We start from the raw sequence: 144,179 nt of genomic DNA, 5'->3' as shown, positions 1-144,179 counted from the left end.
GACTATAAAGAAAGCTGAGTGCCAAAGAATTGATGTTTTTGAACTATGGTGTTGGAGAAGACTCTTGAGAGTCCCTTGGACTGCAAGGAGATCCAACCAGCCCATCCTAAAGGAGATCAGTCCCAGGTGTTCATTGGAAGGACTGATGTTGAAGTGAAACTCCAATACTTTGGCCACCTGATGCAGAGAGCTGACTCATTTGAAAAGACCTTGATGCTCGGAAAGATTAAGGGCAGGAGGAGAAGGGGACGACAGAGGATGAGATGACTGGATGGCATCACCCACACGATGGACATGGGTTTGGGTGGACTCCTGGACTTGGTGATGGACAGGGAGGCCTGGTGTGCTGTGGTTCATGGGGTCACAAAAAGTCAGACACGATGGAGCGACTGAACAGAACTCATCTGAATCCCGTGCATTCCTATACAATAACATGGAGAAAACAGAAATAGAAATTAAGGAAAACAATTCCATTCACCACTGCAACAAAAAGAATAATATACTTTGGGAAAAGAAGTTACCTAAGGAAACAAAAGACCTATATATAGAAAACTATGTAACACCAATAAAAAAGTCAAAGGTGACACAAATAAATCGAGAAATATACCATGTTATGGAGTCGAAGAATCAATGTAGTGCAAATGAATATACTGCCCAAAGCAATCTGTAGATTCAATGCAATTCCTATCAAGCTACCAACAGTAATTTTCCCAGAACTAGAACAAATAATTTTGTGATTTGTATGGAAACACAAAAAAACTCGAATAGTCAAAGCAATCTTAAGAAAGAAGAATGGAGCTGGAAGAATCAATCTGCCTGACCTCTGACTATACTACAAAGCCCCAGTCTTTAAGACAGTATGGTACTCTCACAAAGAAAGACATATAGATCAACATAACCAAATAGAAAGCCCAGAGATAAATCTGTGAACTTATGGACACTTTATATTTAACAAAAGAGGCAAAAATATACAATGCAAAAAAAAAATCTCTTTAAAAAGTAGTGCTGGGCCTATTGACACTTTATCTTTGACAAAGCAGGCAAGAATATACAATTGAGAAGAGACAATCTCCTTAACAAGTGGTGCTGGGAAAACTGATCAACCATTTGTAAAAGAATGAAACTAGAACACTTTCTAACACCATACACAAAAATAAACTCAAAATGGATTAAAGATCTAAATGTAAGACCAAAAACTATAAAACTCCTAGAGGAAAACATAGGCAAAACTCTCTCTGACATAAATCACAGCAGGATCCTCTATGACCCACCTCCCAGAGTAATGGAAATAAAAGCAAAAAAATATATATATATATATGGGACCTAATTAAACTGAAAAGCTTTTGCACAACGAAGGAAACCATAAGTAAGGTGAAAAGACAGCCTTCAGAATGGGAGAAAATAATAGCAAATGAAGCAACTGATAAAGAATTGATCTCAAAAATATACAAGCAGTACATGCAGCTTAATTCCAGAAAAACAAACGACCCAATCAAAAGTGGATCGAAGAACTAAACAAACAGTTCTCCAAAGAAGACATACAGATGGTTAACAAACACATGAAAAGATGCTCAACATCGCTCATTATCAGAGAAATGCAAATCAAAACCACAATGAGGTACTATTTCATGCCAGTCAGAATGGCTTCGATCCAAAAGTCTACAAGCAATAAATGCTGGAGAGGGTGTGGAGAAAAGGGAACCCTCCTACACTGTTGGTGGGAATGCAAACTAGTACAGCCACTATGGAGAACAGTGTGGAGATTCCTTAAAAAAAAAAAAAAAAAAAAAAAAACTGGAAATAAAACTGCCATATGACCCAGCAATCCCACCGCTGGGCAAACACATCAAGGAAACCAGAATTGAAAGAGACACATGTACCCCAGTGTTCATCACAGCACTGTTTATAATAGCCAGGACATGGAAGCAACCTAGATGTCCATCAGCAGATGAATGGATAAGAAAGCTGTGGTACATATACACAATGGAGTATTACTCAGCCATTAAAAAGAATACCTTTGAATCAGTTTTAATGAGGTGGATGAAACTGGAGCTGATTATACAGAGTGAAGTAAGCCAGAAAGAAAAATACTAATACAGTATATATACGGAATTTAGAAAGATGGTAATGATAACCCTGTATGTGAGATAGAAAAAGAGACACAGATGTATAGAGCAGTCTTTTGGACTCTGCAAGAGAGGGTGAGGGTGGGATGATTTGGGAGAATGGCACTGAAACATGTATAATATTATATGTAAAATGAAACGCCAGTCCAGGTTTGATGCATGATACAGGATGCGCGGGGCTGCTGCACTGGGATGACCCAGAAGGATGGGATGGGAAGGGAGGTGGGAGAGGGGTTCAGGATGGGGAACACATACACTCATCGCAGATTCATATCAATGTATAGCAAAACCAATACAATATTGTAAAGTAAAAAACAAACAAACAAACAAACTTCTTTTATGGGGCCAGCATTACCCAAATACCAGAGCCAGACAAGAGTACTACAAGTATAGGAAAATACAGGCCAAAATCATCGGTGAACATAAATGCAAAACTTCTTTAAAAATACTAGGAAACTGAATTCTAAACCACATTAAAAGGATCACATACCATGATCTAGTAGAGTTTATTCCTGAGATACATAATCCAACATATGCAAATCAATAAATATGATACACCACATTAACAGAATAAAGGATAAAATAATTTGATCATCTCAATAGATAATTTGACATATCTCAATAGATGTATAAAAAGCATTTGATAAAATCTATTCTTCATGATAAAATAGATTAGGTACAGAAAAAACATACCTCAACATACTAAAGGTTATATACGATAAGTCTACCACTAATATCATACTCATTGGTGGAAAATTGCAAGATTTTCCTCCAGGATTAGGAACATAACAAGGGTGTACACTCATTAGGGAAGATAAAGATTGAAAAGGCATCCATGTCAGAAAGCAAGAAACACAATAATCGCTCTTTGGTGATGGCATGATCTATCATGTAGAAAAGCTGACAGGTTTTTTAAAAATCTGTAAGAACTAATGAACAAATTGAGTAAAGTTGCAGGATGAAAACTCATCATATAGAAATAAGTTGCTTTATATATAGTAACAATGAACTATTTGAAAAATAAAGACATCAATTCCATTTACTATAGCATCAAAAACAATAAAATAATTAAGTGCAAATTCAACTAAAAAGGTAAAAGATCTGTACACTGGAAACTATAAAACTTTGATGAAAGACATTGAAGTAGACATAAATAAATTGAATGATATCCCATTTATTAGATTGGAATAATTAACATGAAAATACCAATACCACTCAAAGTGATCTACAGATTCAATGGAATGCCTATCAAAACTCCAACGGCATTTTTTCACAGAAATAGGAAAAACTCTTCTAAAATTTGTATGGAACCACACACACAAAAAAAAATCCTGAATAGCCAAAGCAATCCTGAGAAAGAACAAAAACAGGAAACATCACACTTCCTGTTTCCAAACTATATTACAATGATATACTAATAATATAGTACTGACACAATATAGATCCATAGACCAATGGTTCAGAATAGAGAGTCCAGAAATGAACCCATGCATATACAGTCAACTGGTTTATGACAAGGACACCAAGAATATACAATGGGAAAAATGTCTCTTTAATAAATAGTTTTGAAAAAACTGTATATCCATTGGCAAAGGAATGAAATTGAATCCTAACTGTACACTATATACACAAATCAACTTAAAATGGATTAAAGATATCAACATAACATCTAAAATCATCAGATTACTAGAAGAAAACATAAGAAGTTTCTTGACATTGATTTGGCAATGAGCTTTTGTATATGACATCAAAAGTGTGTGTAATAAAAGCAAAAATAAGTGGACTTATATCCTTTATGCAGCAAAGTATAGAATCAGCAGAGTGAGAATACAATTTATAGAATAGGAAAAAATGCTTTAAAATCAGAAATCTGATAAGGAATTAATTTCCAAAATATGTGGGGAACTCATACAATTCAATAGCAAAAAAATAATCTGAATATAAAATGGGAATGCATCATTTTTTACAAAGACATGCAGAAGGCCAAGTAAGTGGTAAGGTCCTCAGAATCACTAATGATCAGATAAATGAAGATGAAATCACAATGAGATATCACCTCACATCTGTTACTATGTCATCTACAAAAAAGACCAAAAAAAAAAAAAAAAAGCAATTGATAACAAGATTAGATGAAGGTATTGAAGATGGCAGGAAGATTCTTAACCATCTGAGCCACCAGAGAAGCCCAGTAACTAGGCTAAATGTAAATAAATTAAGCCCCCCAAGCAAAAGACACAGATTGGCAAAATAAAAAATAAAAATCTCACTATGTTATCTAGAGAAAATACACTATAGGTTAAAATGCACAAATAGATTGGAAGTCAAAAATGGAAAAATATATGCAATTCAAATAGTAGCCAAAAAATCTGGAATGGTTATACACTGATATTAGACAATATAGACTTTATGCCAAAAATTGTTACCGTAGAAAAAACTTATTTCTAAAGACATAATAGATCAGTCATCAAGGAGACAAAACAATTATAAACACCTTTACACTTAATAGGCTTCCCCTGTGGATCAGAGGTAAAGAATCCACTTGCAATGCAGGAGACATAAGAGAGATGAAATAGATCTCTGGGTTGGGAAGATCCCCTGGAGGAGGGCATGGCAACCCACTCCAGTATTCTTTCCTGGAGAATCCCATGGACAGAGGAGGCTAGGAACCATAGGGTTGCAGAGTCTGATGTGACTGAAGCAACTGAGCACACACAGCACCCATACACACTTTATGAAGCAAAAATATATGAAGCAAAGACAGAGTTTAAGAGAGAAACAATTTATTAAAAGAGAGAGAAACTATTAAAAAATAATTGGAATTGTCAATATCCTGCTTTCAATGATGGAAAGACTAACTCAGCAGAAAATCAACAAGGAAATAGATGGCTCCAACACAATTTTAAATTAACTAAACATAATAAAAATGTATTGGACTTTATACTCAACAGCCTGCATATACACATTCTTCTTAAGTGTACATGAGACAATTTCCAGGATATGTTAGATGTAAATAAGTCTCAGTAAATTTAAAAGAATTGACATCATACAAAGAATGTTTTGTGTATGATGGAATGAAATAAGTAATCAGTAACAAAAATAAATTTGAGAAATTCAAAAGTCTGAGGAAATTGATCAAATGCCACTAAATAATTAATGATGTAAATTAGAAACTACAAAGGAAATTAGAGAAAAATACTGTATTGAATCTAAACAGAATGACAACAGATCCCAACCAATGAAATGCAGCAAAAGCATTGCTTAGAGGAAAAAATTTACCATACACACCTACATTAAAAATAGGAAAGATCTCAAGTTAATAACCGATCTTCTAACTAAAGAAACTTGACAAAGAACTAAACTGAAAGTAAGAAGAAGGAAGTAATGAAGAAGAAAATAAAGCAGTACAGTACAAGAGATACAAGCAGTAAAATTAGGTTCTTTGAAAATATTGACAAAATTGACAAACTGTGGTTAAGACTGAAAAGAAGAGAGAAGACTCAAATTACTAAGCTCAAGAATGAAAGATGGAATATTACCTCCAAACGTACAGAAATAAAAAGAATTTTAAATGCTGTGAACAATTGTATATCAACAAATTAGATAGTATTGGCGAAATTAACAAATTATTCAGTTCAGTCCAGTTCAGTCACTCAGTCATGTCCGACTCTTTGCGACCCCATGAATCACAGCACGCCAGGCCTCCCTGTCCATCACCATCTCCCGGAGTTCTCTCAGACTCACGTCCATCGAGTCAGTGATGCCATCCAGCCAGCTCATCCTCTGTCGTCCCCTTCTCCTCCTGCCCCCAATCCTTCCCAGCATCAGACTTTTTTTCCAATGAGTCAACTCTTCTCATGAGGTGGCCAAAGTACTGGAGTTTCAGCTTCAGCATCATTCCTTCCAAAGAAATCCGAAGGCTGATCTCCTTCAGAATGGATTGGTTGGATCTCCTTGCAGTCCAAGGGACTCTCAAGAGTCTTCTCCAACACCACAGTTCAAAAGCATCAATTCTTTGGCACTCAGCTTTCTTCACAGTCCAACTCTCACATCCATACATGACCACAGGAAAAACAATAGCCTTGACTAGACAGACCTTTGTTGGCAACGTAATGTCTCTGCTTTTGAATATGCTATCTGGGTTGGTCATAACTTTCCTTCCAAGGAGTAAGCGTCTTTTAATTTCATGGCTGCAGTCACCATCTGCAGTGATTTTGGAGCCCCCAAAAATAAAGTCTGACACTGTTTCCCAATCTATTTCCCATGAAGTGATGGAACCAGATGCCATGGTCTTTGTTTTCTGAATGTTGTGCTTTAAGCCAACTTTTTCACTCTCCTCTTTCACTTTCATCAAGAGGCTTTTTAGTTCGTCTTCACTTTGTGCCATAAGGGTGGTGTCATCTGCATATCTGAGGTTATTGATATTTCTCCCAGAAATCTTGATTCCAGCTTGTGCTTCTTCCAGCCCAACGTTTTTCATGATGTACTCTGCATAGAAGTTCAATAAGCAGGGTGACAATATACAGCCTTGATGTAGTCTTTTTCCTATTTGGAATCAGTCTGTTGTTTCATGTCTAGTTCAAACTGTTGCTTCCTGACCTGCATATAGGTTAGAAAAACATAATTCCTAAAATTGATTCAGGAAGAAAGAATATATAAATGGATCTATAATGTGTAGAAGGATTGAATTAATAATAATTAAAAAAAAACAACTTCTCATAAAGAAAAAACAGGTGCAGGCTTGTTCCTGTGGTCAAGTTAGAGCCAGTTTCAAGAGTTTCACCACTGTATATCTCTGGAAGTGTGCTTGTAAAGCATTTCTGCCAAACCCCAGCCTACAGATGAGTAATCTGAGATACTGAGGCACAGAGAGGTTAAGTCACTTGCTCATGGTCACATAGGTAGATATAGAATAACCTTCTTGGGTGTGGTCCAAGATCCTCGGACAAGATGGCAGAGTAGAAGGACCTGAGCTCATCTCCACTCACAATGAGATGACTGTTGTTGTTGTTTACTCAGTCGAGTCTGAGTCTGTGACCCTGTGGACTGCAGCATGTCAGGTTTCCCTGTCCTTCAATATTGCCCAGAGCTTCAGATGGTAGGCGGAGCCCATTCATGATACAATGAAAACTAACACCCAGTGAGCAACCCACAAACTGGAAACAATTATGTCACAGAGGTTCTCCCACAGAAGTGACTTCTGAGCTTCACATCAGACTCCCAAGTCTGAGAGTCTGGCATTTTGAAGAAGAAACAAAGAGAATATAGCAAAAATCAATAAAACTAAAATCTGATTCTTTGAGAAGATAAATAAAATAGACAGTGTGATAGCCAGACTCTTCAAGAAAAATAAGGAGAAGAATCAAATCAACAAAATAGAAACGAAAATGGAGAAATCACAACAGACAACACAGAAGACAAAGGATCATAAGAGACTACTATCAGCAGCTGTTTAAAAAAAAAAGAGTCAACTTGGAAGAAATGGACAAATTCTTTAAAAAGTGTAACCTTTCAAAACTGAACCAGGAAGTAATAGAAAATCTTAACAAAGCCATCACAAGCACGGAAATTGAAACTGTAGTCAGAAATCTTCCAACAAACAAAAGCCCAGGACTGGACGGTACTAAAAATTTAGAGAAGAGATAGCACCTATCCTACTCAAACTCTTCCAGAAAATTGCAGAAGGTAAATTGCCAAACTCATTGTATGAGGCCACTATCATCCAAATACCAAACCCAGACAAAGATGCCACACACAAAAAAAACTACAGGCCAATATTACTGATGAACTTAGATGCAAAAATCCTCAACAAAATTCTAGTAAATGGAATCCAACAACATATTAAAAAGGTCATACATCATGACCAAGTGGGCTTTATCCCAAGGATGCAAGGATTCTTCAATATTTGCAATTCAATCAATGTGATACACCACAAAAACAACTGAAAGATAAAAACCATATGATAATCTCAATAGATGCAGAGAAAGCCTTTGACAAAATTCAACATCCATTGTGATAAAAACCCTCCAAAAAGCAGGTATAGAAGGAACATAGCTTAACATAATAAAAGCCTTATATGATAAACCCAATAATGTTTGATAAACAGCAAACATTATCCTCAATAGTGAAAAATTGAAAGCATTTCCCCTAAATTCAGGAACAAGACGAGGGTGCTCACTCTCTTACCACTACTATTCAACATACTTGTGGACATTTTAGCCATAGCAATCAGAGAAGCAAAAGGAATGAAAGGAACTCAGATGAGAAAAGAAGAAGTAAACTTTCATTGTTTGTAGATGACATGATCCTCTACATAGAAAACCCTAAAGACACCTGTAGAAAACTACTAAATGAATAGAGTAAAGTTGCAAGATATAAAATTAACACAGAAATACCTTGCATTCCTATAAACTAACAATGAGAAAACAGAAAGAAATTAAGGAAACAATCTCATTCACCATTGCAAAGAAAAGAATAAAATACTTAGGAATATATCTACCTAAAGAAACAAAATACCTACATATAGAAAACTATAAAACACTGATGAAAGAAATCAAAGATGACACAAACAGATGGAGAAATATACCACGTTCATGTATTGGAAGGATCAATATAGTGAAAGTGAGTAGACTACCCAAAGCAATCTATAGATTCAATGCAATCCATATCTAGCTACCAACGGTATTTTTCAGAAAACTAGAACAAATAATTTCACAATATTTATTGAAATATATATTAAAAAAAAAAAACCTCATAAAGCCAAAGCAATCTTGAGAAAGAAGAATGGAACTGAAGGAATCAACCTGCCTGTATTCAGACTATACTGCAAAGCTACAGTTATCAAGATAGTATGCTACTGGCACAAAGACAGAAATATAGATCAATGGAACAAAATAGAAATCCCAGAGATAAATCCACACAGCTATGGACACCTTATCCTTGACAAAGGAGGCAAGAATATACAATGGAGAAAAGACAATCTCTTTAATAAGTCGTGCTGGGAAAACTGGCCAACCACTTGTAAAACAATGAAACTCACTTTCTAACATCATACACAAAAATAAACTCAAAATGGATTAAAGATCTAAATGTAAGACCAGAAACTATAAAACTCCTAGAGGAAAATATAGGCAAAACACTCTCTGACTTAAATCACAGCAGGATACTCTATGACCCACCTCCCAGAGTAATGGAAATAAAGGCAAAAATAAACAAATGAGACCTAACTAAACTTAAAAGCTTTTGCACAATGAAGGAAACTATAAGCAAGGTGAAAAGACAGCCTTCACAATGGAAGGAGGAAGTGAAGTAGCTCAGTCGTGTCTGACTCTTTGTGACCCCATGGACTGTACCCTACCAGGCTCCTCCCTCCATGGGATTCTCCAGGCAAGAATACTAGAATGGGTTGCCATTTCCTTCTCCAGGGGAATCTTCCCTACCCAGGGATCTAACCTGGGTCTTACACATTGCAGGCAGACGCTTTAACCTCTGAGCCACCAGGGAAGCCCCTGAATGCCCAGAATGGCCCAGATGGCCCAGAATGGCCCAGAATGGGAGAAAACAGTAGCAAATGAAGCAACTGACAAAGAATTAAGCTCAAAAATATGTAAGCAGCTCGTGCAGCTCAATTTCATAAAAATAAATGACCCAGTCAAAGAATGGGCCAAAGAACTAAATAGACATTTCTCCAAAGAAGACATACGGACGCCTAACACATGAAAAGATTCTCAAAATCACTCATTATCAGAGAAATGCAAATCAAAACCACATTGAGATACCATCTCCTGTTGGTCAGAATGACTGCTATCCAAAAGTCTACAAGCAATAAATGCTGGAGAGGGTGTGGAGAAAAGGGAACCCTCTTACACTGTTGATGGGAATGCAAACTAGTACAGCCACTATGGAGAACAGTGTGGAGATTCCTTAAAAAAACTAGAAATAGAACTGCCATATGTCCCAGCAATCCCACTGCTGGGCATACACACCGAGGAAACCAAAATTGAAAGAGACACGTGTATCCCAGTGTTCATCACAGCACTCTTTACAATAGCCAGGACATGGAAGCAACCTATATGTCTATCGGTAGATAAATGGAGAAGAAAGTTGTGGTACATATACACAATGGAATATTACTTGGCTGTTAAAAAGAATGCATTTGAGTCAGTTCTAATGAGGTGGATGAAACTGGAGCCTATTGTACAGAGTGAAGTAAGTCAGAAAGGAAAACACCAATACAGTATACTAATGCATATATATGGAATTTAGAAAGATGATAATGGTGACCCTATGTGTGAGACATCAAAAGAGACACAGATGCAAAGAATACTTTGGGACTCTGTGGGACAAGGCAAGGGTGGGATGATTTTTAGAGAATAGCATTGAAAGATGTATATTTTCATATGTGAAATAGATCGCCAGTCCAGGTTTGCTGCATGAGACAAGGTGTTCAGGGCTGGTTTCACTGGGATCACCTTAAGGGTTTAGATGGGGAGGAAGGTGGGAGGAGGGTTCAGGATAGGGAACACATGTACACCCATGGCTGATTCACGTCAATGTATGGCAAAAACCATTACAATATTGTCAAGTAATTAGCCTTCAATTTAAATAAATTAAAAAATATATTGGACTCTCAAACTTAAAAACATCTGAGCATTGCAGGACACAATCAGCAAACTGAAAAAGCAACTTATTGAATGGAATAAAATATTTGTAAAACACGTGTCTAAAAACATATTAATAGTCAGAATATATAAAGAATTTTAAATCTCCACAGAAAACAACTAAAAATGGGCAAAAGATGTGAATATGAATTTCCTCAAAGATATAGACGTGACCAATAAGCACAAAAAGATGTTTCAGTATCACATCATTGCTGCTAAGTTGCCCACCAGGCTCCCCTGTCCCTGGGATTTTTCAGGCAAGAACACTGGAGTGGGTTGCTATTTCCTTCTCCAATGCAGGAAAGTGAAAAGTGAAAGTCAAGTCACTCAGTCGTGTCCGACTTTAGCGACCCCATGGACTGCAGCCCACCAGGCTCCTCCACCCATGGGATTTTCCAGGCAAGAGTACTGGAGTGGGGTGCCATTGCCTTCTCCATCATTAGGGAAATGAAAATCAGAGCCACAATGAGAGACCATCTCACACTCATTAAGATGGCTATTATAAACACACACACACACACACACACATGCACACACACAGAAAATAGCAAGGATTGACAAGGATGTGGAGAACTTGTAAGTCTGTGCACTGTTTCTGAAAATGTAAAATAGTGCAGCCACCATGGAAAACAGTATGTAGGCTTCCCCCAAAATTTAAAAAAAAAAAAGTAGAATTATTATATAATCCAGTAATTCCACTTCTGGGCTCATACCCCAAATAATTGAAAGCAGGCTCTCAAAGACACATTTGTACACCCATGTTCATTACAGCATTCTCATGGTAGCCAAAAATTGGAAGCAACTAAATTGTCCATCACTGAATGAGTGGAGAAGCAAATTTTGGCATACACATACAATGGAATATTCAGCTTTAAAAGGAGAGAAAATTCTGAACCTGCTACAATATGGATTAGTTTTGAGGACATTATGCTAAATGAAACAAGGCACTAACAAAAAGCCAAATACTTCATGATTCCACCTATATAAGGTATCTAAAATAGACAAACTCTTTGGTACATGAAGTAGAACTGTGGTTTCAGGGGCTGGGGGAAGGGAGAAAATGTGATTTGTTGTTCAATGGATGTAGTTTCAGTTTTGCAGAATGAACAGTTTCAAGAATTTCTCTATTCTTATTCTATTCTTTATTTCATTAATTTCCACTATTTTGATTATTATCTTTATTGTTTTATTTCTTCTTGCTGTTTTTCACATAGTTTGCTATTTTTCTCCAGTGACTTGATATGAGAATTTTCCTTTTTCAGTTCAGTCATTCAGTTATGTCTGACTCTTTGCAACCCAATCAACTGCAGCATGCCAGGCCTCCCTGTCCATCCAAACCCATGTCCATTGTGTCGGTGATGCCATGGAACCATCTCATCCTCTGTCGTCCCCTTCTCCTCCTGCCCTCAATCTTTCCCAGCATCAGGGTCTTTTTAAATGAGTCAGGTGGCCAAAATATTGGAGATTCAGCTTCAACATCAGTCCTTCCAATGAACACTCAGGACTGATCTCCTTTAGGATGGACTGGTTGGATCTCCTTGCAGTCTAAGGGACTCTCAAGAGTCTTCTCCAACACCACAATTCAAAAGCATCAATTCTTTGGCACTCAGCTTTCATTATAGTCTAACTCTCACATCCATACTTGAGTACTGGAAAAACCATAGCCTGGAGTAGATGGACCTTTGTTGACAAAATAATGTCTCTGCTTTTAAATATCCTGTCAAGTTGGTTGTAACTTTCCTTCCAAGGAGTAAGCGTCTTTTAATTTCATGGCTGCAATCACCATCTGCAGTGATTTTGGAGTCCAGAAAAATAAAGTCTGCCACTGTTTCCACTGTTTCCCTATCTATTTCCCATGAAGTGATGGGACCGGATGCCATGATCTTCGTTTTCTGAATGTTGAGCTTTAAGCCAACTTTTTCACTCTCCTCTTTCACTTTCGTCAAGAGGCTCATTAGTTCTTCTTCACTTTCTGCCATAAGGGTGGTGTCATCTGCATATCTGAGGTTATTGATATTTCTCCAAGCATTCTTGATTTCATCTTGTGCTTCTTCCAACCCAGCATTTCTCATGATGTACTCTACATATATGTTAAATTAGCAGGGTGACAATATACAGCCTTGTAGACTTTTTCCTATTTGGAACCAGTCTGTTGTTCCATGTCCAGTTCTAACTGTTGCTTCCTGACCTGCATACAGGTTTCTCAAAAGGCAAGTCAGGTGGTCTGGTATTTCCATCTCTTGAAGAATTTTCCACAGTTTGTGGTGATCCATACAGTCAAAGGCTTTTGTATAGTAAATAAAGCAGAAATAGATATGTTTCTGGAACTCTCTTGCTTTTTCAATGATCCAGAGGACTTTGGCAATTTGATCTCTGTTTCCTCTGCATTTTCTAAAACCAACTTGAACATCTGGAAGTTCACAGTTCACATATTGCTGAATCCTGGCTTGGAGAATTTTAAGCATTACTTTACTAGTGTGTAGTTTTTCCTGTGGTCATATATGGATGTGAGAGTTGGACTGTCAAGAAGGCTGAGCACTGAAGAATTGATGCTTTTGAACTGTGGTGTTGGAGAAGACTCTTGAGAATCCCTTGGACTGCAAGGAGATCCAACCAATCCATTCTGAAGGAGATCAGCCCTGGGATTTCTTTGGAAGGAATGATGCTGAAGCTGAACCTCCAGTACTTTGGCCACCTTATGTGAAGAGTTGACTCATTGGAAAAGACTCTGATGCTGGGAGGGATTGAGGGAAGGAGAAGGGGACGACAGAGGATGAGATGGCAGGATGGCATCACTGACTCGATGGACGTGAGTCTGAGTATATTCTGGGAGATGGTGATGGACAGGGAGGCCTGGCGTGCTGCGATTCATGGGGTCGCAAAGAGTCGGACACGACTGAGTGACTGAACTGAACTGAACTTACTAGAGTGTGAGATGAGTGCAATTGTGCAGTAGTTTGAGCATTCTTTGGCATTACATTTCTTTGGGATTGGAATGAAAACTGACCTTTTCCAGTCCTGTTCCTTTTACTATGGGATTTAAAGATATAATTTCCCATCTAAACAGTATTTTAGCTGCATCCCTTAGGTTCTGTTATTTTGTGTCTTCCTTTTCATTCACTTCAAAGCACTTTCTGATTTCCCTTTATATTTCTTCATTGACTCATTTGTTGCTTGAGCCTGTTGTTTAATTTTTACATATTTTTTAGTTTCTCAATTTTTTCTCATTATTTGTTTTTAATTTTATCCCTTTGTGTTCAGAGAACATACTTTGTATTATTGTTTATGGCCACAGATATAGTCTATCCTGAAGAATGTTTCTAATGCATTTGAGAAAAATGTATATTATGTTGTTCTTGGGTGAAGTGATCTACAAATGCCTTCTAGGTCTAGTTCATTTTTTATGTTCATCAAGTATTTGGTTTCCTTACTGATCTTTTGTCTACTTGTTCTACCTTAATTGAAAGCAAGGTAGACTTTTAAAATTTCTTCTTTCATTTCTTTTTAAGATTTGTTGCTATTCAGTCACTTAGTCGTGTCTGACTCTGCCACTGCGTGGACTGCAGCATGCCAAGCTATCTCCCAGAGTTTGCTCAGACTCATCTCCATTGAGTTGGTGATGCCATCCAACCATCTCATCCTCTGCCACCCCCTTCTCCTCCTGCCCTCAATCTTTCCCAGCATCAGGACTGGCTCATTACATCAGGTGGCCAAAGTATTGGAGCTTCAGCATCAATCCTTCCAATAGATATTCAGCTTTGGTTTCCTTTAGTATTGAATGGTTTGATCTCCTTGCTGTCCAAGGGACTCTCAAGAGTCTTCTCCAGCACTACAGTTTGAAAGGATCAATTATTTGGCACTCAGCCTTCTTTATGGTTCAAATCTCATATCTGTTCATGATTTACTGGAAAACCCACAGCTTTGACTATATGGAACTTTGTTGGGAAAGTGGTATCTCGAGGGACGGTCCTAAGATGGCAGAGGAATAGGATGGGGAGACCACTTTCTCCCTCACAAATGCCTCAAAAGAACATTTCAATGCTGAGCAAACTCCACAAAACAACTTCTAAATGCTGGCAGAAGACATCAGGTACCCAGAAAAGCAGATCATTGTCTTCAAAAACAGGCAGGAAAAAATATAAAAGATGAAAAAAGAGACAAAGGAGGTGGAGAGGGAGCTCTGTCCCAGGAAGGGAAGCCCATCCCGGCAAGGGAATTTTAAGAAGAGAGGTTTCCAAACACCAGGAAACACTCTCCCTGCTGAGTCTGTGGTGAGCCTTGGAAGCACAGAGGGCAACATTACAGGAAGGAAAAATAAATAAATAATTAAAACCAACAGATTACAAGCCCAACAGTAACTTCCCCAGCGGAAAAGCAGCACAGAAGCCTGCATCCACCACTAACAAGTGGGGGCAGGACAGGGAGGCGTGGGATGCGCGGGTTGCAGTGCTTTGTAAGAATCGGGCAGGAACACCCCGTGCATAACCAGAATGAACTAACTTGGGCTAGCAAACCAGACTGTGGGATAGCTACCATGCGAAAAGCTCAAACATAAGACACTGCCAGGATCACGTACAGAACAAAGGACAGAATGGAAATAGCCGGCTGCAGACCATCCCCTGCCAGGGACAGGCAACCAGAGCCATAAGGGCTGGAAAGGGGCAATCACAGCCCCAGAGAGACTTTACCTACCAAACTGCAAGCAGGCTTCTTTGCTAAGACTTCTGGGAGTGCTGGACAGTCACTATCTGCCTCACAAGGGGCCCCAGTGATACACTCAGAAAACTGAGCAGCAGAGACAGGAAAGGAGACAAGTCGCAGTGACCACGCTCGCCAAACACCTGAGATACTCGGACCTGGGAAAGGGCAAAAAACGCAGTCCCAACCGAATTTGTGCCTCTGAGGGCTACCTGAGCACCGAACCTGAGCGGCTTAGACCAGGGAGGTGCATGCAGCCTAGGGCCGGCCTAGGACGGTTCCTAGCTGAGTATCGTAGAGCCGGAGCAGTTTGTGCACCACGAGCAGGGACAGGCCCAGCGGGGCTGAGAGACTGTGTGCACACGACAGTGCTATTTGTTTGCAGCATCCCCCCCTTCACACAGTGCGACTGAACAAATGAGTCTAAAAAAAAAAGTGTCCACCACCACCCCCCTGTGTCAGGACGGAAACCAGACACTGAAGAGACCAGCAAACAGAAGAAATTAAACAGAGGGAACCGCCTTGGAAATGACCCCACACTGCCCACAACACCAGAGAAAGGACAATATATCTTTACTATTTTTACAAAAATTCCTTTTTTTTTTCTCTCTCTCTCTTTTTTTGTTGTTGTTGATGCTTTGTGGGGTTGTTTTTTCTTCTTTTCTTTCTCTTCTTTTTTTTTCCCTAACTTTTTAAAATTGTTAAGTCCTCTATTTCTCTTCTAATTTTTATTTCTATAACCTACTATAACTTTTCAAAAAAAAAAGACTCTATTTTTTAAAGCAAACACCATATATAGTCTTTGTGTGGTTGTTGTTGGTGTTTTATTTTTAATAATTCTTGTGGCTTTGTTTCTTTCAGTTTTCTTTTTTTTTTCTTTTTTCTTCTTCTTTTCTTTAATATTGTATTTTTGAAAATCCAACCTCTACTCTAGATTTTTAATCTTTGCTTTTTCATTTTTGTTGTCAATTTTGTAAATTTAAAAACCCAAACTTCACTACCCAACTTTACCTGAGAGCGAGATTACTGGCTTAACCACTCTCTCCTCCTTTGGACTCTCCTTTTTCTCCACCAGGTGGCCTCTGTCTCTTCTCTCCTCCTTCTCTTCTCTATCCAACTCTGTGAATCTCGGTGTGTTGCAGACAGTGGAGAACACCTAAGGAACTGGTTACTGGCTGGATTTGTCTCTCTCCTTTTCCCTCTTTTATGCTCCTGGCCACCTGTGTCTACTTCCTCCCTCTCCTCTTCCCTGTATAATTCCATGGATACTTCTGAGCAGTCTAGACTGTGGAGCGCACATAAGGAAGTGATTACTGGCTAGCTTGCTCTCTCCTCTTTTGATCCCACCTCATCTCATTCCAGTCACCTCTAACTCCCCCCTTCCTCTTCTCTTCTCCATGTAACTCTGTGAACCTCTCTGGGTGTCCCTCAATGTGGAGAAACTTTTCATCTTTAACCAAGATGTTTTATCATCAGTGCTGTAAAGATGAAGAAGTCCAAAGGCTACTGTAAAAATAAAACTGAAAACCAGAAGCAGGAGGCTTAAGTCCGAAGCCTGAGAACACCAGAGAACTCCTGAATCCAGGGAACATTAATCAATAGGAGCTCATCAAATGCCTCCATACCTACACTGAAACCAAGCTCCACCCAAGGGCCAACAAGTTCCAGAGCAAGACATACCATGCAAATTATCCAGCAACACAGGAACACAGCCCTGAGCTTCAATATACAGGCAGCTCAAAGTTACTCCAAAACCATTGACGTCTCATAACCCATTATTGGTCAGTCCATTGCACTCCAGAGAGAAGAAACCCAGCTCCACCCACCAGAACTCCAACACAAGCCTCCCTAACCAGGAAACCTTGACAAGCCACTGATACAACCCCACCCACAGTGAGGAAGCTCCATAATAAAGAGAACTCCACAAATTCCCAGAATATAGGAAGGCCACCCCAAAGGCAGCAATATAACCAAGATGAAGAGACAGGAATACTCAGCAGGTAAAGGAACAGGAGAAATGCTCACCAAACCAAACTAAAAAGGAAGAGATAGGGAATCTACCTGAGAAAGAATTCTGAATATCGATAGTGAAAATGATCCAAAATCTTGAAATCAAAATGGAATCACAGATAAATAGGCTGGAGACAAGGACTGAGAAGATGCAAGAAAGGTTTAACAAGGACCTAGAAGAAATAAAAAAGAGTCAATACATAATGAATAATGCAATAAATGAGATCAGAAACACTCTGGAGACAACAGATAGTAGAATAAGAGAGGCAGAAGATATGATTAGTGAAATAGAAGATAGAATGGTAGAAATAATTGAATCAGAGAGGGAAAAAGAAAAACGAATTAAAAGAAATGAGGACAATCTCAGAGACCTCCAAGACAATATGAAACACTCCAACATTCGGTTTATAGGAGTCCCAGAAGAAGAAGACAAAAAGAAAGACCATGAGAGAATCCTTGAGGAGATAATAGTTGAAGACTTCCCTAAAATGGGGAAGGAAATAATTACCCAAGTCTAAGAAACCCAGAGAGTTCCAAATAGGGTAAACCCAAGGCGAAACACCCCAAGACACATATTAATCAAATTAACAAAGATAAAACACAAAGAACAAATATTAAAAGCAGCAAAGGAAAAACAACAAATAACACACAAGGGGAATCCAATAAGGATAACAGCTGATCTTTCAATAGAAACTCTTCAGGCCAGGAGGGAATGGCAAGACATACTTAAAAGTGATGAAAGAAAATAACCTACACCCCAGATTACTGTACCCAGCAAGGATCTCATTCAAATACAAAGGAATTCAAGAGCATTACAGACAAGCAAAAGCTGAGATAATTCAGCACCACCAAACCAGCTCTCCAACAAATTTTAAAGGATATTCTCTAGGCAGGAAACACAAAAAGGGTGTATAAACCCGAACCCAAAACAATAAAGTAATTGGTAACAGGATCATACTTATCAATAATTACCTTAAACGTAAATGGGTTGAATGCCCCAACCAAAAGGCAAAGACTGGCTGAATGGATACAAAAACAAGACCCCTCTATATCCTGCTTACAAGAGACCCACCTCAAAATGAGGGACACATGCAGACTGAAAGTGAAGGGCTGGAAAAAGATAATCCACGAAAATAGAGACCAAAAGAAAGCAGGAGTGGCAATACTTATATCAGATAAAATAGACTTTAAAACAAAAGCTGTGAAAAGAGACAAAGAAGGCCACTACATAAAGATCAAAGGATCAATCCCATAAGAAGATATAACAATTATAAATATATATGCACCCAACATAGGAGCATCACAATATGTAAGACAAATGTTAACAAGTATGAAAGGGGAAATTAACAATAACACAATTATAGTGGGAGACTTTAATACTCCACTCACACCTATGGACAGATTGACTAAACAGAAAATTAACAAAGAAACACAAACTTTAAATGATACAATAGACCAGTTAGACCTGATTGATCTCTATGGGACACTTCACCCCAAAACAATGAATTTCACCTTTTTCTCAAGTGCACACGGAACCTTCTCCAGAATAGATCACATCCTGGGCCATGAATCTAACCTTGATATATTTAAAAAAATAGAAATCATTCCAAGCATCTTTTCTGACCATAATGCATTAAGATTAGATCTCAATTAGAGGAGAAAAACTATTAAAAATTCCAACATATGGAGGCTGAACTTCTGAGTAACCAACAAATCACAGAAGATATCAAAAAAGAAATCAAAATATGCATAGAAACTAATGAAAATGAAAACACAACAACGCAAAACCTGTGGGGCACTGTAAAAGCAGTGCTAAGAGGAAAGTTCATAGCAATACAGGCATACCTCTAGAAACAAGAAAAAAAGTCAACTAAATAACCTAACTCTACACCTAAAGCAACTAGAAAAGGAAGAAATGGAGAACCCCAGAGTTAGTAGAAGGAAGGAAATCTTAAAAATTAGGACAGAAATAAATGCAAAATAAACAAAATAGACCATAGCAAAAAAAAAAAAAAGACAAAGCCAAAAGCTGGTTCTTTGAAAGGATAAATAAAATTGAGAAACCATTAGCCAGACTCACCAAGAAACAAAGGGAGAAAAATCAGATTAATAAAATTAGAAATGAAAATGGAGAGATCACAACAGAGAACACAGAAATACAATGGATCATAAGAGACTACTATCAGCAATTATATGCCAATAAAATGGACAATGTGGAAGAAATGGGCAAATTCTTAGAAAAGTACAACTTTCCAAAACTGAACCAGGAAGAAATAGAAAATCTTAACAGACCCATCACAAGCACAGAAATTGAAACTATAATCAGAAATCTTCCAGCAAACAAAAGCCCAGGTCCAGACCGCTTCACAGCTGAATTCTACCAAAAATTTAGAGAAGAGCTAACACCTATCCTACTCAAACTCTTCCAGAAAATTGCAGAGGAAGGTAAACTTCCAAACTCATTCTATGAGGCCACCATCACCCTAATACCATAACCTGACAAAGATGCTACAAAAAAAGAAAACTACAGACTAATATCACTGACGAACATAGATGCAAAAATCCTCAACAAAATCCTAGCAATCAGAATCCAACAACACATTAAAAAGATCATGCACCATGACCAAGTGGGCTTTATCCCAGGGATGCAAGGATTCTTCAATATCCACAAATCAATCAATGTAATTCACCACATTAACAAATTGAAATATAAAAGCCATATGATTATCTCAATAGATGCTGAGAAGGCCTTTGACAAAATTCAACATCCATTTATGACAAAAACTCTCCAGAAAGCAGGAATAGAAGGAACATACCTCAACATAATAAAAGCTATATATGACAAACCCACAGCAAACATTATCCTCAATGGTGAAAAATTGAAAGCATTTCCCCTAAAGTCATGAACAAGACAAGGGTGCTCACTTTCACCACTACTGTTCAACATAGTTCTGAAAGTTTTGGCCACAGCAATCAGAGCAGAAAAAGAAATAAAAGGAATCGAAATTGGAAAAGAAGAAGTAAAACTCTCACTGTTTGCAGATGACATGATCCTCTACATAGAAAACCCTAAAGACTCCACCAGGAAATTACTAGAGCTAATCAATGAATATAGTAAAGTTGCAGGATATAAAATCAACACTCAGAAATCCCTTGCATTCCTATACACTAATAATGAGAAAGTAGAAAAAGAAATTAAAGAAACAATTCCATTCACCATTGCAACGAAAAGAATAAAATGACTAGGAATATATCTACCTAAAGAAACTAAAGACCTATATATATATAGAAAACTATAAAACACTGGTGAAAGAAATCAAAGAGGACACTAATACATGGAGAAATAGACCACGTTCATGGATTGGAAGAATCGATATAATGAAAATGAGTATACTACCCAAAGCAATCTACAAATTCAATGCAATTCCTATCAAGCTACCAGCGATATTTTTTACAGAACTAGAACAAATAACTTCAAGATTTGTATGGAAATACAAAAAACCTCGAATAGCCAAAGCAATCTTGAGAAAGAATGGAACAGGAGGAATCAAGTTGCCTGACTTCAGGCTCTACTACAAAGCCACAGTAGTCAAGACAGTATGGTACTGGCACAAAGACAGAAATATAGATTAGTCGAACAAAATAGAAAGCCCAGAGATAAATCCACATACCTATGAACACCTTATCTTTGACAAAGGAGGCAAGAATATACAATGGATTAAAGACAATATCTTTAACAAGTGCTGCTGGGAAAACTGGTCAACCGCTTGTAAAAGAATGAAACTAGATCACTTTCTAACACCACACACAAAAATAAACTCAAAATGGAATAAAGATCTAAATGTAAGGCCAGAAACTATAAAACTCCTAGAGGAGAACATAGGCACAACACTCTCCAGCATAAATCACAGCAGGATCCTCTATGATCCACCTCCCAGAATACTGGAAATAAAAGCAAAAATAAACAAATGGCATCTAATTAAAAATAAAAGCTTCTGCACAACAAAGGAAATTGTAAGCAAGGTGAAAAAACAGCCTTCGGAATGGGAGAAAATAATAGCAAATGAAGCAACTGACAAACAACTAATCTCAAAAATATACAAGCAACTTATGCAGCTCAATTCCAGAAAAATAAATGACCCAATCAAAAAAATGGGCCAAAGAACTAAATAGACATTTCTCCAAAGAAGACATACAGATGGCTAACAAACACATGAAAAGATGCTCAACATCACTCATTATTAGAGAAATGCAAATCAAGACCACAATGAGGTACCACTTCACACCAGTCAGAATGTCTGCAATCCAAAAGTCAGCAAGGAATAAATGAAGGGGAGGGTGTGGAGAAAAGGGAACCCTCCTACACTGTTGGTGGGAATGTAAACTAGTACAGCCACTATGGAGAACAGTGTGGAGATTCCTTTAAAAATTGCAAATAGAACTGCCTTATGACCCAGCCATCCCACTGCTGGGCATACACACTGAGGAAACCAGAACTGAGAGAGACACATGTACCCCAGTGTTCATCACAGCACTGTTTATAATAGCCGGGACATGGAAACAACCTAGATGTCCATCAGCAGATGAATGGATAAGAAATCTGTGGTACAGATACACAATGGAGTATTACTCAGCCATTAAAAAGAATAAATTTGAATCAGTTCTGATGAGATGGATGAAACTGGAGCTGATTATACAGAGTGAAGTAAGCCAGAAAGAGAAACACCAATATAGTATACTAACACATATATATATATATGGAATTTTGAAAGATGGTAATGATGACCCTGTATGCAAGACAGCAAAAGAGACACAGATGTGTAGAGCGGACTTTTGGACTCTGAGGGAGTGGGAGAGGGTGGGATGATTTGGGAGAATGGCATTGAAACATGTATACTATTATGTAAGAAACGAATCACCAGTCTATGTTTGATGCAGGATACAGGATGCTTGGGGCTTGTGCACAGGGTTGACCCAGAGAGATGATATGGGCAGGGAGGTGGGAGGGGGGTTCATATTTGGGAACACATGTACACCCGTCATGGATTCATGTCAAAGTATGGCAAAACCAATACAGTACTGTAAAGTAAAATAAAGATTGGGGATTTTTGTTGTTGTTGTTATTCTTTTTTCTAGTTGCTTTAGGTGTAAAGTTCTTTATTTGATATTTCTCTTGTTTCTTGAGGTAGGCTTATATCACTATGAACTTTCCTCCTAGCCTTGCTTTTACTGAAGCCTATAGAATTTGGGTTGTTTTGCTTTCATTATCATTTGTTTCTATGCATATTTTGATTCCCTTTTTGATTTCTTCATTTATGTATTGGTTATTCAGAAGCGTGTTGTTTAGCCCCCATGAGTTTGTGGTTCTTATATTTTTTTCCTGTTCAGTTCAGTCTCTCAGTCGTGTCCAACTCTTTGTAACCCCATGGACTGCAGCACGTCAGGCTTCCCTGTTAATCATAAACTCCAGGAGCTTGCTCAAACCCATGTCCATCTAGTCAGTGATGCACTCCAACTATCTCATCCTCTGTTGTTCCTTTCTCCTCCTGCCTTCAGTCTTTTCCAGCATCAGGATCCTTTCAAATGAGTCAGTTCTTCATATCAGGTGGCCAAATTATTGGAGCTTCAGCTTCAACATCAGTCCTTCCAATGAATATTCAGGACTGATTTCCTTTAGGATTGACTGGCTTGATCTCCTTGCAGTCCAAGGGACTCTCAAGAGTCTTCTCCAACACCACAGTTCAAAAGCATTAGTTCCTCAGTGTTCTGCTTTATTTACAGTCCAACTCTCACATCCATACATGACTACTGGAAAAACAATAGTTTTGACTAGACGGACTCTGTTGGCAAAGTAATGTCTCTGCTTTTTAATATGTTGTCTAGGTTGGTCATAGTTTTTCCTCCAAGGACCAAGCCTCTTTTAATTTCATGGCTGCAGTCACCATCTGTAGTGATTTTGGAGCCCAGGAAAAGAAAGTCTGTCACTGTTTCCTTTGTTTGCTGATCTACTTGCTATGAAGTTATGGGACCAGGCCTTGACAAAAGATTTTTTGAATGTTGAACTTTAAGCTAGCTTTTTCACTCTCTTTTTTTCACTTTCATTAAGAGGCTCTTTAGTTCCTCTTCACTTTCTGCCATAAGGGTGGTGTCATCTGCATATCTGAGGTTATTGATATTTCTCCCAGCAATCTCGACTCTAGCTTGTGGTTCATCCAGCCCAGCATTCACGTAAGGTACTCTGCCCAAAATTTAAATAAGCAGGGTGACAATATGCAGCCTTGACATTGTCCTTTCTCAATTTGGAACCAATCCAGGGTCCATGTGCATTTCTAACGGTTCCTTTTTAACCTGCATATAGATTTCTCAGGAGGCAGGTAACATGGTCTTGTATTCCCATCTCTTTAAGAATTTTCCAGTTTGTTGTGATCCACACAGTCAAAGGCTTTGGTGTAGTCAGTGGAGCAGAAGTAGGTATTTTTCTGGAATTCTCTTGCTTAGTTGATATCTAATCTTGCAACGTATTTTTCCTGTAGTTAATATCTAATCTTATAACATTGTGATCATAAAAAATGCTGAAATAATTTCATTTTTAAAAATTTACTAAGGGTTTGTTGATTTGTTGTTCAGGATGTGATCTATCCTGGAGAATGTTCTATGTCCACTTGAGAGAAAAGGTGAAATCCATTGTTTTTGAATGAAATGCCCTGTAGATATCAATTAGGTCCAACTGGTCTAAGGTATCATTTAAAACTCTTTTCTCCTTGTTAATTTTCTGTCTGTATGATCTGTCCATTGGTATTAGTGGCATATTAAGGTCCCCCACTATTATTATGTTACTGCCAATTTCCCCTTTAATAGTTGTTAGCATTTGCCTTACATATTCATGTGCCTCTATGTTGCATGCACATATATATATTTAATTGTTGTGCCTTGAATTGATCCCTTGATCATTATGCAGTGTCCTTCTTTGTCTTTTATAATGGTCTTTATTTTAAACTCTATTTTATCTGATATAAATATTGCTATTCCCACTTTTTTTTTTTTTTTTGGTCTCCATTTGCATGAAATATCTTTTTCCAGTCCCTGTCTTTCTGTCTGTATGTGTCCCTAGGTTTAAGGTGAGTCTCTTATAGACAGCATATATGAATCTTGATTTTGTATCCATTTGGTCGGTCTTTGTCTTTTCTTTGGAGCAGTTAACTCATTTACATTGAAGGTGATTATTGGTAAAGATGATACTGTTACCATTTACTTTATTGTTTTGGGTTGTTTTTATAAACCTTTTCTGTGTTTCCTTTCTAGAGAAGTTCCTTAGCATTTATTGAAGAGCTGGTTTGGTGGTGCTGAATTTTCTTAGTTTTTGCTTGTCTGTAAAGCTTTTGATTTATCCTTTCAATCTGAATGAGATCCTTGGTGAGTCACCTAATCTTGGTTGTAGATTTTTCCCTTTCATCACTTAAAGTGTACCCTGCCATTCCCTTCTGGCCTGCAGAATTTCTGTTGAACAATCAGCTGTAATCCTTATGGGGATCCTCTTGTATATCATTTGTTGCTTTCCTCTTGCTACTTTTAATGTTTACTTTTTGTGCTTAATTTTTGTTAGTTTGATTAATGTCTCATGGTGTGTTTCTCCTTGGATTTATCTTCTATGGACACTCTTGACTTATTGGAACTGGGTGGCTATCTCCTTCCCCATTTTAGGGAAGGTTTTCTCTATTATCTCTTTAAATATTTTCTTATGCCTTTGCTTTGTCTTCTGGTATGCCCATGATTTGAATGCTGGGGTGGTTAACATTGTCCCAGATGTCTCTGAGGCTCTCCTCATTTCTTTTTATTCTCTTTTCTTTATTCTGTTCTGCTTCATTATTTCCACCATTCTATCTTCCAGCTCACTTTTCCATTCTTCTGCTTCAGTTCCTCACTGTTAGTTACCTTCAGAATGTTCTTAATCTCAGTTATTGCATTGTTCATTGCTGATTGACTGTGGGTGGGGTTGGACCGTTGGCTTGTGAAGGTTTCCTGATTGGAGGAACTTATTCTGTGTGCTGGTGAGTGGAGCTGGATCTCACTTCTCTGGATGGTAGTGAAGTGTTCAGTAGTGAGTTTTGGGGTGTCCATTGGTTTGTTATGGTTTGGGGCAGACTCTCTGTAAACGGCAGAATTGTGTTCCAGTTTTTCTGAGGGATTAGCATAGAGTATCTTGCACTGGAGCTTTCTGGCTCTTGGGTGGTGCTTGATCTCAGTGTAGGTAAGGAGGCTTTTGGGTGGGTTCTTGTATATTAATGTTCCCTGGGGTCAGGAGTTCTATGATGGTTCAACATTCAGGAGTTGAACATTCTGCCTCTGGGTTTCAGTTCCAACTTCTTACAGTATCAGTAAGACTTCTCTGTCCAAACAGCACAGAGGACAGAACTCCTAGATTACTGGTGAAACAACACTCCAGAACCAGGAACACCCAAAAAAACACAGAATTATATAGAGAAAAGAAGAGGGAAAAAGGAAAAAGAGATTACCAGGAGGAAAAAAAGGAAAGTCAAAAGGGAAAAGAACAATCAAGCCAATAATAAAATCCCTAAGTTAAAATGGATACTCAAAATTAGACTCTTAAAGATACAAAATAAATTACATAAGGTCAAAAAACAAAAACTAAAAAACTGAAATAAAAATTAGACTCTCAAAATTACAATATAAAAATAAAATTTAACACAAAATTTAAAATATGGGATTTATTTTAAAAATACATTTTTTTGAAGAAAGGTAAAAGTAGGCAATAAAAATAAAAGTTAAAGAAGTAATAAAGCACCATATTAGAGCAGTATGATGGAAAAAAGGAAAAGCAGAGGGGAAAAAGGAAAAAAAGAGAAAGAAAAACAAAATAAAAATTAAAACAAATCTAATAATACTTTTTGTATAAACTAAAAAATATTAAAGAAAAAATTTTATAATAAGCATGGGGATATATACCATGATAGTGAGATGAATGCTCATGTGATTCCTCTGTTTTCCTGTTCCAGTTGAATTTCTTACTCAGAAGGTCTTCCAATATATCTATTAATGTCTCTAGAGCTGTTGTAGGCAGTGTAGAATCAGTTCAGTGTCAGAGATCTCCTTGTTCAGGTTTGTACTTGTTCTCAATGTCTACAGTTGCTCCTCAAATGCACAGTCTCAGTTTAACTGCAGGATTTTAATCCATTGAACCTGCCACTTCTCAGTTGCCCCTCTTCTTTTCTTTGCTTATGTTCACCTCCTCTGCTTGCAAGTCTCTCTTTAGTGTCTGATCTCCACCCTGACAGGAGGGGAATGAAAGTGGCCTCTTATTTGTTCTCATTTGCTCAGTTTTGGTGTTTAGAGGGAGGGACACTGAATACAAATTTTGTTGGTGTGTGTGGGGAGAACACACAGTGGATGGACTACATGAGAGTTGTCATAGCCCATAGTGGTATGCACATCTCAGGTCCTAGCCACTTGGGCTCCTGGGTGTGACATGAGATCACAGTCCCAGGTTGGCTGTGTGTCTCCTCAGGGGAGCTGATCTCAGTCTGTGACACTCCCGGCAGATCTGAGGCATCCAAGATCCCAGGAAGATGTGGGTAGTGACTGGCAGCCCACTCACAGCTTGGCGGGAGAGTGCAGTCTCTGGGGCCAAAATTGCAACAGCCCCTTGCTTTCCACCTCTGGCTGTTGCACACCTGACTCTCTGCTTCCAGGGAGGGCTATAAATGGCAGCCGGTTTGCCCTCCTGTGATGTTTGCTAGGGCGAGATCCTTTGTTCTGTGAGTGAGCCAGGGTTAAGAGTGTGGCGTTAGACCCTTCCCACATGAATGGCTTTTTGTTTCTCTGGTGATCCAATGGTTTGGACTTTTCCTGTTCTGTCTGTGCTGTGTAAAATTAGGTCAGTCAGAGTGTCCTCATGGGATTCAACCCTGGTCCTTTCCCTAAGGACCGATGACACAGCCTGCGCCTCTGCACCTAACCCTGACTGGCTGTAGGCAGGTCTAAGCATGTGAGCAGCTTCTTGGCTGATAATTGCTGTTCAGGACCATTTCTGTGGGGTATTTTTTCAGTTATACTCCCCTCTTATGTCCCTAAATTCCCCATTGACCTAACGTATGAGAGGATTTCCTATTGTATAGAAACTTTTCCTTTATGGCTCCCTCCCCAGGATGGATCTCTGTCCCGAAATTCTTTGTTTCCCTTTCCATCTTTTTCCTTTGTCCTAACTCATTCCAAAGAGACTGGTTTGCCTTTTCAATTATCTGCGGTCCTCCATCAGTGTTCAGAAATTGTTCTGTGGACATTACTCCACATGCAGATGATCTTTTGATATATTTGTGGGGGAGAAAGTGGTCTCCCCATCCTATTCCTGTGACATCTTGGGAGCGCCCCCACCCCATCCTCTTTTTAATAACAAAAATTATCAAAAGAATTGTAGAAAGCTACAAAGCAGGCTTCGCCCTTAAGGATGATTTAGTTAGGCCCTTAAGGATGATTTAGTTAGGCTCAGAAGATTAAAATCCAGGTGGTTAGATGCTCAGCCCTGTGCTCTTTGTAGGCAAATATAATGTATGTCAAACAACAGTGGAGAAATTGTGCACACTTCAGTTCAGTTCAGTTCAGTTCACTTCAGTCGCTCAGTCATGTCTGACTCTTTGTGACCCCATGAAACTCAGCATGCCAGGCCTCCCTGTCCATCACCAACTCCCGGAGTTCACTTAGACTCACGTCCATCAAGTCAGTGATGCCATCCAGCCAGCTCATCCTCTGACGTCCCAATCTCCTCCTGCCCCCAATCCCTCCCAGCATCAGAGTCTTTTCCAATGAGTCAACTCTTCACATGAGGTGGTCAAAGTACTGGAGATTCAGCTTTAGTACCATTCTTTCCAAAGAAATCCCAGGGCTGATCTCCTTCAGAATGGATTGGTTGGATCTCCTTGCAGTCCAAGGGACACTCAAGAGTCTTCTCCAACACCACAGTTCAAAAGCATCAATTCTTCAGTGATCAGCCTTCTTCATAGTCCAACTGTCACATCCATACGTGACCACAAGAAAAACCATAGCCTTGACTAGACGGACCTTAGTCAGCAAAGTAATGTCTCTGCTTTTGAATATACTATCTAGGTTGGTCATAACTTTTCTCCCAAGGAGTAGGCGTCTTTTAATTTCATGGCTGCAGTCACCATCTGCAGTGATTTTGGAGCCCCTCAAAATAAAGTCTGCCACTGTTTCCCCATCTATTTACCATGAAGTGATGCGACCGGAGGCCATGATCTTCATTTTCTGAATGTTGAGCTTTAAGCCAACGTTTTCACTCTCCTCTTTCACTTTCATCAAGAGGCTTTTTAGTTCCTCTTCACTTTCTGCCATAAGGGTGGTGTCATCCGCATATCTGAGGTTATTGATATTTCTCTTGGCAATCTTGATTCCAGCTTGTGTTTCTTCCAGTCCAACGTTTCTCATGATGTACTCTGCATAGAAGTTAACTAAGCAGGGTGACAATATACAGCCTTGGCATACTCCTTTTCCTATTTGGAACCAGTCTGTTGTTCCATGTCCAGTTCTAACTGTTGCTTCCTGACCTGCATACAGATTTCTCAAGAGGCAGGTTAGGTGGTCTGGTGTTCCCATCTCTCTCAGAATTTTCCACAGTTTATTGTGATCCACACAGTCAAAGGCTTTGGCATAGTCAACAAAGCAGAAATAGATATGTTTCTGGAAATCTCTTGCTTTTTCCATGATCCAGCGGATGTTGGCAATTTGATCTCTGGTTCCTCTGCCTTTCCCAAACCCACCTTGAACATCAGGAAGTTCACGGTTCATGTATTGCTGAAGCCTGGCTTGGAGAATTTTGAGCGTTACTTTACTAGCATGTGAGATGAGTGCAATTGTGCGGTAGTTTCAGCATTCTTTGGCATTGCCTTTCTTTGGGAGTGGAATGAAAACTGACCTTTTCCAGTCCTGTGGCCACTGCTGAGTTTTCCAAATTTGCTGGCATATTGAGTCCAGCACTTCCACACCATCATCTTTCAGGATTTGAAATAGCTCTACTGGAATTCCATCACCTCCACTAGTTTTGTTCGTAGTGATGCTTCCTAAGGCCCACTTGACTTCGCATTCCAGGATGTCTGGCTCTAGATGAGTGATCACACCATCGTGATTATCTGGGTCATGAAGATCTCTTTTGTACAGTTCTTCTGTGTATTCTTGCCACCTCTTCTTAATATCTTCTGCTTCTGTTAGGTCCATATCATTTCTGTCCTTTATCGAGCCCATCATTGCATGAAATGTTCCCTTGGTATCTCTAATTTTCTTGAAGAGATCTCTAGTCTTTCCATTCTATTGTTTTCCCCTGTTTCTTTGCATTGATCGCTGAGGAAGGCTTTCTTATCTCTTCTTGCTATTCTTTGGAACTCTGCATTCAGATGCTTATATCTTTCCTTTCCTCCTTTGCTTTTCACTTCTCTTCTTTTCACAGCTATTTGTAAGGCCTCCCCAGACAGCCATTTTGCTTTTTTGCATTTCTTTTCCATGGGGATGGTCTTGATCCCTGTCTCCTATACAGTGTCACAAACCTCAGTCCATAGTTCATCAGGCACTCTATCTATCAGATCTAGGCCCTTAAATCTATTTCTCACTTCCACTGTATAATCATAAGGGATTTGATTTAGGTCATACCTGAATGGTCTAGCGGTTTTCCCTACTTTCTTCAATTAAGTCTGAATTTGGTAATAAGGAGTTTGTGATCTGAGCCACAGTCAGCTCCTGGTCTTGTTTTTGTTGACTGTATAGAGGTTCTCCATCTTTGGCTGCAAAGACTATTATCAGTCTGATTTCAGTGTTGACCATCTGGTGATGTCCATGTGTAGAGTCTTCTCTTGTGTTGTTGGAAGAGGGTGTTTGCTATGCCCAGTCCATTTTCTTGGCAAAACTCTATAGTCTTTGCCCTTCTTCATTCTGCATTCCAAGGCCAAATTTGCCTGTTACTCCAGGTGTTCCTTGACTTCCTACTTTTGCATTCCAGTCCCCTTTAATGAAAAGGACATCGTTTTGGGGTGTTAGTTCTAAAAGATCTTGTAAGTCTTCATAGAACCGTTCAACTTCAGCTTCTTCAGCGTTACTGGTTGGGGCATAGACTTGGATTACCATGATATTGAATGGTTTGCCTTGGAAACGAACAGAGGTCATTCTGTCGTTTTTGAGATCGCATCCAAGTACTGCATTTTGGACTCTTTGGTTGACCATGATGGCTAATCCATTTCTTCTGAGGGATTCCTGCCAGCAGTAGTAGATATAATGGTCATCTGAGTTAAATTCACCCATCCCTGTCCATTTTAGTTCTCTGATTTGACGTTCACTCTTGCCATCTCTTGTTTGATCACTTCCAATTTGCCTTGATTCATGGGCCTGACATTCCAGGTCACACTTCAGAATTTATTAAACATTTGTATCTATGTTATGTGATCTTCACCACAACCCAAGAATGGTTTCTAGGCAGTATACTTTTATTTTCATTTCACAGATGAGGAAACTGTAATTTAAATATCCAATCAATTCAGTTCACTCACTCAGTCATATCGAACTCTTTGCAACCCCATGGAATATAGCATGCCAGCCTTCCCTGTGCATATCACCTACTCCCGGAGTTTACTCAAACTCAGGTCCATTGAGTCAGTGATGCCATCCAACCATCTCATCCTCTGTCATCCCCTCTCCTTCTGCCTTCACTCTTTCCCAGCATCAGGGTCTTTTCAAATGAGCCAGTTCTTCGCATCAGGTGGCCAAAGTATTAGAGTTTCAGCTCCAGCATCAATCCTTCCAATGAATATTCAGGACTGATTTCCTTTAGGATGGACTGGTTTGATCTTGCAGTCCAAGAGACTCTCAAGAGTTTTCTCCAACACCACAGTTCAAAAGCATCAATTCTTTGGTGCTCAGCTTTCTTTGTAGTACAACTCTCAAATCCATACATGACTACTGGAAAAACCATAGCTTTGACTAGATGGACCTTTTTTGACAAAGTCATGTCTCTGCTTTTTAATATGCTGTCTAGGTTGTTCATACTTTCCTTCCAATAGAGAGGCAAAGTAAGTTACATGGTTATATGACTCAAATATCTTGTTTTTTTTCATCACGCTGCTGCTGCTGCTGCTGCTAAATCACTTCAGTCGTGTCTGACTCTGTGACCCCATAGATGGCAGCCCACCAGGATCCGCCATCCCTGGGATTCTCCAGGCAAGAACACTGGAGTGGGTTTCCATTTCCTTCTCCAATGCATGAAAGTGAAAGTGAGGTTGCTCAGTCGTGTCCAACTCTTTGCGACCCCATGTACTGCAGCCTACTGGGCTCCTCTGTCCATGGGATTTTCCAGGCAAGAGTACTGGAGTGGGTTGCCATTGCCTTCTCCATATTTCCATCATTCCAGGCTTCAAATGAGGTGCCCAGGTTGGCACACAAGACCTCAACCTCGAGACCAAGAGTTTCACATTTCTATAACTAGTATTGACACTATCAGAAATTTGACACTTGGGGCAAGATTTTTTGACCATGTTCTTGCCAAGACCCTGCCACTTATGACCTGATGCTTACCTCTTGTTTCTTCCATCCTTCCTCTAATTGATATTCCATTTTTTTCTATGTCTCCTTTGTTACATAAAAGTAGAGTCATTGAGATAGTTCCATCCTTGGGAGATTTGTATCAAGTCATAAAGCATACACTTGGTCTCTTGATGATTCCCTACTGGAGCCACCTCACTGGTGCCCAAGCCCTTTGTCTACTTGGAGAACAAAAATATTAAAATATGCCATCTTGGAACTCAACATATTTTTTTGGAAATAGATTAAAAACAACTATGTAAATATACTGCAAAGGAAGAAAGTAGTTTGACTTTAATATGTTCAGTATGTTTCTTACTGTTATCACATCTTGCTATAGAAGCAAATCCTAATGCACAGTTTCGTGAGATGCTTTAAAAAAAAACTGAAAATGGCTGGATAAAAAAAAAGTACCTTAGCTTTTCAAAAATTTGCACTATTTTGATTCAATGAACCCTGATTCAAATTTTGAATCGCATACTTGTTACCTGTGTTACTTATAGCTTTAGGCTCCTCATCTGCAAATGGGAATAATAAACCTTATGAGTGTTCTTGTGAGAAGAAAATTAGATGTCTATGAAGGAATTAGCACTTTGACTAGAACACTATACACATTCAGTAAATGTTCTTTTTCTTCCTTTTTAAATAATCATAGTGAAGCAATTAGGAATCCTGAAGCTCTCAGAGGACAATAAAAGATCAGTGAGAAGATTTCAGTGATCAAGGAAGTCTTCCTTAAGACAGTGAAATTTGAAAATCTCTTTAATGGATAGTCCAGTGTATCTCAAAATCTTCCATTAGAGCACTGAGATTCTGAACAATGGGCCAGGGTGCTCCAATATTTAGCCAAAATAATACTAATCATTTCTCAATTTTCAAAACAATTAATATTCTCTCAATCTGAAATTTCTTTTCTGCAGATTTCTTTACTTCTTTGACACTTACTACAGCTTTTCTAAATTAAATACAGAATAAGATAGTAATGAGTTTAGCAGAATCACGTAGTTAGCTATATTATGTTTGTTAAGCTATTTTGTGATTTTCTATGATTATGACTTAAAGGTGCCCTGCTGTCTGAAGACATTTGAGATTCACTCTGATGGGTGAGAAAGATGAAGCAATGGGGAACAGCATAAAGATAGGAAAAAAATGAAAAAGTGTTCCATGTTACAGTGAGCAGACCCACCTGAGTGGACAGTATGTGTTCTAGATTAATAGAAAATAATAGTTAGGCAACAATAAGAGATAGTACTATCCTGAGTATAGTAATTTACCATTTGCAAATATTTGCACATATCTGAACTTACCCTCATAAAAAATTGTGAAATAAAAAGTGCAGGTAATAATGGTAATGATTGTAATAATCAGTAATGATGGTCTCTAATGATAAGAGAAACTCAAGTAAGATGGTGGGTGTGGCAAGAGGGCATCAGAGGGCAGACACACTGAAACCATACTCACAGAAAACTAGTAAATCTAATCACACTAGGACCACAGCATTGTGTAATTCAATGAAACTAAGCCATGCCCACAGGGCAACCCAAGACTGGTGGGTCATGGTGGCGAGGTCTGACAGAATGTGGTCCACTGGAGAAGGGAATGGCAAACCACTTCAGTATTCTTGCCTTGAGAACCTCATAAACAGTATGAAAAGGCAAAATGATAGGATACTGAAAGAGGAACTCCCCAGATCAGTAGGTGCCCAACACGCTACTTGATATCAGTGGAGAAATAACTCCAGAAAGAATGAAGGGATGGAGCCAAAGCAAAAACAATACCCACCTGTGGATGTGACTGGTGATAGAAGCAAGGTCTGATGCTGTAAAGGCCAATATTACATAGGAACCTGAAATGTCAGGTCCATGAATCAAGGCAAATTGGAAGTGGTCAAACAAGAGATGACAAGAGTGAACGACAACATTCTAGGAATCAGCTAACTAAAATGGACTGAAATGGGTGAATTTAACTCAGATGACCATTATATCTACTACTGCTGGCAGGAATCCCTCAGAAGAAATGGATTAGCCATCATGGTCAACCAAAGAGTCCAAAATGCAGTACTTGGATGTGATCTCAAAAACGATAGAATGACCTCTGTTCGTTTCCAAGGCAAACCATTCAATATCATGGTAATCCAAGTCTATGCCCCAACCAGTAACGCTGAAGAAGCTGAAGTTGAACGGTTCTATGAAGACTTACAAGATCTTTTAGAACTAACACCCCAAAACGATGTCCTTTTCATTAAAGGGGACTGGAATGCAAAAGTAGGAAGTCAAGGAACACCTGGAGTAACAGGCAAATTTGGCCTTGGAATGCAGAATGAAGAAGGGCAAAGACTAATAGAGTTTTGCCAAGAAAATGGACTGGGCATAGCAAACACCCTCTTCCAACAACACAAGAGAAGACTCTACACATGGACATCACCAGATGGTCAACACTGAAATCAGACTGATAATAGTCTTTGCAGCCAAAGATGGAGAACCTCTATACAGTCAACAAAAACAAGACCAGGAGCTGACTGTGGCTCAGATCACAAACTCCTTATTACCAAATTCAGACTTAATTGAAGAAAGTAGGGAAAACCGCTAGACCATTCAGGTATGACCTAAATCAAATCCCTTATGATTATACAGTGGAAGTGAGAAATAGATTTAAGGGCCTAGATCTGATAGATAGAGTGCCTGATGAACTATGGACTGAGGTTTGTGACACTGTATAGGAGACAGGGATCAAGACCATCCCCATGGAAAAGAAATGCAAAAAAGCAAAATGGCTGTCTGGGGAGGCCTTACAAATAGCTGTGAAAAGAAGAGAAGTGAAAAGCAAAGGAGGAAAGGAAAGATATAAGCATCTGAATGCAGAGTTCCAAAGAATAGCAAGAAGAGATAAGAAAGCCTTCCTCAGCGATCAATGCAAAGAAACAGGGGAAAACAATAGAATGGAAAGACTAGAGATCTCTTCAAGAAAATTAGAGATACCAAGGGAACATTTCATGCAATGATGGGCTCGATAAAGGACAGAAATGATATGGACCTAACAGAAGCAGAAGATATTAAGAAGAGGTGGCAAGAATACACAGAAGAACTGTACAAAAGAGATCTTCATGACCCAGATAATCACGATGGTGTGATCACTCATCTAGAGCCAGACATCCTGGAATGCGAAGTCAAGTGGGCCTTAGGAAGCATCACTACGAACAAAACTAGTGGAGGTGATGGAATTCCAGTAGAGCTATTTCAAATCCTGAAAGATGATGGTGTGGAAGTGCTGGACTCAATATGCCAGCAAATTTGGAAAACTCAGCAGTGGCCACAGGACTGGAAAAGGTCAGTTTTCATTCCACTCCCAAAGAAAGGCAATGCCAAAGAATGCTGAAACTACCGCACAATTGCACTCATCTCACATGCTAGTAAAGTAACGCTCAAAATTCTCCAAGCCAGGCTTCAGCAATACATGAACCGTGAACTTCCTGATGTTCAAGGTGGGTTTGGGAAAGGCAGAGGAACCAGAGATCAAATTGCCAACATCCGCTGGATCATGGAAAAAGCAAGAGATTTCCAGAAACATATCTATTTCTGCTTTGTTGACTATGCCAAAGCCTTTGACTGTGTGGATCACAATAAACTGTGGAAAATTCTGAGAGAGATGGGAACACCAGACCACCTAACCTGCCTCTTGAGAAATCTGTATGCAGGTCAGGAAGCAACAGTTAGAACTGGACATGGAACAACAGACTGGTTCCAAATAGGAAAAGGAGTATGCCAAGGCTGTATATTGTCACCCTGCTTAGTTAACTTCTATGCAGAGTACATCATGAGAAACGTTGGACTGGAAGAAACACAAGCTGGAATCAAGATTGCCAAGAGAAATATCAATAACCTCAGATATGCGGATGACACCACCCTTATGGCAGAAAGTGAAGAGGAACTAAAAAGCCTCTTGATGAAAGTGAAAGAGGAGAGTGAAAACGTTGGCTTAAAGCTCAACATTCAGAAAATGAAGATCATGGTCGCATCACTTCATGGTAAATAGATGGGGAAACAGTGGCAGACTTTATTTTGAGGGGCTCCAAAATCACTGCAGATGGTGACTGCAGCCATGAAATTAAAAGACACTTACTCCTTGGAAGAAACGTTATGACCAACCTAGATAGTATATTCAAAAGCAGAGACATTACTTTGCCGACTAAAGTCCGTCTAGTGAAGGCTATGGTTTTTCTTGTGGTCACGTATGGATGTGACAGTTGGACTATGAAGAAGGCTGAGTGCTGAAGAATTGATGCTTTTGAAATATGGTGTTGGAGAAGACTCTTGAGAGTCCCTTGGACTGCAAGGAGATCCAACCAATCCATTCTGAAGGAGATCTGCCCTGGGATTTCTTTCGAAGGAATGATGCTAAAGCTGAAACTCCAGTACTTTGACCACCTCATGTGAAGAGTTGACTCATTGGAAAAGACTCTGATGCTGGGAGGGATTGGGGGCTGGAGGAGAAGGGGATGACAGAGGATGAGATAGCTGGATGGCATCACTGACTTGATGGATGTGAATCTGAGTGAACTCCGAGAGTTGGTGATGGACAGGGAGGCCTGGCGTGCTGCGATTCATGGGGTCACAAAGAGTCAGACACGACTGAGTGACTGAATTGAATGACTGAGCCCTTACTGTTTACTAGACATCATTGTTAGATGCTTTGCATATATTATCCCTAATGCTCACAACAACCCTGTGATATAGGTGCTAATATCTAATTTCACAGTTAAGTAAACTAAGGCTCAGAGAGTGTAAGTAATTTGCCAAGATCATATCCTTAGAAAAGAACATATGCTTAAATTAGAGTCTTAGGTCTGATTCCAAGGGGGTATCAAGGGGCTTCCCTTGTAGCTCAGTTGGTAAAGAATCCTCTTACAGTGCAGAAGACCTCTGTTCGATTCCTGGGTTGGGAAGATCCCCTGGAGAAGGAAACAGCAATCCACTCCAGTGTTCTTGCCTGAAGAACCCCATGGACTGTAGCCTGCCAGGCTCCTCTGTCCATGGGATCACAAGAGTTGGACACGACTTAGCGACTAAACCACCACCACAGGTCTGATTCCAGCTCCACTAGACTATCATAACAGTATGAAAATAAGAGAGGAAAGAAGTAAAAAGGGAGAGTGTAGTAACAAGTCCATGATGTTATAACTTATGTACAACCACCTTAAGTTTGGATTGTCCAGAAAATAAACAAAAATAATTTTTGAAGCCCATTTTATAAAAATAGCTTCAGCTCTGTCAATCATAAATATCAACAGACTCTATTTTGGGAGGCCCAATTGCCATACTGAAGTATTTTGGGGGCATCAGCTTCACTTCAGAACTCAAGATTTGGAGTCATCTATATAACTCCAAGGGCTTCCCTGGTAGCTTAGCTGGTAAAGAATCTGCCTTCAAGGCAGGAGACCCCGGTTTGATTCCTGGGTTGGAAAGATCCCCTGGAGAAGGGATAGGTTACCCACTCCAGATTTCTTGGGCTTCCCTGGTGGCTCAGATGGTAGAGAATTTTCCTGCAATGTGGGAGACCTGGGTTTGGTCTCTGGGTTGGGAAGATCCCCTGGAGGAGGGCATGGCAACCCACTCTAGTACTCTTCCCTGGAGAATTTCCCATGGACAGAGGAGCCTGGTGGACTACAGTTCATGGAGTTGCAGAGTCGGACACAACTGAACAACTAAGCTGAGCATAGCATCCAATTCTAAATGAGAAAAACAAAAATCTAGATTAACATTCTTTATGATTTATTTACTTTTCTCCTTGTGGAGATGCCTGCAACTAACACAAGCTCCTTTGTGGGAACATTTAAAGTAATCCACAAAGTGAAGCATAAGGCGTTTCCATAACTGGCTCTTTACCAAGGCACTTTCTTTACACAAGGAGAGGTTCAGAGATTGCCAAAACCAGGGATCAGCACAAAAGCCTGCCTCAGAGGCTCACTACCTCTTGAAAGGATGAAACATTCAAGATGCTCATTCAAAAGGAATGATTGGTTTCACCTGTGGGAAAAGGCTTGGCTTGTCAATCAATACTCTTCAGCGAGGAGACAAATGCTGACACTAGAGCTTAGACTAGAGAAAGGGCAGCATCTGTTTTAGCCCCCAAAGAAGATGATGTGATCTGTCATTGAATTTTGACCTTCATGGCAGGGAAGCTTTGCCACCCCTTTCCTCCTGAAGGTATACTTAAAACACAGAAGGATAGAGTAAAAGCTCTCTGAGAAGCCGGCAAAGATGATACTGAGTCTGGAAATGAAAACTCATAGAATTTTATTCATAGGAGAGTTCCTCCTTTGTGTACTTAAAGCCAACTAATTCATATTGTATAATTAAAACAAATAATTTATTAAATTTATCAATAAACATACTTGAAAAATGTTTTAAAGAAAATTGTATCTTTTGCCTTTTTATACTGTTCAAGGGGTTCTCGTGGCAAGAATATTGGAGTGGTTTGCCTTTCCCTTCTCCAGTGGACCACGTTTTTGTTAGAACTCTCCGCTATGCCCCATCTGTCTTGGGTGGCCCCGGCACTGCATGGCTTATAGCTTCACTGAGTTATGCAAGTCCCTGTAGCATATGTAGTCAAAGCTATTGTTTTTCTGGGAGTCATGTATGGATGTGAGAGTTGGACTGACCGTAAAGAAAGCTGAGCACAGAAGAATTGATGCTTTTGAACTGTGGTGTTGGAGAAGACTCTTAAGAGTCACTTGGACTGCAGGAAGATCAAATCAATCAATCCTAAAGGAAATCAACCCTGAATATTCATTGGAAGGACTGTTGCCAAAGCTGAAGTTCCAAAGCTTTGGCCACCAATGCAAATAGCTGACTTATTAGAAAAGATCCTAATGCTGGGAAAAACTGAAGGCAAAAGGAGAAGGGGACAGCAGAGGATGAAATGGTTAGATAACATCACCAACTCAATGGACATGAATTTGAACAAATTCTAGGAGACAGTGAAGGACAGGGATGCCTGGCATGTTACAGTCCCTAGGGTTGCAAAGAGTCAGACATGACTTAGTGACTGAACAACAACAAAATATCTTTTGCAAAAACAAGGAAGACATACTATTTTTATTTATAGAAAAAATCTAGGTTGAATCATTCAAAAACAAAGTAAAATAAGAGCACTTATAAAGCACCTACTAGATAAGGTTCTAGGGCCTTCCTATTCAAACGTGGTCTATCAGTCAACAGTATATGTTTCACCTGGGAGCCTATTAAAATTCTGAACCCTAGATTTATTAAATCAGAATATGCATTCTAACAAAATCCCTAAGGTTGAGAAGTACTGGTTTAAGATAGGGAAATATTTGTCTAAGTGTGTCTTTTGATTATTTTGATCAGACTAATCTATGTTATTGATTAAAATATTAGGGCTCTTGGGCTATACCCCAGACCTCATGTCTCTCAGAGTGGGACCTGGAGTGTGCATTATTAGCAAGTGTAGTAGGGCAATAAATCTTAATTACTTGGAAGGCCTGTTAAAAAACAGATTGCTGGGATCTATCCCAGAGTTCTCTGATTCACTAAGTCTAGAGTAGGTCTAGAGAGTTTGTATTTCTAACTTGTTTCTCAGTGATGCTGATGCTACTGGTCCAAGGACCACAATGGGAGAACCACTGCTTGAACATAATTTTTAACAGTTTAGTTATCTGGCTTTCCCATCTAGATTAGCAGGAACAATTACAAGGGGGGGGGGAGTGGGGGTATTCAGAGGTATTATACCCATAACAGTAAAAAGCAGCATCTGACAGGTTGAGAATGAGGGGAAAATAGTAACTGTATAAAGAGATATAAGAAATAAACATATTTTTCTAAGTGTTAGTGCCAAAAACTTTATGTGTCTCACTCCCATCCCTCTTCCATGACTACCAGTATCTTATTTCTGGAAGTTATTGCATCTTATATGATAGCAATATAAGATGTTCATTAATAATAACCCCTAGGTATTGAGAAGATGCTTAATTCTGTTTGGTTTACCAAGGATTATTTTCTTCCATAGTGAGTATCAAAATAAAGAAACTGGAAAAAAATAAGAGGAACAGAGGTTTTATGTGCAGCAGATCTAGACAATATTCTTACCACTGCTACTTACAGATGACTTATGGCTTAGAATACATAGAATTTCTTCTATCTGATTTATAAGACAGAGTAATAAGCAGATATAGAATTATATAATATGTTTTAGAAATATTTCCATCTAGGGTCAACTTTTAAACACTAATGCTTAAATTGTATAAGTTTACTTTTGAAAACCACTCTAAAATGATGCAGAATAAATGAGGATTATATAACACTGGAGTTCAGGCAATCCCAAGGCAATAATGACAATATCTAACATTTAAAAAGCAAATTAATTTTCTTCATGTAATACTCACAATAATACTTTGAGGCACATTATCATCATTTCTTAGAGGATGACTATCTAATCTAAGATTCAGTTACATGAATCAAATTGTCAAGATCACACAGGTAGTTAACTGGTTAAGTTCAGTCACTCAGTCATGTTCGACTCTGTGACCGCATGGAGTGCTGCATGACAGGCTTCTCTGTCCATCACCAACTCCAATTAACTGGTTGTGGGACTACATTTCAACTATGTCTATCTGGCTGTTTCTCTATGATTCTTCTTTCTTTATAGGGGAAAAAGGCTCAGACTGAGAAACTGGATATGTAAACAGTTCCCTTGGGTTTCTACAGGCCATATTTCTCATAGAGCTTCCAGTAAGAGAGGCATTCAACCTTCATTAGCATTCGCAGTTTTTTTCACTTACACAAACCACGAGAACTCCCTTAATGCTTCTGTGTCCCATAACTTAAAACATTCTGTTTCTTTCTCCTTTACCACTTTGGATTTCACTGTTACCTGGAGCCACTTCTACCTCTTCCTACACTTAATATTTCTTGCCCCAGGTTCCACTTCTGTGAAATCACAGAGGGTCTAGTGGGAGATAAGAGAAACAATCGGGGCAAAGAGAAAGAAAGCCTTTATGGCCTGTGAAGCTGTTTCTCCTCTTCCATTCTCCTGTTTATCCAGTACTTGGGCTGATCTTCAAATTTCTCACAGCCTTGTCATGCTCCAGTGATAAGTGTCTCAAATGCTGAGGCTAGTCCTTTGGAATGCAAATGTTCATTTATTTTTCCAAGAATTCAGGCCCCACTATTCATACATATGTACACATTCAGTTGTCTTGAGAAGGTTAAGTGAATGGAATGCTTTAGAGTAGCATTAAGGGAGTTCTTGTGCTTCAGAGTAGCAGCTCTTTTATTTTCTGTTTCATGCAGTTGTTGGAAGTTGGTATTTTTTAAAACCTCCAGAAGAAAAGCGTGCTTGCTTCATTCAGGGTGGGCAACTGAGAAAAAGGATTATTTTCTTCCATAGTGAGTATCAAAATAAAGAAACTGGAAAAAAATAAGAGGAACAGAGGTTTTATGTGCAGCAGATCTAGACAATATTCTTACCACTGCTACTTACAGATGACTTATGTCTTAGAATACATAGAATTTCTTCTATCTGATTTATAAGACAGAGTAATAACCTCTATCAATCTCACCTCAAAGAATGGTTTTGACAGTCTGATGGGATAATAAATATGAAAATGCTCTGGAAAATATAAAGCACTGTATAGATATAAATTTTGCTTGCTAAACAATTCTGCATTATTGGCATTTCACATGTTTATATGTAATTGCTGTTATTATTAATAGCTGGGTTTTATAGTACTATTCATTTATTCAAAATGCTTTTATTGAACACTTGCTTTACTATAGGTATTATACTAGGAACTGGAAGTACAGAAATAGACCAGATACAAATATTATCCTGGGGATGTGGATCTAGTAAAGTATATTTATGGTTTATTAGATTTTGTTGGTAGGAGAGTAGTGATTATTCTGGGAATTCAACCACCACTTTTTGCCAATAATTTGTAAATTACCTTTATTATGATGTATATGTATGGAGTCATATCAGAAAAATTGCAGAAGTAGGCAGCTCTGAACTCCTGTCCCCCTATAAGAACACTGAAAAATAAGTAGTAACAGGCCCCACTTTTTCAGAACTCTGGAAAATAGTCAAATGTTTTCAGCAACCAAGAAAATGTGGAATAAAGAAAAAAAATCAAGTTAAAAATTGTAGAAAAGATTTATAACGTTTTTATTCACGTTTCCCCACTCACTCCCAGATCAGCTGTGGTCTTGAAGATGGCAGCCTATACTCCCAGTGTGGGGCCCTGGTCCCTGGCTGCAGAAAGAGCAGACAAAATCTCATTTGCAAATTATTGTGTTAGACTGATCTAATTTGCCTGAAGCTTACCCAAAAGAGTGATGTGAAACATTCATATCTGTTTCACCTAACTTGCAATTCAGAGAGGAAAAGCAGCAGGCATAATTTGAAAATGTTGCAAGAATGGATGAAAAATATGCAGTAATCAAAGTCAAAATATTACAGGCCAGCCCATCTAGCATCCACTGCCACTATTATACAAGTGCAGGTGAAAGACCATCTCTCCCAGAGATGGGCACACCTTCCCAAAACCTGGCCAGACCTGTATAGTGCAGTACATGGGAATACTTGAAGTTGGAAAGCAATTCAATTCCTCTTGGGACAGAAACAAGACCTTCAAGTTTGTTCTGGGCAAGGAAGAGGTAATCCAAGGCTGGGAAGAAGGGATTCTCCAGATGAACATGGATCAGAGAGCCAAGCTGACTATCTCCCCAGACCATGTCTATGGTGCCACTGGGTACCTAGGCATCATGCCACCAGATTCCACTCTTGTCTAAAACTGGAAAGACAGGAATGACCTCCTCCCTGAGCTCACCATTAGACGTGCCGTGGAAGGATCTGGCACCTCTGGATGTGCACAAGTCGTATGGAGCTTTCTGATGTTCCACTACAATCTTTGTATAAACACCTTCCCTGACTGAATGTGTCCTGTCACCAGCTTTGCTCTTTCCCTTTCTCCTTGTTAACCTAAACTACATGCCATAAGCCTCAAGTTACTAAATTTAGTTGGTTTTTGTTTGGGGGTGAAGATGAAGTTTCAGTCCTTTGGATCTAGGTTTCCAGTTAAGTGTTAGTTAAGTATTAACAGCACAAGTAATGGGTTAAAATTAGAATAACAATTGTTGAGGGGGTGTGCAAGAATCTTTATCTTATTTTATTTTGGATTAACGTTTTATTTATTAAAAATTTTTGCTGCCATGCCACAAAGCCATAGTAAATTTGAGGTTCTTTTGAAGGCTGAATTATTCTCTAAGTTGAGAGATGTCCTCAGGTTGAATTAAAAGCTGTACTCAAAACTAAAGTGAGAAGAGGGAGAATATTTGTCTAGACTGTCCCACCCCACCGTCCCCTTAAACCCTCTGCCTTCTGAAAGCAGATCACTTTCACTGAGATGTTGGACACTATAGGTTTGATTCACTTATAAGTGTCAATGGATGTACTCTCAGAGAATAGAGGCTAGTAGATATGATCCTAATGCTCTCCCTCTGCCTCACTTACTGGTATCTTCCAGAAAGGAAATTATACCCTAGTCTAGTGCCCTAATTTTCTAGGTTGCTGCCAGGAGACATCTCTGCATCACTTAGCTCTGGTGCCTATGGGGCTTACAATTGTGGTTCTCACAAGATTGCAACCAAATGTGAAAGTATTCTTAAAAAGCAAGCTCAGTCTTATTGTGAAAGAGGCCTATTAGTTTACCATCATAGCTGCAGCCCAAGAGTCAGTTTTCTAATTAAGCACACAAGTAAAGGCTGAATGTAAACCTTTCCTGAGACTTTGAAAGGAGGAACTGTATTCATACCATCTCTCTTCCTTACTCCTGATGATGGCCATGGGATCTTGGTTTCCTATGTCCCACTGGACTGTAATGAACAAAGAGACAGTCATGAGCAGGCTACCACACCCAGGCAACTGCACAGACAGCCTCAAGAGAAGCCACCACAATGAGAAACCCAAGTACTGCAACTAGAGAGTACCTGCTACTTTCCAAAGCTGGAGAAAGCCCATGCAAATCAATGAAGACCCGACACTGAAAAAAAAGCTCCTCAAAACCTCCCAAAAGATGTATAAAGGAGAGAACACTTCCAAACTCATCTTTTTTGAGGCCAGCATCACCCTGAAACAAAACCAGATAATAACATCACAGAAAAAATTACAGGCCAATATCCCTGATAAACAGAAAAAAATCCTCAACAAAATATTACCAAACTGATTTCACCCATACATTAAAAGTATAATACACCATGATCAAGTGGGATTTAGCTCAGGAATGCTAGGATGGTTCAACCTATGTGAACCATCAAATCAAGCAATGTGATATACCACATTAACAAACTGAAGAAGAAAAAGCATATGACCATCTCAACAGATGCATAAAAAACTTTCGACAAAAGTTGACATCATTTATAATTAAAAAAACTTTAAACAAAGTGGGTATTGAGGGTGGTCTTCAACATAATAAAGGTCATATATGTCATCATGACATATATGACTCATATGACTCAATGGTGAAAAACTGAAAGCTTTTCCTCTTAGAAATATGACACAGATGCTTCTCTTGAGTCTTTTATTCAATGTAGTATTCGAAGTACTAGTCAGGGCAGTTAGGAAAGAAAATACATAAAAGATATACAAATTGGAAATTAAAAAGAAAAATTATTAGTACTTATAGATGATATGGAAAACACTAAAACCAGCACAAAACCCTGCCATAAGTTGTAAATGAGTTCAGTGAAGTTGCAAGATACAAAATCAATATTCAAAACCCTATTATGTTAACAATAAGGTGTGTGGTTTCATCTCTGGACTTTCTATCTTGCTCCATTGGTCTGTATTTCTGTTTTTGTGCTAGTAGCATACTGTCTTGATGACTGTAGTTTTGTAGTATAGCATGAAGTCAAGAAGGTTGATTCCTCCAATTCCATTTCTTTTCAACACTGCTTTGGCTATTTGGGATCATTTGTGTTTACATACATATTGCGAAATTTGTTCTAGATTTGTGACAAATACTATTTTAGTATAATAGGGATCACATTGAATCTATAGATTGCTTTGGGTAATATAGTCACGTTCACTATATTGATTATTCCAATCCAAGAACACAGTATATCTTTCCACCTGTTTATGTCATCTTTAATTTCTTTCATCCATGTCTTATACTTTCCTGTATACAGGTTTTTTATGTCTCATGTTAGTTGCTCAGTTGAGGCCGACTCTTTGCGACCTCATGGACTGTAGCCCACTGGGCTCCTCTGTCCATGGATTTTCCGGAAAAGAATACTGGAGTGGGTTTCCATTCCCTTCTACAGGGGATCTTCCTCACCCAGGGATCAAACCCAGGTCTCTCACATTGCAGGCAGATTCTTTACAACCTGAGCCACAAGGGAAGCCATTTTATGTAAATTTATTCCTAAATATTTTAATCTTTTTGTTGCAATGATGAATGGGATTGTTTCCTTGATTCATTTTCTGATTTTTCATTGTTAGTGTATAGGAATGCCAGTGATTTCTGTATATTAATTTTATATTCTACAACTTCACTATATTCATTAAGTAGCTCTAGTAATTTCTGATGGCAACTTTAGGATTTTCTATTTAAAGAAACATGCCATCTGCAAAGAGTGAGAGGTTCACTTCTTCTTTTCCAATCTGAATTCCTTTTATTTCTTTATCTTCTCATTGCTGTGGGTAGGACTTCTAAAACTATGGAACAAGGTAGAAAGCTCAGAGATAAATCCACACACTTATAGGCACCGTATCTTTGACAAAGGAAGCAAAAATATAAAATGGAGAAATACAGTCTCTTGAACAAGTGGTGCTGGAAAAACTGGTCGACTACATGTAAAAAAATGAAATTAGAGCACTTCCTAACACCATACAAAAAATAAACTCAAAAAGGATTAAAAACCTAAATGCAAAACCAGAAACTATAAAACTCTTAGAGAAAATTATAGGCAGAACACTGTGGGATATAAATCACAGCAAGATCCTCTATGACCCACTTCTTAGGATAATGGAAATAAAAAATTTAAAATGGGACTTAATTAAATGTAAAAGCTTTTGAACAATAAAGGAAACTATAAGCAAGCTGAAAAGACAACCCTCAGAATGGAAGAAAATCTAAGAACTAATCTCCAAAATATACAAGTAGCTCATGCAGCTCAATACCAGAAAATTAAACAACCCAATCCCAAACTGGGAAGAAGACCTAAACAGACATTTCTCAAAGAAAACATACTGATGGCTAATAAACACATGAAAAGATGCTCAACATCACTCATGATTAGAGAAACGAAAATCTAAACCACAATGAGGCATCATCTCACACCAGTCAGAATGGCTATCATAAAAAAATCTACAAACAATAAATGCTGGAGAGGGTGTGGAGAAAAGGGAACACTGTTGGTGGGAGTGCAAATTGATACAATCACTATGGAGAACAGTAAGAAGACTCCTTAAAAAAAAAAAAAAAACTAGGAATAAAACTACCATATGACCCAGTAATCCCACTACTGGGCATATTACCCCGAGGAAACCAGAACTGAAAAAACACATGTGCCCCATTATTCATGCATCACTACTTACAGTAGCTACATGGATACAGTCTAGATGTCCATCAACAGATGAATGGATAAGGAAGTTGTGGTACACATACACAATAGGATATTGCTCAGCTATAAAAAGGAACACTTGAGTCAGTTCTAATAAGGTGGATGAACATACAACCTATTATACAGGGTGAAGTAAGTCAGAAAGAGAAAGTCAAATATCATATATTAACACATATATATGGAATCTAGAAAGATAGTACTAACAATCCTATATGCAGAGCAGCAAATGAGAAAATAATAGACTTTGGGACACAGTGGGAGAAGGAGAGAGTGGGATGATTTGAGGCAACAGTATTGAAACACATATATTACCATGTGTAAAATAGATAGCCAGTGGGAGTTTGATGTATGATGCAGAGATCCTGAAGCCAGTACTCTGAAAACCTGGAGGGATGGGTTGGGGATGGAGGTAGGTGGAAATTCAATATGGAGAGAACACATGTATGCCTATGGCCAATTCATGTTCATGTATATCAGAGGCCACCGCAATAGCATAAAGTGATTATCCTCCAATTAAAATAAATAGATAAATTAAAAAAATCTGTCATGTTTCCACACACTCATAAAAGAAGTGAGTAATTCTATTTATAATTACATCAAGAAGAATAAAGTACCGAGGAATAAAATTTACCAATGAGTTGAGAAACATACACATGAAAACTTCAAGACATTGATAAAAGAAATTGAACAAAACATAAATAAGTGGAATAATATAACATGAGTGGATTCAAGAGTTAGTATGTACATACTGCTAAAATGTCCATACTAGCCAAAGCAATCTACAGATTCAACAAAATTTGTATCAAATTTCCAAAATTCTAATTTGTAGAAGTAGATCAAGCAATCCTAAAATTTGTATGGAACCTCAAAAGATCCTGAATAACAAAAGTAATTTTGAGAAAGAAAAATAAAGATGGAGGGATCACATCTCTTGATTTTAAATTATATTTAAAAATTACAATAATCAAAATAGTATAGTATTAGCATAAAAACAGACATATAGATAAGTGGAACAAAATCGGGAGCTCAGAAACAAACATGTATAAGGTCTATTAACCTATTTCAAAGGAGCCAAGAATATAAAATGGGGAATGAGTTTCTTTAATAAACTGTGCTGAGGATACTGGACAGCCGTATGCAAAAGTATGAAATTGGGCCACTATCTTACATCATTCATGAAAATTAACTCAAAGTAGGTTAACAGTTTGAATGTAAATCCTGAAGTCACAAAACTTCTAGAAGGAAAAATAGGCTGCAAATTCCTTGAAACCAGTCGTGAGAACCATCTTTGGATTTGACTGGGATGACCCAGAGGGATGGTACGGGGAGGGAGGTGGGAGGAGGTTTCAGGATGGGGAACACGTGTACACCCGTGGTGGGTTCATGTTGATGTATGGCAAAACCAATACAATATTGTAAAGTAATTAGCCTCCAATTAAAATAAATAAATTTATATATTTTTAAAAAGGCAATTTGAAAAACAATCAAGTGGTACTAAACCAAACTTAAACCTTTCTGCACAGCAAAGAAAATCATCAACAAAATTTATAAGCAACCTAGGGAAAATATTTGCAAATCATATAATTGATAATGGGCTAATACAAATCAATAGCAAACCCCACAACAATCTGACTGAAAAATTGGCAAGGATCTGAACACTTTTTTTAATCCAAAAAAGACGCAGAAAATATCAATGGGTATATGAAAAGATGCTCAACATTATTATCATCAGAGGAATGCAAATCAAAACCACAATGAGAAATCACTTCACATCTTTTGGAATTTGTTGTTGTTTGCTCAGTCGTGTCCAATTCTTTGCAACCTCATGGACTGCAGCATTACAGGCTTCCCTGTCCTTCACTACCTCCAAGAGTTTGCTCAAACTCGTGTCCATTGAGTCGATGATGCCATCTGCGGCCCTCTTCTCTTCATGCTCTCAATCTTCACTGGCATCAGGGACTTTTCCAGTGAGTCAGGTCTTCGCATCAGGTGTCCAAAGTATTGGAGCTTCAACTTAGCATCAGTCCATCCAATGGATATTCAGGGTTAGATTCCTTTAGGATTGACTGGTTTGATCTTGCAGTCCAAGAGATTCTCAAGAGTTATTTCCAGCACCACAACTCAAAAGTGTCAGTTCTGCCATGGTCAGCCTTCTTTATGGTCCAATTCTCACATGCATACATGACTGCTGAAAAAAGCCTAGCTTTGACTACACAGGAGGCCTTTGTCGGTAAAGTGATGTCTCTGCTTTTATTTTTTTAATATAAATTTATTTATTTTAATTGGAGGTTAATTACTTTACAATATTGTATTTGTTTTGCCATACATCAACATGAATCTGCCACAGGTATACACATGCTTCCCATCCTGAACCCCCTCCCTCCTCCTATGTGAGACAGCAAAAGAGACACAGATGTATAGAACAGGTTTTTCGACTCTGTGGGAGAGGGAGAGGGTGGGATGATTTGGGAGAATGGCATTGAAATGTATATAATATCATATATGAAATGAATCGCCAGTCCAGGTTCGATTTCTCTGCTTTTAAATTAGCTGTCTAGGTTTGCCATAGCTTTCCTTACAAGGATTAATTGTCTTTAAATTTCATGGCTGAAGTCACTGTCTACAGAGATTTTGGAGCCCAAGAAAATAAAGTCTGTCACTGTTTCCGTTGTTTCCCCATCTATTTGCCATGAAGTGATGGGGATGGATGCTATGATCTTAGCTTTTTGAATATTGAGCTTTAAGCCAGTTTTTTCACTCCCCTTTTCACCATCATAAAGAGGCTCTTTAATTCCTTTTCACTTTCTGCCATTAACATAGTGTCTTCTGCATATCTGAAGTTATTGATATTTTTCCCAGCAATTTTGATTCCATCTTGTGCTTCAACCAGCTTGACATTTTGCAGATCTACTCTGCATAGAAATTAAATAAACATATAGCCTTGATGTACTCTTTTTGCAATTTTGAACCTGTCCATTCTTCCATGTCTGATTCTAACTGTTGCTTCTTGACCTGCATACAGGTTTCTCAGGAGGCAGGTCAGGTGGTATTGTATTGTATCCATCTCTTGAAGAATTTTCCACGCTTTGTTGTGATTCACACCGTCAAAAGCTTTAACATAGTCAATGAAGCAGAAGTAGATGTTTTTATGGAATTATCTTGCCTTTTCTATGGTCTAATGGATGTTGGCAATTCGATCTCCGGTTCCTCTGTGTTTTCTAAATCCAGCTTTTACATCTGTAAATTCTCAGTTCATGCACTGTTGAATCGACTTGAAGGATTTTGAGCATTACCTTGCTAGCATGTGAAATGAGTGCAATTGCACAGTACTTTGAACATTCTTTGACATTGGCTTTTGGGATTGGAATGAAAACTGACAGTTTCCTGTCCTGTAGGCACTCTGAATGCTTCACTTTTGCTGGCATATTGAAAGAAATACTTTATCAGCATCATCTTTTGGGATTTTGAAATAGCTCAGCTGGAATTCCATCACCTCCATTAGCTTTGTTCATAGTGATGTTTCCAAAAGCCCACTTGAATTCGCACTCCAAGATGTCTGGCACTAAGTGAGTGATCATACCAACGTGGTCATCTGGGTCACTGTAATCTTTTTGTATAGTTCTTCTGTGTATTCTTGCCATCTCTTTTTAATATCTTGTGCTTCTGTTAGGGTCATATATTTTCTGTCCTTTATTATGCCCATCTTTGCATGATATGTTCCCTTGGTATGTCTAATTTTCTTGAAGAGATACCTAGTCTTTCCCACTCCGTTGTGTCCCTCTACTTCTTTGCATTGTTCATTAAGCAGGTTTCTCTGGTAGCTCAGATGGTAAAGAATCTGTCTGCAATGCAGGAGACCCAGGTTTGATTCCTGTGTTGGGAAGATCACCTGGAGAAGGGCATAGCAATCCACTCTACTATTCTAGCCTGGAGAATTCTATTGGCGGAGGAGCCTGGGGGTCTACAGTCTATGGGATCGCAAAGAGTTGGACACAACTGAGAGACTAACACTGTCACTGTCACAGTTCACTTAACAAGGCTTTCTTATCTTTTCTTGTTATTCTTTGGAATTCTTTAGAATTGGAACCAATTCAGATTGGTATATCTTTATTTTCCTGCTTTGCCTTTTGCTTCTCTTCTTTTCCCAGCTATTTGAAGGGCCTAATCAGACAACTATTTTGCCTTTTTGTATTTCTTTTCTTGGGGACGGTTTTGATCACCGCCTGCTATACAGTGTTATGAACCTCCATCCATAGTTCTTCAGGCACTCCATCTCTCAGATCTAATTCTTTGACTCTATTTGTTACTTCCACTGTATAATAGTAAGGATTTGATTTAGGTCATGGATGTTTCCAATGAATATTCAGGACTGATTTCCTTTAGGATGGACTGGTTTGATCTTCTATACTACAAAGCTACAGTCATCAAAATAGTATGGTACTGGCACAAAAATAGAAATATACATCAATGAAACAGAATAGAAAATCCAGAAATAAGCCCATGGGCCTATGGTCAGTTAATATATGACAAAGAAGGCAAGGCTGTACAATGTTGGAAGGACAGTTTATTCAATAAATGGAGCTGGAAGAATAGGATAGCTATATGTAAAAAATGAAAGTAAATCATTCTTTAACTCCATACAGAAAAAATAAGCTCAAAATGGATTAATGACCTAAATGTGAGACTGGACACTATAAAACTCCTAGAGGGAAACATAAGCAGAAAACTCTGTGGCATAAATCACAGCAATGTTTTGTTTTTCTTTTTTGATCCATCTCACAGGATAATGGAATAAAAATAAAAATAAACAATTGAGACCTACTTAAACTCAAAAGCTTTTGCATAGGAAAGGAAAGAAACAAAATGAAAAGACAATCCACAGATTGGGAGAAAATACTTACAAATAATGTGACAGACAAGGAATTACAAACAGCTTGTGACACTAAACCACATCAAAACAAACAACCCACTCAAAAAATGTACAGAAGAAATAGACATTTCTTCAAAGGAGACATACAGATGGCCATTAGGTACATGAAATGATGTTCAACATAGTTAATCACTGGAAAAATGTGAATCAAACCAACAATGAGATATCACCTCACACCAGTCAGAATGGGTATCATCAAAAACATCCACAAACAATAAATGCTGGAGAGGGTGTGGAGAGAACGGAACCCTCTTATACTGTTGATGAGTATGTAATTTAGTACAACCACTATGGAGAACAGTATCGGGGTTCCTATGAAAACTAAAAATAGAGCTACCATATGATTCTTCAATCCCACTCTTGGGCATATATCCAGAGAAAAACATTATCTGAAAAGATACATGCACCCCAATGTTCATTACAGCACTGTTTACAATAGCCAAGAGATGCAAGCAACCTAAATTTCCACTGACAGAGGAATTGGTAAAGAAAATGTACATACATACAATGGAAAATTACTCAGGCATTAAAAAGAACATAATAGGTTTTTCCACTGGTCATGTATGGATGTGAGAGTTGGACTGTGAAGAAAGCTGAGCGCCAAAGAATTAATGCTTTTGAACTGTGGTGTTGGAGAAGACGCTTGAGAATCCCTTGGACAGCAAGGAGATCCAACCAGTCCATTCTAAAGGAGATCAGTCCTGGGTGTTCATTGGAAGGACTGATGCTAAAGCTGAAACTCCAGTACTTTGGCCACCTTATGTGAAGAGTTGACTCATTGGAAAAGACCCTGATGCTGGGAGGGATTGGGGGCAGGAGGAGAAGGGGACAACAGAGGATGAGATGGCTGGATGGCATCACCGACTCAATGGACATGAGTTTGAGTAAATTCTGGGAGTTGATGATGGACAGGGAGGCCTGGCATGCTGCGATTCATGGGGTCACAAAGAGTTGGACATGACTGAGTGACTGAACTGAATAGTTCCATTTATAGCAACAGAGACAGACCTAGAGAATGTTATACTGAGTGAAGTAAGTTGGACAGAGAAAGAGAAATATCATATGACATTCCTTATATGTGGAATCTAAAAAGAAATGACTCAAATGAACTAACTTACATAACAGAAAGAGACTCACAGACTTATAAAATGAAATTATGCTTCCTTGGAGGAAGGGATAATTAGGGAGTTTGGGATGATCATGTACACACTGCAATATATTTAAAATGGATAAACAATAAGGATTTATTGTATAATACATGGAAGTCTACTCAATGTTATGTGGCTGTGTGGACGAGAGGAGGGTTTGGAGGGGAATGGATACATGGCTGAATCTCTTCATTGTTCATCTGAAACTATCAGAACATTGTTAATCCAATATATCCCAATACAAAATAGAAAGTTCAAAAGACAGAATAAAAAAAAAGAGTGAAGAAGAAGGAAAACCCCCAAAGATAGGCTATGAAGCTACCATCACCCTGATACCAAAAACAGACAAATATATACCCCTAAAAGCCAATTGGAGGCCAATATCTTTGACATATATGTATGCATAAATTCTCAACAAAATATTAACAAACCAAATCCAAGAACACATAAAACAGATCATACACCATGACCAAGTGGGATTCATCCCAAGTCTACAAGGATAGTTCAACATATGCAAATCAATTACCACATGAACAAAAGACAAAAACCACATGATCATCTTAACAGATGCAGAAAAATTATTTTACAAAATTAAGCATCCATTCATTATAAAAACTCTTTTCAAAGTGGGTATAGAGGAAACATATCTCAACATAATGAGAAGCTATATGTGATAAACCCACAAAGAATATAATCCTCAATGGGAAAAAGTTCAAATTCTTTCTGTTAAAATCTGAAAAAAGACATAGATGTTCACTCATACCACTTCTATTCAATGTAGTATTGGAACTCCTAGATACAGCAATCAGACAAGAAAAATAAATAAAAGGTATCCAAATTGAAAAGGAAGAGGTAAAATTGTCATTATACAGAGATGACATGATACTACATGTAGAAATTCTATAGACACCACACAAAAACTACTAGAATTGAGAAACGAATTCATCAAAGTAGCCAGATAGAAGGTTAACATATAGAAATCTGTTGCATTTCTTTGCAATAACAATAAAATATCAAAAGATAATGTAAAAAATAACTTTTAAAATCATAAATTTAGAAAGATGGTAATGATAACCCTATATGTGAGATAGCAAAAGAGACACAGATGTATAGAACAGTCTTCTGGATTCTGGGAGAAGGCGAGGGTGGAAAGATCTGATAGAATAGCATTGAAACATGTATATTATCATATATGAAACATATCGCCAGTCCAGGTTTGATGCATGAGACAGGGTACTCAGGGCTGGTGCACTGGGATGATCCAGAGGGATGGGATGGGAGGGAGGTAGGAGGGGGGTTCAGGATGGGGAACACATGTAAACCCATGGCTGATTCATATCATTGTATGAAGAGACAAGACCCACTAAAATACTGTAAAGTAATTAACCTCCAACTAAAATAAATAAATTAAAAATTAAAAAAAATCATACAAAAAAATCTTTAGAAATAAACCCGACTAGGAAGTGAATGACTTATATGCTGATAACTATAAAACATTAATAAAGGAAATAAAAGATTATTTAAAGAAATGGAAAATATCCCACATTTTTGTTCTGGAAGAATTAATATTGTCAAAGTGACCATAAAACTCAAAGCAATATGTAGATTTAACACAATCCCTATCAAATTTCCCATGATATTTTTCACAGAAGTAAAACAAATAATCTTAAAATTTATATGGGATGATGAAAGACCCAGAACTGCCAAAGCAATCCTGAGGGGAAAAAGTAGGAGGCACAACCCTCCCAGATAGAAAGCATCACTACAAACAAAGCTAGTGGAGGTGATGGAATTCCAGTTGAACTGTTTCAAATCCTGAAAGATGATGCTGTGAAAGTGTTGCACTCAAGATGCCAGCAAATTTGGAAAACTCAACAGTGGCCACAGGACTGGAAAAGGTCAGTTTTCATTCCACTCCCAAAGAAAGGCAATGCCAAAGAATGCTCAAACTACTGCACAATTGCACTCATCTCACACGCTAGTAAACTAATGCTCAAAATTCTCCAAGCCAGGTTTCCGCAATACATGAACCATTAACTTCCTGATGTTCAAGTTGGGTTTAGAAAAGGCAGAGGAACCAGAGATCAAATTGCCAACATCCGCTGGATCATGGGAAAAGCAAGAGAGTTCCAGAAACACATCTATTTCTGCTTTATTGACTATGCCAAAGCCTTTGACTGTGTAGACCACAATAAACTGTGGAAAATTCTGAGAGAGATGGGAATACCAGACCACCTGACCTGTCTCTTGAGAAACCTATATGCAGGTCAGGAAGCAACAGTTAGAACTGGACATGGAACAACAGACTGGTTCCAAATAGGAAAAGGAGTACATCAAGGCTGTATATTGTCACCCTGCTTATTGAATTTATATGCAGAGTACATCATGAGAAACGCTGGGCTGGAAGAAGCACAAGCTGGAATCAAGATTGCCCGGAGAAATATCAATAACCTCAGATATACAGAAGATACCACCCTTATGGCAGAAAGTGAAGAGGAACTAAAAAGCCTCTTGATGACAGTGAAAGAGAAGAGTGAAAACGTTGGCTTAAAGCTCAACATTCAGAAAACGAAGATCATGGCATCCAGTCCCATCACTTCATGGGAAATAAATGGGGATACAGTGGAAACAGTGGCAGACTTTATTTCTGGCGGCTCCAAAATCACTGCAGATGGTGACTGCAGCTATGAAATTAAAGCACGCTTACTCCTTGGAAGATAAATTATGACCAACCTAGATAGTATATTCAAAAGCAGAGACATTACTTTGCCGACTAAGGTCCGTCTTGTCAAGGCTGTGGTTTTTCCTGTGGTCACGTATGGATGTGAGAGTTGGACTGTGAAGAAGGCTGAGCACCACAGAATTGATGCTTTTGAACTGTGGTGTTGGACAAGACTCTTGAGAGTCCCTTGGACTACAAGGAGATCCAACCAGTCCATTCTGAAGGAGATCAGCCCTGGGATTTCTTTGGAAGGAATGATGCTAAAGCTGAAACTCCAGTACTTTGGCCACCTCATGAGAAGAGTTGACTCATTGGAAAAAAAGTCTGATGCTGGGAAGGATTGGGGGCAGGAGGAGAAGGGGACGACAGAGGATGAGCTGGCTGGATGGCATCACTGACTCGATGGACGTGAGTCTGAGTGAACTCCGGGAGTCGGTGATGAACAGGGAGGCCTGGCGTGCTGTGATTCATGGGGTCGAAAAGAATCGGACACGCCTGAGTGACTGAACTGAACTGAACAAATCTACAGTCATCAAAATAGTGTGGTATTGGCACAAAAAGAGACATATGGATCAATGGGAAATAATAAAGGGTCCACATCTCTGAAACTGCTTGGGGAAAGAATCCTGGGTATCCAGGTGCAGCAGGCTGAGAATTGTTAGTTCAGGATGAGCAGTGATGTGACTGTAAGTCTTGGTGAAGAAGGGGTGAGAAAGCCTCTCGAGAGATAGGCAGGCTAGACCTAGGTGGCCCCTGATGGTGGCAGTGAGGATGCCTAGCAGGAGCCCCACCTTGTGCCTCTCTTGTGCTAACAGGCAGCTGTGAACAAGTCACCAGACTGACAGAGCCCTTAGCTCTCAGCCACAACAGTGACCCTGGACGGGTTTCAGAATCATTGTGGCAGAGGCATGAAGTGCACATATGCTGAGCAGAGCTTCCTTCCTCTGGTTCTGGCATGTGAGACTCACAGCCACACAAGGAGCAGGGCTCAGGGTTGGGAAGAGGGGTTGTCTCTGGGATTTCCCAGGACCCATGCTGGCAAACACCCAGTCATCTGCTGAGTATTTGTCACATTCATCTAAGGAGGCTTCTTTTCTTCACTGCCTTGGGAAATGGAAAGAAAAGAACTCCATGGACTCAGTCCTGGACCACATGGCTGCAGGCTTCCCATGTGCAGCTTCATCAAGAGGTTTTCTGTGGCCACCAGGAGACTTGTGAGAGGGTAACAGGTAGGAAGTCCAGGGGTCTCCAAACGGAGGAAATAGGCTGCAAGTAACATTTTTTATTTCTCTTAAGCAGCAGGAGGAAACAAACTAGTGTTATATTTTTCCCCTTTTATATACCAATTTAAAAAGAGGTTTCTAAAAACATGAAGAGGTTTCTCTTAAAATACTGTGTTGCCATAATGACACCTGGTTCCACCTGAACTTAACTGTTCTCAAATCTTGAATTAACAAATGTATTTTTCTTATGGAAATGTTTGTTTTAAGCTATGTTAATGCACTATGCATTTGCCCCAGACTCTTCAAGTTGGTTCCACCAAATGGCTCAGAACTGACTTGGCAAACCAGTATGTTATACTCACTGTTCCCCTAATCTATGTAAACAAAATTATTTGTATGGTAACTTGCCTTTCTACAAGATTCAAGTCAATCGTTTTATGGCCCAGGATGACTCATCTGGTGCCAAGATTATCCCAAAATACACCTTATGGATGAGGGGCCTAGTGCCATTCTCTGAGTTTTAAGGCATTCCTTTCTTTCATTAACAGACTGCTATTAACTATATAACATCCAGCTAAAAACCAGCAGGCAGGTATTCTTTCTGCCCCCTTTGGATGCCTATGTCATAAACTTTCTCTAGCTCCTTTATACTTTAATAAAACTTTATTACACAAAAGCTCGGAGCAATCAAGCCTCGTCTCTGGCCCCAGATTGAATTTTTCTCCTTCAGAGGCCAAGAATCCTGGCATCTTTTTGTGATTCAGCAACAACCTTTCATCTTGGGGGCTCATTCAGGATTCTTCAGGACAAGGTAAGGAGGCTTGGAGCTCTAGTTCTTTGTTCTCCTAGTGAACACGTTTTCTGCTGTACTTTACTAACTCTATGGTGTGCTTGTGTGAATGAATGGCATGCCCTGTGCAAAGCAAGTGAGGAGACCTGCTCTGCGGTTCCATGGTGACCTCATATGGCTTATGGGAGAAACCTGTTAGGAGTTTATACTGACCTACCAATGCCAAGTGGAGAAGGCAATGGCACCCCACTCCAGTACTCTTGCCTGGAAAATCCCATGGACGGAGGAGCCTGGTAGGCTGCAGCCCATGGGGTTGCTGAGTCAGACACAACCGAGCGACTCCACTTTCACTTTTCACTTTCATGCATTGGAGAAGGAAATGGCAACCCACTCCAGTGTTCTTGCCTGGAGAATCCCAAGGACAGGAGAGCCTGGTGGGCTGCCGTCTATGGGGTCGCATAGAGTCAAACACTACTGAAGTGACTTAGCAGCAGCAGCCAATGTCAAGAGGCACCCAATGTCTCCTTCGGGGACTGAACAGAAATGGGCAAAGCATTTGGATCAAATTCTCCTTTCTCGGTCAAACTTTTTGGTCTCTTCGACCATTTCATAACCCCTTGGGAATTAGAAGTACTAACCTAATCTGTCAGATCATAGACTTTCAAGGGACTTGTGATCTATGCTGTTACTGTGTACTGTACTTAGGTCTCAAACATAGATTGGTAGTCAGGAAGTGCCTAGCCTCACTAGGAATTGAAAGTTCAGAAGCTAGATGGAGCTCTAGCTCCAAGAGCATCTTTGAGGTTAAAGGTTACTCAGATTGGAACTGCAATTCCCCCCCCCCCCCCCCGCCCCCGCTTTGGCAATGCTAGCTCTTAGTGGACCAAAGGAAGCTTTTATACTGGTGTGGTGACTCTTGGAAGGAACATCTCAGTTTTATGTTCGTATCGGTCTTATTGTGGTCAGGACTATACTTAGGGTGGTGCACAGGCACTCAGGTGATGAATGTTTCCTCCAGTGGTCTTAGCTTAGGAGACATTCCAGGAGGTTACTCTAATTGCACCCTGGGTGGCATCAGAGACAAGCAAGGTTTTAATGGTGAGGAGCTGGACATCAGTCAGGAATGCCATCAGGTCCACACCTGGTGCATCTCCACCCCATCTCAGTGGTAGAACTGGGAGGGATGAGTACGACTCCTGCGTCAGTAAGGGACAGTCTAAGTCTGACCAGGAAAGAAAAGCTTTGGTGTAAAGTCTATCTACATCCCCATCTAAAGCAGGGAGGGACACTGGAGAAAGGTGGTGCTGGTCACTTTTTTTTACTCTTACAGATGGGAGCTAACAATTCCAGCCTCACTCCTTTGAACTGTATCCTGAAAAACTGGGATAGATTTGATCCCCAGAGCTTAAAGAAGACACACCTTTTCTTCCTGTGTGATACTGCATGGCCGCAGTATCCATTGGAGAATAGTGAACGGTGGCCGGTTGGAGGGTCTCTTAGTTATAATACTGTTTTACAATTAGACCAGTTCTGTAGAAAAAAAAGGAAATGGGTAGAAGTAGCATACGTGTTTCCCTTTTTCTCTCTGTGAAATATGTCAAACTTATGTCCTAAGGGTGTAGATTTGTGTGTGAAACCTTCAGCTTCCTCCTGTCCTCCTACTTTGCCCCTGTACTCAGGGCTTCAAACTGAGCAAACTGGAAGGCAGAGAACCACCCCCCCCAAAAAAAAAAAAGTTTCTTTGGTCTCAGTAGAAACCCAAACTGAGATTCAAAATGCCCAAGTAGAGGTCCAGACAACACTTCAGACTACTCTGATTTCAATAGAAATTCAGACCATCGAAGTAAGAGTTGAGATGGAGGACAGGAGACAAAGAGAAAAATAAAAGTAGGTTTCTCCAATCTATCCCTGGGATCATATGCACAGAGCAGCCAGAGAGGTTGAGGAACAGCTACACAAGCTGTTGCCTCTTCATGAAACACCCACCGGGAGAAATAATCAGTCTATGAGAATTAATAAGCCCTTTTCTTATCAAGAAATACAAAGAATCAATTAGGATCTGGGAGACTATTTAGAGGACCCAGAAGCAAAATGGCTGTCTGGGGAAGCCTTAAAAATAGCTGTGAAAAGAAGAGAAGCAAAAAGCCAAGGAGAAGAGGAAAAATATAAGCATCTGAATGCAGAGTTCCAAAGAATAGCAAGAAGAGATAAGAAAGCCTTCTTCCGTGATCAATGCAAAGAAATAGAGGAAAAGAACAGAATGGGAAAGACTAGAGATCTCTTCAAGAAAATTAGAGATACCAAGTGAACATTTCATGCAAAGATGGGCTCGATAAAGGACAGAAATGGTCTGGACCTAACAGAAGCAGAAGATATTAAGAAGAAGTGGCAAGAATACACGGAAGAACTGTACAAAAAATATCTTCACGACCTGGATAATCACGATGGTATGATCACTCATCTAAAGCCAGACATCCTGGAATGTGAAGTCAAGTGGGCCTTAGAAAGCATCACTACGAACAAAGCTAGTGGAGATGATGGAATTCCAGTGGAGCTATTTCAAATCCTGAAAGATGATGGTATGAAAGTGCTGGACTCGATATGCCAGCAAATTTGGAAAACTCATCAGTGGCCACAGGACTGGAAAAGGTCAATTTTCATTCCACTCCCAAAGAAAGGCAATGCCAAAGAATGCTCAAACTACCACACAATTGCACTCATCTCACACACTAGTAAACTAATGCTCAAAATTCTCCAAGCCAGGTTTCTGCAATACATGAACCATGAACTTCCTGATGTTCAACCTGGTTTCAGAAAAGGCAGAGGAACCAGACATCAAACTGCCAACATCCGCTGGATCATGGAAAAAGCAACAGTTCCAGAAACACATCTATTTCTGCTTTATTGACTATGCCAAAGCCTTTGACTGTGTAGATCACAATAAACTGTGGAAAATTCTGAAAGAGATGGGAATACCAGACCACCTGACCTGCCTCTTGAGAAATCTGTATGCAGGTCAGGAAGCAACAGTTAGAACTGAACATGGAACAACAGACTGGTTCCAAATAGGAAAAGGAGTACGTCAAGGCTGTATATTGTCACCCTGCTTCTTTAACTTCTATGCAGAGTACATCATGAGAAACGCTGGACTGGAAGGAACACAGCTGGAATCAAGATTGCTGGGAGAAATATCAATAACCTCAGATATGCAGATGACACCACCCTTATGGCAGAAAGTGAAGAGGAACTAAAAAGCCTCTTGATGAGAGTGAAAGAGGAGAGTGAAAATGTTGGCTTAAAGCTCAACATTCAGAAAACGAAGGTAAAGGAATCTGGTCCCATCACTTCATGGGAAATAAATGGGGAAACAGTGGAAACAGTGGCAGACTTTATTTTTGGCGCCTCCAAAATCACTGCAGATGGTGACTACAGCCATGAAATTAAAAGACGCTTACTCCTTGAAAGACAAGTTATGACCAACCTAGATAGCGTATTCAAAAGCAGAGATATTACTTTGCCGACTAAGGTCCGTCTAGTCAAGGCTATGGTTTTTCTAGTAGTCATGTATGGATGTGAGAGTTGGACTGTGAAGAAGGCTGAGCACTGAAAAAATGGTGCTTTTGAACTGTGGTGTTGGAGAAGACTCTTGAGAGTCCCTTGGATTGCAAGGAGATCCAACCAGTCCATTCTGAAGGAGATCAGCCCTGGGATTTTTTTGGAAAGAATGATGCTAAAGCTGAACCTCCAGTACTTTGGCCACCTCATGCCAAGAGTTGACTCATTGGAAACGACTTTGATGCTGGGAGGGATTGGGGGCAGAAGAAGCGGATGACAGAGGATGAGATGGCTGGATGGCATCACTGACTCAATGGACACAAGTCAGGGTGAACTCCTGGAGTTGGTGATGGATAGGGAGGCCTGGCGTGCTGTGATTCATGGGGTCGCAAAAAGTCGGACACGACTGAGCGACTGAACTGAACTGTACTCTGCTTTATGACCTTACTTGGAAGGATGTGATGTATATCTTGGGACAAACGCTGACTCTCAACTCAAAAAGTCGAGTTTTGGAAAAGTGGTTGCTTATGGAGATGACTGCCTTGGTAATGAATGAGTAGGGAAGAAGGAAGATGAGATAGCCACCCTCCCTAATGGGAATCAGGCAGTCCCAACTATAGAACCAGAATGGGACTATAACACAGCTAAAGGAAGATAGGATCAGAGTCACTTTGTCAAATGCATTCTTGAAGAACTCAGGCAAGCACGTGCTAAGACTTTAAACTATGCCAAATTGGCAAACATAGATCAGGAGAAGGAAGCTCCTGGTAAATTCCTAGATAGACTGAGAGAAGCCCTTTGCAGATTCACTGAGATTGATCCTGAAAGTGAAGATGGAATAGTGATCTTAAAAGATAGATTTGTCACTCAGTTGGCTCCAGATATCTGCCGTAAGCTATTAAAATGGGTATATGGACCAAATCATTCTTTAGATAATCTGTTACAACTGGCTTAGACAGTGTACTATGGTAGAGAATATGAGGAAAAGAAAGAAAGGCAGAAAAAGTCAAAGGAACAGGCGGAAGCCCTCGCAATGGCTGTAAGAACCGTTCTTAAACAGCCTGAGAAAAATGCCTAGAGGGACCCAGGTGAAAAGGGATGGGCTTGCTATTATTGTGGAAAGGAGGGGTACCTCAAGCAGGATTGCCCTCAGGCATCTAAGCTTCCCTCAAATCTATGTCTGGTCTGCAAGGGACCACACTGGAGGAGAGACTGCTCCCAGAGCCATAGGTTTCAGGGGTTAGACACTCAAGACAATCAGAACTGAAGGTGCCTGGGCGTCCCCACACAAGCTTCCATCCTAATTACACCTGAGGAACCCAGGGTACTAAATACTGCGGGGGGGCAATTGGTCGATTTCCTTTTAGATACTGAGGCAACTTACTCTGTGCTTACTGAAGCCCCTGGCCCACTTTCTTCCCAATCCACTTCCATAATGGGACTGTCTGGATGAGTAAAAAAGGTATTATTTCAGTTCTTCTATAAGTTGTAACTGAGACTCCATGCTATTTTCACAGGAGTTTCTGATCATGCCAGAGTCTCTCTCACCCCTTTTGGGGAAGGATATACTGAGCAAGGTCCATGCCTCTGTTTTCATGAATATGGAGCCCTCTCTTTCTCTCCCTGTAATTGAATAAAATGTAAAACCTAAAGTGTGGGCTGATGGAAAATTTGTGGTTAAAGCACAAAATGCTATTACTGTAGTTGTCAAGCTCAAAGTCCCGCACTTATTTCTACATAAGAAGAAGTATCCACTGAAACCTGAGGTTAAGGAAGGGATAAAACTCAATTTAAAAGAGCAGGGACTATTAATTCCCTGTAACAGTCCATGCAACACTCTTATTTTGGGTATATAGGAATCAAATGGCAAATGGAGACTAGTTTAAGATTTATGAATAATAAATGAGGCTGTAGTTCCTTTACATCCTGTGGTGCCTAATCCTTATACTCTATTGTCTGAAATTCCTGAACAAGCAAAATATTTCTCAATAATTGATTTGAAAGATGCCTTCTATTCAGTGCCTTTGGCTGAGGAAAGTCGATTTGCCTTTGAGGACCCTACGCAGCCAGCTTCTCAGTTAACCTGGACAGTTTTGCCCCAGGGATTTCATGACAGACCTCACTTATTTGGACAAATTTTGTCACGGGATCTACAAAACTTTAATAGCTCTGAAGCAGTGGTACCACAATATGTAGATGATATTCTGCTCTGTGTTGAGACAGAGGAAGCTTGTTCATGAGCTTCAGAAAATTTCTTAAACTTTCTGGCAGGCTGGGGTTACAAAGCATCAAGAGAAAAGGCTTAGCTTTGTCAACAATCTGTTAGATATCTGGGCCTAATCATATCAGAAGGGACTAGGGCCATAGGCCCCTAGAGAATAAAACCTATACTAAATCATCCCCTACTTATGACTTTAAGATAACTGGGAGGATTTTTCGGAAATCACAGGCTATTGTCACATTTGGATTCCGGGTTATGGGGAACTTGCCCGGCCATTATATAAACTTATAGCTGAGACTCAGCAGGCCCAAAACGACAAACTGGTTTGGTCCCCTGCAAGCTCCCGCTTTGAGCTTGCCCACAGGGTCAGAATTTAATTTGTCACTGAAAGAAAAGGTATGGCCTTAGAAGTTTTGACACAACCCCGAGGGCCTCACCAGCAACCTATTTCTTATCTAAGCAGAGAATTAGACATAATTTCAAGTGGGTGGCCCCACTGCCTAAGAGTAATTGGGGCAATCACTTTATTAACACCTGAAGCTTTAAAAATAAATAATGGACGAACTCTTACTGTATTGACTTCTCACGATTGAGTGGAATCTTAAATTCTAAGTTTAATACTTGGATGACAGACTGTGGGCTTCTTAAATATCAGTCATTTTTGTTAGAAGGACCAGTAACTAAGCTTGAAGTTTGTGGAAATGTAAATCTTGCCACTTTCCTTCCTGAGAAGGAAAATGAAACACCTAATCACGCTTGTTCCCAATTTATAACTTCAAACTATGCAACTCAGGAAGATCTAATGGATACCCCATTAGACAAACTTGACATGGAACTATTTACAGATGGCAGTTGTTTTGCTCGGGATGGAAAATGTTAAGCAGGTTATGCCATGGTGACTGCTGAACAGGTTTTAGAAACATAATCTCTCCTCTAGGGAACCAGTGCTCAGTTAGCAGAGTTTGTGGCTCTGACCTGAGATCTAGAGTTAAACAAAGGGCAGTGAATAAATATCTATACTGATTCTAAGTATGCTTATTTGACTTTAAATGTTCATGCTGCAATATGAAAAGAAAGTTTAAAACAGCAACAGGAGAATCTATTAAGCATTTCAGAGAGATAGTGAGACTTTTAACAACTATATATTCTCCTAAAGAAGTAGCTGTTATGCATTGCAAAGGGCACAGCGGGGATGGGAGTAAAGTAGCTGAAGGTAATCAGCTGGCTGACTGTCAAGCCAGAAAAGCTGCACTTTAGGAAACCCCTTCAATGCAGACAGCTTTGATCTGGACAGGTCCTGTGGAATAGGAAAAACCACAATATACTGAGGAAGAATTAGAAAGATATGAGAAAAGAGGAGCAAAGATTACTGATAAAGGATGGTTACAGTCCGAGGATGGATAGTTGATAATTCCTGAAAATGCTTAATGGAAAATTCTTAAGGGTTAACACCAGAGTTTTAATTTGGGTGCAGAGAGTACTTATCAGATGCCTTCTTGTTTGTTTGAAGGTAAAATTGTAAGGAAAACTTCCAGTTTAGTTCAGTCGCTCAGTCGTGTCCGACTCTTTGTGACCCCATAACCTGCAGCACACCAGGCCTCCCTGTCCAACACCAACTCCCGGAGTTCACTCAAACTCACTTCCATCGAGTTGGTGATGTCATCCAGCCATCTCATCCTCTGTCGTCCCCTTCTCCTCCTGCCCCCAATCCTTCCCAGCATCAAAGCCTTTTCCAATGAGTCAACTCATCACATTAGGTGGCCAAAGTACTGAAGTTTCAGCTTTAGCATCATTCCTTCCAAAGAACCCCCAGGGCTGATCTCCTTTAGAATGGACTGGTTGGATCGCCTTGCAGTCCAAGGGACTCTCAAGAGTCTTGTCCAACACCACAGTTAAAAAGCATCAATTATTCAGTGCTCAGCTTTCTTCATAGTCCACATTTCACATCTGTACATGACCACTGGAAAAACCATAGCCTTGACTACATGGACATTTGTTGGCAAAGTAATTAATGTCTCTTATTTTCAATATGCTACCTAGGTTGGTCATAATTTTCCTTGCAAGGAGTAAACATCTTTTGATTTCATGGCTACAGTCACCATCTGCAGTGATTTTGGAGTCCAAAAAAATAAATAAATAAATAACGTCTGACACTCTTTCCACTGTTTCCCAATCTATTTCCCATGAACTGATGGGACCAGATGCCATGATCTTCGTTTTCTGAATGTTGAGCTTTAAGCCAACGTTTTCATTCTCCTCTTTCACTTTCATCAAGAGGCCCTTTAGTTCCTCTTCACTTTCTGCCATAAGGGTGGTGTCATCTGCATATCTGAGGTTATTGATATTTCTCCGGGCAATCTTGATTCCAGCTTGTGCTTATTCCAGCCCAGCAGTTCTCATAATGTACTCTGCATAGAAGTTAAATAAGCAGGGTGACAATATACAGCCTTGACGTACTCCTTTTCCTATTTGGAACCAGTCTGTTGTTCCATGTCCAGTTCTAACTGTTACTTGCTGATTTGCATATAGGTTTCTCAAAAGGCAGGTCAGGTGGTCTGGTATTCCCATCTCTCTCAGAATTTTCCACAGTTTATTGTGATCCACACAGTCAAAATCTTTGGCATAGTCATAAATCAGAAATAGATGTTTTTCTGGAAATCTCTTGCTTTTTCAATGGTCCAGCAGATGTTGTCAACTTGATCTCTGGTTCCTCTGCCTTTTCTAAAACCAGCTTGAACATCAGGAAGTTCACGGTTCACGTATTGCAGAAACCTGGCTTGGAGAATTTTGAGCATTACTTTACTAGCATGTGAGATGAGTGCAATTGTCCAGTAGTTTGAGCATTCTTTGACATTGCCTTTCTTTGGGTTTGGAATGAAAACTGACCTTTTCCAGTCCTGTGGCCACTGCTGAGTTTTCCAAATTTGCTGGCATATTGAGTCCATCACTTTCATACCATCATCTTTTAGGATTTGGGATAGCTCCACTGGAATTCCATCACCTCCACTAGCTTTGTTCGTAGTGATGCTTTCTAAGGCCCACTTGACTTCACATTCCAGGATGTCTGGCTCTGGATGAGTGATCACAGCATTGTGATTATCTGGGTCATGAAGATCTTTTTTGTACAGTTCTTCTGTGTATTCTTGCACCTCTTCTTAATATCTTCTGCTTCTGTTAGGTCCATACGACTTCTGTCCTTTATCATGCTCATCTTTGCATGAAATTTCCCCTTGATATCTCTCATTTTCTTGAAATGATCACTAGTCTTTCCCATTTGGTTGTTTTTCTCTATTTCTTTGCATTGATTGCTGAGGAAGGCTTTTTTTTATCTCTTCTTACTATTCTTTGGAACTCTGCATTCAGATGCTTATATCTTTCCTTTTCTTCTTTGCTTTTTTACTTCTCTTCATTTCACAGCTATTTATAAGGCTTCCCCAGACAGCCATTTTGCCTTTTTGCATTTCTTTTCTGTGGAGATGATCTTGATCCCTATCTCCTGTACAGTGCCACGAACCTCAGTCCATAGTTCATCAGGCTCTCTATCTATCAGATCTAGGCCCTTAAATCTATTTCTCACTTCCACTGTATAATCATAAGGGATTTGATTTAGGTCATACATGAATGGTCTAGTGGTTTTCCCTACTTTCTTCAATTTCAGTCTGAATTTGGCAATTAGGAGCTCATGATCTGAGCCACAGATAGCTCCTGGTCTTGTTTTTGCTGACTGTATAGAGCTTCTCCATCTTTGGCTGCAAAGAGTATAATCAGTCTTATTTCAGTGTTGACCATCTGGTGATGTCCATGTGTAGAGTCTTCTCTTGTGTTGTTGGAAGAGGGTGTTTGCTATGACCACTGCATTCACTTTGGCAAAACTCTATGAAAACTTTAAAGAGTAGTATAAAAAGATGTGAAGTTTGTCAGAAGAATAACTCAAAGCATGGAAATCTAGCAAAATCTGGGTTACAATGAACTGGAAAATATCCTGGAGAGGACTGGGAAACTGATTTTACTCATATGCCAAAAGCTAACGGATATTCATGCTTACAAGTGGGTGGATACTTTTACTAGATAGATTGAGGCTTTTCCTTGTCGTGGTGAACAGGCTGAGGAGGTTATAAAGATTTTAATCTATGAAATTATCCTCAGATTTGGGCTGCCATGGAGCCTTCAGAGTGACAATGGCTAAACTTTTAAAGCTGCTGTAACTCAGGGGGGTATCTAAAGCTCTAGGAATAGAAGATCACTTATAGTGTTCCTCGAGACCCCAATCCTCAGGAAAGTTTGAAAAGGCTAATGTCATTATCAAAAGACATCTGTGCAAATTAACTCAAGAGACTCAGGACAATTGGATTAAAATTATACCCATAGCTTTAATGAGGGTTCGTACTGCCCCCCCAAAAGAAGGGACTATCCCCCTTTGAATGTATTTATAGAAGGACTTTCTTATGCACAGACATTGTTATAGACCCTGAAGCCTTGGAATTAACTAATTATGTATCTCAGCTCTCAGCTTTTCAACAGGCATTAACAAAACTCTGGGAGATGACCCCTGACCCAGCCTCTGAGTCAAGCAAGCCTCTCTGAGCCAGGAACCAAGGTCCTCATAAAAACACTGGGATCAGGGGAACAGTGCCTCAAGCCCCTCTGGAAAGGCCCTTACCAGGTTATTCTTTCTTCTCCCACAGCTGTCAAAGTGTCAGGAATTGATTTGTGGGTACATCACACTCGAGTTAAGAGGTGGCACCCTGACCAGAACTAAGTGACGTCCTTTTGTCTTTACTTTCTATGCTCTGACTTTGCACTTTTCAGATGGGCCTGATAATCTATGTGAGCCTACTTCTGCTGACTCCAAAAACCCTGAGTCTGCCATTTGATCCTCAAGACAATGCCTTCGTGTCCTGGGCTCCCTCCTATGCTGCATTCCACAATCGATCTAACTGCTGGGTCTGTGGAGTGCTACCCTCTTCATCAGTGGAAGGCTTCCCGTGGTGGACATATCCATTTCAAGGGAAAGACTTTCTCCAAGTCTGTGAATACCTTCAACAACAACCGTATGTGATGCCTCTTCTTAATCTGATGACATCTAACAACCCTAACATGGACTGGGGCAACACTCTGTAGTTTAATTATGGACATAACATGACTTTTAATTTTGATTATACATTGTCTCAGTTTAATGACTATTTCACTACACATAAGGTAAATGGGTCTAGATCCAATGGTTTTTTACCTGATGTTTATCAAATACAGGATGAGGTTATATGGTTAACTCCTGAAAAAGGACGTCTAATATCTACTGCCCCTATATGCTGGGAACAAATAAAGCCATCCCCAGAAGTTAGTCAACTTAATTATAATGATTGGAAACAATTGGGATTTTTGCCTCAGGAAATATGCAATGTAATCATTCTCATATTTTCCAAACCTAATTCAGATCCTCCCTTTGCCTGGCCAGGCACTGATTGGGACTGGATATCTCAGTCATGCTGGCTTGCTCCAAACAAGACCGATTGGATATGTGGCTCTTACCTATGAGCATGGCTTCCCCCGGTTGGATAGGGAGATGCACCCTAGGTCTAGCTTTTACTCATGGCTGTATATTTTCAGAGCTTCCAAAAAAGCCTGCTAATTTACCGCACCTTAAAACTCGGTGGGCAAGGTCTATATTTCACTGGTATGATTTGGCTGCAGTGTTTGTTCCCTTTCTGGGAACTACAGATATTCTGCTACGAGTGGATGCTTTGACTAGTTTTACTCAACAAGCATTACAAGATTCTCAAAAAGCTATTTCAGCTCTTAATGCCAAACAAGCAGAAATTAGAAAAGTGGTCTTACAAAACAGATTGGCTTTAGATGTTCTGACAGCTGCACAAGGAGCAACTTGTGCCATTATTCATACCCAATGCTGTACATATATATACCTGATATGAGCGCTAATGTTACTCATTTTACTAAACGTATGAACAAGATGATTGAGGCTATGGATACTCCTGAAGCCTCAATTGCCTCACTTTGGAAGATGTTAACTAGTTCCCCATGGTGGAAAGCTATCTTAATTACAATAATTCTGATTGTTCTCTTTTTGCTGTTTGCTCCCTGCATCTGTAACTGTGTAATTGGATTTGTTTCTAGTCGCATGAAGGCTTTTAAGTTACAGATGGTTGTCCAAGCTCCTACAAGTGCCAGACTCCTCCAACTATTACTTGGGACCCTTGGATCAGAAACCCTCAATATGAGGGTGAGGAGAATATGTTGCCTCACCAATTTAGGGACAACACCCAGTTTGAAGGAGTTACAGAATGAGAATGAACCCCTTTTCCCTAGGCAACATAATTCTCCTAAAAGAAGAGGGGAGAATGAGAAAGTCAATTCCTAGGCAGATTGATAAGAAGTTCAGGGCCCCCAAGGAAGAGAAAGGGGTCTGGGGCTCTCGAAGTGGAGATTGGAGGTCTGGAATTCTCAAGGAGGAGAAAAGGACAAACGTTTTTTTTTCCCTGCATTCTTTGCTAAGCTAAGTCACTTCAGTCGTGTCTGACTCTGTGTGACCCTATAGACGGCAGCCCACCAGGCTCCCCAGTCCCTGGGATTCTCCAGGCAAGAATACTGGAGTGGGTTGCCATTTCCTTCTCCAATGCAAGAAAGTGAAAAGTGAAAGTGAATTTGCTCAGTCATGTCCAACCCTCAGCGACCCCATGGACTGCAGCCTTCCAGGCTCCCCCATCCATGGGATTTTCCAGGCAAGAGTACTGGAGTGGGGTGCCATTGCCTTAGTCAATTACACAACTCAGTTTAAATTCTGTACTAGGGATTATACAACAATGTATCCGGCTGGAGAACAGTTTCTCCTTTCTGAAAACCTTCTGACTAATCCTGATATTTTAGAATGTATATTATGGGAATGGGTCTGGAGGATCTTCCTATTGTTAAATTCTAATCCTGTTATCCTAAAATGTAAATTGCTGGAGTAGGTCTGGTAAAATTTTCACAAACTTGAGACATTCTTTTGATTCATTGTAATAACTAATTAAAAGTTATATAACTCCACTGCTAACACTAGCAAGGGGGTACTCTTTCTGCCCCCTCTGATGTCTATGTCAGAAGCTTTCTTTATCCCTTTTATACTTTAATAAAATTCTATTGTACAAAAGCTTTGAGCAATCAAGCCCCGTCACTGGCCCTGGATTGAATTCTTCTCTTCTGGAGGCCAAGAATCCCAGCGTCTTTTCATGGATTAGCAACAACCTTTCACTTGCCAAGTTTAAACTCCAAGTCAGTGCCCATAGCCAGAGAGGGGAGAGGGAAGTGGCTCAGGCTGCCCAGCATCGTTATCCTCTGGAGGCAGGCACCCCTCCCCCATTCCCTGACTAGAATGGACATACTGACCACAGGCCTCCTGCAGCTTTCTCTGTCTGGCCAAGGTGTGGGGGTGTTTCATGAGAACAGGAGTAGCTGGTTGCACTGAGTGGGGTGTGTGATGCCCCAGGCTACACTGAGTCCCCAACAGCCTTACAAAATTCTGAACCTATTGAAGATATCGTGCAACATAAATGTATGGTTTTATTTGGAAAAAAAAAATCTTTGACAAAGGAGCCAAGAATACTAAATGGGAAAAAGACAGTCTCTTAAGCAAGTCGTGTTGGGAAAACTGGACTGCTACATGTAAATCAGTGAAGTCAGAACACATCCTCAGAGCATACACAAAGATAAGCTGGAAGTTAGAAAAAAAGTACAGAGGTAAATATGACAAGACACTATAAAACTCCCAGAAAAGAACATAGGCAAAACATTCTCTGACATAAGTCATACCAATGTTTTCTTAGGTCAGTCTCTGAAGGCAATAGAAATAAGAGCAAAAATAAATGGGACCTAATCAAACTTACAAGCTTTTTCACAGGAAAAAAATAAATAAATAAACAAAACAAAAAGACAACCTATGGAGTAGGTGAAAATCTTTGCAAATGATGTGACTGACAAACGTTTAATTTCCAAAATATACAAACAGCTCATACGACTCAACAACAATAACAAAAGAACAACCCAGTCAAAAAAATGGGCAGAAGACATAAAGACATTTCTCCAAAGAAGACCTATAGATGGCTAAAATGCACATGAAGAGATGCTCAACACTACTTATTATTAGAGAAATGCAAATAAAATCTACAATGAGGTACCACCCCACACCAGTCAGAATGCCCGTCTTTAAAGTCTACAAATGACAAATGCTGGAGAGGGTGTGGAGAAAAGGGAATCCTCTTACACTGTTGATGGGGTTGTAAGTTAATGCAGACACTATGGAAAATAGTATGGAGAGTCCTAAGAAAATTAAAAATAGAATTAACAATACTATATGATCCATCAATCCTACTCTTGGGCATATATCTAGGCAAAGCTATAATTCAAAAAGATAGATGCACTCCTATGTTCATAGCTGCACTACTCACAGTAGTCAAGACATGGAAATGCACTAAATGTCCATCAGCAGATGAATAGAAAAAGTTGTGGCAGATATATACAATGGAATGTACTCATCCACAAAAAGAATGAAATAAGGTCATTTGCTGCAACACAAATGCAACTAGAGAGTATCACATTAAGTAAAGAAAGTCAGAAAGAGAAAGATATCATATGCCATCACTAATATATGGAATCTAAACCATAAAACAAATGAATCTATCTATGAAGCAGAAACAGAATCACAGACAGAGAACAGACTTGTGTTTGCCATGGAGGAGGTGGGTGAGAGGAGTCAGACTAGGAGTTTTGGGTTAGTAGGTGCAACTATCACATATAGAAAGAATGGACACCAAGATCCTACTGTATAGCACAGGGAACTATATTCAATACCCCGAAATAAACCATAATGGAAAAGAGTATAATATATATGCATATAAACATGTGTATGTATAACTGAGTCACTTTGCTATACAGAAGAAATAAACACAACCTTGTAAATCATTTTTTGAAAAGTAATCTTAATAATTCAGGGAAACACTCAGACATCAGAAAGTATTGAATATATTTAATGTCCAAATTCACCCAATAAAAGTCAATCCTTTATTAATTTTAAGGAGAATGAAAAGAAAATATATGATAGTCCACCTTCTGTAATAAAAATGTGAAATGAGAAAAAATTGTTTCTATTTTATGATGTGAATTTTATCTCAATAAATCATTAAATTATACACATAATATATGCTTGCTATAGAAAAAATTAAAAAAAGAAAAGCATGTAAAGAAGAAAATAAATGCCATTTGTGTTTTTCCTTTATAAACATAATTGCTTTGAATATTTTGGTTCACTATCATTATAAGGTTTTTTCCTTGGAAACTATGTTTAGAGTTATAAAAGCAATAACCAGCATTACTTTAGTATTAACCCATGTATACCGAAGACTGCCTTGAAATAATTACCTAGTATAAAATCCAGCCTTATTTGAATTAGTGGTATGGTTTTATCTGAGATGAATTAGCATCCAAGTAGAGACTCACATCCAGATTAAATGAGCTGAAAGATGAACTGTACATTCTCTCTCTTTTCTGTGCTTCAGGATAGAATATCTACCCCTAAGAACCCCCAAGAAATCTTTTTTTTTTTTTAATTTATGTATGCAAATACCCTGGACACTACTTTTAGGAGCCAATTAAGAAACAGTTTTTGGAACTAAAGAGACTGCCTTCCTATCTTCCAGTTTCCATATTTTTTTGAAGGTGGTAGTTAGAAAAACAAGGAAGGCTCTGCATTGTAATACATACAACACTTCTATTGCAAACAACATTATTAAAATCTCTAAAAGTAAAAGAAAAGGTGAATTCAAGTAAACATAATATTGATGAAAAGATCTGCAATGCTATTATTTAAAACTAATAGAATTTTGGAGGAAAATGATTATACCAAGATATAGATAAGTCCCTTTAAGAGACTCCAGGCATTTTTTTTTTCCCTTTCCAGGCTTCTTTTTTTAACACAAGGGGTAGATCTGATGACCTTTGAGGTCCCTCCCAACTCCAAGATTTTATAATTCTATAAGTTAGTAAATGAGGAGTTGTCCATCCTTAAAACGCTGTCCTCTCTGTCAGCTCTATCGACACACATCACATGCATTTCCACTTTCATACTTTAGCAAGTAATAATAACAGTTTGCATTGCTTATTGCTCTGTAATTTGCTAAATTCTCTCCATATGTTATCTTATTCAACCCTAGCAATGATACTATGGGGTAGATGGCATCATCCCTGTTTTAAAAAGAAAGAAATAGACCTAGAGAGATTTATTCATTCTGTTTTCTCTACTTAGACTATCTATAAGACTCACTTTTGATATATATCTTTTGTGCAGAAAACACTGATTAATATCTAACATGAATTCAGATGATACTTCTCTAAATTCCTATTGTGGTTAAAGTATGTTCTGTACATTTTTCTACTATAGTGTTATTTGTCTATCTTATCCCGTGTGTTTTTTAAAGAAATGTACAAATTTTGCAATCAATGGGCTTGAATCTTGACTTTGCCACATACTATTTGCCTGACTTTGAGCAAGTTGCCTAAGTTCTCTGAATCTGAGTCCCCCTAACTGTAAGATGACGAAAACAATCCTTACCTCACAAGATAGTTTTGCTTATCATATAAGATAATGGATAAAAAGTATACTTCCATGTCCCCCATGAGGCTATAAGCCCCAGAACAGCAGTACTTTATCTTAAACCTCTGTAGCTTCTCCAACAGAATTGAGTTAATAGTAAATATTTGGACTCTACCTCTCCATGGACTAGAAAGGCTTGGTGTGCATGTGTGGGAAACAGATGGCTACTTCATAATTCATATAGCTCATATTACAGCATCTTTGACTAATTATCAAAAGCTATATTAATAGCTTCCACATTTACAAACTATCACCAGATAAATGAAAGCTCTTTAATTTTAATGCATTGACTCCAGGGAAACTACACATTTTCTGAAATCATTTTAGATACTGAAGGGGAGCAGAATACATGGCCCCAGGTTATGCCAGGTTGTCATGTGGATTATTTTGAGCTGAAGGCTGTCAAGATCCATCTGGCTTAAGAAAAACTTTTCAGTTCAGTTCAGTCGCTCAGTCGTGTCCGACTCTTTGTGACCCCATGGACTACAGCACACCAGGCTTTCCTGTCTATCACCAACTCCTGGAACTTACTCAAATTCACATCCACTGAGTCGGTGATGGCATCCAACCATCTCATTCTCCATCATCCCCTTCTCCTCCCGCCTTCAATCTTTCCTAGCATGAGGGTCTTTTCCAGTTAGTCAGTTCTTCCTATTAGGGGGTCAAAATATTGGACGTTCAGCTTCAGCATCAGTCCTTCCAATGAATATTCAAGACTGATTTCCTTTACGATGAACTGATTGGCTCTCCTTGCAGTCCAAGGGACTCTCTAGAGTCTTCTCCATCAACACAGTTCAAAAGCATCAATTTTTCGGTGCTCAGCTTTCCTTATAGTCCAACTCTCACATCCATACATGACTACTGGAAAAACCATAGCTTTGACGAGACAGACCTTTGTTGGCAAAGTAATGTCCCTGCTTTTTAATATGCTGTCTAGGTTGGTCATAGCTTTTCTTCCAAGGAGAAAGAGTCTTTTAATTTCATGGCCATAGTCACCACCTGCGGTGATTTTGGAGCCCCAAAATTTAAAGTCTCTCACTGTTTCCATTGTTTCTCCATCTATTTGCCATGAAGTGATGGAAAGCTTTTACTTGTTCCTTAACTACCTAAAATAATTCAATTAAAAGCCTGGCTCAGAGAAAGAGCTATTGCAAGAGGTAAGTTTTGTTTGTACGTATAGACAAGTATCTAATTACCAAACATTTGTTTTTCTTTCTGTACTGTGAATTACCCTCCTCACCTTCGAAGCTCTAGGCTCCTGAACCATTCGTTAGCTCTGGAATGGTATATAAGCCTCAACAGCCTCACTTGCTTTTGAGTCCTATGTTTTTATGGGACTCTCATGCATACATAACTAAATTTGTTTTTCTCTTGTTAATATGTCTTATATCAATTTAATTACTAGACCAGTAAATAAAACCAAGAAGTTTACAGGAAATATTCTTCCTGCCCTACAACATAAACTCTCTATTGGTGGCACTTGTTGCTGTGATATCAATAACAGTCATTCTACTCATTGACAGAGATAACTTGCTTTAAACTACTTAAAGCCTGCAATTATATTTATTGCAGGGGAAACTGATGAAAGAAGCATGTAAAAGTTAGAGTAAGGAGTACAGTAGTTGCCACAAAGGTCTATACTAATGGAGTGAATGTGATAAATGATCCTTAAATAAATGGATATTTTCTTATACACATTCTTTGTTCTTTCTCTCTCTGTTGCACACCTGAAAGTGAGAGCTCTAAATATTATGTTTAAATATTCATTTTGTCCTGTGATCATAAAGTGATTGAATGTGGTTAGCAAATTCATCTTCAATGTTAATATTTTTAAAAATATATAAAATGTATGAAATATTTTAATTTTACTATTTATAAAACAGTAACCATTTCTTTTTTAACACATTTTTTTTAATTCTTGTTATTTTTAATCAAGGGTTCTATTTTTATTTTAAAAATATTTTCTATATCTTCAAATACTTTTCCCATTTAGGTTATTACAAAATACTCAGTAGAGTTCTATTTAGTAGAGTTCACTGTGCTATACAGTAGGTCCTTGTTGGCTATCTATTTTACATATAGCAGTATGTACATATTCATCACAAACTCTCAGTCCATTCCTCCCCCTCACCCTTCCTCTCTGGTCACCATAAATTCATTCTCTAAGTCTGTGAGTCTGCTTCTGTTTTGTAGATAAGATCATTTGTATCATTTTTTTTCAACTTGGTACATAATTTTAATCTTTAATCTTTCACAAGTGTTTTGCCTAGCTCAGAGGACAGATTTGTACCCATAATTAAACATGAAAGAAGTTGTTTTTTCACAAACATATGTATGGGCGTGTCCTCCCCAAAGATAGGGAAAGTCAATGTTACACAAGTTAAAACAAGAGTGAAAACATAAATAATTATTTGCAACTCTAAATAAATATAGAGGACACTGAACATTAAATTTTATATGGGAAAGACGGAAAATACAAATATTCTGTATTTATGATGTTAGTGAGCTTTTTTTTTGTTACCATTATGCAAATTAATTGTCTAGATGAGTTTCACTTATTTGAACCCTAGATAAAATCACCTAGACAGCTTGGGAAGAAAGTACGCAAAACCACTAGACCATTCAGGTACGACCTAAATCAAATCCCTTAGGATTATACAGTGAAAGTGACAAATAAATTCAAGGGATTATATCTGATAGACAAAGTGCCTGAAGAACTGTGGACGGAGGTTCATGACATTTTACAGGAGACTTTGATCAAGACCATTCCAAAGGAAAAAAAAATGCAAAAAGGCCAAATGGTTGTCTGGGGAGGCCTTACAAATAGCTGTGAAAAGAAGAGAAGCTAAAGGCAACGGAGAAAAGGAAAGATATACCCATCTGAATGCAGAGTTCCAAAGATTAGGAAGGACAGATAAGAAAGTTTTCCTCAGTGACCAATGAAAAGTAATACAAGGAAACAATAGAATGGGGAAGACTAGAGGTTGCTTCAAGAAAATTGCAGATACCAAGGGAATATTTCATGCAAAGATGGGCACAATCAAGTACAGAAATGATATGGACCGAATGGAAGCAGAAGATACTAAGAAGTGGTTGCAAGAATACACAGAACTGTACAAAAAAGATCTTCATGACCCAGATAGCCATGATGGTGTGATCACTCACATACAGTCAGACATCCTGGAATGCAAAGTCAAGTGGGCCTTAGGAAGCATCACTATGAAGAAAGCTAGTGGAGGTGATGAGATTCCAATTGAGTTACTTCAATCCTAAAAGCTGAGGCTGTTAAAAGTGCTGGACTCAACATGCCAGCAAATTTGGAAAACTCAGCAGTGGCCACAGGACTGGAAAAGGTCAGTTGCCAGGAGCCAGCATGAGGAATCCCACCCGTGACAAGGTCATGTGGCAGAAGCCTGATGGGCAAGGTGATTAAGGCCTCAGGTTTTCCCCCTGGTATTTCCTGAGCATGTACCCCCCAAAAAATAAGAATATGCCTGCCTTATTGTATTGTGCTTTTCTACTTTTCTGACACTCTCTGGAAAAAGTTAATTCAGGGCTTCAGTCGCCTGCAAAAAAATGTCCTGGCTTAAAACCCCCTTTGATAACTCTCTAGCTTGCCTAACAGGTTCCCCCGGACCTCTTACAGCTTGTGAATTACTTGCAGCCCCCCAACCTCGAGAGGCACAAAGCTTAAAAACATCTTAAAAATACAGAGCTTTTTCTAAAGAGCCAAAAATCATATTGGTGATGGATTTCACTGTTGACTCAATGATTGCTGCCAGGCCTCCATATTCTTTATCTTTTAGGCACCTGGGAGGATGTTAATCAATGTAAATGGGATATGGAAAAGGATATATAATTGTTTTGATGTTAGTAACACTAGACTTTTGAGTTAATTACTTTCCTTTGTTATAAATCACTGTACTCCTTTTACTTGTCATAAATTGCTGTATCTTTGCTATGCAAGAATATAACTTTATTTAGTGCTTTCTGAGAGTGGCACCATACTTTGAGAAGAAGAATACAAATAAGTCTTCTGGTTGACAAACCATTATCAGAAAAAAGGCTGTAAAATGTTAATTGGCCCTTTTGGCTGGAAGATGATGAAAATCACCTAAGACTTGTGTATACAATTAGGTATGCAGAGAGAAAAGCCTGGTTTTGATAAGAGTCTGGGCTGCTAATGCTGCATAACTTTGTATTACCCATTGATCTCTATGTACAATCTAAAAGGTGTAAAAGGCCTTTCTAGACAATAGAGGCCAGGCTAGTCATTGGAAGGACTGGTTTCCCCCGTGTCTTCTCTTTACTCTATTTTCTGGCTGAATTCCCATCTGGGGCGTGGAGGCTCGCCATGTCTACTTACTTTCCCTGGCTTCTAAGATCCATGAGAGAGGGAGCCCAAGGTGGGGCACCACCCCCCGCTATTCAAGAGGACGCTGGTGGCCTAACGTAGATGGTGCAAGCTCCTTGTCTGGAACTTTATTGGCTTTCCATGTAAACCAAGTTATTCAGCCTCTTTTTCTCCACTTAATTTTCCTACTACACTATTTCTTCCTAATCTAATCTTATATTTCTAATTAATTAAATAAATAAGTTTTCCTCACCTATCCATCTCCCCTTCGAATCACCCTGGATCCACTGGGGCTGGACCCCGGCAGTCAGTTGTCATTCCAAACCTAAAGAAAGGAAATGCCAAAGAATCTTCAAACTGCTCTACAATTGCATTCATCTCACATGCTAGCAAAGTAATGCTCAAAATTCTCCAAGCCAGGCTTCAACAGTACATGAACCATGAATTTCCAGATGTTCAACTTGGATTTAGTAAAGGCAGAGGAACCAGAGATCCAATTGCCAACATCCATTGGATCACCAAAAAAGCAAGAGAATTTCAGAAAAAAAAGCATCTACTTCTGCTTTATTGACTACACCAAAGCCTTTGTGTGGATCAAAAGAAAGTGTGGAAAATTCTTAAAGAGATGGGAATTCCTGACCACCTTACCTGCCTCCTATGCAGGTTAAGAAGCAACTGTTAGAACTGGACATGGAACAACAGAATGGTTTCAAATTGAGAAAGGAGTATGTCAAGGATTCATGTTGTCACCCTGCTTATTTAACTTGTATGCAGAGTACATCATGCAAAATGCCGGGGTGGATGAAGCAAAAGCTGGAATCAAGGTTGCTGGAGAAATATCAATACTCTCAGATATGCAGGTGACACCACCCTTATGGCAGAAGGCGAAGAAGAACTAAAGAGCCTCTTGATGAAAGCGAAAGAGGAGAGTGAAAATGATCACTTAAAGCTCAGCATTAAAAAAACTAAGATCGTGGCATCTGGTCCCATCACTTCATGGCAAACAAATGGCAAAACAAAGGAAAAAGTGACAGACTGTGCTTTGGGGGGGCTCCAAAATCACTGCAGATGGTGACTGCAGCCATGAAATTAAAAGATACTTGCTCCTTTAAAGAAAAGATATGACCAAACTAGACAGCATATTAAAAAGAAGAGACATCACTTTGCTAACAAAGGTCCGTCTAGTCAAAGATGTGGCTTTTCCAGTAGTCATGTATGAGTATGAGAGTCGGACTAGAAACAAAGCTGAGAGCCAAATAATTGATGCTTTTGAACTCGGGTGTTGGAGAAGACTCTAGAGAGTCCTTTGGATGGCAAGGAGATGAAACCAGTCAATTCTGAGTGAAATTAGTGGTGCATATTCACTGGAAGGACTGATGCTAAAGCTACCCTCCAATACTTTGGCCACCTGATGGGAAGAACTGACTCATTTGAAAAAACTCCGATGCTGGGAATGATTGAAGGCAGGAGGAAAAGGGGACGACAGAGGATGAGATGGTTGGATGACATCATCACCTCGATGAACATGAGTTTGAGCATACTCCGGGAATTGTTGACGGACAGGGAAGTCTGGTGTGCTGCATTCCATGGGATCACAGATAGTCGGACATGACTGAGCAACTGAACTGAACTGAGACAGCTTGGTGTATTGAAAAAAAGATTTGACTTAGAGACAGAGAGACCAAAGTTAGATTTCTGGATCTGTCATATAATAGCTATATGTGTGTTATGCTCAGTTGCTCAGTCATGTTCAATTCTTTGCAACTCCAGGCTCCTCTGTCCATGGGGATCTCCAGATAAGCATACTTGGGTAGGTTGCCATGCCCTCCTCTAATAGCTATCTGATTTTGTGCAAACTTATGAGACTCATTTTCTGAATTTATTATGTGAGAATAAATCATGAAATGCCATTATTTTGAGGCTCAAATGAGATGTTATGTATTAAGATACTTTTAAAATGTAAAAGTTTGCATTAATTATACCCCAATAAATCTACTAATGTAATTGAATGTTTATTATAACAATGCAGAAACAGTTTGTGTAATTGTTCTTTTCCTTTTAAGGTATAAAATGGCATCTTAAAATCTATACAATTTCAATATTTTTATTCTAATTAAAAATAGGATCACAGAATGTCAGTGTTGAAATAAACTTTAGACCTAATCTGGTTCATCACTGTGTAGAGAGGAGCTTTGACTCCATGATGAAAAGGGACTTGCCTTGGTTATGAAATTAGTAGTGAAACCAAAATTGGAATTCTGGTCTCTTTTTTCAAGGCTAAGGCCTTTTTACTCGACTACAATTCTTCATTGCAATGGTGTTTAAGTTTTGTTGTGAAACTATTGTCCATCCTCAAAGCTCCATTTATTTCCCTGAATCAAGATATTAATATGCATTTTTAGGCAGGATTCTCCTAGAAGAACAATCACTTTACATGAAGAAGATAACCTAGGAGGCAATTCTTCCATATATCTTGAAAATCTTAATGCTAGTTTATTGGCAACTACTGCATAGATCCTGGATCAATAGGTAGGAAAGTCAAGAAATGTGATCCAGCTGAAGGGCATGCTATTCTTTCTCAGAGATATTCAGATCTTGGCCTATTATACCGAGTGAAGTAAGCCAGAAAGAAAAACACCAATACAGTATACTAACACATATATGTGGAATTTAGAAAGATGGTAACGATAACCCTGTATTCGAGACAGCAAAAGAGACACAGATGTATAGAACAGTCTTTTGGACTCTGTGGGAGAAAGGGAGGGTGGGATGATTTGGGAAAATGGCATTGAAACATCTATAATATCATATATGAAATGAATCGCCAGTCCAGGTTCGATGCATGATACTGGATACTTGGGGCTGGTGCACTGGGACACCCAGAGGGATGGTACAGGGAGGGAAGAGGGAGGTGGGTTCAGGATGGGGAACACGTGTATACCTGGGGTGGATTCATGTTGATGTATGGCAAAACCAATACAATATTGTAAAGTAATTAGCCTCCAATTAAAATAAATAAATTTATATTAAAAAAACTACCATATGACCCAACAATCCCATTACTGTGCATATACCCCGAGAAAACCATAATTAAAGAGATGCACTTACAAAAAAAAAAAAAGAGAGAGAGAGAGTAAATGTTACCAAATAGCATGGTATTAAGTGTTCCTTTAGTGTTCATCTGATTCCTTTCCCCCTGGCACTGTCATATAATTTTATTATCTACAAAGTAGGTTTACATTTACTACCTGAAATTATTCTCACAACTACATGAGGTAGTGTTTATTATTTCCATATTACAGATGAGAAAATTGAAACTCAGATAGATTAAATGAATTACTCAAAGTTACATGGTAAATAAGAGGCAGAATTTTCAATTCAAATTCTGTCTTCAAATCAAAATATCTTGCCCATATACCATAGTTGTCTATAACTTTGGCATACTTAATGAATTCTGAAAATATTATTAAAGATGCAATTAAAAGTTAATGAATGTATGTGGAAAAAGTTCTAAAAGGCTGTAATTTAAAATATACAAATATTTCCACCTCTCTGAAACTACATAAACATTTATAAATTATAAAAATAAAAGAGCTTTAAATTCATTAGACTGATTAAGTGTCCAAAAGTATGTGACAGAAATCTAGATTCAGTCAGAACAAACTGCACCATTGCTTTAGCTAAATAAAAATATCTCAGAATGGAAGTCTTAATTTCTACACACAATAGGACATATTTGCTCTAGAAAATTTGGTTTCTATTTACATAATCTATGGAAAAAATTCAGAAGAAAAAAGGAAAAAGTCATAGTCACAGCTTTTTCACTACTGAGAACGATTGCTTCTTTCTGTAGTGCTACTTTTTCTTTGGTTGCATATATTTGAATTGCTGAAGCAGTTTTTTAATATACTATGTGAAAAACTTTCCTGGAAAACTAAAGTTAAGTAGAGGTACAATTCTTCATGAGCAAACCATGAAATGATAAAGGAATAGTTTTCTCTTAGATATTTATTCCTATTTAAATTCAGTGTTACAAGTCAGAGAGACCTGGATCTAAAACACAAACCAGAATTTAATAGTTACATGACCTTAGGCAAGTCAAGTAATATGGTCAAGACTGTTTTCTATGTGTAAAGTAGAGATGGTCATAATATGTAGACTGTTAGATTGTTATGAAGATTAAATGAGATAGCATATGTAAAGCTCTTGGTACTTGATAAAACTCAATAAATGATAATCCCTTTACTCTCACTCCCTCCTCTCGCTTCCTCCTATGGTGATTTCCTATTGTAAAATGCTACTTTCTTCAAGCTAAGAAGATAATCCTTTTAGCTGTGTCCTTCAAGTTTTCATTATGTTTTGATGGCTCAACATTTCTGAAAGGTTAACTTTCTTATAAAAGTCATCTTAGCTTCTTATATTATACAGAGCATGATAATATTCTTTTCAACACACACACATACTCTCATCCCAACAACAATAAGCACCAAAGTACTCACCTCTTAACATCTTAGACATTAACAATATCTAACACAGATTTTCAGCAAGCTCAATTCTTCTTTGGAAGCATGTAGTCCACATCGGTATTTCTTACTTGTGTGGCTTATCCATTACACCATGGCTTATATCCTCTGTTGCTGAGGCAGGAATGTCGAGTTCAAAGCCTTAGGAAAGGGAGATTCCAATAGACTTACATGAGCAGAAGGAAAATCTATGCTGAGAACTCAATAAGTTATCCTCTGAAACACATTTTACCCCTTTAAAGTTCAGTGGTATAGTCAGGGCAGCAAGAGATTTGGATCTCAAAGGTTTATAGTTCTTTTCAATAATTGTGCTACTCTGAGGTATAGCACTCTTTTACTCATATATATCAACACTCAGAATCTTTCATAGGTCTACAGAGCTCATCTCATGACTGTGGATAAGACTCAATCTTTTTTTTTTAAGTAGCTGAATTATATACACACATATGCACACATATATATTTAAAAAGGAAAATCAGAGATGCATAATGATTTTTTTAAAAACTACTTTATCTAGACTTTTCATTGAATAACAGAATGTTTCTAGATAGATCTTATGTACAATTTGCAGATTAGGTGTGACTATATCCTCTTGTTATTAATCCCCACAAAACAAAACAAGATAATAAATCTTAGAGGATCACAATTTAGAATAAACATTAATTTCCTAATGACTCAAAGTATATCAAATTTCTACCTTGAAGAGCTTTTCTATCTTTCAGTTGACTCACAGTCCAATTAGCAAAAAGACAAAGTTTTTATAAAGTTGACAAAAATAAGAAAGACACTTGGATAAGACTAGTTTTGAGACTTCTACCTATTTCCTTCCACCTCAACTCAAAAGAAATGAATGAATAATCTTTTTGGAAAATTTAAAATGCTAAATCATAACACTAACAGCAAATTGAAAGTGAAGTGAAAGTGTTAGTTGCTCAGTCATGTCTAACTCTTTGCAACCTCATGGACTGTAGCCTGCCAGGATCCTCTGTCCACGGAATTCTCCAGGCAAGAATACTGGAGTGGGTAGCCATTCCTTTCTCCAGGGGATCTTCCCAATACAGGGCTGAAACCCAGTTCTCCTGAATTACAGACAGATTCTTTGCCATCTGAGCCACCATCTTCTAATTTCAAGCAGGGGCTCCCTTGGTAGCTCAGCAGTAAAGAATCCACCTGCCAATGCAGTAGACATGGCTTCTATTCCTGGGTCGGGAAGATCTCCTGGAGAAGGAAAATGGCAACCCATTCCAGTATTCTTGCCTAGTATAATCCCAGGGACAGAGGAGCCTGGTGGGCTACAGTCCATGGAGTCGTAAAGAGTCCGATATGACTTAGCAGCTAAAACAACAAGAACAACTTTAAATAGTTCAAAACGTTTCCCATCTATGAAATCATTAAACCAGGAACCACGTATGGTCTGACAAAGGTTTGTGGATATTCTTATCATTATCATCACTTCTTAATTTTGCGTATTTTCCCATTTCCTGAATATGAGTAGTGTGTGTGACTATATTTTTCAAGCTCCAAATCAGGCCATAAAATGTGATAAATGATGTTTTTGTGTTACTTATGGGTGCCAGATGCAATCCAAGAGATGTAACATTGATTTGTAAAACAGACTTCCTGGGACACTGTCATAGTTTTGAAGGCTACTAGGAAATAAACTTTGAAATTTAGAATGTCTTGGAAATTTTGGTTACTGTATGAATAGCCATGAAGTCATTAGTCATTGACTCAGGTATCTGATAGGTAAAAAAAATCAATTTAAAGTGAAGATATGAGAAACTGGTAATAATATTTAAGCTCAAATCATTAGAGAATATATTTAACATTTCATTTGGATATATATGAACTTCAAGAAAATGGCATGTATTGTAGGTTTATTCAAATAAGCCCTCAAACTTTATAAGATATGAAATATGTTCAAGAGTGAGACACTGTTCTTTGATAACTCTTGTGTATATTATTAGGATCTTAGGGTTACTGCAGGCAGTAACCTGATATCACCTATTTGTGGGAAAATATATTCTCATGAAGTGCTGGCATTTGAGCTGGCCATACCAGCAAATGTGTTGTTAGGTGTAGCTCCCTGTTGCCATAGCTATGTTGATGAAAGAATCAACCTTGTTTACCCACATTTGCCCCTTCTGATTTTACAGTTTTGATGATTTAGAGATTTGATAATACTACATTTGTGGGTAGCAAAAAAAAAAAAAAAAAAGCTCACAGTCTGCCTCTGGAATCGAGAAGGACACTAAGAAGGATGTTCTTAGCTTTCATTGTCCTATGCTGTTTCTTGAAGACAGGGTGATTTTTATTCATCCCTAAGTCCCCTGTGCTGAGCCTCATATGTAATAGATGCCCCACAAGTATATGCTAAATTGCTCACAAAATCCCCAAGGAAGAAAGCATTTCTCCCACATTCCAAGCTTTTCTGTTTCTCTTCATCACTGAATAGTAGCTATATCCTTGAGATGACTGTCATCTTTTAGGCAACTGAGATAGGAAGCAATGTTTTGAAGCACAAGTAATCATTATTCACACAAATGTGGATATATATGTCTTAGAGGAGCTGTTACTCGTCTACTTTCCTGTGTGCCCAGGATGAACGAAATACATGGCATACTTCCAAGTGCCATCTGTGAAACTCGTGGTCCTTAAAAAGCAGTAGTATGTTGCAACTTGGCTATTTAAGCTAATTTCTTGTAGTGGGTTAAGAAGCACAATTTGTGACTATTAACTACATATCCCCCTCAGAGTGAAATCTTTCTAAAGTACAGAAGGTGGTAAAGAAGGTTAAGAAAGCATGTCAGTCTTTGCTGCTGCTGCTGCTGCTGCTAAGTCGCTTCAGTCGTGTTCGACTCTGTGCGACGCCATAGATGGCAGCCCGTGAGGCTCCCCCGTCCCTGGGATTCTCCAGGCAAGAACACTGGAGTGGGTTGCCATTTCCTTCTCCAATGCATGAAAGTGAAAAGTGAAAGTGAAGTCGCTCAGTCGTGTCCAACTCTTAGCAACCCCATGGACTGCGGCCCACCAGGCTCCTCCGTCCATGGGATTTTCCAGGCAAGAGTGCTGGAGTGGGGTGCCATTGCTTTCTCCGCAGTCTTTGCTAGCTTTCCAGAAATCTAATCTTCACAATGGTCTGACTGAAGAGAGAGAGAGAGAGTCATTGGGAGGGAGACAGAAAGAAAATAAAATCAAAATAAACATGATCAAACAACAGCAAAGAACAAATATATATACAAGAGAATCACAAGAATTTTCCAAATTCCATGAGTAAGTTAAAGGGCTACATATTAGAACAGATGACCCCCATAAGAAAGAAACAAGTCTCTATTAGAAAAAGCAGTCAAATGGTAGACTTGTTTCCTATTTCTTACCATTTGGAAAGAAGAATCATTTCCCTTTGTACAGCTGATGAGTCAGAAACCAATATTTTTTCCTTGATGGGAAAAAAAATCTTTCCCTTGCTCAAATACATATTTTTACATATGCGTATACAAATATGTACATGTGCTCAGTTGCTTCAGTCACGTCTGACTCTTTGCAACACTATGGACTGAAGCCCACCAGGTTGTTCTGTCCATGAGATTCTCCAAGCAAGAATACTGGAGTGGGTTGCCATGGCCTCCTCCCAGGGATCTTTCCAACCCAGGGGTTGAACCCATATCTCATATGTCTCCTGCATTGGAGATGGATTCTTTACCATCGGGAAAGCCCTATATATGTACATAAATACACACACACACACATACACACACACACACACACACACATATATATATAATATATATACATATGGATAGATAGATGTCAATATATATTGAGGAATATATCACTGTAATAGACAGTCCATATATAGTAAACCATTAATTTAGGTTAAGCCAATAAGAGCCAAACAGATCTCTCTAATAAGAGACTGTTAAGTAGTCCAGTGGTTGACTTACTTTTTTGTATTTTCTTAATCTGGAATTAGATTTGTACAGTTTGTTATATGTTCTTACACAAATATTGCTAAACAAAACAGAAAGATGAAATCTGCACAATTTTGGAGCCCAACTTACATGAATAAGTGGTAACCATGTTTTCTCCTAAAAATATATATATGTTCCAATTGGAAGACTTTGAGTTTGGCCATGCAAGTGTAACAGATGGACTGGATATTTTAGTGCCTCAAATCTCTTAAGTCCAGAAGTCAAGCAATAGGATTCAAATACTGAGCATAAATATTGTTGATGTGCTAAAAAGTAAACTATTCTGATGATATACTCACCACCTCTTATCAAACACAGATCACTTTCCAAGAATGTCAAATTATCAATTGTTACTTAGCACTTAAAGCTCTCAGGCTATATAGCCTTCTGTAATATGCAAAACATTAGAGAAAACAATTTAAATTTTCAGAAAATATATTTTCATAGATTCAATTACAAAAAGAAATTAAAAAGTAAATAAAAATAAAACATAAAAATTTCCAATATTTATCTTACTTGAGTTTTAGAACCAACATATTAAATTTAAAGAGGTAAATATTATTTTATCCATTACCTAGGTTTTTTCCCCATCAATCTGTCATGAAGTAATGGGACCAAATCCCATGATCTTAGTTTTTTAAATGTTGAGTTTTAACCCAGCTTTTTCACTCCTTTCTTTCACCTTCATCAAGAGGCACTTCAGTTCTTCTTTGCTTTCTGCCATTAGGGTAGTGTCATCTGCATATCTAAGGTTATTGATATTTCTCCAGGCAATCTGGATTTCAGCTTGTGTTTCACCAGCCTGGTATTTCACATAATGTACTCTGCGTATAAGTTAAATAAGCAGAGTGACAATATACATCCTTGACGTACTCCTTTCTCAATTTGGAACCAGTCCATTGTTCCATGTCTGGTTCTGACTGTTGCATCTTGATCTGCATACAGGTTTCTCAGGAGGCAGGTAAGGTGATCTGGTATTTACAACTCGTTAAGAATTTTCCACAGTGTGTTGTGATCCACGCAATCAAAGGCTTTAGCATGATCAATGAAGCAGATCTAGTTGGTTTTCTGGAATTCTTTTCCTTTTCTATGATCCAACGAAGGTTGGCAAATTTGATCTCTAGTTCCTCTTCCTTTTCTAAATTGAACTTGTATGCCTGGAAGTTCTCAGTTCACATACTGTTGAAGCATAGCTTGAAGGATTTTGAGCATTACTTTGGTAGCATGTGAAATGAGTGTAATTGGCATGGTTAGGTTTTCTTTTTTTAAAAATTTAATCATTCTAAGTGATATGTAGTGATATTTCATTGTGGTTTTAATTTTAATTTCTTTAATGATTAATGATATTAAACATCTATTCCTTTGCTTATTTGAAACTGCTATTTCTTTTATGGTGAAGGGTCTTTTCATATATTTCACCCTTTTTAAAATTTATTTTTTTTTAAGGCAAGAGTAGATCATACTTTAGTTCAAAGATTTTACAAACCAGTGGTGGGGGGGGGGAACTATAAATCTAAAACTATTACTATAGATAATGGGAGATCTGCACTACCATCTCAATTTATACATGATGAAATCAAATGATAAAAATAATAATAATGAAAGCAAACCAAAGACCCTCAAAAAACCAAAATGGAAAGTACATGAGCAAAGCGACATTTAGTTTGTGCCTAAAAATAGATATGTTCCAAAAGATATTCATAAGTGTTAGTATAAAGGGCACAGTTTGAAATAATTGGAGTTCACTTAGAAATATACCCTTCCTACTACACAATCAGTATAGAATCTGAAAGAACTTATTTTTGCTGGTGGACAAAATAAGCAATTTTATAAGAATATAAAACTACACTCAACTGAGAAACATCTAGCTTTTTTCTTAAGACAGCACATTCTAAAAAAATTGAACACTATTTGCCTTCATTTATAATTAACTTTTTTCTAGTTGACACAGTATTCATTTTATATTTAGATAGTAGTATATTTAATTTTTTTAAAGAAAATTCAGCATTTACAAGTAGAAAACACTCTGTCAGACAACCCTGCACATTATTTCACTTAAAATTCCCAACAATCTTGCAAGCAATTCAGTCATTTTCAGTTTAATTACATTTAAAAATTCTTTTCACTTTGTCTTGTTTTGATGTCATTTTCATTTTTAATTTTTATAAATTTAATGATTATTTACCATTTATAGTTATTATAAAACATTATATATATCCCCCATGTTGAAGAGCACTATATTTTCATTGAAAGTATATGCCAATGGTTTATATCAGGCTGATAAATGTATTTAACATTTATATATTACATAAACTTATATTTATTTACATTTGACATGACAAAATATTCTTACATTTGAACTATATCCAATATTTAGTTTCATAGTTTTTTAAATGATGGTTTATTAACAATTAGAAAGTACTGCTATATATACTGAAAAAGTGAAAGTGACAGTGTTAATCAATCAGTTGAGTCCGACTCTTTGCGACCCCATTGGCGGTAGCCCACCAGCCTCCTCAGTCCATGGATTTCTCCAGGCAAGAATACTGGAGTGGCTTGCATTCCTTTCTCCAGGGGATCTTCAAGACCCAGAGATCGAACCTGGTTCTGCATTGCAGGCAGATTCTTTACCATCTGAGCCACCAGGGAAATGAATGTGAAATAAATACGGAATTACAGAGCTTTTAAGGAACAGTTTATTGAGAAATAATTCACATATCATACAATTAATCCATTTAAAGTATAAAATTCAGTGAATTTTAGTATATATTGCATAGTTGTGCAACCATTACAACTGTCTAATTTCAAAAAGATTTCAAGAAGAAACCCAGTATTCATTAACTGTCATTCCCTTTATGATTAAGTTGTGATAATTTCTTATATAGTTCTTGCCTAAGTTCTTTATAAGTTATTTGTGAATATTTTCAGTCAATCTGTGGCTTGTCTTTTCATTCTCATCATATTGTCTTTTGAAGAGCAGATGTTCTTAAGTTTAACAAAGTTCAGTTTACCAATTTTTTTCTTATAGTTGAGCTTTTGCTGGTACTTCTTAGAAATCTTTCACCAGCCCAAAAATTTTATCAAAAGATTTCTCCTTGCTGAAGTCTTACAATTTTAGAATTTACATTTTCATTTATAGTATAAACAAAAGAGTCAGGGTTCTTTTCTTTAGTTTTTTGTTTTGTTTTGCATATAGATGTTCAATTATTTCAGCAACTTGTGTTGAGATTTTCCTTTATTTCCCTTAAATAGACTTTGCATCTTTATAGAAAAAATCAATAGGAGGGTCTGTTTCTGTACTCTTTAATCTGTCCCATTGACTTACTTTCACCATTGTTTACTTTCACTATATTCCTTACTGAAACTTTATACTAAGTCTTAAAATCAGGTAGTAAGTCTTCAGGTTTTTTTCAAAAAGCATTCTTTGTGTTTTTATTTACTTATACTGTATTTTATTTTTTATTGCTGGTGAGATTTTTTCACATTTTAGTGAACTATAACTGAGTTACAATATTATATTAGTTTCAGATGTACAGTATAGCTTTTCTATATTTTTCATATTATAAAATAATTACCACTATAAGTCTAATTACTCTCACCATATGCATTATTACAATATTATTAACTATATGCTCTATGCTATACATTATATCCCTGTGATAATTATTTTATAACTCTAAGTTGGTACCTCTTTTAAATTTAATTAATTAATTTCTGTCTGTTCTAGGTTTCCATTTCTGTATGTGGACTTTCTCTAGTTGCAGAGAGTGGGGTCTGCTCTCTAATTCAATGTGTGGGCTTTTAATTGAGGTGGCTTCTCTTGTTGCAGACTACAGACTCCAGAGCACTGCAGGCTTAGTAGTTGTGGTACATGAATATAGCTGTCCCACCACATGTGGAATCTTCCCAGAGCAGGAATAGAACCTGTGTCTTCTGTATTGGCAGGTGAATTGTTAACCACTGGATGACAAAGGAAGTCCAAGTTGGCAGCTCTTAATCTCCTTAACATTTCCCTTCATCCTCACACATCCATTCCCTCTGGAAATCACCAGTTTTTTTTTTTTTTTCCCTGTGTGTATCAGTCTGTTTCTGTTGTTATGCCTATTCTTTTACTTTGTTTCATAGATTTCACCTCTAAGTGCAATCATAAGATATATATCTTTCTCTAGCATTTCACTAGGTATAATTAATAACTTTCAGGTCCATCCATGTTGTCACAAAAGGCAAAATTTCATTCTTTTTTATGGCTGAGTACTATTCCATTGTGTGCATATGCCTATATATCTATGTATGCATATGTATGCACATATATTTATGTATGCATATATAAATATGTATATGTGTATGTATATACACATATATATATATGCACACATGCAACATCTCTTTATTCATCCACTTATGGACTTTCTGCATTCCCTCACTTTCCTTCTGTGTATGCCTTTAGATGTGAAGTGGGTCTCTTGTAGGTAGCTTATCTATGGGTCTATATTTAATTTATTCAGCCTTTCTATGCTTTTTGCATGAAGCATTTAGTCCATTTATATTTAATTATTGATAGTGGTTGCTTATGTGATTTTCTTAATTCTTTTGGTTATTTCTGCTGTTCTCTATTCTTTTTCTTTCAGTTTCTTTGTTTGCGGTTTGATAATTTTCTTTGTTACCAAAGTATAGTTAATTTAAAATGTGTTAGTTTCAAGGGTACAGCAAAGTGATTCAGATATATAATAATATAATATATAATGTACAATATATATATGTATTCCTTTTCAGATTCCATTATAGGTTATTATAAGATATTGAGTATAGTTCATTAAGCTACACAGTTCAGTTCAGTTCAGTAGCTCAGTCGTGTCCAACTTTCTGTGAACTCATGGACTGCAACACATCAGGCCTCCCTGTCCACCAACAACTCCTGGGGTTTATTCAAGCTCATGTCCATTGAGTTGGTGATGCCATCCAACCATCTTATCCTCTGTCATCCCCTTCTCCTGCCATCAATCTTTCCCAGCATCAGGGTCTTTTCAAATGAGTCAGTTCTTCGCATCAGGAGACCAAAGTATTGGAGTTTCAGCTTCAACATCAGTCCTTCCAATGAATATTCAGGACTGATTTCCTTTAGGATGGACTGGTTGTATCTCCTTGCAGTCCAAGGGACTCTCAAGAGTCTTTTTCCAACACCACAGTTCAAAAGCATCAATTATTCAGCTCAGCTTTCTTTATAGTCCAACTCTCACACCCATACAAAACTACTGGACAAACCATAGCCTTGACTAGACAGACCTTTGTTGGCAAAGTAATGTCTCTGCTTTTCAATATGCTATCTAGGTTGGTCATAACTTTTCTTCCAAGTAGCAAGTGTCTTTTAATTTCATGGCTGCAGTCAGCATCTGCAGTGATTTTGGAGCCCCCCAAAATAAAGTCTGACACTGTTTTCACTGTTTTCCATCTATTTGCCATCAAGTGGTGGGACCAGATGCCATGATCTTCGCTTTCTGAATGTTGGGTTTTAAGCCAACATTTTCACTCTCCTCTTTCACTTTCATCAAGAGGCTTTTTAGTTCCTCTTCACTTTCTGCCATAAGGGTAGTGTCATCTGCATATCTGAGGATATTGATATTTCTCCTGGCAATCTTGATTCCAGCTTGTGCTTCTTCCAGCCCAGCGTTTCTCATCATGTACTCAGCATATAAGTTAAATAAGCAGGGTGACAGTGTACAACCTTGACGTATACCTTTTCCTATTGGGTACCGGTCTGTTGTTCCATGTCCAGTTCTAACTGTTGTTTCTTGACCTGCATACAGATTTCTCAAGAGGCACATCAGGTGGTCTGGTATTCCCATCTCTTGAAGAATTTTCCACAGTTTGTGGTGACCCATACAGTCAAAGGCTTTGGCATAGTCAATAAAGCAGAAATAGATGTTTTTCTGAAACTCTCTTGCTTTTTCAATGATCGGATAAATGATGGCAATTTGATCTCTGGTTCCTCTGCCTTTTCTAAAACCAGCTTGAACATCTGGAAGTTCACAGTTCACGTACTGTTTGATCCAGGCTTGGAGAATTTTAAGCATTACTTTACCAGCGTGTGAGATAAGACTGCAACTGTGCGGTAGTTTGAGCATTCTTTGGCATTGCCTTTCTTTGTGTTTGGAATGAAACTGACCTTTTCTAGTCCTGTGGCCACTGCTGAGTTTTCCAAATTTGCTGGCATATTGAATGCTCACTTTCATAACATCATCTTCCAGGATTTGAAATAGCTCCACTGGAATTCCATCACCTCCGCTAGCTTTGTTCGTAGTGATGCTTCCTAAGGCTTACTTGACTTCCCATTCCAGAATGTATGGCTCTAGGTGAGTGATCACACCATTGTGATTTTCTGGAACATGAAGATCTTTTTTGTACAGTTCTTCTGTGTATTTTTGCCACCTCTTCTTAATATCTTCTGCTTCTATTAGGTCCCTACAATTTTTGTCCTTTATTGAGCCCATCTTTGCATGAAATGTTCCCTTGGTATCTCTCATTTTCTTGCAGAGATCTTTAGTCTTTCCCATTCTATTATTTTCCTCTATTTCTTTGCACTGATCAATGAGGAAGGCTTTCTTATCTCTCCTTGCTATTCTTTGGAACTCTGCATTCAAATGTGTATATTTTTCCTTTTCTCCTTTGCTTTACACTTCTCTTCTTTTCACAGTTACTTTTAAGGCCTCCTAAGACAGCCATTTTGCTTTTTCATTTCTTTTTATTGGGGATGGTCTTGATCCCTGTCTCCTATACAATGTCACCTATACTTCTGTCCATAGTTTATCAGGCACTCTATCAGTTCTAGTCCCTTGAATCTATTTCTCACTTCCATTGTATAATTATAAGGGATTTGATTTAGGTCATACCTGAATGGTCTTGGTTTTCCCCACTTTCTTCAATTTAATCTGAATTTAGCAATAAGGAATTAATGATCTGAGCCACAGTCAGCTCCCAGTCTTGTTTTTGCTGACTGTATAGAGCTTCTCCATCTTTGGCTGTAAAGAATATAATCAATCTGATTTTGGTGTTGACCATCTGGTGATGTCCATATGTAGAGTCTTCTCTTGTGTTGGAAGAGGGTGCTTGCTATGACCAGTGTGTTCTCTTGGCAAAATTCTATTAGCCTTTGCCCTGCTTCATTCCGTATTCCAAGGCCAAATTTACGTGTTACTCCAGGTGTTTCTTGACTTCCTACTTTTCCATTCCAGTCCCTTATAATGAAAAGGACATCCTTTTTGGATGTTAGTTCTAGAAGGTCTTGTAGGTCTCCATAGAACCGTTCAACTTCAGCTTCTTTAGTATTATTGGTCAGGGCATAAACTTGGATTACTGTGATATTGAATGATTTGCCTTGGAAACTAACAGAGTTCATTCTGTTTTTGAGATTGCATCCAAGTACTGCATTTCAGACTCTTCTGTTTACTATGATGGCTACTCCATTTCTTCTAAGGGATTCTTGCACTCAGTAGTAGACATAATGGTCATCTGAATTAAATTCACCCATTCCAATCCATTTTATTTCACTGATTCCTAAAATATTGACATTCACTCTTGCCATCTCCTGTTCAACCACTTTCAATTTGCCTGGTTCATGGACCTAACATTCCAGGTTTCTATGCAATATTGCTCTTTAAAGCATTGGACCTTGCTTCCATCACCAGTGACATCCACAGCTGGGTGTTGTTTTTGGTTTGGTTCTGTCTCTTCATTCTTTCTGGAGTTATTTCTTCATTGATCTCCAGTAGCATATTGGGAACCTACTGACCTGGGGAGTTTCTTTCAATGGCATATCCTTTTGCGTTTTCATAATGTTCATGGTGTTCTCAAGGCAAGAATACTGAAGTGGTTTGCTATTCCCTTCTCCAGTGGACCATATTTTGTCAGAATTCTCCACCATGACCTGTCTGTCTTGGGGGAGCTACACAGTAGGTCCTGTTTTATATATGGCAGTGTGTATTTATATACATATTCAAAACTCCCAATTTATCTCCCCACTGCTATCTCCTTTGATAACCTTAAGCTTTTTTCTATGTCTTTGAGTCTATTTCTATTTTATGAATAGGTTGATATCTATGTCCATCCATGTTGCATCAAATGGCATTGTTTCATTCTTTTTTATGGCTGAGTAATATTCCATGTGTATATACATTTTCTCTATCCATTCATCTGCTGATGAATATTTAGGCTGTTTTCATGTAATGGCTATTGTAAATAATGCTGCTGGAATGCATGTATCTTTTTGAATTATGGGTTTCTCTGGATATATACCCAGGAATGTGATTCTAGCACCTTAAGGTAGCTGTATTTTTAGTTTTTTAAGGAACTGCCTTACTGTTCTCCATAGCGGATGCACAAATTTATGTTCCCCACAACAGTGTAGGAGGGTTCCTTTTTCTTCACACCCTATCCAGTATTTATTATTTGTAGACTATTTAATGATGACCATCTGACTGGTGTGAGGTGATACTTCATTGTCATTTTGATTTACATTTCCTTAATAATTTTCTTTATGTTATGCTTGTGTTCCTCTCTTTCTAGTTTCTGTGTATCTATTGTCACTTTATGATTTGTAGTTACAATGGGGTTCATGTAAAACAAGTAAAAATATACATGTCAGAATTATTTTTTAAGTTCAAATGCACTCTAACAACTCTGCATTTTTATTCCCCGCTATGTTTTCTGTTTTTGAAATCATATTTTACATGTTTTTTGTTTTGTGCATCCCTCAACTAATTATTATATATATGGTTTAGTCACTAAGTCATGTCTGACTCTTGTGACCCCGTGGACTGTAGCCTACCATTCTCCTCTGTCCATAGAATTTTCCAGGCAGGAAAACTGGAGTGGGTTGCCATTTCCTTCTCCAGATTACGTATATAGATGACTTCAATACTTTTGTCTTTTAATCTTCCTACTGGATTTATATGTGACTGATCTACTACATTTACAAATGAGATTTTGCCTTTAATAATTTTTATATTTCTAGTTGTGATCTTCCCCCCACCCCATACTTCTGAACTGCCTCCCCCACCTCATGTACACACCATTTTCCCTTTTGGTAACCATGACTTGCTTTTCTGTGTCTGTGAGTCTTTATCTGTTATTGTAAATAAGTTCATTTGTATCATGTATTTAGATTCTATGTAAGTGATGTCATATAGTATTTGTCTTTCTCTGACTTAGTATGATAAACTCTAGGCCCAAACATAGTGTTGTGAATAGCAATATTCCATTCTTTTCCATGACTAGTATTTCATGGTATATTCATAGCACATCTTCTTTATCTATTCATCTGTTGATGGACACAGGTTGTGCCCATGTTTTGGCTATCGTATGTAGTGGTGCTGTGAATATTGTGGTTCATATATCTTTTTGAATTAGAAGTTTTATCTCTCTCAGATATGTGTCCAAGAATGGGATTATGGGTCATATGGTAACTCTATTTTTAGTTTTTAAGGAACCTCCATAGTCTTCTTCATACCGGCTATACCAATTTATATTCCTATCACAGTGTAGGGAGGGTTCCCTTTTCTGCACACCCTCTCTAGTATTGATTAAATGTAGAATTTTTAAAGATGGCCATTCTGACTGGTGTGAGGTGACAACTCACTGTAGGTTTGGTTTGAATTTCTCTAACAATTGGTGACACTGAGCATATTTTCATATGCCTGTTGGACATCTGTATACCTTCTTGGAGGAATACCTATCTAGGTCTTCTACCTATTTTGTGATTGGGTTGTGTGTGTTTGTTTTATATTGAACTGTATGTATTGTTTGTATATTTGGAAATTAACTCCTTGTTGGTTGTATCATTTGCAAACATTTTCTTCCAGTTTGTAAGTTGTCTTTTCATTTTGTTTATGGTATCCTTTGCTGTTTTAAAGCTTTTAAGTTTGATTAGGTCACATTTGTTTAATTTTGCTTTCATTTCTTTTGCCTTGGAAGATTGATATAAGAAAATATTCTTAAAAAAAAAGAAAATATTCTTATGATTTATATCAGAGAATATTTGCCTCTGTCCTCTTCTAGTAGTTTTATATTGCTGTGTCTTATATTTAGTTCATTAGTTTTTTTAGATTTTCTAACAGCATGCTGTTGAGTCTACATGTAATCATTTTTTCTTGTTTTACTCTATGTGGTTGATTTCTAGTTTCAAACTGTAATGATCAGAAAAGATGCTTGAAGTAATTTCTATTACCTTGAATTTGTTGATACTTTTCTTTGTTTCCTAGTATCTGGTCTATCCTAAAGAATTTTCTATATGAGCTTGAAAAATGTATATTTTTTGGTTTTTTGAATGTAGTATCTTGTAGATATCAAGTAAGTCCAAATTGTTCTATTGTGTTATTTACAATCTCTGTTGTTTTATTGATTTGCTGTCCAGAAGAACTGTTCATTGATGTCAGTGGGGTATTAAAGTCTCCTACTTCCTTTATATTCCCATCAATTTTTTCCCTTTATGTCTCTTAGAATTGTTTTATTTTAGGAGTTCTTATATTGGGTGAATATATGTTAAAGAGTGTAACATCTTCTTTTTGTATCAATACCTTTATTATTATACAATGCCTCTTATTATTCCTGCAAGATTTCTAAAGGACTGAGGTAAGCATACAGGTATATTATCAAACAAGAATCAAAGTGGGGAATGTGAGTCCTCATGGCAAAACCGAATAGAGTCTTTTTCTATAATAATATAAGATGGAAGGCAATTAATATTTATTGAGTGCCTACTATTAGGCACTAAGCTAGCCACTTTCCTACATACTATATCTTCTCAAGAATCCTTTGAGATAATAAATACTTTTAGCTTCAATTTTAGATGGAGATATATGAGTATTTTAAGTAAGCTAATAATAAGACTGACTTTAAAACACTTTTTCAGTGCTTGTGTATAGGTGAGACTGAATGCTCTATGGGGAAAAGAAAAGAACTGCTGGCAACATGTACTTATTTATGTAAATAGATATTGAGTACCTACTAAGTAAAGTCCCTGTCTTTATGCAGAATACATAGATTAAATTCTGGAACTCAATTACAGTTAACACTTGAACAACATGGATTTGATTATGTGGGTACACTTATACTCTTTCTTTTTTCTCAAAACTGCATAATATATAATTAAATGATCCATGGTTGTTTGATGTGGAACCAAGGAAATGTTCTACAGATGTGGAACCAAGGAAATGGTGGACCAATAGTTATGTTATATGCTGATTTTTTTTAACTGTATTGAAGTTAAGCAACCCTACCTCCCACATATTACAAGGATCAACTGTACTTTTAATGTTACAGGCACTTCAGATCTGATACCCAAACTATCAGAACTCCCTTCTCCCTTTACCATACTAACCTGTCCTTTGCAACCCACCACCACCATCAACTAAGTTATTATTGTTTCCAACCTCTCACATAATGCTCTCTCTGAAAAGAAAATTCAGACAACACAATTGTTTCTGCCTCATTATATTTCTAGTGATTAGAATGTCATGTTTGTACCATATTTAGTCAATAACTAGTCCAGACATCATTAATTCTCTTCATTTCACAGGTGAAAAAGCTGAGGCTCATAAGGTTAAATAACTTTCCCTTGCTACATAGCTAAAATTTTAAAGCTTAATTAACTGTCTTTGGAAAATAAGTCCTGGGCTCTGTCCAGTACAACAGAGCTGCCTTTCAATATAAAGTGCAAGATGCCCCAGATATGCTTCTATTCTGTCTAATATAAATTTTGCTACCCCTGCTTTCTTATTTCTCTTAGTATGAAATATCTTTTCTAACCCCCTCACTTTCAATTTATGTTGATCTTTCACCTTAAAGTCCATCTTTTGTCAGCAGCATGTTACAGGTTCTTGTTTTTTTTTTTAATTTAATCCAATCTGCCTTTATACATATTCTGATGGAGCATCTATTCCATTGATATTTAAAGTAATTATTGATAAGTATATATTTATTGCCATTTTAAACCTTATTTTCCAGTTGATTTTGTAGTTCTTCTTTGATCTTTTCATTTTGTTTTTCCTTTGTGGTTTGATAGCTTTCTTTCACTTTATGCTTGATTTCCTTTCTATTTTTTTTTTTGTGTGTGTGTGTGTGTGTGAATTTATTATATGTTTTTTATTTATGGTTACCCTGGTTTCAAATATGCTGACCTATGACTGTATCTGCTTGCTTTAATCTAATAGTCATAAGTTCAGACACATTCTAAAATATCTGTATTTTTTCACCCTCCTCCACATTTAGTGATTTTGATGTTTTATTTTACATCTCCATGTTTATCCTTTTCCTATTAATTATAGTCATCATCACTGTTATAAAATTTTTAAATGTTTTTAATCTATGTACTGGCTTACATGATATATTCAATCTTTTATACATTTGCCTTTCCTTTTGTGTTTTCCCCTTTTCTATAGATTCCTGTTTACTTTTATTTAAAGAAAGCTTTTCAGTATTTCTTAGATTAAGTTTAGTATTACTGTATTCTTTTAGTTTTTTCATGTCTGAGAAATTTTTAAAATCTCTTTTTGTATTCTAAATTATAATCTTACTGGCTAGATTGTCCTAGTTTGCAGGCTTTTCCCTTTCAGGACTTTGAATATATCATGTCACTCTCTTCTAGTCTGCAAAGTTTTTTCAGAGAAATCAGCTGATACCCTTTTGGAGAGGGTTCCATTGTAATTGACTCTTTGTGTTTATATTACTGTCTTTAGAATTTTCCCTTTTATTTTACTATTTTAATTATAATATGTTTTGCTGTAGGTTTGTTCATATTCATTTTATTTGGGAACTTCTGTGCTTCCTGTTTCTGAATACTGTTTTCTTCTTCGGGTTTGGGAGATTTTTGGCCATAATTTCTTCAAATACATTTTGATACCATTTTCTCTTTCTTTTCTAGCTGGGAACACTATTATATGTAGGTTGGCACAGTTTATATTATCCCATAGATCTCATGTGTTGCATTCTTTTTTTTTTTTTCATTTGTCTTTCTGTCTGCTCTTCTAATTGGCTGATTTCCATTATTCTATCTTCTGGAACAGTTATTCATTCTTCTGCATTATTTTCTGCTCCTTACTGCCTTTTTGTTGTTGTTTAGTTGCTAAGTTGTGTCTGACACTTTTGCGACCCCATGGAGTGTAGCTTGTCAGGTTCCTTTGCCCATGGTATTTTCCAGGCAAGAATACTAGAGTGGTTTGCCATTTTCTTCTCCAGGGGATCTTCCCAACCCAGGGATTGAAGCCACATCCCCTGCATTGGCAGGGGGATTCTTCAAAACTGAGACACCTAGGAAGCCCCTTTATTGCTCTTAGTTTGCTTCTTATCTCAGCAAGTGAGTTGTCTAATTTTTATTTGTTCCTTTTTATTGTTTCTACTTCCTTGTTACACTGATCTGCATTTCTATTGGTTGTTGTTGTTCAGTCGCTCAGCCATGTCCAGCTCTTTGTGACCCCATGGACTGCAGCACACCAGGCTTCCCTGTCTTTCACCATCTCCCATAGTTTGGTCAAACTCATTTGTATTGAGTCAGTGATACCATCCAACCATCTCATCCTCTGTCATCCCCTTCTCCTTTTGCCTTCAATCTTTCCCAGCATCAGGGTCTTTTTCAATGAGTCAGCTCTTCACTTCAAGTAGTCAAAGTATTGGAATTTCAGCTTCAGCATCAGTCCTTCTAATGAATATTCAGGGTTGATTTCCTTTAGGATTGACTGGTTTTATCTCCTTGCAGTCTAAGGGACTCTCAAGTGTCTCCTCCAGCACCACAAATGTCCGTATAGTCAAAGCATTTCTATTGATAATCTTTCTTAATTTTTTTAGCATTTAGAAGATAATATTTTATCCCATCATTCTCTCAATGATTTTTTGGGTCTTTCTGAACAATTGCCCACTCAAACTCTCAGTCTCCCAGACCCAGGGAAATTGCATGAATTTGTACAATTTTAAAGCAAGCTTTGGCTAATTGCATAGGTTATTTGTTTCACATGTTATCATTAATGCATGTATAGGGATTAGTAAGAATATGAGTCTCACCTTTTTTATTTGTTATGACTACGTTTTCCAGTCCTAATAACAGGATTCTTTTCCAGAACTATAACTCCTGATAGTCAGGAAAAAATTACAAATGACCTTGAACCTAATTTGCTCAGAAGGAAGACAGGCCAGGAAAAACTGAGTCATATCTTTATGAAAAGTGCCACTGTAATTATTTTTCACTTGCAAAACCCATTGGAAAGGAGCAGGAAACATCATGAACTGAAACCAAGGTCAAATGACTATATCCTTAGCTCATTAAACATAAACTCAGTTCCCAGCTGCCTGGGAAGTACTTACAAAGCCTTTCAGGTTAACCACACAGAATTTGGGCTTTTGTTTTGAAAATGACCAGCATGCAGGACTATAAAGAGCAGCAGATGTGAATGATTAAGAAGACAACCTTTTAAGGGTAGACTACTCATTTTACAAAACAGAAACTTTAAAATATAAAAGTTTTATGAAATAATGGATGTGAGTCTGAGTGAACTCCGGCAGTTGGTGATGGACAGGGAGGCCTGGCATACTGCAATTCTTGGTGTCGCAAGGAGTCGGACACGACTGAGCAACTGAACAGAAAGAAACTTCCCTTATACTTAAGTATAGAAGTATCTGTATTTTTTCTGAATTGCTTTTGAGAAGCTTAAATAACTTTTAATTAGCTAGTAAGCTAATTCGGGACAATATACAGACATATTTGAAAAAACAAACTCTAAATCTGACTGTTTATCTCACCTGAAATAAACATGCCTACATTCTATCTTTAGTGGGAAAGGACTTATTAACTAAGAGATATAATTTATAATATGTTTGTCATAGATCTTCCATAGGTTTGTATACTTGCACTCAATTGCTGTTCTGAGATAAGAAAATATTTTAGATTGGTAACATACAACTAGAATTGCTGTGGTACATGGCACTTATTTCCATGTATTCTTTGGTGCAGTGAAATGCTGCAGTTGAAACAGAAAACAATATCAAAAGTGGTATAAATAGACTAAAATTTCATTAAATTAGGCTTTGCTTATAAGTACTATTGATAAAAATAATAGAGCTTTCCTCCACTTATTAGTTGGGGGCACAGAAATAAGATCTTTTAATAGAGAGAAAGCACTATTGTACTCACCAAGGGAAAACAATTAATTTGTTAGGTAACTGTTAGTTAGAAAACTGGGATATAAAAGACAATTCAAGAGGATATAGAAAAATTTATAGTAGAACATTTTATATTTTTATCTCATTATTTGAAAAATGCTATTTTTCATATGTTTTATGATAACCATGATATACTAGTATGGTAATGCATGTATACAACTTTTACATAAATAAACATACATATATACACATATATAAATATGTATGTATATTTATAAATATGCATTAGTATTTTTATATATATACATAAAAGTAAATATTAAAATACATGTTAAACATTTTCTAGAATTTTTATTTTAAAAACTCTATTAAAATATCTATGATATACAGAACGGTTTATATTTGTTCCATTATTTGGGGCTTTCCAGGTGGTGCTAGTTGTAAGGAATCTGCCTGCAATGCTGGAGATCTGGATTCATTCCCTGAGTCAGGAAGACTCCCTGGAGGAGGGCATGGCAACACACTCCAGTACCCTTTCCTGGAGAATCTCCACGAACAGAGTCTGATGGGCTACAGTTCATAGGGTCTCAAAGAGTCAGACATGATTGAAGTGACTGAGTACACATGCACACATTACACTGTTTGTGACAACATGAATGAATCTGGAGGACATAATGATAAATGAAATAACCCAGACAGAAAGACAAATACTGAATAATCTCACTTACATGTGTCCATCTCTCCAACATTCTTCATTTAGAAAACTACACATCCTTCAAGTCCCAGTTCAAATGTGCTTTTTTCATCACTCTTTATTCAACTCTATCCAGACAGAGTTAATAACTCCTTCCTCTGTTTTCTCACAGTAATTTTTTTCTGCCTCGTCTAGACCATATACCATGTTGGGCTGAATGGTCTACTTGGGATGAATGAATCCAGATACAAAAAGCTGAAGAGACACTGACCCCACAGAACCTGGACCTTTCCTTCCTGCATGCATGCCTGCTAAGTCGTTTCAGTCATGTCTGATTCTTTGCAGCCCTATGGACTGTAGCCCGCCAGGCTCCTCTGTCCATGGATTTCTCCAGGCAAGACTACTGGAGTGGGTTTCCATGCTTTCCTCCAGGGGATCTTCCTAACCCAGGGGTCGAAACCCATGTCTCTTGGACCACCTACATTGGCAGGCAGGTTCTTACCACTAGCCCCACCTGGGAAGACTGGACCTTTCCTTCATGGCCCTGGTATTAAGAGTGTTTCACTGCAAGACTTTGAGGGAGGCATCAGTAGCAATTATGCTCAACCAACAGGAACCTTGTTTTTTTCCACTCTGTAATGGCCCTATATTCTGGTTCATAATTATCCTAAGTATTTGAGGACTCTATATTGGTAAATTTACCTGTTGTTTTTCAGTCACTAAGTCATGTCCAAATCTTTGTGACCCCATGGATTGTAGCACAACAGGCTCCTCTGTCCTCCACTACATCCTGGAGTTAGCTCAAATTCATGTCTATTGAGTTGGTGATGCAAATTAACTATCTCATTTTCTGCCACCCTTTTCTACTTTTGCCTTCAAACTTTGCCAGCATCAGGATCTTGTCCAATGAGTTGGCTCTTTGCATCAAGTGGCCAAAGTATTCAGCTTCAGAAACAGTTTTTCCAATGAATATTCAAGGTTGATTTCCTTTAGGATTCACAGGTTTGATCTCCTTGCAGTCTAAGGGACGCTCAAGAGTCTTCTCCAAGAGTGCAGTTTGAAAGCATCAATTCTAAGCTTCTCAGCCTTCTTTATCATTCAACACTCACACCCATATATCAGTTCAGTACTGTTCAGTTACTTGGTCGAGTGTGACTCTTTGAGACCCTATGGACTGCAGCACGCCAGGCTTTCCTGTCTATCATCAACTCCTGGAGCTTGCTCAAATTCATGTCCATCGAGTTGGTGATGCCATTCAACCATCTCATCATCTGTCATCCCCTTCTCCTCCTGCTTTTAATCTTACCTCATATCAAAGTCTTTTCCAAGAGTCAGTTCATTACATCAGGTGGCCAAAGAGTTGGAGCTATAGCTTCAGCATCAGTCCTTCCAATAAATATTCAGGACTGATTTCCTTTTGCATTAACTAGTTGGATCTCCTTGCAGTCTAAGGGACTCTCAAGAGTCTTCTCCAGCACCACAGTTCAAAAGCATCAATTTTTTGGCCCTCAGGTTTCTTTATAGTCCAACTCTCATATCCACACATGACTACTGGAAAACACATAGCTTTGACCAGATGGACCTTTGTCAGCAAAGTAATGTCTCTGCTTTTTAATATGCTGTCTAGTTTGGTTAGAGCTTTTCTTCCAAGGAGAAAGCATCTTTTAAATTCATGGCTTCAGTCACCATCTGCAGTGATTCTGCAGCCCAAGAAAATGAAGTCTGTCACTGTTTCCATTGTTTTACCATCTATTTGCCATGAAGTGATGGGACTGTATGCCATGATCTAAGTTTTCAGAATGTTGAGTTTTAAATCAGCTTTTTCATTCTCCTTTCACTTTCATCAAGAGGCTCTTTAGTTCTTCACTTTCTGCCATAAGGGTGATGTTATCTGCATATCTGAGGTTATTTATATTACTCCTGGTAATCTTGATTCCAGCTTGTGCTTTATCTAGTCTTGTATTTCATATGATGTACTCTGCATATAAGTTAAATAAGCAGGGTGACAATATATAGCCTTGAAGTACTCCTTTCCAAATTTGCAAACAGTCCGTTGTCCATGCCTAGTTCTAACTGTTGCTTCTTGACCTGCATAAAGATTCTCAAGAGGCAGGTCAGGTGGTCTGGTATTCTCATCTCTTGAGGAATTTTCCACAGTTTATTGTGATCTACACAGTCAAAGGCTTTGCCATAGTCAATAAAGCAGAAGTAGATATTTTTCTGGAATTCTCTTGCTTTTTCTGTGATCCAGCAGATGTTGGCAATTTGATCTTTGGTTCCTCTGCCATTTTAAAATCCAGCTTGAACATCTGGAAGTTCTTGGTTCATGTACTGTTAAAGCCTGGCTTGGAGAATTTTGAGCACTACTTTGCTAGTGTGTGAGAGGAGTACAATTGTGCAGCAGTTTGAACATTCTTTGTCATTGCCTTTCTTTGGGATTGGAATGAAAACGGACATTTTCCAGTCCTGTGGCCAGTGCTGAGTTTTCCAAATTTGCTGGCATGTTGAGTGCAGCACTTTAATAGCATCATCTTTTAAGATTTTAAATAATTCACCTAGAATTCCATTATTCCACTAGCTTTTTTTCGTAGTGATTCTTCTTAAGGCCCACTTGACTCCACACTCCAGGATATATGGCTCTAGGTAAGTGATCACACCATCATGGTTTCTTGGTCATTAAGATCTTTCTTATATAGTTCTTCTGTGTACTTTTGCCACCTCTTAATATCTTCTGCTTCTGTTAGTTCCATACTGTTTCTGTCCTTTATTGTACCCATCTTTGCATGAAATGTTCCCTTGGTATCTGTACTTTCTTGAAGAGATCTTTAGTCTTTCCCATTCTATTGTTTTCCTCTATTTATTTGCATTGTTCACTTAGGAAGTCTTCTTTATCTCTCCTTGCTTTTCTTTGGAACACTGCATTCTGACGGATATATTTTTACTTTTCTCCATGGCCTTTTGCTTCTCTTCCTTTCTCAGCTGTTTGTAAGGCGTCCTTAGACAATCATTTGCCTTTTTGAAAATTTACTTTTATTGGATATGGTTTTGATGACAATGTTACAAACCTCTATCCATATTTCTTCACTCTATCAGATCTAATCCCTTGAATCTATTTGTCCCATCCACTGCATAATTTTAAGGGATTTGATATAGTCATACCTGAATGGTCTAGTGGTTTCCCCTACTTTCTTAGTGTAAGTCTGAATTTGGCAATAAGGAGTTCATGATCTGAGCCACAGTCAGCTCCCTGTCTTGTTTTGCTAACTGTATAGAGCTTTTCCATCTTCCACTGCAAATAATACAATCAATTTGATTTTGGTGTTGACCATCTGGTGATGTCCGTGTGTAGAATTGTCCCTTATGTTTGTGGAAGAAGGTGTCTCCTATAACCAGTGTGTTCCCTTGGCAAAACTCTGTTAGCCTTTGGCTGTTTCATTCTGTACTCCAAAGCCAAAATTACCTGTTACTCCGTGTATCTCTTGACTTCCTCTTTTTCATTCCAGTCCCCTATGATGAAAAGGACATGTTTTGTTTTGTTTTGTTTTGTTTTGTTTTGTTTTTGGTGTTAGTTCTAGAAGGTCTTGTAGGTCTTCATAGAACCATTCAACTTCAGCTTCTTCACCATTACTGGTCTGGGCATAGACTTGGATTACTGTCATATTGAATGGTTTGCCTTGGAAATGAACAGAGATCATGCTATCATTTTTGAGATTTCACCCAAGACTGCCTTTCAGACTATTTTGTTGACTATGAGGGCTACTCCATTTCTTCTAAGGGGTTCTTGCCCACAGTGGTAGATATAATACTCATCTGAATTAAATTTGCCCATTCAGATCCACTTTAGTTCACTGACTCCTAAAATGTCGATATTCACTCTTGCCATCTCCTGTTTGACCACTTTCAATTTACCTTGATTCATGGACCTAACATTCAAGGTTCCTATGCAATAGTATTCTTTACAGCATTGGACTTTATTTCCATCATGATTCCCATCTGCAACTGGGCATTGTTTTCACTTTGGCTCAGCCTCTTCATTCTTTCTGGAGCTATTTCTCCAGTCTGCTCCAATAGCATTTTGGGCATCTACCATCCTGGTGAGTTCATCTTTCAGTGTCATATCTTTTTAACTTTTCATACTCTTCATGGAATTCTCAAGGCGAGAATACTGAAGTGGTTTTCCATTCTCTTCTCTAGTGGACCTTTTGTCAGACTCTCCACCAAGATTTCTACCTTGGATGGCCCTACATGGCATGGCTCATAGTTTCACTGAGTTAAACAAGACTGTGATCCAAGCGATAAGTTTGGTTAGTTTTCTGCAACTGTGGTTTCTATTCTTTCTGCCCTCTGAGGGATAAGGATAAGAGGCTTGCAGAAGCTTCCTGATGGGAGGGTCTAGCTGTAGGGGGATCTGGGTCTTGCTCTGTTGGGTGGGGCCATACTTAGTAAATATTTAATCCAATTTTACAGGCCTCTGCTCCCCCCCCCTGTAATTTGGCCTGAGGCCAAACTATGGTAGGGGTAATGGCAACCTCCTTCAAAAGGGCTTATACCAGTACTGTTGTATTCAGTGCCCCTGATCCCACGGCAGGCCTCTGTAGACTCACGCTTCCACCAGAGACTCCTGGTCACTCACAGGCAAGTGTGGCTCAGTCTCTTGTGGGGTCACTGCTCCTTTCTCTTTGGTCCTGTTGTGCACAGGTTTTGTTTGTGCCCTCCAATAATATGTTTCTCTGAAATTCTGTAATCAAATCTCACTGGCTTTCAAAGTCAAATTCCCTGGGGGTTCTCAGCTCCTTTGTCAGATCCCCAGGTTGGGAAATCTGTTGTGGGTCCCAGAACTTTCCCAACAGGGTGACAACTTCTTTGATATCATCATTCTCCAGTTTGTGGGTTGTCTGCTTGGTGACTCTATAGTGGGTCTCCCATGCTGTGCCTCCCAGGTCTCCTGCAACCAGAGCCCCTGTCTCCACAGCAGGCCACTGCTGTTCCATGCCTCTTCGTGAGACACTCAAACACTGAAAGGCAGATCTGGCTCAATTTCTTGTGGGGTCTCTGAGTCTTAGTACACACAGAGTTTTGTACATCCATACATGACTGCTGGAAAAATGATAGCTTTGACTATAAGTACCTCTGTCAGAAAAATTATGGCTCTGCCTTTTAATATGCTGTCTAGGTTTGCCATAGCTTTTCTTCCAAGGAGCAAGCATCTTTCAATTTCATGGTTGCAGTCACCATCCACAGTGATTTTGGAGCCCAAGAAAACAAAATATGTTGCTGCTTCCACTTTTTTCCCCTCTATTTGCCATGAAGTGATGGGACAGGTTGCCATGATCTTAGTGTGTGTGTTTTTTTTAATGTTGTTTCAAGCCAGCTATTCACTAAAGTTTGCCTACTTATGAAAATTTATTTGTAACCCCAACATCAATACTTGCAGCATGTTTGTATTCATTTCCAGGCATGTGCTGAGCAGCAATAATTTTGAGAAGCCTGATGTGCCTGTTTCCAGCTGAAGTTGAACAAGGAAACACTCTGCCTTCTTCATTCAGTTCCCATACTCTAAGTAAACATGGTCTATATAGTGCCATATTTTGCACATTTTTGTTTTTTTGTGGGTGATTTTGCTATCAAAGTTGTCCAAGTGTAGTGCTGAAGTGTTGCTTATCATTTCTCATTGCAAAAATGTCCTAATGTATCTTATGGAGAAAATATGCATGTTAGATGAGCTTTCTTCAGGCATGTTGTTGGCTGTGAGTGTAATATTGTTGAACAAACTATATATATTAAATAAGGCATCTTAAAAATATTAAGTAAGATTAGGTATTAATTGGGGCCTAAAAATGCTGTGACTAGAGGTTTGCAGAAACCCAACCCTTTATTTTTTCTAGGATTAATTTTTTAGTATTCATTAATTTGGTGTTCACACTGACTTCATAGAATAGAACTGCTGCAAGTAATGACTATTGGACATCCTTCTCTATTATTGAAACAATTTAGTAGAGTTAATCCAGCCAGCTTGGCTTGACAGCGATTTCTAACATTAAAGGTGTATGTGAACATATTTTCTTACAATTGCTTTTCAATAGCATGATTTTTCAGTGAACAGTCATGCATTTTATTTATTTGCTTTGCAATATTTACTGAGGTAAAGATGATTTACAATATTATATTAGTTTCAGGTGTACAACATAGTGTTTCAAAATCTTTGTACATTCTATTGTATTTAAAGTTGGTATAAAATATTGGCTCTAAGTCCTGTGTTGTACAATATATCCTTGTAATTTATTTTATACATAGATGTTTATAACTCTTAATTCCCTAGTTTGATCCTCTGCTCCCCACTTTCTTCTCTCTACTAGTAACCACTACTTTGTTCTCTATATCTATGAATCTATTTTTATATCCATGAATCTATTTTTCTTGTATTCATTGCTTATTTTTATTTTTTAGATTCCACATATAAGTGTTAAAATACAGTATTATATTTCCATGCCTGACATAGTTTAATAAGCATAATGCCATCTAGATCCATCCAAGCAGTTCAGTTCAGTTCAGTCACTCAGTTGTGTCCGACTCTTTGTGACCCCATGAATTGCAGCACGCAAAGCCGCCCTGCCCATCACCAACTCCTGGAGTTCACTCAAACTTATGTCCATTGAGTCAGTGATGCCATCCAGCCATCTCATCCTCTGTCGTCCCCTTCTCCCCCTGCTCCCAATCCCTCCCAGCATCAGAGTCTTTTCCAGTGAGTCAACACTTCTCATGAGGTGGCCAAAGTACTGGAGTTTCAGCTTTAGCATCAGTCCTTCCAAACAACACCCAAGATGATCTCCTTTAGAATGGACTGGTTGGATCTCCTTGCAGTCCAAGGGACTCTCAAGAGTCTTTTCCAACACCACAGTTCAAAAGCATCAATTCTTCGGCACTCAGCTTTCTTCACAGTCCAACTCTCACATCCATACATGACTACTTAAAAAACCATAGCCTTGACTAGATGGACCTTTGTTGGAAAAGTAATGTCTCTGCTTTTGAATATGCTGTCTGGGTTGGTCATAACTTTCCTTCCAATGAGTAAGCGTCTTTTAATTTCATGGCTGCAGTCACCATCTGCAGTGATTTGGGAGCCCCAAAAAATAAAGTCTGACACTGTTTCCCCATCTATTTCCCATGAAGTGATGGGACCAGATGCCATGATCTTCGTTTTCTGAATGTTGAGGTTTAAGCCAACTTTTTGACTCTCCTCTTTCACTTTCATCAAGAGGCTCTTTAGTTCCTCTTCACTTTTTAAGGGTGGTGTCATTTGCAAATTTGAGGTTATTGATATTTCTCCCAGCGATCTTGATTCCAGCTTTTTCTTCTTCCAACCCAGCGTTTCTCATGATGTACTTTGCTTAGAAGTGAAATAAGCAGGGTGACAATATACAGCCTTGATGTACTCCTTATTTGGAACCAGTCTGTTGTTCCATGTCCAGTTCTAACTGTTGCTTCCTGACCTGCATATAGGTTTCTCAAGAGGCAGGTCCGGTGGTCCGGTATTCCCATCTTTTTCAGAATTTTCCACAGTTTGTTGTGATCCACACAGTCAAAGGCTTTGACATAGTCAATAAAATTGTAAATAATGCTGCTATAAACTTAGGTGTGCATTTCTCTTTCAAATTGATGTTTTCATTTTCTTCGTATATGTGCCTTGCAGTGTAATTACTTGTAGGTCTATCTTTAGTTTTTTGAAGAACCTCCATCCTGCTTTCTATAGTGTCTGTACCAATTTACAGTCTAACTTAAAGGGTATTAAACTTTTATATTCTCATATTCTACATAACCTCACCAACACTTACTATTTGTAAACTTTTTTTTTTTTTTTTTGCCTTGCCACCCAGTCGGTGGGATTTTAGCTTGTGGACCAGGGGTTAAACCTGGAACATGACAGTGAAAACACTGAGTCCCATCCACTGGACTGCCAGGGAATTCCCTGTAGACTTTTTGATGCTAGCCATTCTAATCAGTGTGAGGTGATATCTCATTGTAGTTTTGTGTTTATCTGATTAGTGATAAGATCGTATTTAATATGTTTGTTGGTCATATATGTCCTCTAAGCACAGGCAGCTGCGATCGGCACACTAAGTGCAGCCGAGAGGAGCTACTCCACGTCGGAGGTCAGGGGCGATGGCCAAGAGGAGCCACCTCGCACCCGAGGCCAGGGGCGGAGGCTGCGGGTGCAGGAGGGCCTAGAGGAGCTATCCCATGTTGAAGGTCAGGAAGGGTGGCCGTGAGGTAATACTCCTCAACCAAGGTAAGAAGCAGTGGCTGCGCTTTGCTGGAGCAGTGGTAGAGAGATACCCCACACCCAAGGTGAGAGAAAGCCAAGTAAGATGGTAGGTGTTGCAAGAGGGCATCAGAAGGCAGACACACTGAAACCATAGTCACATAAAACTAGTCAATCTAATCACACTAGGACCACAGCCTTATCTAACTCAATGAAACTAAGCCACGCCTGCGGGGCAACCCAAGTCAGGCGGGTCATGGTGGAGAGGTCTGACAGAATGTGGCCCACTGGAGAAGGGAATGGCAAACCACTTCAGTATTCTTGCCTTGAGAACCCCATGAACAGGATGAAAAGGCAAAATGATAGGATACTGAAAGAGGAACTTCCCAGGCCAGTAGGTGCCCAATATGCTATTGGAGATCAGTGGAGAAATAACCCCAGAAAGAATGAAGGGATGGAGCCAAAGCAAAAACAATACCCAGCTGTGGATGTGACTGGTGATAGAAGCAAGGTCTGATGCTGTAAAGACCAATATTGCATAGGAACCTGGGATGTCAGGTCCATGAATCAAGGCATATTGGAAGTGGGCAAACAAGAGGTGGCAAGAGTGAACATCGACATTCTAGGAATCAGTGAACTAAAATGGACTGGAATGGGTGAATTTAACTCAGATGACCATTATATCTACTACTGCAGGCAGGAATCCCTCAGAAGAAATGAAGTAGCCATTCATGGTCAACCAAAGAATCTGAAATGGAGTACTTGGATGCAATCTCAAAAACGACAGAATGATCTCTGTTCGTTTCCAAGGCAAACCATTCAATATCACAGTAATCCAAGTCTATGCTCCAGCCAGTAATGCTGAGGAAGCTGAAGTTGAACGGTTCTATGAAGACCTACAAGACCTTTTAGAACTAACACCCCAAAACGATGTCCTTTTCATTATAGGGGACTTAAATGCAAAAGTAGGAAGTCAAGAAACACCTGGAGTAACAGGCAAATTTGGCCTTGGTGTGGAAGAGCTAGAAGGCTTTAAGCAAATACTGAGAATGTATTTGTTCCACTCATGACGAAGATTGAAAGCTGGAACGAGCATAACAAAGGGTTATGAGTGTTCACCGAGTGCCTGAGGCTGGGAACAGATAAAGAAGGTTTATACGCCTGGCTTTGAGGCATTCGAAGTCTTCCTTCTGACTACCTGTTTCTGGAGCAAGGACTGTTGTTTCATGATAAGACTCCGTTTAGAGTTCCACCAAAGCTATATTACCGCTTGGGCGCTGGGAACCTTTCGTTATGCTTGAATCCTTTGATGTTTTATTGAGAAAGACTACGTGCAAGTCTGCTTTCTGCTTTGCTCCCTGAGACCATATATCTGCGAAATCTGGATAATAAAATCTGTCACTCCACTAGAGGCTGTCCCTGAATGTCCTTTTCAGAGTGCGGCCCTCCAAGCCTTATACTTGGAATGCGGAATGAAGCAGGGCAAAGACTAATAGAGTTTTGCCAAGAAAATGGACTGGTCATAGCAAACACCCTCTTCCAACAACACAAGAGAAGACTCTACACATGGACATCACCAGATGGTCAACACTGAAATCAGACTGATTATATTCTTTGCAGCCAAACATGGAGAAGCTCTACACAGTCAACAAAAACAAGAGCAGGAGCTAACTGTGGCTCAGATTATGAACTCCTTATTACCAAATTCAGACTGAAATTGAAGAAAGTAGGGGAAACCACTAAACCATTCATGTATGACCTAAATCAAATCCCTTATGATTATACAGTGAAAGTGAGAAATAGATTTAAGGGCCTAGACCTGATAGATAGAGTGCCTGATGAACTATGGAATGAGGTTCGTGACATTGTACAGGAGACAGGGATCAAGACCATCCCCATGGGAAAGAAATGCAAAAAAGCAAAATGGCTGTCCGGGGAGGCCTTACAAATAGCTGTGAAAAGAAGAGAAGTAAAAAGCAAAGGAGAAAAGGAAAGATATAAGCATCTGAATGCAGAGTTCCAAAGAATAGCAAGAAGAGATAAGAAAGTCTTCTTCAGTGATCAATGCAAAGAAATAGAGGAAAAGAACAGAATGGGAAAGACTAGAGATCTCTTCAAGAAAATGAGAGATACCAAGCGAACATTTCATGCAAAGATGGGCTCGATAAAGAACAGAAACGGTCTGGACCTAACAGAAGCAGAAGATATTAAGAAGAAGTGGCAAGAATACACAGAACAACTGTAGAAAAAATTTTCACGACCCAGATAATCATGATGCTGTGATCATGCATCTAGAGCCAGACATCCTGGAATGTGAAGTCAAGTGGGCCTTAGAAAGCATCACTACGAACAAAGCTAGTGGAGGTGATGGCATTCCAGTTGAGCTATTTCAAATCCTGAAAGATGATGCTGTGAAAGTGCTGCAACTCAATATGCCAGCAAATTTGGAAAACTCAGCAGTGGCCACAGGACTGGAAAAGGTCAGTTTTCATTCCACTTCCAAAGAAAGGCAATGCCAAAGAATGCTCAAACTACTGCACAATTTCACTCATCTCACATGCTAGTAAAGTAATGCTCAAAATTCTCCAAGTCAGGCTTCAGCAATATGTGAACCAAGAACTTCCTGATGTTCAAACTCTTTTTAGAAAAGGCAGAGGAGACAGAGAACAAATTGACAACATCTCCTGGATCATGGAAAAAGCAAGAGAGTTCCAGAAAAACATCTATTTCTGCTTTATTGACTATGCCAAAGCCTTTGACTGTGTGGATCACAATAAATTGTGGAAAATTCTGAGAGAGATGGGAATACAAGACCACCTGACCTGCCTCTTGAGAAATCTGTATGCAGATCAGGAAGCAACAGTTAGAACTGGGTATGGAACAATAGACTCATTCCAAATAGGAAAAGGAGTACGTCAAGGCTGTATATGGTCACCCTGCTTATTTAACTTCTATGCAGAGTACATCATGAGAAATGCTGGACTCGAAGAAACACAAGCTGGAAGCAAGATTGCTGGGAGAAATATCAATCACCTCAGATATGCAGATGACACCACCATTATGGCAGAAAGTGAAGAGGAACTAAAAAGCCTCTTGATGAATGTGAAAGAGGAGAGTGAAAAAGTTGGCTTAAAGCTCAACATTCAGAAAATGAAGATCATGGCATCTGGTCCCATCACTTCATGGGAAGTAGATGGGGAAACAGTGGACACAGTGTCAGACTTTATTTTGGGGGGCTCCAAAATCACTGCAGATGGTGACTGCAGCCATGAAATTAAAAGACACTTACTCCTTGGAAGAAAAGTTATGACCAACCTAGATAGTATATTCAAAAGCAGAGACATTACTTTGCCGACTAAGGTCCATCTAGTCAAGGCTATGGTTTTTCCAGTGGTCGTGTATGGATGTGAGAGTTGGACTGTGAAGAAGGCTAAGCGCCAAAAAATTGATGCTTTTGAACTGTGGTGTTGGAGAAGACTTGAGAGTCCCTTGGACTGCAAGGAAGTCCAAACAATCCATTCTGAAGGAGATCAGCACTGGGATTTCTTTGGAAGGAATGATGCTAAAGCTGAAACTCCAGTACTTTGGCCACCTCATGCGAAGAGTTGACTCATTGGAAAAGACTCTGATGCTGGTAGCGACTGGGTGCAGGAGGAGAAGGGGACGACAGAGGATGAGATGGCTGCATGGCATCATTGACTCGATGGACGTGAGTCTGAGTGAACTCCGGTAGTTGGTGATGGACAGGGAGGCCTGGTGTGCTTTGATTCATAGGGTCGCAAAGAGCCGGACACGACCGAGTGACTGAACTGAACTCTATCTCCTCTAGAAAAACATCTGTTCAAGTCTTCTGCCTATTTTTTATTTGGGTACTTTATTGTTGTTGAAAAAAAAAAAAGTACCCAAATAAAAAATAAGCAGAAAACTTGAGCAGATGTTTTTCCGGAGGAGATACACATATTACCAACAAACACATTAAATAAGATCTTATCACTAATCAGATAAACACAAAACTACAATGAGATATCACCTGATACCTATTAGAATGGCTAGCATCAAAAAGTCTACAGGGAATTCCCTGGCAGTCCAGTGGATGGGACTCAGTGTTTTCACTGTCATGTTCCAGGTTTAACCCCTGGTCCACAAGCTAAGATCCCAGACTGGGTGGCAGTTTCAAAAAAAAAAAATAGTCTACAAATAGTAAGTATTGGTGAGGTTATGCAGAATATGAGAATATAAAACTGTAATACCCTTTAAATTGGACTGTAAATTGGTACAGACACTATAGAAAGCAGGATGAAGATTCTTCAAAAAAACTAAAGATAGACCTACAAGTAATTACACTGCAAGGCACATATATGAAGAAAATGAAAACATCAATTGTTGTTGAATTGTACAAGCTGCTAATGTATTTTGTATAATAACATATTTGTCATATCATTTGCAAATATTTTCCCATTAAGTAGGTTATTGTTTAATTTTGTCAATGGTTTCCTTTGCTGTTCAAAAGCTTTTAAGCTTGAATAGGAACCATTTGTTTATTTTTCCTTTTGTTTCTTTGCCTCAGAAGACTGATCCAAAAAATAGTGCTACAATTTATATTAAAGAGTGTTCTGTCTAGGTTCTCTTCACAGAGAACCAGTGTTACATTTAGGTTTTTAAAGGATTTTCAGTTTACTTTTCAATGTGATATAAGAAAATATTCTAATCTCATTCTTTTACATGTAGCTGTCCTTTTTCCTCAGCACCATATATTGAAGAAATTGTCTTTTCTCCATCGTATATTCTGCCTCTTTGTCATAGATTAATTGGCCAGAAGTGTGTTGGTTTATTTTTGGTCTCTATTCTGTTGCATGTATCTATTTGTCTAGTTTTTGCCAGTACCATACTATTTTGGCTTCTCCCAAGAGTAGTTGAGCTGATAAAGAATCTGCCTGCAATGCAGGAGACCCCAGTTCAATTCCTGGGTTGGAAAGTTCCCTTGGAGAATGGATAGGCTACCCACTTCAGTATTCTTGGGCTTCCCTTGTGGCTCAGCTGGTAAAGAATCTGCCTGCAATGTGGGAAACCTGGATTTGATCCCTAGGTTGGGAAGATCCCCTAGAGGAGGGCATGGCAACCCACTCTAGTATTCTTGCCTGGAGAATCCCCATGAACAGAGGAGCCTGGCCATCCATAGTCCATGGGATCACAAAGAATCAGACATGACTGAGTGACTAAGTACAGCACATACTATTTTAACTACTGTAACTTTGTAATACAGTCTGAAGTAAAGGAAGATGCCACCTCCATCATTTTTTTTTTTTTCTCAAAATTGTTTCGGTTATTTGGGGCCCTTTGTGGTTCTATAAATTTTAAAATTATATGTTCTAGTTCTGTGAAAAATGTCATGGGCATTTTCTTAGGTATTTCATTAAATTTGTAGACCATTCCCTGGTAGTTCAGAGGTTAAAGTGTCTGCCTGGAATGCAGGAGACCTGGCTTCAATCCATGGTCGGGAAGATCCCCTGGAGAAGGAAATGGCAACCCACTCCAGTACTCTTGCCTGGAGAATCCCATGGAGGGAGGAGCCTGGTAGGCTACAGTCCATGAGGTTGCAAAGAGTTGGACACGACTGAGCAACTTCACTTTATGGGTAGTATGGACATTTTATGAATAATGTCTTCCAATACATGAACATGGAATTATCTTTGCATTTATTTCTATCATCTTTAATCTCTTTTATCAGTGTTTTTAGTATATAGGTAGATCTTTAATCTCCTTGGTTAACTTTATTCCTATGGCTTTTAATCTTTTTAAATACAATTGTAAATGACATAAGTTTCTTGAATTCTCTTTCATTATTAGTTTATAGAAATGCAATACATTTCTGTATATTAATATTGTATCCTGCAAATTTACTGAATATATTCATTACTTTTAATAGTTTTTTTTTTCTTTTTTTTTGGTGGAGACTTTAAGGTTTTATATATATATATATTATATATATATATATTATATATATATATTATATATATATAATATATATATATATATATATATATATATAGTATTGTGTCATTTGCAAAGAGTGACAGTTTCACTTTTCCCTTCCAATTTGGAGGTTTTTTATTTCTTCTCCTTTTCTGATTGCTGTGACTAGGACTTCCCATACTATATTAAATAGAAGTGCTGACAATGGGCATCCTTGACTTTTTACAATTTTAGGGGAAATGTTTCCAGCTTTTCATTGTTTAGTATGAAGTTAGCTTTGTTCAGTTCAAATCAGTCTCTCAGTCGTGTCCGACCCTTTGTGACCCCATGGACTGCAGCACACCAGGCCTCCCTGTCCATCAACAACTCCCGGAGTTTACTCAAACTCATGTCCATTGAGTTGGTGATGCCATCCAATTATCTCATCTTCTATTGTCCCGTTCTCCTCCTGCCTTCAATCTTTCCCAGCATCAAGGTCTTTTCCAATGAGTCAGTTCTTTGCATCAGGTGGCCAAAGTATTGGAGTTTCAGCTTCAGCATCAATCCTTCCAATGAATATTCAGGGCTTGTTTCTTTTAGGATGGACTGGTTGGATCTCCTTGCTGTCCAGGGGACTCTCAAGAGTCATTTCCAACACTGCAGTTTGAAAGCACAGCACTCTGCATGCAAGTTAAATAAGCAGGTTGACAATATACAACCTTGAAGTACTCCTTTCCCAATTTTAAATCCATCTGTTGTTCCATGTCCAGTAGTAACTGTTGCTTCTTGTCTTGAATATAGGTTTCTCAGCAGTCAGGTAAGGTGGCTGGGTATTCCCATCTCTTTAAGAATTTTCCACAGTTTGTTGTGCTTCATACAGTCTAAGGCTTTAGCATAGTCAATGAAATAGAAGTAGAAGTTTTTATGGAGTTACCTTGCTTTTGCTATGATCCAGCAGATGTTGCAACTTGCTCTCTGGTTGCTCTGCCTTTTGTAAATCCAGCTTGTATATCTGGAAGTTCTTGGTTCATGTACTTTTGAAGCCTAGCTTGAAGGATATTGAGTATAATTCTGCTAGCATGTGAAATGAGTTCAGTTGTGTGGTAATTTGAACATTCTTTGGTATTGCTTTTTTGGGGGATTGGAATGAAAACTGACCTTTTCCAGTCCTGTGGTCACTGCTGAGTTTTCCAGATTTGCTGGCATATTGAGTGCAACACTTTCACAGAATCATCTTTTAGGATTTAAAATAGCTCAACTGGAATTCCATAACCTCCACTAGCTGTGTCCATAGTAATTTTTCCTAAGTCCCACTTGACTTCACCCTCCAGGATGTCTGGCTCTGGGTGAGTGACAACACCACCATCATTATCCAGGTCATTAAGACATTATCTGTACCTTTCTTCTGTGTAATCTTGCCACCACTCCTTAATCTCTTCTGCTCCTGTTAGGTTCTTGCTATTTTTGTCCTTTATTGTGTCCATCTTTGCATGAAAATTTTCCTTGATGTCTCTAATTTTCTTGAAGAGATTTGTAGTCTTTCCCATTCTATTGTTTTCCTCTATTTCTTTGCATTGGTCACTTAAGAAGCTTTCTTATCTCTCCTTGCTATTCTGTTGATCTCTGCATTCATTTGGGTGTATCTTTCCCTTTCTCCTTTCCCTTTCACTTCTTTTCTTTTCTAAGCTATTTGAAAAGCCTCCTCAGACAATCATTTTGCCTTTTTGCATTTCTTTTTTCTTGGGGAGAGTTTTGGCCACAACCTCCTATGCAATGTTATGAACTTCTGTCCAAAGTTCTTCAGGGTTTCTGTCTGCCAGATCTAATCCCTTAAATCTATTTGTCACTTCCACTGTGTAATCATAAGGGACATGATTCAGGTTATACCTGAATGGTTTAGTGGTTTTCTATATTTTCTTCAATTTGAGCCTGAATTTTGCAATAAGGAGCTGATGATCTGAGCGACAGGCAACTTCAGATCTTGCTTTTGCTGACTGTATAGAGCTTCTCCATCTTTAGTTACAAAGAATACAGTCAATCTGATTTCAGTATCAACCATCTGGTGATATCCATGTGTAGAGTGTTCTCTTGTGTTGTTGAAAGACGGTGTTTGCTATGACTAGTGAATTCTCTTGGCAAAACTCTATTAGCCTTTGTCCTGCTTCATTTTGTACTTCAAGACCAAACTTGCCTGTTATTCCAGGTACCTCTTGACTTCCTACTCTTGCATTCCAGTCCCCTATGATGAAAAGGACAACTTTTTTTGGTGTTTGTTCTAGAAGGTGTTGTAGGTCTTCCTAGAACCGGTCAACATCAGTTTCTGTGCCATCGATAGTTGGGGCATGGACTTGGATTACTGTTATGTTGAATGGCTTGCTTTGGATACAAACTGAGATTATTCTGTCGTTTTTGATATTGCAGCCATGCTTGGTTGCACTTTCTGCATATCAAACTCTTGTTCACTGTGAGGGCTACTGCATCCCTTCTAAGGGATTCTTGCCCACAGTAGTAGATATAATTGTTATCCGAACTAAATGTACCCATTCCAATCCACTTTATTTTACTGATTCCTAACATATCCATGTTCAAACTTACCATTTCCTGTTTGACATCCAATGTACCTTGACCCATGAAGCTATCATTCCAGGTTCCTATTCAGTATTGTTCTTTAAAGCATCAGACTTTACTTTTACCACCAGACACAATCAGAACTGTCCTTTCAGCTTTGGCTTAGCCTCTTCATTCTCTCAGGAGCTAGTTCTCTGCTCTTCCTCAGTAGCTTATTGGACACCTACTGACCTGGGGTGCTCACCTTTCCGTTTCATATTTTTTTGACATAGTATTCATTTAAGATTTTTTATAGCTCTGTGATATTGGTTGTTATTTTTCCTCTTTATTTCTGTTTTGTCTTCTTTGGACCTCTCTCTTTTTTCTTGATGAGTCTGGCTAAAGGCTTATAAATTTTGATTATATTTTTTATTATTTTTCTTTTTTAATTTTTAAAAATTGATCAATTTATTTTAATAGGAGGTTAATTACTTTAAAATATTGTGGTGGTTTTTGTGATACATGGACATGAATCAGCCATGGGTGTACATTTTTTTGAAAAAGAAGCTCTTGTTTTCATGGGGATATTTTATTTTATTTGTTTTTATGTGTTTGTTTATTTTTTGATATCTTTTTCATTTAATTCCTCTCAGATTTGGTCTTTGTTCTTCTTATTCTAAGTTATTAGATGGTAGGTTAGTTTGTTTATTTGAGACTGTTGTTCTTTCCTTGATATAGGCTTGCGTCATTATAAACTGCCCTTTTAAAACTACTTTTGCCATATCCCCCAAATCTTGGAAAAATATGTTGTTATTTTTATTTGTATTGAGGTCTATTTATATTTCTTCTTTGATTTCTTTACTGACCAATTGGTTTCTTAGTAGTATGTTTTTTATTTTCCACATGTTCGTGTTTTTCTTATTTTCTTCCTGTAATTGATTCTTATTTAGTTGCTGAGTCATGTCTGAATCTTTTGTGACCCCATGGACTATAGACCACCAGGCCCCTCTATCCATAGGATTTCCCAGGCAGGAATACTGGAGTCAGTTTCCATTTCCTTCTCCAAGGGATCTTTCTGACCTAGGGAATGAAGCTCTGTCTCTTCCATTGGCAGGATGATCCTCTAAGCTGTGAAGGAAGCCTAGTGACAGTTGATTCTTAGTATACTATTGTGTTAGAAAAAATGTTTGATATAATTTTTATCCTCTGAAATCTGTTGAAACTTGATTTTTGACTGAGCATATGATCTATCTTAAAGAATGTTCAATGTAGTCTTTTTTCCTTAAAAGGTATTTTACTATCCTTCCCTCTTATAGCAATTTATAATAATTTATTCCATTAGGAGCTCAGTACTGAATGCATACAATAAGAAAGAAAAATACTGTCTGAAAATTTAAAAAGGAGATAAATCATCAAAGTCCTTAAATCAGGGGTTGTGTGCTCATATATATATTCATGAATGGTCACATTACACAAAAGAAGTCTTGTAAACTGCAAAAAATAAACAAACAAACAAACAAAAAAACACCATTTTTGTTTCAATACACCAATCACATGCATTAATTTTTCAGTGTTATCACTTGAAGCACAATTAATTTGTTATTCTACAAATGCTTATATGCTTTTGCTTTGCTCTCTATCTTTAACTACTTCAGGGCACCATGCCAAACATTCATTATATTTTTATCCTCTGTTGTAGAGGTGCTGACTTGAGAGGCTGATATTAGTACAGAAAAAAACTATCAAATATGGTTCATCGTGGTCTGTAATTAAACATGTTCTGTAATTAAACATAGGACTCCATTTTAAATCTCTTGCTACTAAAAATCCATTTATTTGTTTTGCATTTTTTTTGTTAATTTTATATTGGAGTATAGTTGACTAACAATGTTTTCTTAGTTTCAGTTGTAAAACAAAATGATTAAGCTATACATATTCATGTATCTGGGCTTCCCTGGTAGATCAGCTGGTAAAGAATCTGTCTGCAATGCAGAAGACCACTGTTCAATTTCTGGGTCAGGAAGATCCCATAGAGAAGGATATGCTACCCACTCCAGTATTCCTGGGCTTCCCTGGTGGCTCAGATGGTAAAAAAAAAATCTGCCTGTAATGCAGGAGACCTGGGTTCAGTCCCTGAGTTAGGAAGATCTCCTGGAGGAGGGCATGGCAACCCACTCCAGTACTCTTCCCTGGAGAATATCCATGGTCAAAGGAGCCTGGTGGGCTACAGTCCATGGGGTCACAAAGAGTTGGACAAGACTGAGCAACTAAGCACAGCACACACCACAGCATACTCTTTTTCAGATTCATTTTCCATTTAGGCTGCTACACAATACTGAGCAGAGTTCCCTGTTCTATATAGTAGGTCTTGTTGGTTGTCACTTTAAATTCAGCAATATGTACATGTCCATTACAAACTCCCAATCTACCTGTCCCCACCAATGCTTTCCCCTCGGTACCTATAAGTTCATTCTCTAGGTCTGTGAGTCTATTTCTGTTTTGTAAATAAGTTCATTGGTATCAGGGCTCCCATTGTGGTTCAGCTGGCAATGAATCCACCTGCAGTGTGGGAGTCCTGGGTTCGATCCCTGGGTTGGGAAGATCCCCTGGAGAAGGGAAAGGCTACCCACTCCAGTATTCTGGCCTGGAGAATTCGATGGACTGTATAGTCCATGGAGGGACAAAGAGTTGGAAATGACTGAGTGACTTTCACTCTCATTCGCATCATTTTTGGGGTAGATTTCTCATTTTAATGCTACCATACTATATTTCACTTTCTCTATCTGACTCCCTTCACTCAGTGTGACAATCTTTAGGTCCATCTTTGTTGCTTATTATTTAATTGTTTTTATGATTGAATAAGATTCCATCATATATATGTACAACATCTTTTATATCCATTCTTCTGTTGATGAACATTTAGGTTGCTTCCATGTCTTGGCTATTGTAAACAGCACTGAAATGAAAACTGAAGTGCATGTATCTTTCCAAATTATTGTTTTCTCTTGATAGATTCTCAGCAGCAGGATTGCAGGATCATATGTTAGTTTTATTTTTAGTTTTTTTAATGAATCTAAAAACTGTGCTCCATAGTTGCTGTCCCACCGACAGTATATGAAGGTTCCCTTTTCTTCACACTCTCTTCAACATGTATTACTTGAAGATTTTTGATTATGGCCATTCTGACTGCTGAGAGGTTATAACCATTTTAATATTGATTCACATTTCTCTAATAGTTAGTGATATTAAGCATCTATTCATGTGCCTCATGGCCATCTGTGTGTCTTTTTGGAGAAATATCTATTTAGATTTTCTGCTTATTTTTTTTGGGGGGGGAGTAATTGCTACACAATTATGTGGTGGTCTCTGCTGTACATCAACATGAATCTGTCATAATTATATATGTATATCCTCTCCCTCTTCATTCTCCCTCTCCCTCTGATTCCATCCCTCTGGGTCATCACAGAGTGCCAGACTGGGGTCCCTGTGTTATACAGCAGCTTCCTGCCACTTATCTATTTAACACATGATAGTGTTTATTTGTATGCCAATACTACTTTTCTCAATTTCTTCTAGCTTCTACTTCCCCAGCTATGTCCACAAGTCCATTATCTACATCTGAATCTCCATTTATTTTCTGTAAATAAGTTCATCAGTACTATTTTTCTAGATTCCATATATATGTGTTAGTATATGGCATTTGTTTTTCTCTTTCTTACTTCACTCTGTATAACCATCTCTAGGTTTATCCACCTCACTACAACTGACTCTAATTTGTTCCTTTTTATGACTGAGTAGTATTCCATTGTGTATATGTACCACAGCTTCTTTTCCTGTCAATGGACATCTAGGCTGCTGCCATGTCCTGGCTATTGTATATAGTGCTGCAGTGAACATTGGGATGCATGTTTCTTTTTGAATTTTGAATCTCAGGGTATATGTCCAGTAGTGGGATTTCTGGGTCATATGACAGTTTTATTCCTAGTTTGTTAAGGCATCTCCATACTGTTCTCCATAGTGGCAATACCAGTTTTCTACACTTAGAAAAGTGCAGTGGAATCCCCTTTTCTCAACATTCTCTCTAGCATTTATTATTTGTAGTTTTTTTTTTTTTTTTTTTTTTTTTAATGCTGACCACTCTGATTGGTGTCAGGTGACACTTCATTGTAGTTTTCATTTGCATTTATCTGATAATGAGCAATATTGGGCATCCTTTCATGTGATTATTAACCATCTGTATGTCTTCTTTGGAGAATGTCTGTTTAGGTCGTCTGCCCATTTCCTTTTCTTTTAATTAATTTTAAATTAACTTTAATTGGAGGATAATTACTTTATGATACTGTGATGGTTTTTTTGCCATACATCAACATGAATCAGCCGCAGGTATACATTTCCTGATTGAGTTGTTTGTTTCGATATTAAGCTATATGAGCCATTTGTAAATTTTGGAGATTAGTCCCCTGTTGGCCACATGGTTTGCAAATATTTTCTTCCATACTATCAATTGTCTTTTAACTTTATTTATGGTATCCTTTGCTGTGCAAAAGGTTTTGAGTTTAATTATGTCCAATTTGCTTATTTTTGTTTTTACTTCCATTACTCTGGGAGACAGACTGAAAAAAGTATTTACGTGAAAGTTTTCTGCCTATGTTTTCCTCTAAGAGTTTAATGAACTCTGGTCTCATATTTAGGTCTTTAATCCAGTTTGAGTGTAATTTTGTGTATGGTATTAAAGAATGTTCTATTTTTATTCTTTACATACAGTTGTCCAGTTTTCCCAGGACAATTTATTGAAGTGACTCCTTTCTCCCTTGTATAGCCTTAACCACTTTAATTGACTATAGGTGCATGGATTTATTTCTAGTCTTTCAGTTTTGTTCTACTGATTTATAATTTTATTTTTGTGCCAGTACCATACTATTTTGAGACAATAGCTTTGTATTATAGCCCGAAGTCAGGGAGCCTAATTCATTTAGCCCTATTTTTCTTGCTCAAGATTGTTTTTGCTCTTTGGTGTCTCTTGTGTCTCCATACAAGTTTTAAGAATTTTTGTTCTGGTTCTGTAAGACATGCCATTGACAACTTAATAGGGATTGCATTGAATATGTAGACTTACTGGGTTTGTATAGCAATGTTCACAATATTGATTCTTCCAATCTAAGAACATGGAATATTTTCCCACGTGAGTCATCTTCTATTTATTTAATCAATATCTTATAGTTTTTGGAGTACGGGTCTTTTTTTTTTCTCTCATTCAGTTCAGTTCAGTTCAGTCGCTCAGTCATGTCCGACTCTGCAACCCCATGAATCGCAGCATGCCAGGCCTCCCTGTCCATTACCAACTCTTGGAGTTCACTCAGACACATCCATTGAGTCAGTGATGCCATCCAGCCATCTCATCCTTTATTGTCCCTTTCTCCTCCTGTCCCCAATCCCTCCCAGCATCAGAGACTTTTCCAAAGAGTTGACTCTTCACATGAGGTGGCCAAAGTACTGGAGCTTCAGCTTTAGCATCATTCCTTCCAAAGAAATCCCAGGGTTGATCTCCTTAAGAATGGACTGGTTGGATCTCCTTGCAGTCCAAGGGACACTCAAGAGTCTTCTCCAACACCACAGTTCAAACACATCAATTCTTTGGCGCTCAGCCTTCTTCACAGTCCAACTCTCACATCCATACATGACCACAGGAAAAACCATAGCCTTGACTAGACGGACCTTAGTCGGCAAAGTAATGTCTCTGCTTTTGAATATACTATCTAGGTTGGTCATAACTTTTCTTCCAAGGAGTAAGCGTCTTTTAATTTTATGGCTGCAATCACCATCTGCAGTGATTTTCTATCATTAGGTAGGTTTTTTCCTAGATATTTTATTATTTTGCTGCCATGATAAATGGCATTGTTTCCTTGATTTCTTTTTCCAATATATCATTGATAGTGTATAAAATGTAAGTGATTTCTGTGTATTAATTTTGTTACATGCAACTTTACCAATTTCATTGATGAGCTCTAGTACTTTTCTGGTATCATCTTAAGCATTTTATATATATACTTTCATGTCATCTGCAGGAAGTGACATTTTTACTTTTTCTTTTCCAATTTGGATAGCTTTTGATTTTTTCTTAATCTCTGATTACTATGGTGAGGATTCCCAAAACAATGTTGAATTAAAGTGGTGAAAGTAGACAGCCTTGTCTTGCCCCTGATCTTAAAGGAAATTTTTTCAAATTTCACCATTGAGTATGAGGTTAGCTGTAGGTATAGCCTCTATTATGTTGAAGCATGTTGCTGCTGCTGCTAAGTCTCTTCAGTCGTGTCTGACTCTGTGCCACCCTATAGATGGCAGCCCACTAGGCTCTTCTGTCTCTGGGATTCTCCAGGCAAGAATACTGGAGTGGGTTGCCATTTCCTTCTCCAATGCATGAAAGTGAAAAGTGAAAGTGAAGTCGCTCAGTCATGCCCGACTCTTAGTGACCCCATGGACTGCAGCCTACCAGGCTCCTCCATCCATGGGATTTTCCAGGCAAGAGTACTGGAGTGCGGTGCCATTGCCTTCTCTGTGAAGTATGTTACTTCTTTTTTAAACATTTTATGTGTCTTTCTATGCCCACTTTCTGGAGAGTTTTTAACCTAAATGGGTGTTGAATTTTGTAAAAACAAAATAAAACAAACTTTTTCCTGCATCTATTGACATGATCATATATTTTTTTTCTAAGATTGATTAATGAGGTTCATCACACTGATTATTTGTGGATATTGAAGAATCCTTGCATCTCTTGGATAAATCCAAATTGACTATGGTGTTTGAACCTTTCTCTCTGTACAGAGAGAAAGATTTACAAGAAGGGACAGAACAAAGGGATCCGCTTTAGCAAAAGGATAGCACATATAAAGAACAACCACAGTTGGAAAACACAATAACTAAAATGTAAAATAAACTGAATAGAAGAAATAAACGGTAAAATAAATAAAGCAGAAGAATCAATCAAGGAGTGAAAGATTGTGGTGGAAACCACTGACATGGAAAAAAATAAAGAAGAATAACAAGAATGTCAAACAAAATTAACACTTTCATTCTGGGGGTCTTAGGAGAAAAAGAAGGAGATGATATACTTGAGAAATATTCGAAGACATAAGAGCTGAAAACGTTTCTAACCTGGGAAAAGAAACACTTAGTCAAGTCCAGGAAGTGCAGAGTCCCATACAGGATTAAACCAAGGAGGAACATACCAAGACAAATAGTAATCAAACTGACAGAAATTCAAGACAAAGAATAAAATATTGAAATCAACAAGGGAAAGGCAACAAACAACATTAAAGTGAATCCTTAGAAGTATATAAGCTGATTTTTTCAGCAGAAACTCTGTAAGCCAGAAGGAAAAAAAAAAAAATACAAACACGTGATTGCTAAACAATATGCTACTAAACAACCAATGGATCATTGAATAAATCAAAGAGAACATGAATAAATACATAGAGGCAAATGAAAATAAAGTCACCACACTCCGAAAGCTGTGGGACAAAACCAGTTTTAAGAAGGAAGTTTACAGAGATAAAACTTAACTCAGGAGACAAGAACAATTTCAAATAAATCACCTACCCTTATTCCAAAAGAAACTAGAGAAAGAAGAACAAGCAAAACACAAAGTTAGTAGAAAGAAAGAAAGTATAAATACCAGAACAGAAATAAATGAAGTAGAGATGAGGAAAACAATAGAAAAGATCAATGCAAATAAAAGATGCTTCTTTGAAAACATAAGCAAGTTTGACAAAACTTTAGACAGACTCATCAAGAAAAAAATGGAGGGGCCCAAATCAATAAAATTAGAAGTGAAAAAAAAAAAGCTACAACTGACACCACAGAAACACAAAAGTGCATAAGAGACTACTATAAGGAATCATATGGCAATCAAATGACAACCCAGAAGAAATGGATTAATTCTTAGAAAAGTATAATTTCCCAAGACTGAAACAGGAAGAAACAGAAAATGTGAACAGACCAATTTCAAATACTGAAATTAGTTAAATCTGTGATTCAAAAACTCCCAGCAAACAAAAGCCCAGGACACAATGGCTTCACAGGTGAATTATATCAAGCATTTAATGAAAAATTAACATGCATCCTTGTGAAGTTATTCCAAAAAATTGCAGAGGAACACTTCTGAACTCATACTGAGGCCACCGTCACCCTTATACCAAAACCAAAGACACCAGAAAAAATTTATGGGCAAATGTCACTGATAAGCATAGATTCAAGCCCTCAATGAAACACTAGCAAGCTGACTCCAACAATTCATGAAAAGGCTCATACACAATGATTAAATAGGATTTATCCCAGGTATGAAAGGATTTTTTAGTTACTACAAATTAATCAGTGTGATATACCGCACTAAAAAAATGAAGGATAGAAACCAAAAGATCATCTCAATAGATTTAAAAAAAAGATTTTTATAAAATTCAACATCTACTTATGATAAAATCTCTCAAGAAAATGGGCACAAAGGGATGCTACCTCAACATAATAAAGGTCCAAGAGGGAGGGTATACACCTAGGGATTGAATCCAGTTCTTCTGCATTGCAGGCGGATTCTTTACTGTCTGAGCCACCAGGGAGGCCCATATATATATAGCTCCGATAGATTCGTGATATTGTATGGCAAAAAACAACATGACATTGTAAAGCAATTATCCTCCAAATAAAATAAAATATTAAAAATAAAGGCCTTATATGAAAAACCCACAGCTACCACCATACTCAATGCTGAAAAAAGTTTCCTCTAAGATCAGGAACAACACAAGCATGTCCATTCCCAACACGTTTATTCAACAAAGTTTTGGAAGTCCTAAAAACAGAAATCAGAGAAGAGAAAGAAAAAAGGGATCTAAATTGGCAAAAAGTAAAACTGTTACTGTCTACAGTAACATATAGACAGTTATTTATAACATATAACAGTAACATATATATAGAAATCTTAAAGATGCTATCAGAAAACGACTAGAGTTCATCAATGAATTTGGTAAAGCTGCAGGACACAAAACTAATACAAAGAAATCTGTTGCATCCCTGTACACTAACAATGAAAGGTCACAAATAGAAATTAAAGAAACAATCAAATTCTATATACCATGAAATCAAAAAAAATATAATGTCTAGGAATAAATCTACCTAAGTACACAGACTTGTACTCTGAAAACTATAAGACACTGATGAAATAAATCAAAGAGGACACAAACAGTTTAAAAAATATACCATATTCTTAAGCTGGAAGAATCAATATTGTCAAAATGACTATTTTACCTAAGGCAATCTACATATTCAATGCAATTCCTACGAAATACCCAAAGGCATTTTTCACTGAACTAGAACAAGAAAGTTTACAACTTGTGTGGAAAGACAAAAGACCCTGAATAGACAAAAGAATATTTTTCAAAACAATTATTGAAGTATAATTGATTTACAATCTTGTGTTCGTTTCAGGTGTCCAGCAAAGTGACTCAGTTATACATATACATATATCCACTTTTTCTTAGATTGTTTTCCCATATAAGCCGTTAGAGGGTATTGAGTAGAGTTCCTTTTGTTATACAGTAGGTCCTTACTAATTATCTGTTTTATATATTGTAGTGTGTATATGTCATTCCAAATCTACCAGTTTATCTCTCACCCCTTCCCCCTGGTAACCATAAGTTTTCTACTAAAGCAATATTGGTAAAGAAAAATGGAGCTGGAGGAATCAGGCTCCCTAATTTCAGACTATACTACAAAGCTATAGTAATCAAAACAGTATGGTACTGGCACAAAAACAGAAATATATATCTATGGAGCAGGACATAAAGCCCAGAAATAAATACATGCACCTATGGTCAAGTGAAATTAAACAGTCTCCAATACTGTACAGAAAAGTTAACTCAAAAGTATTTAAGACCTAAAAGGAAGACTGAATACTCTAAATCTCCTAGAGGAAAACACAGGCAGGACACTCTTTGGCATAAATTGTAGCAATATCTTTTCAGATCTATCTCCTAGAATAATGGAAATAAAACAAAAAAATAAACAAATGAGACATAATGAAGCTTAAAGAGCTTTCACAAAACAAAAGAAACCACGGAGAAAAGACAACCTACAGAATGGGAGAAATATTTGCAAAAGATGTGACTGACAAAGTATTTATTAATCTCCAAAATATACAAACAGACAATACAACTCAATATCAAAGGAAACAATTAACTCAACCAAAAATTGGGCAGAAGATCTAAATACACACTTCTCCAAAGAAAGCATACAGGTACGTAATATGCACATGAAAAGATGTTCAATATCACTAATTATTGGAAGAATGCAAATCAAATCTACTATGAAGTATCAACTCATACTAATTAAAATGTTCATCACCAAAAAGTCTACAAATAATAAATGCTGGAGGAGGTGTGCAGAAAAAGAAATCCTCCTACATGCTTGGTGGGAATGCTTGGTATGGAGAAGAGTATGTAGACTCCTTAAAAAAATAAAAATAGAGCTACCATATGACATTGAAATCCCACTCCTGGGCATATATCCAGAGAAACCTTTTTTGAAAAGATACATTCACCTCAATATTCACTGAAACATTATTTATGAATATCCAAGACATGGAAGTAACCTAAATGCCCATTAACAAATGAATGGATAAAGATGATGTTGTATATATATAAATATTGCTCAGCCATAAAAAAAGAATTAAATAACACCATCTACAGCAGCATGGATGGACCTAAGTGAAGTAAGCCAGACTGAGAAAGAAAAATATGATAGTGCTTATATGTGGAATCTTAAAAAAAAAAAGAAAATGAACTTATTCATAGAAGAGAAAGAGATGCATAGACATAGAAAACAAACTTACAGTTACCAAAGGGGAAAGGTTGATGGGGGGAAGGAATAAACTAGGAGGTTAAGATTAACATATACACACTACTATATATAAAAGATATAAAATAAATAAGCAAAAAGGACCTACTGCGTAGTACAGGGAACTATGCTCATTATTCTGCAATAACCTATAAGGGAAGAGAATCTGGAAAATGTGTGTATATATACATATACATATCTGAAAAAATGTATATACATTTATATGTACATATATATAAATATACATACATATATCTGAAAAATATGTATATATACATACATATAACTGAATCACTATGTTGTACACTTGAAACTAACATTATATTATAAATCAACTATACTAAAATAAAAATAATTAGTAAACATTTTAAAAAGGAAAAAAGAGGTAGAACTTGAATAAATAAAATCAGAAATGAAAAAGAAGATGTTGCCATATGTATCACGGATATGGAAAGAATCTAAGAGACAAATACATGCCAACAAAATGTGTAAATTAAAGAACATGGATAAATTCCTTGAAATGTGCAACCTATTAATACAAAGACTGAATCATGAATAAAATTTGAACAAGTTAAGAACTAGTAAGAAAATTGAATTACTTATTGAAACATCTGCCCCCCCAATCCAGAACCAGATGGCTTTACTGATGAATTATATCAAATATTTATAGATGAATTAATACCAATCCTTCTACAACTAGTCCAAAAGTTTGAAGAGGCAGGAACATTTCTACATTCTTTGTAGGAGACCGCATTACCCTGGTACCAAAAATATAAAAAGACTCAAAAAAAAAAAGAAAAAGAAAAAGAAAATTACAGGCCAAGCCTCTGATGAACAAAGATGCAAAAATCCTCAACAAAATATTATGAAAATGAATTTAACAATATACAAAAGAACCATATTTCTTAATCAAGTGAAATTAATTTCATGGATGCAGGCATGGTTCAATATAAACAAACCAAACAACTTGATAAGACATGTTAACAAAACAAAGGGTAAAAATCATGAGTATCTCTATAGGCAGAAAAGGCTTTTGACAAAATTCAATATGCAGTCCTGATAAAAACTCCCAACAAAGTTTATATAGAGTGAAGCATATCTCAACATAACAAAGGCCATTTATGACAAACCTACAGCTAGAATCATACTCAACAGTCAAAAGCTGAAAGTTTTTCCTCTAATATCAAGAAAAAGACTAATAGTTCCACTCTTGCCACTTCTGTTTAGCATAGCATGGGAAGCTAAGGCAATCAAACAAGCAAAGTAAGTGTTGTTGTTGTTGTTCAGTCACCAAGTTGTGTCTGACTCTTTGCAACCCCATGCACTGCAGCACGCCAAGCTCCCCTGTCCCTCACCGTCTCCTGATGTTTGCCCAAGTTCATAAAAAGCATCTAAATTGGAAGAGAAGTAAGACTGTCACTGTTTGAAAGTGACATGGTACTATATATAGAAAACCCTAAGGGTTCCACTAAAAACTATTACAGCTAAGAAATGAATCTATTAACATTTCAGGATATAAGATTAATATACAGAACACTTTTGCATTGCACATACTCAGTTGTTTATGACTCTTTATGCCCCTATGAACTGTAGCACACTAGGCATCTCTGTCCATGGAAGTTTTCCAAGCAAGAATATTGCAATGGATTGTCATTTCCTACTCCAGGGAATCTTCCCGACCCAGGGATTGAGCCCACATCTCTTTCATCTCCTGCATTGGCAGGCAGACTCTTTACCACTAGCACCACCTGGGAAGTCCCATGCATTACTATATATTAGTAATAAACTATCAGGAGGAAAAATCAAGAAAACAATCTAATTTACAATTGATTCAAAAATAAAATACCTAGGAATACATTTAACCAGGGAGATGAAAGACCAATACCTATAAACTATGACATTGGTGAAGGAAATTGAGGATGATATAAACCCATGGAAATGTATTCCATAATCCTGGATTGGAAGAATTACTATTGGTAAAATATGCTTACTACACAGGCAATCTATGGAATTATTGCAGTCACTTTCAAAATACTTATGACATTTTTCACAGAACAATAAAAAATAATTTAAAAAATGTATTGAACCAGAAAAGACCCTGAACAAAACAGTCTTAAGGGAAAATAAAAAGCTGGAGGTATCAAGCTCCCTGACTTCAGACTATGTTACAAAGCAACAGTAATCAAAAGAGTACAGTATTGGTGCAAAAACAGACATATGGATTAATAAAATAGAATAGAGAGCCCACAAACATGGTCAATTAATCCATGACAAAGGAGGCAAAAATATATAATGCAGAAATGACAGCCTATTCAATAAGTGGTGCTGGGAAAACAGAACAACTGCATGTAAAATAATGAAATTAGAATATTTTCTCACACTATAAACAAAAATAAACTCAAAATGAATTGCAGACCTAAATGCAAGACTGGAAATCATAATACTCACAGACAAAAACACTGACAACATGTTCTTTGATAATGATCTTAGCAATTTTTTGAACCTGTCTCCTCAGACAAAAGAATCAAAAGAAAAAAAAAAGACAATGGGACCCATCCAAACTCAAAACGTTTTTCACAGTGAAGGAAATACCAACAAAACCTGAATGGGAAAAGACATTTGCAAATGACAGTTTCAATAAGAAGTTAGTAAGGGACTCATAAGCTCAATATTTTTTTAAAAAAACAATCAAGTTTTAAAAAATTGGGCTGAGACCTGGATAGTATTTTTTTTTTCAAAATTGACATACAGATGGCCAATATACACATGAAAAGATGCTCAAATAACTAATTATCAGAGAAATACGAATCAAAGTCACAATAAGATATCACCTCATACATATTAAGGTGACTATCAAAGTCCACTAGTTACAAGTGTTGGTGAGGATATGGAGAAAAGGGACCCCTTGTGCTCTTCTTATGAGAATGTAAATTGGAGAATTGTAGGGAGGTTTCTCAAAAAAAACAATAACAACTGAAAATAGAACTATCATATAATCCATCAACTAGAGGAGGTCACGGTAACCAACTCCAGTATTCTTGCTTGGAAAATACCCATGGACACAGGAGCCTGATGGGCTGTAGTCCAAGGAGTCACAAAGAATTGGACAAGACTGAAGCAACTTAGTGTGCAGCACTCATAATTCAACCATTCTACATCTGTGTATTTATCTGAAGAAAATGAAAATACTGATTCAAAAAGATGTATTCACTCCAATGTTCATAGCAGTGTTACTTACAATAGCCAAAATATGGGACCAACCTCAATGCTCATCAACAGATGAATGGATCAGGGATATGTGGTATACATATACAATGGTATATTATATGTATGAATGGAATATTCCACGACAAAAAGAATGAAATTTCCCCACTTGTAACAATGTGAGTGGACCTGGAGGGTATTATGGTTTGAAATCTGACTGAGATAGATACTGAAATAGATAAATATCTTATGTTTTCACTTATATGTGGAATGTAAAAAATAAAACAAATGAAAGTATATAATAAAACATAAACAGACTCACAGATTCAGAGACAAAACTAGTCATTACCAGAGAGGAGATGCTTCAGGGGAAGGGGAAATTAGTGGAAGGGAATTAAGAGGTACAAATTACTAGGTTATACAATCTGTTCAGCTCAGTTCAGTCACTTACTCGAGTCCACCTCTTTGCAACCCCAAGAATCACAACATGCCAGGCCTCCCTGTCCATCATCAACTCCCGGAGTTCACTCAAACTCATGTCCATAGAGTCAGTTATGTCATCCAGCCGTCTCGTCCACTGTCTTCCCTTCGCCTCCTGCACCCAATCCCTCCCAGGATCAGGGTCTTTCCAATGAGTCAACTCTTTGCATGAGGTGGCTAAAGTATCTGAGTTTCAGCTTCAGCATCCAGCTTCAGCATGAACACCCAGGACTGATTTCCCTTAGGATGGAATGATTGGATCTCCTTGCAGTCCAAGGGACTCTCAAGAGTCTTTTCCAACCACAGTTCAAAAGCATCAATTTTTCACCGCTCAGCTTTCTTCACAGTCCAACTCTCACATCCATACATGACCACGGGAAAAACCATAGCCTTGACTAGATGGACCTTTGTTGGCAAAGTAATGTCTCTGCTTTTGAATATGCTATCTAGGTTGGTAATAACTTTTCTCCCAAGGAGTAAGCGTCTTTTAATTTCATGGCTGTAATTACATCTGCAGTGATTTTGGAGCCCCCAAAAATAAAGTCTGACATTGTTTCCACTGTTTCCCCATCTATTTTCCATGAAGTGATTGGACCAGATGCCATGATCTTCGTTTTCTGAATGTTGAGCTTTAAGCCAACTTTTTCACTCTCCTCTTCCACTTTCATCAAGAGGCTCTTTAGTTCCTCTTCACTTTCTGCCATAAGGGTGGTGTCATCTGCATATCTGAAGTTATTGATATTTCTCCTGGAAATCTTGACTCCAGCTTTTGCTTCTTCCAGCCCAGCGTTTCTCATGATGTACTCTGCATATAAGTTAAATAAGCAGGGTGACAATATACCGCCTTGACGTACTCCTTTTCCTATATAGAACCAGTCTGTTGTTCCATGTCCAGTTCTAACTGTTGCTTCCTGACCTGCATACAGGTTTCTCAAGAGGCAGGTCAGGTGGTCTGGTATTCCCATCTCTTTCAGAATTTTCCACAGTTTATTGTGATCCACACAGTCAAAGGCTTTGGCATAGTCAATAAAGCAGAAATAGATGTTTTTCTGGAACTCTCTTGCTTTTTCCATGATCCAGCGGATGTTGGCAATTTGATCTCTGGTTCCTCTGTCTTTTCCAAAACCAGCTTGAACATTGGGGAGTTCATGGTTCAAGTATTGCTGAAGCCTGGCTTGGAGAATTTTGAGCATTACTTTATTAGCATGTGAGATGAGTGAAATTGTGCAGTAGTTTGAGTATTCTTTGGCATTGCCTTTCTTTGGGATTGGAATGAAAACTGACCTTTTATAGTCCTGTGGCCACTGCTGAATTTTCCAAATTTGCTGGCATATTGAGTGCAGCACTTTCACAGCATCATCTTCCAGGATTTGAAATAACTCAATTGGAGTTCCATCACCTCCACTAGCTTAGTTTGTAGTAATACTTTTTAACACCCACTTGACTTCACATTCCAGGATGTCTGGCTCTAGGTGAGTGATCACACCATCGTGGTTATCTGGGTCCTGAAGCTCTTTTGTCTACAGTTCTTCTGTGTATTCTTGCCATCTCTTCTTAATATCTTCTGCTTCTGTTAGGTCCATACCATTTCTGTCCTTTATCGAGCCCATCTTTGCATGGATTGTTCCCTTGGTATCTCTAATTTTCTTGAAGAGATCTCTAGTCTTTCCCATTCAGTTGTTTATCTCTATTTCTTTGCATTGATCACGATCACTGAGGAAGGCTTTCTTATATCTCCTTGCTATTGTTTGGAACTCTGCATGCACATGCTTATATCTTTCCTTTTCTCCTTTGCTTTTTATTTCTCTTCTTTTCACAGCTATTTGTAAGACCTCCTCAGACAGCCATTTTGCTTGGGTTATATAGGTGAAATGCACATTATACAGAATATAGTCAACATTTCATACGTTTAAGTGATGTATATTTTATATATGTAAAATTGCTGTGTTGTACATCTGAAACTAATATATTGTAAGTCAACTCTATTACAGTAAAAATAGAAATGCAAATTCAAAGTAACCAAAATAGATTTTTAACTTGAAAATTGATTATGAATGGCCATTTGACACTTGTGCTAATTTCTATTACATTTCAAGTCCCCAGTTTCTGGTGTGTATCCCAGAATTTGCCATTACTCAGGTTGGCTACATATTAAAACCCCTAATATTCTGATATTTATTCATTCTTCTTTTAGACCATAAAATATTTCTCAGCACAATTATTTTTTTTTTCAATTTTACAGAGACCCCCAGTTTGTTAGTGCATTTCTCCAAAAGACCTGTTTTACTTGTGCTTTTTTTTAAACTTGAAACCTTTTCTCATGCTGCATACTGTACCTAGGATGCTTTTTATATGCCTTGTTGTTGCTGCTGTTTAGTTATTAAGTCGTGTTAGACTCTTTGGCTTTATGGACTATAACTGGCCAGGCTCCTCTTGTCTGTGGGATTTCCCATGCAAGAATATTGGAGTGGGTTGCCATTTCCTTCTCCAGGGTATCTTCCCAACCCTGGGATTGAACCCAAATCTTGTGTATTGGCTGGAAGATTCTTTATCCCTGAGCCACCAGGGAAGCCCTACTCATCATTTAGGTCTCAGGTAATATGGACTTTCTCTATGAGACTTTTATTATCCTTATGAGGTACAGTTAACCATCCTTATTCTGTGATCCCATAGTAGTTTTATTTTTTCTTTATTTTTTAAATTTAAATTTATTTATTTTAATTGGAGGCTAATTACTTTACAATATTGTATTGGTTTTGCCATACATCAACATGAATCCACCACCGGTGTACACGTGTTCCCCATCCTGAACCCCCTTCCCACCTCCCTCCCCGTACCATCCCTCTGGGTCATCCCAGTGCACCAGCCACAAGCATCCTGTATCCTGCATCGAACCTGGACTGGTGATTCGTTTCTTATATGATATTACACATGTTTCAATGCCATTCTCCCAAATCATCCCACCCTCTCCCTCTCCCACAGAGTCCAAAAGACTGTTCTATACATCTGTGTCTCTTTTGCTGTCTCGCATACAGGCTTATCGTTACCATCTTTCTAAATTCTATATATATATGCATTAGTATACTGTATTGGTGATTTTCTTTCTGCCTTACTTCACTCTGTATAATCAGCTCCAGTTTCATCCACCTCATTAGAACTGATTCAAATGTATTCTTTTTAATGGCTGAGTAATACTCCATTGTTTATATGTACCACACTTTCTTATCCATTCATTTGCTGATGGACATCTAGGTTGCTTCCATGTCCTGGCTATTATAAACAGTGCTGCGATGAACATTGGGGTACACGTGTCTCTTTCAATTTTGGTTTCCTCGGTGTGTATGCCCAACAGTGGGATTGCTGGGTCACAAGGCAGTTCTATTTCCAGTTTTTTTTAAGGAATCTCCACACTGTTCTCCATAGTGGCTGTACTAGTTTGCATTCCCACCAACAGTGTAAGAGGGTTCCCTTTTCTCCACACCCTCTCCAGCATTTGTTGCTTGGAGACTTTTGGATAACAGCCATTCTGACTGGTGTGAAATGGTACCTCATTGTGGTCTTGATTTGCATTTCTCTGATAATGAGTGATGTTGAGCATCTTTTCATGTGCTTGTTAGCCATCTATATGTCTTCTTTGGAGAACTGTCTGTTTAGTTCTTCGGCCCTTTAGTTCTTTAGTTTTTTGATTGGGTCTTTTATTTTTCTGGAATTAAGCTGCAGGAGTTGTTTGTATATTTTTGAGATTATTTGTTTGTCAGTTGTTTCATTTGCTATTATTTTCTCCCATTCTGAAGGCTGTCTTTTCATCTTGCTTGTAGTTTCCTTTGTTGTGCAGAAGCTTTTAATTTTAATTAGGTCCCATTTGTTAGTTTTTGCTTTTATTTCCATTATTCTGGGAGGTGGGTCATAGAGGATCCTGCTGTGGTTTATGTCAGAGAGTGTTTTGCCCATGTTCTCCTCTAGGAGTTTTATAGTTTCTGGTCTTATGTTTAGATCTTTAATCCATTTTGAGTTTATTTTTACTGCAGATGGTGTCTGTAGCCTTGAAATTAAAATAATTTTTTTAAAAAATTAAAAATTTCTTTCCTTGGAAGAAAACCTAGACAGCATATTAAAAAGCAGAGAGATTATTTTGCCAACAAAGGTCTACATAGTTAAAGCTATTATTTTTCCAATAGTTATGTATGGATGGTAGACTTAGACCATAAACAAGGCTGAGTGCCAGAGAATTGATGCTTTTGAACTGTGGTGTTGGAAGACACTCTTTAGAATCCCTTGGACTGTAAGGAGATCAAATCTGTCAATCCTAAAGGAAATCAATCCTGAATATTTATTAGAAGGGTTGATGCTGACTGAAGCTCCAATACTTTGGCCACCTGATGCAAAGAGCTGACTCATTGGAAAACACCCTGATGATGGGAAAGACTGAAGGCAGGAGAAAAAGGGGATGGAAGATGGCAAGAGGGTTGTATGGTATCACCAGCTGAATGGACATAAGTTTGAGGAAGTTCTAGGAGATGGTGAAGGACAGGGAAGTCTGGTATGTTGCAGTCCATGGGGTCCCAAATAATAGGAGACAACTGAGGACTGAACAACAGTAACAACTATAGTCACCATACTGTACACAAGACCCTATGAACTTATTCTTCTTATAACTAAAATTTATACTCATTGACTTATATCACTGTATTTCTCCCTCCCCCTGGCTAATGGCAACCACTATTTTATTCTCTATTTCTATAAAGTTAGTTTTTCTTTTAAGAGTTGCTCATAATTTATATCAGACTGTCTTTGTCTTTCTCTTGGTAAATTATCTCACTTAGCATAGTTCCCTCAAAGTACATCCATTTTTTCAAAAAGGCAAGATTTTCTTCCTTCTCAAGCTTGAGTACCAGATTTTCTTTTATCCATTTATCTGTCAAAGGAAATTTAGATCGTTTTGATAGCTTTACTATTGGGAATAATATTGCAATGAATATACGTGTATAGATATACTTTTGAGATAAAGATTTCATTTCCTTTAGATATATACCCCAAAGTGGGGTAGCTGGGTCATATGGAAGTTCTATTTTTAGTTTTTTTTTTTTTTTTTTTTTTTAGTTACCACCATACTGTTTTCCACAATACAGATATCAATTTTCAGGCCTAACACCCAAGAGTGGGCAAGGGTTCCCTTTTCTCCACATCCTTATTAACATCTGTTATCTCTTGTCTTTTTTTGTAATAGCTTTTATGTAATAGGTGTGAATTGATGTCACTGTGGTTTTGATTTAATTTCCCTGATGTTGAACACCTTTTTATATACCTGTCAGCCATCTGATCATCTCTGGTAAGTGTCTATTCAGGTCCTTTGTCTACTTTTAAATTGGAACATTTCCAGTGATACATCTTTTTTGGCTATTGAGTTGTATGAGTTCTTTATATATTTTGTATATTAACCCCTTATCAGACATATGGCTTGCAATTTTTTCTCCATACTGTAGGTTGCACTTTCAATTTATTAATTTCTTCCTTTGCTGTGCTTTTGATGTTTTATCCAAGAAATCATTGTTAAGGATCTCTTTACTGATGTTTTCTTATGGCAATTTTATGATTTCAGGTCTTCCATTAAATCTTTTATTCAAGTTAATTTTTATGAGTGGTTTAAGATTGGGGTCCAGTTTATTTTTCTGCATGTGGATATTCAGTTTTCTCAGTGTCATTTATTGAAGAGACTATCCATTCCCATTTTGTGTTCTTGGTGCCCTCATAAAAATTAGTCGACTGTATATATGTGGATTTATATCTGGTATCTTTATTCTGACCCACTGGACTAAATGCTTGGTTTTATGTCAGTATCATTCTATTTTGATTACTAACTTCATAATACAGCTTGAGATCAGAAGTTGTGATGTCTATGGCTTTGCTCCTCTTTCTGAAGACTGTACCAGTTATCCAGTGTCTTGTAATTCCATGAAATTTTAGGATAGTTTCATATTTCTGAGAAAAAATGTCATTGAAATTTTGATAGAGATTTCACTAAATGTGTAGAGAACTTTAGGCAGTATGAACATATTTATTATATTAAATTAATCCAATCAAAGAACACAAATATATTTCCACTTATGCTTGTCTTCTTTAATTTCTTTGATCAATGTCTTGTAGATTTTACTGTACAAGATTTTCACCTCCTGAGTTAAATTTATTTCTAAATATTTTATTGCTTTGATGCTATTAATAGTATTCAGGATCCTTTATGATCCACCTCCCAGAATACTGGAAATAAAAGCAAAATAAACAAATGGGATCTAATTAAACTTAAAAGCTTCTGCACAACAAAGGAAACTATAAGCAAAGTGAAAAGACAGCCTTCTGAATGGGAGAAAATTATAGCAAATGAAACAACTAATCTCAAAAATTTACAAGCAACTTATGCAGCTCAATTCCAGAAAAATAAAAAAATAAATGACCCAATCAAAAAATGGGCCAAAGAACTAAATAGACATTTCTCCAAAGAAGACATACGGATGGCTAACAAACACATGAAAAGATGCTCAACATCACTCATTATCAGAGAAATGCAAATCAAAACCACAATGAGGTACCACTTCACACCAGTCAGAATGGCTGCTATCCAAAAGTCTCCAAGCAGCAAATGCTGGAGAGGGTGTGGAGAAAAGGGAACCCTCTTACACTGTTGGTGGGAATGCAAACTAGTATAGCCACTATGGAGAACAGTGTGGAGATTCCTTAAAAAAACTGGAAATAGAACTGCCTTGTGACCCAGCAATCCCACTGTTGGGCATACACACCGAGGAAAACAAAACTGAAAGAGACACGTGTACCCCAATGTTCATCGCAGCACTGTTTATAATAGCCAGGACATGGAAACAACCTAGATGTCCATCAGCAGATGAATGGATAAGAAAGCTGTGACACATATACACAATGGAGTATTACTCAGCCATTAAAAAGAATACATTTGAATCAGTTCTAATGAGGTGGATGAAACTGGAGCCGATTATACAGAGTGAAGTAAGCCAGGAAGAAAAACACCAATGCAATATACTAACACATATATATGGAATTTAGAAAGATGGTAATGATGACCCTGTATGCGAGACAGCAAAAGAGACACAGATGTGTAGAATAGACTTTTGGACTCTGAGGGAGTGGGAGAGGGTGGGATGATTTGGGAGAATGGCATTGAAACATGTGTACTATCATGTAAGAAATGAATCGCCAGTCTATCTTTGATGCAGGATACAGGATGCTTTGGGCTGGTGCACGGGGATGATCCAGAGAGATGATATGGGGTGGGAGGTGGGAGGGGGGTTCAAGATTGGGAACTCATGTACACCCGTGGTGGATTCATGTCAATGTATGGCAAAACCAATAGAGTATTGTAAAGTAAAATAAAGTAAAAATAAAAATTTTTAAAAATATATATTAAAAAAAGAAATCAAGGATATTATAAATCATATCTTTCTTAAAAATACACTCAGATACAAGTTATTCAATAATAAATAAAAAACAAACCAGGAAATTGGAGGATACAGTAATTTGAAATTTCTCGTTAAATGTGAATTATATGAAATATGTGATCATTGGGGGGGTAGTTTTCTAATGTAAAGTGAGGGGTTTTAGCTAGACGCATATGATGTTTGAAGCAACTTACTAAGACTGTATAAATTTGTGTCTCTTTGATCGTTTTTTTGTTTGTTTTCATTTTTCTGGTAAGAACATCTGACATGAGACCCAGTGTCTCAATAAAATTTCAAGTGCACTATATTTTACTAACTAGGCCCCTAGAAACATCCATGCTTATTATTTTGTGTTGATGGTCTCTCTGGTGTATGATTATGTCTAAACTCATCAAATTATACACATTAAATAAGAGCAACTTACTGTACCTCACTTATGATTCAATAAATGTTTAAAAGATTCTCAAAAAATTATTAATTTAATAATAAGATTTATTTTAATTTCTATTTCAGATAGTTGTTAGTGTATAGAAGCACAACTGATTTTTGTGTATTGATTTTGTATCCTTCAACTTTACTAAATTCGTCTATAGATTCTAACAGCTTTTTGTGGAGTCTTTGGGGTTTTCTGTATGTGGTAGTATGTTATCTACAAGCAGAGATAATTTTACTTCTTCCTTTCTAATTTGGATACCTTTTATTTCTTTCTCTTGCTTAACTGCCTTGGCTTAGAACTTGCAGCACAATGTTAAATAGATACAGATATCTTAAAAAAGGCTTTTAACTTTTCACCCTTGTGTATGATACTAGCTGTAGTTTTGTCATGTATGGCCTTTATTGTGTTGCAGTACTTTTCCTCTATACCTAACTTGCTGATGGTTTTATTATTAAAAGGTGTTGAATTTTGTCAAATGCTTTTCCTGCCTCCATTGAAATGATCATGGTGATTTAATTGCTAAGTCATGTCCGACTCTTGGCGACCCCGTGGACTGTAGCCTGCCAAGCCTCTGTCTGAGGGATTTTCCAGGCAAGAATGCTGGAGTGGGTTGCCATTTCCTTCTCCAGGGGATCTTCCCCTCCCAGGGATCAAACATGGACCTCCTGCATTGCAAGCAGATTCTTTACCAATTGATCTACCAGGGAAGATTTTGTTTTTTTTTTTTTTAATTGTTCATTCTGTTTAAAGTGGTATACTACATTCATTGATTTGCATGGTGAATAATCTTGCATACCAGAGATGAAATCCTACTTGGTCATGGTATGTGATCCTTTTAATGCACTCCTGAGCTTGTTTTGCAAGTATTTTTGGTGATGTTTGCATCTATTTTCATCAAGGATATTTTTCTATATTTTTTTCTTATAGCGCCCTTGTCTGGTTTCAGTATCAGGTTAATACTGGTCTCATAAAGTAATTTTGAAATGTTCTTCTTCTTAAATACTTTTGGAAGTTTGAGAAGGATTTGCATGATATTATTAAAAATTCTTTCTTATTTGGTAGAATTCACCAGTGTAGCCAGAGACCCAAACCATACTTTCCCCTCTGAGTTTGAATAACTATTATCAGGTTTAATTTAACAAAAATGTAAAATATAGCCTTACTTGGACAAACTGTAGGTGGAAGAAAGTTAATACTTTTCTAAATAATAGAAAGGGGAGTTTGTGTTTGTTTGATTGGTTTTTTACACAGTCTCACAGTGGCAGATGCCTGTTTTCAGATACTTACCACTCTTTTAGAGATAGGGAATTAGGACATAAACAGGTCCTGGTCATATGAAGATGTCCATTCCAGAGGAATGCACACAAGGATTAATCATTGGCCATATAATCAATAGAGAAACCTTGAAGCCTTCAGGAACGTCACTAACCCTGGGTATCACAAAGAAAATATTGGGCTGCCTGTAGCCACTCCTGATGGGCAATGCTCCTTCTTCTGGCAGGAGCTTGGTTTCCCTTGAAGGATCATGGATATCTTTTTTTTTACTCCCAGGGACATACATTTTGGGTACATTCAGTCACCAAGGCCACTTTCTCTTATAATATGATCTGGGCCCAGTTTAGGCATTTGCCCAATCCATGCCACCTGGGTTCCATCCAGACAAATAAATTGCTTCTCTGACAAGATGAGCTTCATCTAGGATTAACTGATTAAAGTTTCTAGAAAATAAATTAACATAGGCTCCTCCACCCCAAGAATTAGTCCCTACTAGGAAAACATTTTTACTAGCTAGTTTATCAGCTGATATTAGGTGAAAGCTTCAAAAGTTGCAGTTGAGCCCTCAGATTTCAATGCCTCAGTTTCTAGATACGACCTGTGGATATCTAATGACTGACAGGCAGAGGAACTCCTAAGAGACTGGTATGAAGTGGAACAAATTAAGAAACAGGCTTAACTGATAGTTTTTGCTGTTGGCAGTACCTTGCAATCTCAGGGACCATCTCAGAAATGAAGAGGAGATTCAACACCAGATCGGTGAAATCATAAAAAGGAGTCTATTTCAAATGTGGCAAGACAGGCCACTGGGCTTGTTCCATCCAAGGGCAAAAGTCAAACCTGCCTGGCCCTTGTTCAAACTGTGGAAAATCAGGCCACCGGAGATGAGAATGCTTCATGTCTAGATCAGATAAAGGGGTCTCAAAACTCCAAATGGTGGCTATGGATGACTGACGGAATCCAGGGTCTTTGGGTCCCACAGAAAAATGTAACATCTCAAGAGAAGAGCTCTGGGTAATCCTTGTTGTGGCAAGTTAGATGATCAATTTTT

The 144,179-nt window shown here is 38.0% G+C and overlaps 1 pseudogene; it reads left to right on the top strand.

Moving 5' to 3' along the window:
* The first annotated feature begins 68,114 nt into the window (after positions 1-68,114).
* On the top strand, positions 68,115-69,541 carry LOC138929912 (endogenous retrovirus group PABLB member 1 Env polyprotein-like; annotated as a pseudogene).
* Positions 69,542-144,179: the final 74,638 nt, after the last annotated feature.

Source organism: Ovis canadensis, chromosome X, assembly GCF_042477335.2.
Source record: "Ovis canadensis isolate MfBH-ARS-UI-01 breed Bighorn chromosome X, ARS-UI_OviCan_v2, whole genome shotgun sequence".
NCBI lineage: Eukaryota > Metazoa > Chordata > Mammalia > Artiodactyla > Bovidae > Ovis > Ovis canadensis.
Note: the sequence above shows the minus strand (reverse complement) of the source record. Positions and strands in the feature narration are given on the sequence as shown.